The sequence below is a fragment of the Sebastes umbrosus genome, chromosome 8 (genome assembly GCF_015220745.1).
Source record: "Sebastes umbrosus isolate fSebUmb1 chromosome 8, fSebUmb1.pri, whole genome shotgun sequence".
NCBI classification, from domain to species: Eukaryota; Metazoa; Chordata; class Actinopteri; order Perciformes; family Sebastidae; genus Sebastes; species Sebastes umbrosus.
In genome coordinates this window covers 5,822,288-5,966,466 of record NC_051276.1, presented here as the reverse complement: position 1 = coordinate 5,966,466, position 144,179 = coordinate 5,822,288, and the positions used below count along the sequence as shown (strand labels likewise).

At 41.1% G+C, this 144,179-nt stretch overlaps 1 protein-coding gene across 1 annotated transcript; it reads right to left on the bottom strand.

Annotated features, from left to right (window-relative positions):
* Positions 1-27,240: 27,240 nt before the first annotated feature.
* galnt9 (polypeptide N-acetylgalactosaminyltransferase 9) lies at positions 27,241-133,351 on the bottom strand. Its single transcript, XM_037778517.1, has 11 exons — positions 132,228-133,351; positions 114,165-114,345; positions 101,288-101,454; positions 91,554-91,728; positions 80,143-80,340; positions 69,148-69,265; positions 43,248-43,433; positions 41,381-41,518; positions 37,864-37,959; positions 28,463-28,630; positions 27,241-28,263 (listed from the first exon to the last, which is right to left on the bottom strand). Exons 1-11 carry the CDS (start codon positions 132,466-132,468, stop codon positions 28,117-28,119), a joined length of 1,815 nt encoding a protein of 604 aa, XP_037634445.1. The 5' UTR covers positions 132,469-133,351; the 3' UTR covers positions 27,241-28,116.
* Between the last annotated feature and the right edge of the window lie 10,828 nt (positions 133,352-144,179).

The window sequence follows — 144,179 nt, the reverse complement described above, 5'->3', positions numbered from 1 at the left end:
ACAGTTTACTGGCAAGAAAGAAGGACAAAAAGCACTTTGCTTTGACTCTTCGAACCAATGTGTTCACTCAGCACTTTCTTGTGTCTTATTTGCATCTCAGCGCGCTTAGAAATGTGTCCTACTTACTGACCATACACGAACAGCGTTGAGCGCTTCGGGAGGCTTGTTACAGAACAACATGTTTCATGTCCCTACATGCTTACAGTGCTTGGGATAGCATGTCCTATAAATGTTTTCTTGAAATCAAAGAGCAAAAACATGAAACTGGGGAGACAAAGTATGAGAACAACGTATAGTGATGCAGAAAATAACATGGCCTCGGGCACAGAGCAGTATCTCGGAAAGATTAATGAGTGTTCCCGAGGACCCCAAATTAAAATAGCTTCGCTTTACATATCATCTTGACAGGGGATAATTAATTACCAGCCCACATACAATTGTTTTCAGAAACATCGTGATTACTGCACATGCACGAAAAGTCATAACTTCCATTAATGAAATTCACTGCTTTTTAAATTGATGTCTTTATTGGTGGGGCGCCAGCAGGTCAAGAGAGCATAACTTGGCATCCACAGAACTGCTGGCTCAGTTACTCCTCAAACTGGAACGTGGAAAACAAGACTTGCGATGCCGTTTTTAAGTGGGAGAAGAGCACCTAGAGGGAGAAAGTACACTCAAGAATGCAACAAGGACAGTACACTGCAGCCATTTAAGTCATGGTTGGGGACTTATTAAACGGCACAGTTTCTTTAGAGCAACCTGAATAAATTATGGAGTGTCTCACACAGGAGATAGAGCTCGCTAAGAGAGTGGATGGAGTGTGCTTGTTTCACCTCCTCATCAATCAAGCATGGAAAGCAATCTAAAGGCTGTCGATACAGGATGGCGAATAACATTGAGAGGTCTTTGGTGAATGGGATGGGGAGGCATATGTACTGTAGGCGCATAGCCAAAAATGTAGGCAGAGATCAAGGCAGAGTTAGATTTCAGCTGCGTGACGTCATCCTAAATCTTGTTCTACTACTAAGATTTCTTGTAAAAAATTCAGCTGTTATACCGTCAAAGAGGAGAAAGTAGAGCGGCCAGGAGAAAGGATTGTCCCATCCCCGTGTAGATATTAACGCAGATATTAGTTAGCATTTTAGCACTTCCGGTTCCCTCGTCTGGTAGTCAATGGGTTTTTAGAATGGGTTTTAGTTAGATGCCTGAAATAAGGTCCGTGGTTAACACAAGCTGAAGAGATTTTAACGTTTTGTTCTATGATATAAAATACGTTAGTAAATATCCCACTCGGGAATTTCAAGCCTTTACGCGTCTTAAAAAAGGCGGTTGCTATCAAGTGTCTAAATGAGACTACTAAACGTCATCACGCCAACTAGTCCGCCTTTACAGCCTCACTGTTACCTCGACCGTGGTGTAGTTCACTTGTAGCCAAACGTTAGCTTTTTATTTCTGCCAATTGCAGTCACGCTTCAAAAATCACAGAAGTGGTGTTCATTTGTAAAGATTATCTTGCTATCATAAATGTTTTTTTGCCACAGAAGCCACCTAGGGAGATGCTAACTTCCTGGTTGGCCTACAAAAATACATCATCCCTGGAGCGCTCTATAGCCTATGAGAGGCTTGGATTTGCCTTATTTGCCAAAATAAAATTATAGTTTGGACAACTCTTTGCCCACAGGACAAGTTGATTTAAAACTTGAGAGCAAACTGTGGGCTAAACATATTTTAGAGTACTGTTTAACTGTAAAATGAGAAAGCCATGTTGTAAACAGTCGAGCCAAAACCAAGCACTGTCGAGGCGGGAGCAAACTTTCTCTTATCTCGACTGTTTGCAACATGGTTGCCGGGTCACAAACTTTCTAATTTTACAGCTAAACAGTACACTATAAGATGTTTCTGAAAACATTGGAAGCTCCTCGGCTCTGATTGGTTGTTTTTCTTCGGGCACGGTGGAATCTTACAAATCCCATTAGGAGCGCTAAAAGGAGGTAGAGGAAACAGATTTTTCACTGATTATCCGTCTCATGTACTACCGTCAGGATATAGTGACAGTCTGAGCAAATATTACAAAAAAATATATTTGTTACGGTTACCAACTGCAGCTTTAAGAAGGTAATTTATTTCAACATTCAACATTTAAGGGACGTTCGAATCTGGTGTGGGACAAGTTTGACTTCATCCTAGATTCATGAAACCACTCTTGACGTTATACAGCAGTGTGTCTTGTGGTATGTATCATCTTGGAAAAGGGCAATAGCAAGAGTGATCAATTCATGCACCCTAACATGCTGCTCACGGCTCCTCATAGCTACCATTAGCATCCACCCCCATGTTTAATAGTCGTAGTTTCTGAAAGTAAATGGGCTGGACAATCAGGCCATACTACTTCTTTCCAGATCTTTGTCTTTTGCGCTCTAAATTGTGTTATGTGACTTTGTGCATTCACCCTGGACTCCAGCCATTTCTAAATGTCAGTGCTGCCACATTGGGTACAGTGGGGTTTTTTTATAGATGGTTCCACAAGTCTGGATTTAGATGATCATATTTTAAATCAGCAAGAACCGTGTTCAGTGTGCATCTCGCCCTGCCAGTGATCCATGACTGGTGACAAATGTTTCATCTTCGTGAGTCAGTGTTAGCGTGTGTGCATGGGCGATTGTGAGGCATCGTAAAGCTCTGCTCTCAGGTTAAAGGCACTTAGTACTGTGCATTTCTAGATGTACTGCAGGGAAAGTTTGCCTGAAATGAACTTGATCTCCCTTCTTTCTACTGTACAAAGGTCATGACTTTAGTTACTCTGCTATTGAAGTTAAAAATGCAATATTCAACTCTCAAGGATACTGGATTCACAGTGTCCACTTTGCAGTAGTTTATTTGAACTTTCAGTGTGGGTTATATACACACAAATCATGTTTTGGGGTTGGTGCTGCCATCTACAAATCATGTCGTACTGTTTTTTATCCTTAAAGTTACCCATGCCTTAAATAGTGTTGCACACATAAGAAAAAGACTAATACATTGGAAATATGATTCAGTACACGCTCTGTTGTCGCTGTAATTGTTTTTTTTTTATCCACAGTCCTTTTTCTTTCCATTTTTGTCTGAAGACCATAAGGCTGAAAAGCAATTGATCTTTGAGGTTGAGCAAGTGCATTTTCCAAAGCAGATACAGAGGAGAATCAATTTGAAGTAAGAGCACCCGGCGCCACAATTGTTTGTGGGTATCAAAGGCTACCCTTTTCTGTCTCATGAAACAAACAAACCATAAATCACTACTGATTGGATAGTGTGGGCGGCACTGGCTTCACCACAGCTGGTACAAGAAAACCAAGATCCTGATTAGTGAGGTAAATATAAAAGTAAGTAAAGCTTTGGAATGTAAATGCCAAGAGTGAAGCTGTTTTTTTTATAATATTCAATCATTAAAGGATTATCTAGGAGATCAAAAATAGACTCGGTTATAAGTAGGGATTAGTTTTAACCTTCTGGAGTCAAATCAAAATTAATAATATTGTTCAGTGTTAAGGTTTATGATAAAAACTAAGAATTCAACCTTTAGTTTTTCAAATTGATTGTTCGCTAAACCCATCCTTCTACAATCATAGTGTTACGATCAGTGAGGTTTTGGACCCAGATGCAGACACAGGCAGTAGAGTGGAAGTTGATCAAAAGGCTTTATTTCCAAAAGCATGAATTGTGAATGGATTGAGGGAATGTCGAGGCTGGAGTTGAGCAGGGCAGGCAGGCAGGTGATGATCCCGGGAACAGGAGACAAACGAGAACAACATCCGAAACTACGAACAAGGAAATCAGTATAATAATACTGCTGGGCGGCCCAGGCAAAACTACCACTCGGGTTGAGTCAACGATCTGGCGAAGAGTGACTGGAGAACCGGGGTATTTGCACTGGAGTTGATGATCTGATTGGAAGCAGCCGTGCGGGTTGATCAGGTGGGTTGATTGCATCAGAGCGCGGGAGAAGGAGAGCCTGCAGGGGAGAAGATCCTCACACACACACACACACACACATAGCCAGACACACCCACACTAGACAGACAGAGAAAAAGGGAATAGACACACTAGGAAGGCTGATGGCAAGGATGGGACTGTGACACAACAGTATAGGCACGGCAGGCTTGTTGTTGAAGCGGTGAGATACTGTGCATGGTGATGTCGTCTTTTCTAGCCTCTCCAAAACCAAAAACACATGAGCAAAAGTGTAAGGAATGGATTAAGCAGTGCATTTGTCTGCTCTAATTTAAAGTGTCAGTAGGCAGAATATTTTTGGCATCAAAAATTCCATAAAATCCTTTCAGCATATTGTAATTCATGTGTTCTCAGAGAAAACTAGACTTCTGCTCCTCCTCATGGCTCTGTTTTCAGGCTTTAGAAAATCTAGCCCGAGACGGGAGACTTTGGCAAATCACAGGTCATTTCAGAGAGAGAGCTTTCCTATTGGCTGTTCATTCAACGGAGGCAGCTGTCAATCACTTACAAACTCCAATCAAACGGTCAAACTAGGTTGCGCTGATCAAATATGAATCAATATTCTGTTACTGTAATGCCTATTTCTCGCCTCAAATGTTTTCAGAAACATCTTGTAGTGTACTGTTTAGCTGTAAAATGAGAAAGTTTGTTCCGGCTTGTGGGCGGTGCTTGGTATTTCCTCAAGTTATCTCAACATGGCTGTGGTCACAAACTTTCTACCTACTTCTACCTACTGCTGCTTTAAGTTGCAATCATTAGCATGTCAAGCTAATAATCACCGACAGTAGGGGACGAAGGAGCACAATATGAACTAACTACATCAGTTTGTGGATTTGTAGGTTTTAAAGGCCCACTGTGTGACTTGCACATCCTGTGTGTAGTTTTTTTCCCACTGTGTGGAAGTTGTTCCATGGACGCTTTCGGAGTTTAGATTAAACCTGCAGTGCAGAACTTTTGTCTCCCCCCTCTGGCAGTGAGAGTAATTACACAAACACTGTCGACACCTGCATTCCTGCAGGTGAGCTTGCCGCATCTGTCCCACCCCAGGAGTACTTAACCAGCATTGTGTGAACTTGTTAGGCAAGGGCTTGAATATAACGGACATTCGTTTATACGTAAGAGTCCCGTACTCCAGCTTTAATGAAGCGGCTCTGTCTGGCTCTTAATTGGATTTGGGGAAGTTTACACTCCAGCAACCCCAGCCAACGTTAGACAAGATAGCGCTACGTTAGCCATACTCATCGATTAGTCCTCCTCATCCTAAAAGACTTTTCTCCTTTGTAATCGGGCAACTCTGTGGTCTGAAAAGTGAAGCCGATGCTGAAGTACCTTAAACTTGCATTCTTTCTGATAGCCTGCAGGGGGTGACTCCTCTGGTTGTCTGATTGTACAGAAGTCTATGAGAAAATGACCCTACTTCTCACTTGATTTATTACCTCAGTAAACATTGTAAACATGATCAATCGCTAGCTTCAAGTCTTCTTCAATACAGCATGATGTTCATTTCGTAAATTATGGTCCCATTTAGAGTAAAAGTAGACGATAAAGCAGGGCATGCTTTAGGGCGTGGCTACCTTGTTATTGACAGGTTGCTACCACGGCGTTGTCAGGTCTGGGAGTTGCCATGTTTTCGTCTTTAACCCTTTCACAGTGTGTTTTCAGTTCATAAAAGTAAATTTTAACATTTTGGTCACTTAAAAATGTTTTATTCAGTGTTCGGTTGTACTTAGCTCCACCCTCTCGTGTCACTTCAGACTGCAAATAACCAAGATGGCGACGGCCAAAATGACGAACTCGAGGCTTCAAAACGGCAGTCCACAAACAAATGGGTGATGTCACGGTGACTATGTCCACTTCTTATATACGGTCTATGGTGAGCAGAACCATCTGCGGCTCAACATGGCAAAGACAAAGGAGCTGGCTGTGGATGTAAGGAGGGTCAAGGCACTGGTGACCCCTGTTTCCATCCAGGGGGTCAGTGCGGACATTGTGGAGGAGTACAAGTACCTGGGAGTACACATTGACAATAAACTGGACTGGGCTCAGAACACTCAAGCCCTCTAAAAGAAATGCCAGGGCCATCTCTATTTTCTGAGGAGGCTGAGGTCCTTCAACATCTGCCACACAATACTGAGGATTTTTTATTATAGTCTGTGATGACCAGCACTATCCTATTTGAGAGTCTTCACAAACAATCAATTTTTGTGGGGTTTAGGTTTAATGTAAATGTCATTGTGGTTGTATTAGGTTATTATAACCTTATAAGTACAATGTGTGTACATATAATTTTGTGCCTGTACACTGACAGCAGCAAAATACCAGAGACAAATTCCTTGTTTGTGTTCACACTTACTTGGCCATTAAAGCTGATTCTGATTCTGATACATGAAAAATATTTGCCAATAGGTCTAATCATTTAACCCTCCATATTTAGCATTTATATGTAATATAAAAACACTTAATAAATTGCTTATAACAAGCAATAATGTAGTTGTAAGCTTGCTCAGTTTCTCATTATAACAAGAAACTTCTCGTTTTTACAAGATCCTTTGTTGTATAACAAGTTATTATGACATTTATTCTTATTATTACCAGATACCAAATTACTCTGAAACTTTGCTTGTCATGACAAGATAAAATACATGCTTCCACACATGAACAAATATTTACAGAGGGGTTTAAAACTGGTTACAAATGTCAAGTTTCAAAACTCAAGATCCACTCAGATGTGTTTTGTCGAAGAGCTTTCAGCCACATCTTGTGGCCTTGATCAGCAAATGGAGTTTGCGTAGTTGTCATGAGAGTGAAGAAGACGTATTTACAAATGCCGGTACCAGTACACTAAAGCACAACTTTGGTATTTCCTGAACAAGAACTTTCCATATATATTAGGGTCAAAATATTCAGACATGATTTGCTTTTTCAGGAATTCATTTTTCATAGGAACCGCAGACCCGTTGTGGATCCGTGTGATTTAACCTGGTACGGTGTGTCCTTGGCATATTTTTTTTGTCCAGAGAGTACAGGTGATAAATTGGTACATTTCAGTCCTCAGCTCTGTTTAGATGGCTTCCCACTGATGATAATCATCTGTAGCAGAGCCATGCTGATTAATTGGTTATTGTCCATCAGAGAGGTAGCAAGTGATGTATTTTACTTCACTGTTCCACTGTTCAACGATTCACCGACTGATTGCAAAGGTTATCTTGGAGTAAGATTAAAGCTCTCCTTACACAACAACCTTGGACAGATTGGCCCTCAATTTGCAAGACTACTCTCTCTACTATACTTTCTCTCAAAAGTCTGAAAGTGAGTTTGTTTTCATAAGGACCGTAGACTGAATGTCCTTCTCAGCAGAGGTAAGGACTAGCATTGTCACCGATGTTTGTTGTGAAAATGTCCCCCTTTGAGAACTATATCAAGGGCATCAGCGGCTGCCTACATTTGAACAGACATGGCTGATTATTTAGAGAGATAAAAGGAGGCTCATCTGTATTCAGAGATGAGTAAAGAGGGAGAAGTGAGTACATCACGCCCGGGCAGGACCGATACTTGCAAATGAAAGCAACCCACGGGTCAAATCAATACTGTGTCTACAATAATACTGTAAAGTGCATACCAAGGACATTTATATATTTAATAACACTTACCACCTCAACAATGCAATGAATGATCACAGTATAGAAGCTGCACACACACACAAACACAAAAAACGCACCCCACCCAGCCACTCCTCTATCATACTGCACACTCCTCTATGAGTTAAAAAGGGAAAACAATGCAAAAGGGAACCTGTAGCATGAATATTTGAATACATATTCTAAATTCACTTCTGAGATGACTCATGTCTGTTGAGAATTGTTTTCTAAGCTTTCATTTCCATTTTCCCCTCAGCCAATCTCTGATTGGCATTTAGACAAAGCTTCCAAGTATCCTGGAGAGGATTGACATTTGCGTTGCTATTTTTTTCCTCGCTCCTCTGTATATTTGGAATGATAAACCATTCCTAGATGAACTCAACACCTCCACCTCTTTTTTTTTCTCCATAATATAAAATAAGTAATAAAAGTGAACAGGCTTCAATTTCCTGGATAGACTTTGGAGGACTGTGTATCTCTGTTGTTTCTTCTGTGTTATTGATGCTTTCACTATCTGGACCCAATGGTATTGGGGCGGTTGTAGGGGGGGACCTGGACTCCCCATCTGGCTCCCCTAACTGTGGCAAATATCTTTGTACATTTTTCACCCCAAATGTATCCCCAGAGAGGGGAAATTGTAATTATTCATAGCAGTGATAAAATGAACGTTAGCACCATAGACTGTATAAAGTATGGACGTAGTCTCCGTGACGTCACTCATAGGTTTCTGAAGAGCCGTCGTGAAGCTCAAAGTGGATAGCTCCAGCCGTCGCCATCTTGGCAGTGACGACACAGCCTAACTCCCAATCCAAACATGGGCAAAAAGGTGGATCGTCGGTGGAGCTGAGGCGGCCCGGGTGACGCAGCAGAGCAGTCAGCTAGCAGCTAGCAACCTGGTGCGGCACCCACCTGTCACTCAAAGCAGCCACGCCCTCATAATGCCTAACTTAAAACCTTAAGATAATTTAAATGGGTGAGCTATATAAAAATTCACCCCCATACAGTTGTAATCAACGGGGATATTAGCTATAGAGACCAAAACCGTTTTTTATACCAGTCTGTAAACATGTTTATTTCTGCTGTAAAGTTGGACATTTTAACATGGGGGTCTATGGGTTGATGATTGACTCACTGTTGGAGCCAGTCTCAGGTGGCCATTTGAAGAACTGCAGTTTTTTACACTTCTGCGTGCGTTGGCCTCATTTCTCAGCACCGGAGGCTGCTGCTTGGTTAGAACTGAATAAGTGTTAATGTGTTTAATGGTATATGTGGGCTGTCAGTCTTTAGGAGGACCAAACCTATGGAGTTGGTAAATGGACTGCATTTATATATCGCTTTTCTAGTCTTAGCGACCACTCAAATTGCTTTACAACACAAGTCATTATTCACCCATTCACACACCCATTCATACACTGGTGGCTGGCAGAGGCTGCTATACAAGTCGCCACCCGTTCCTCAGGAGCGATAAACATTCACACGCACACTTACAGCAATTTGGGGTTCAGTATTGACACTTCGACGTGTTGAAAGCAGGGGCCAGGGACCAAACCACCGACCTTTCCATTAGTGGAAGACCGCTCTACCTCCTGAGGTATGTTGTACTTAATATTTTTGGTACCCCTAAACCCCCATTTGAAATGGTCTAGAACCGCCACTGCCCAATTAATGCATGCTCATATTGACTCGTGCTTGGCTTTCTAGTTCAACTGGGGGTCTCAGCTGGTGGAATATTTAGTATTTTCTTTGCTATGTATGTTTTATTAACCACCTTTGTGACTTACAAATTCTTGTGTCTTTGCTGCAGGAAAATGTCAGTTATTACTGTGGCTGTGCTGTAGGCTACAGCTACTGCAACAACTACTACTTCCAATGATGATACTTATTGTATTTATATAGCACTTTTAAAATGTACAACACAAGACGACAAGCAAGATGATTAAAATTTCACACAAAATAAGGTGTTAAAGGTATTAAACTACATAAATGAGAGAAACTGGCTCAAAGAAGCGCGCTCATGCGACCGTGGTGTAGCTCGTTTTATAGCCTAATGTTAGCTTTTTACTTCTGGTGATTACATTTACACTTCAAAAATCATAAAGTTGTGTTCATTTGTGAAGATTATATTGCTGAACAAAACGTGTAAGTACCATAAACGTTTCTTTGCCATAAAGCTTATTTTCTGCAATAATCCAAAACCCAATGGAAAAATCCCATTATGTTTTTGTTGAGGGAACGCAGGGCGATGCTAACTTCTTGGTTGGCCTACAAAAAAACATCATCCCTGCAGCACTCTATGGACAACCATTTCTTGATGCGAGCCAGACAATTCTGAAACAAAAAAAAACAACTAAATAGCTAAAGTTGAGAATACAGAGTTTAGAAAAGAGAAACTTAAGTTTCTGCATTCAGAAAATAGCACATGATCCCACAGATCACCTGGTCAGTTGCATCCACCCGGCTTTTAACTCCTCTCAGCCCACCGCACACCCAGATGCATGAATGTCTGAATGTCCTATTACCACTTCACTGTATGGTGAGATTGATTCCATTCATCCGTGTTATTAGAGGCCTGGAGGGCAGCCAATGAAGAGGCAGTACAGTATGGCACAGCAGAGCTGGGGTGACAATTCAATTAGCTGCCTCCATCTTTGCACCACCTCCACATGACCTGCACCAGTAGTTTTTGCTGACGATCAACCTACGCAAAGTGATGGCATCCTTGGGTCGCTCCGCGAACGCAACCAACATGCTGATTGGCTGAGAGGACTTCAGCAGGTTAATGGGATGGGTGGAGGGGGCTTCTGCTTCTATTTCAGCTCAGAGATTGCTTTCAGAGTGATAGCTGTAGAAAATCAGCAATGGTTCAATTTCAGAATATATACAAAAGCAAATTACAGCTCTCTCCTCTATTCTCTGACAATGCGACCAGTGTGCATCAATGACTGTAATCATTTATCTCGCAGCCGCAGTACGTCACTTACAACCTGTAATTTTATTTCTGGATTTGTGTGTTATGAGATTAGCTAGCAGCTCATTTCTGCTGAATATTATAAACCAGCTTACAGTGTGCTCTTTTCAGGTTGGCTCATTGACCTTGTTGGTTCCTATCTGCTTATACACTAACCTACATTTGCTCTCTCTGAAATCAATTTAAGCATTGAAATGCTACTAATTATGTGTGACTGCTGAGTATGGAATAGTGATTATTTGCCAATTGCTTCCATTTCCACAAGAAAGAACCCGTCACTCCATCACCAATCAATGCTGCTGTTGATATTCACTCATAGTAACAAATAAAACAGGTCATAAGGATGAGGGTTCTCAAATAATGTATATTTCATTCACTTTTATTTGCTGATCACTGTTTTAGTAGATAATGTTTCAGTGGTATGAACTAGTGATGCTGCTTGATTACAGTATTTGCATATATTGAATATCATGTGTCACACAGAAGACAAGGAAATCTCTCCAGAATTGCACAGTTGCATTAAGTGCAAATTTATGCACTGTAAAAACTCAAATTTTTTGGCATGAAGAAGCCATTACAAGTTGTTTGGATTTAAAAAAATAGCGTTCAAAGTAAAAAATTCCAGCTGTCCTGAACAAGCAAAGCCAGTCTCTTGCTTTAGCAAAAGTTAATGAGAACTTTAATTTCACTTACAAAGTGTGAAAGTTCTGTTAACCTGGTACCATTTCAGAATATATACAATGCATGAGTTGACTAAATGTGCAGTTCATTGTTCACTTAACTCATCAAATCAAGTTGTATTGGGGTTAAAATGACCTAGGAAGCCTTCTTTTTACTAATTTGAGGAAAGTTATGATGGAGTCACATGGTCTTCACACTGATGGTGAACACAATGCAAACCGTAATGAAGATGTCAAACTCAAACCACTCCCCACGCTCTTTTCTCACCAGCACATTTCAGCCATAGGCTGTATATAAAGATGGATGACATGTCAAGTCAAGTCAATTTTATTTGTATAGCCGAAAATCCCCAAAAAGACAAACCATGTTGTTTTTTCCTAAACTTAAAGTGGTTTTGTTGCCTAAAGCTAAGCAAGTGTTTTCAATTCACAATGTTAAGCTGTTAAGCACATGTTTACTCTGACCGAAAAGTGACGTAAGTGGTGTGACAAAACGTGAATATGTAACAAGTTGGGATTAGAATGTGTTGAGAATATAAACCATGAACCACTGACCCATTATGGGTTGTGGCTGTTAGCAGTACTGTCACGGTTTGGAGAGCAGAACAGGCAGGAAGGCAGATTCAATGAAGATATTTTAATAGAACAAAAAGTTATCCAGGTTCAAAAGGCAGGCAGGTACAGCTGGCAGGTACAGGCAAACAACACTCCTGACAACAAAAGACAAACCAACATAGACCAGAGGAAGTGAGGTGGTATTAATAGTGACTGACTAATTGGGAAAGTGAGAACAGGTGAGCAGGGGGTGGGGTGAGTGAAGGACTAATGAGGGACAGGTGAAACTGATCAGGGCGCGGAAGACAATCAAAAAGACAGGAAGTAAAACCAGACATGACACAAGGAGGGAACTTTCAAAATAAAACAGAAAAAAGACTAAACATAAATCTAAGCTCATGACAAGTACTGCTGCCGAAACTGTAGTGATTCGGCAGTGTGGTGTATAAGGGAATCCAAGCTGAAACTGTTACTAGTGAAAAATAAAAAGAGCTGGAAATCAAATGTAACAACTCTTGTCAATATAACTAAATAGTTGTTGGTATAACTAGTAAATGTCAGCCTGACATGACCATAACTTCTTAAACTGACTTGACACAACTCGCTGGTTCTAAAGTTGAGTAAATGCAAAATGACTTATTTCTCTGAGTTTCCTCAGTCTCCACATTTTGACAGTGTACTGGGCATTTTGACAGATTTTTGTAAAATGTAACCACCTCAGGTGCATCTGTAAACAGGATGGGACTGAGAGGAATACATTTGGACCAAATGTAGACCAATCAAATCGACAGAAAAATGAAAAATGGACAGAAAGTGGATTTAATATGAAAGCCAAAGAAAGTGGGTGTCCTTGAGGTGTAGAAAATAACATGAATTAATATGGCAGCATCAGATCAGCCTGAGAGGAGATACCAATGCATGAGCCAGTTCAGTGATACTAGGCAAAGAGCCAAACAAGTCAACAGTGAGCAGCAGGGACAGTTTGGCTGACGGGTTGGGGGTCCATCTACCAGCCGGTCTTTGACATCTATAGAGGACATGGCTGGCTGCATGATGCCCATCATGGTTCTATTTTGGACGACACACATTCACACATATAGTCACACATGCATACACTGTAGTTAGAATGACATGTTGGCTTTCACTCTTTTTCTGCTTGAGGGAATTATGTCAAAGTGAAATTGGCCAACATCCACAGCCAGAGTTGCTCAGCCTCTGAATAGGATCTGTTCATGAGCACATTACTTGGTAAAAGTACAGAAATAGCACAGAACAGCAATCTGCCTCACACCATGTGCCTTTGACAGGGTTTTAGGCAAGTGACATTAACAACAAGCCCAATAACACTCAACACCAAAATTGGACTGCGTTTCTCGATCATTACCGACTCTCACTGTGCTTCTCCTCCCACATCAGTGTGCGGTTCACAGCAAACATCCTGCACTCCATCAGAATCACCCAGTATGCAACTTTAAAATGTCCTGAGCTTGTCTTCACCACAAACAGCATTTCAACTCTCATCACTTGGCAAACTCACTTTCTGATTTTAGGATTGAGAACAGGCTCAACATAACTTTAAATCATGAACTGCTTCTTAAAGGACCAGTGTGTAACATTTCGGGGGATCTATTGGCAGAAATGTAAATATTCATAACTATGTTTTCATTAGTGTATAATCACCTGAAGCAAAGAATTGTTGTGTTTTGTTATCTTAAAATGAGTCCTTCATATAGGGAGCGGGTCCTCTTCACGGAGTCCACCATGTTGCTTCGCCATGTTTCTAGCCCAGACTGGCTCTAGAGAGAGCCTTTCACATGTTATGTTACCTGAAGGCCACCGTAGTTCTCCAACACTAATACTGTGGTAACGTGAGACGCAGAGTGTAAAACCGTGTTACCGCCAGCCGCCGTCTGACTTCTGTTGCTTTTAAAGTAGTGTTATAATGGTATGGTTGACCTCTGAGCGAAACAAACTGTCTTGGAAAGGGAGGAGTGAGCGGAGGGGTGCTCAGCTGGTTGCAACCACACCACTAGATGCCGCCAAATCCTACACACTGTCCCTTTAAAGGTGTAACAATATGAAAGCTCAGTTTTTCAGCAGTGTTTACAGACAGACTTCAAGGCCATTGTGTTAATATGTAGAGTATGCATTGTAAGAAACCAGAGAAGGAAACACACTATGCAAGATCTCTGGTGGGATGAAGCTGCAGAAAAAAGTTGAGGGGCTGAGGGAACCTTGCTGTGGCAAATAACCTCAAATGTTGCTACGGGTAATGCATTCCCCCTCAAGCCATTGTGCTGTTTTGGGAAATGGCGCCATTAAAGTCATCACTGTCTACGATGTGGAAAGATGTGGGAGCAGCGAAAAGACTGGCTGACCTTGATGGAGCTTATTAGCATAAAGCAGCCCTTTGGGCCCCACATACTGGGTGGTGGTGTGTGTGTGTGTGTGTGTGTGTGTGTGTGTGTGTGTGTTGAGATGTAGTCAGCTCTGCAAGCTGCTTCTTATAACCTTGTATTATGCAGACCTATAGAATAAAAAGAGGATTATATGACTCTTGTATTTACTGCTTACTGTATCTACTATTCTGAAATGGAGAGTTACAGATTGTATATAATACGGTGTCTGTAATATAATGACAAAACAGCGGTTACAGTAAATGTAAACAACTTGAGGTGAACACTTTCTATTGTAATTGGACTAGATGCTTTTATCAGGAATTAGACAGGAATGATTTCTTTAAAGTTAGCTGTGATTGTTTTACTGTGGATATTTGTATTCAGAGTAATGAGATCACGCTGTTAATTTGGGTATTTAAAGCTGCTTTCATTGATTTGTCTGGCCAGTTGAAAACAGCAGAAAAAGCCAAAAACACAACACTGACTTATTATCATTTACACATTCAGGAGGAAAAGTGACTTTAAGATTTATTTAGAGTGCTGATTTTGTCCACCCAGCAAATTTAAGTTCAATATTCACCCTCGTTTTTGCTATTTTTTGGTCTCCACCAACTCCAAAAAGAAAAATTAGTGGCTCTTTAGCTGATAATTGCTCCACTGTGTCCACTAACTTGTCCCTAACTTTGTTTGCCTGTGGTTTGCTGATGGCCAGGGAGCATACAGTGGATTTATCAGACCTTTTTATTTGCTGAAAATAAGCTGCCTTGGGGGAAAAAATATATATATTTTATTTTGAAAGTAACCATCCAATATTTTAAGAGGCGGATTATTACTCGACAATTTATTTGCACACTACAATTTTACAAGTTACAAGCACACTTGCTATTCTATTGAGCCTTTTTGTGAACACTTTTCTCATGATTTGTGTTGCTGCTTTACACTACCCAGTGGAAATAGTGACCAGGATTATAGTGGGACTGTCTGGGTTGTAAATGTGTGAAGATGTGGGTATGTGTTGTGTTGTTGACAGAGTCAGGGAAGAGTTGCTGATCAATACCAGAGGCTTATTATTTATTTGGACAGATGCTTTCCAGCCTGTACCTGTGGTGGAATCAATACTCCCCACACATCAGACTTGCATGCCAGGGACGTGTATAGGAGAAGACAGGTTCTATCAATGTTGATGTAACTCCTCCCGGTCCTGTAAAGGTCATTGATGATTTAGTGTGGTCTGCTGCCTCTGAATGTAACTTATGCTCTCTTTATGATCCAATTAAATGCTGGAAAAACTTCATATTATAATAGCAGATATTCCTCCAGGTTGTTCGATAACTGTCCCTGCAGACAACTTTTCGTTCTCTATCATATTAAATGTTGGCCGACTAAACAGATCAAACCTTTTTCTCTATTCATTTGCCAAATCAGGGCCTAAAGGCATCTTCAGATTTTATTGGTTTTCAGCAGTTATTTTGGACCCTGGAGCACTTTCTTCTTCAGTTGGGTTTATTTGAGCATTGGAGACAGCTGCAGTCCAAGCCAATTGGCTAGAGACCTTGTTGAGAGGCTGGTTCCCCTTTAGGTTTCCAAACTAGCCTGGAGCTTCGTCTAGAGAGAGAGAGAATGATCCGACTAGCTACAGAAAATACGATTATCAATATTTTATTTAATCCTATCATAAATATAGGATACAGACGCAGAGATAATTCACAGACATACATCTCATCTCACGTTTTCACAATTAAGGAAAGCATTTACAAGTGTCATTGGGTGAAATTAGAGAATGTGCCCTCGTATTTTTTTGGAGCTTGTTCCATTTGTGTGCAGCATAGTATTGAACCTACTTTTTCCAAGTTCAGTACAGCTAATGTTAAAATGTCCTGTGACCTGAAATTGTATTGAAATGTAACCAGTGAGCAGAGGTAACTTGAGGCAGTTTTTGCAGTTGAGCCTTATAAATAGACAACATTCAATGCTGCTCCCTTCTGTTTGTTAAGTTGGATCATCCCACCTTTTTATATAAGATGCAATGATGAGTGAGAAATGTATCACCTGTGATGAAACGCACACTGTGATATACAGAGTCAAGATGCTTTAAAGCTGGAGTAGGCAGATTGGAGCAAATATGATTAAAAAAAGTTATTTTTATAAAACGGTCACTATATTGTAACAGTAGTACATGAGACAGGTAATCTGAAAAAAATCATGTGCCTCTGTGTCCTCCGGTGCTCCTAATGGCATCTGCAAGATTTCACACACCGGAGGAAAACAACCAATCAGAGCTGAGCTGGAGCCTTGCCGTCTCTGAGCAGCTGTCAATCACTCGCACACTCCGATCGAATACCAAGCACCGCCCACCAGCTAGAGCAAACTTTCTAATTTTACAGCTAAACAGTACACTACATGATGTTGCTGACATTTTACGCGACAAATAGATAGGCATTACAGTAACAGAATATTAATTCCTATTTGATCAGCGCTGCCTAGTTTGACTGTTTGATCGGAGTTTGAGATTGATTGACAGCTGCATCCGTTGAATGAACAGCCAATAGGAACGCTCTCTCTCAGAAATGACCTGTGATTGGCCAAAGTATCCGGTCACAGGCTAGAATTTTTAAAGCCTGCAAACGGAGCCATGAGGAGGTGCAGAAGTCTAGTTTTCTCTTAGGACAGTTGAATTACAATATGATGAAAGGTTATCATGGAATTTTTGCCCAATGATGCCAAAAATATTCTGCCTATTGCTGCTTTAAGGTGGAAGGAGAAGCATGCATATATACATACCACCATAATCAAGCGTAGACAGAATTGTAGATTGTACAATGGTCTTTTGAGTAGCAGAAGAGAAACATGATTTGCTTGATAGGTGTTCCATGTGGGTCTTAAAAGTCCAATAGTTATAACATTCAAAAGTTTCAATTTCAGAACCCTGAAGGGTTTGGACACAGGCAGTAGGCTGGATATTCTTAGGTGACTTAGAGAAGAGCATACCTTTAGTTTTGTCAGAATTTAAAACAAGCTTATGTTTGATGAGAGAAATCTGAAATGTATCAAAAGTAGACTGTTGCAACGGCAAGATTAAGAGAAGAGCCAGTGGCATACAAAACAGTGTCATCTGCATAGAACTGTAAATTACAATTTGGGATAGCAAAGACAATATTGTTTATATATATGGTGAATAAAAGAGGTCGAAGAATGGACTCTTGTGGTACACATATACTAGCATTAAAGGAAGTTGACTTGGAACCGTTGGAAACGACTGCCTGAGGTCTACCTGAGATATAGAACTATATAAAATAATTTTATGGACTGTTCATCTTCTCCAATCAAACATGTTTTTTTCCAATGAAATACCATGATCGACTACATCAAATGCTTTAGATCGGTCTATGAAAAGTGCAGCACAGTTTTAGTGATAGTTCAAGGCTTCAGTAATATTGTTAAGTACACACAATGCAGCTGTTGTTGTGCTATGACTCGACCAATATATAAATTCATAGCGTCATACTATACATAATACATGGGAATCACCTATCATCCGTTCATTGTGTGTGGATCGATAGATAGCTAGCCTTCAAAAAATGGTCTATTATTTGTTGCATTGCTTGAATCTTAAAAATACCAAGACATGCACGCACACACACACACACACACACACACACACACACACACACACATACCCCCACATGCACACATACCACCTTGGTGCTGCCTATACAGTTCTATCTTGGAGGCAGAGCAACGCTGGGCCTAATTGTGTCTTGGAGCTACTGTGCTGCTCATCTCTGGAGATCTCATTATAAGATCCACAAGCTGTTCAGGCACGTACCCGCTCTCTTCACTCTCTCATCCCATCAGCTTGTACATCATAACTGCCTGAAATCTCCATCGCCCCTTTGCAGTATTGACAGAATAAAACAATAATTGTTGATTAGGAAATTGCACCGTGCACCTAAAGAGAGACACATAGAGACAAAGAGATAAACTGCTCTGCGAGGTGTTTGATCTTGCCGTTAGCTGTCAATAGCGAGTGTCTAGTTAGCAGCTCTGATCCAAGCCATGAGAGCAGCGTGGGTTTCAAAGTCTTCAGAAAGTTTTGTCCATTTGACAGCAGATATGACTGTTGAAGGGCCCAAAGCATGCCTTTTTCACGATCCTGCTCCGGTGCCGTTCTCTCAGACAGATTTCACTCCTTTATCGCTCTATATTTTTCCTTCCACAGGTACAGTATATCTGCTCAACATTTTCAAGGAATAATTCTTTATATGAGTATTATTCACTGTAAGCGCACACTGCAAAAATACATTGCATCTTTTGTCTGAGTACCTTTGTCTCTTTTGAGCTGTTGCTTTGTCTGGAATCTGAAAAAATAATTCTGTAGCCTTAGTTAAATACCTTAAATGTCAATATCAATCTAAATTAGTTTTTGTCTCTTAAGCATTCCAAGTGTAATTTGAATAGTGTCATTGTTATTATCATCTTTTGTGGACATACTCAATCATAGTTGCTTTTTGTGTAAATTAACATCAACCCAAGCATGTACAACTTTTCCACAACATAATACTTATACTTATACTTATTCATAATACTTAGGATCTTATTCCTACTCGTCATATTTTGCCATTTTGGGAGAAGTTTTCTGTAGTGTCTTGATGCAAAAGGTTTGTGAATGGATAAACTTATTGCAATCATCATATACACACAGGTACATACATGAAACTTGACCTCTGCCTCTTGGTCAGTGGCCCTCGGCATCTTGATACCGACGCACAAGGCTTTCAACTAACTCCAGTGTAAACCCATCCGCATCGTTATTAGACGCTCAGAGCAACGGATGGAGTATTAAGAACAAAAAGTATGCTAATGGTGTGAGGGAGGGGTGGTGGATGAGTCAAACAAACAGATTTATACTGAGGGGACTGGCGTTCGTGTCCCGTGTGAAAGCAAAAGTTGAGTGATTTTTACTGATGACATTATGCCATGTAATGCTACGCTACTGAGCCACATGACATTACATCCGCTGAGTGACGCTGAGACGCTGCATAGAAGTGTTAGCTTGATGGATAAAAATAGAATCACATAAGTTGCTCTAACACACATTTTTACATTACACTTTGTGTACAGATTACACAAACAAGATACAACATGGTAGTTCCATCTTCTTGTTTAGAGCTGCTGGAAGACATATTTTTGAACTTTAGACCACATAGAAATAGAACTAGAACGGACATTGAACTGTTTGCCGTGGTAATTTTACTATTACAAACGAAAGTGGTGATTGCTTTTGGTTGTTATGGTGACAACACATGTCAGTGGGGCCGTAAAATGTGTTGCTCAACCGCTCAGTTATTATAGAAGTTAGGTAAGCCCGCTACAGCGGTTGCAATGGTATAAACATAAATATGACCACTGCTCTGAACATCATACATTGATTTGAATGGTCCGTTCTACTCCTATGTATTTCTATGATCTCCCAGCTCCAGCCCTTTTACTTAACACATACATAACACTCATTCCTCGCATTTAACACTTTGAAAGAAAGCAAATATGTATGTTAAAAATAAAAAAAAACTAATAGAATGAGCACTTTTTAGTGTCTAAGGTTTTCCTGCTATAGCACGTACATTCAATTTGGATTCAGGACCTTGCTCAAGAACACTTAAATAGGGATGTGGATCAAACCTGAGACCCAGCAATTCTCTGTTTAAAGTTGGTATCCTGCCCAGGCAAAGCCACACTGGATGGTGTTTTTATATGCGATACCTTATATAGGCTATTAAGTTTATTTGAGTATTTTATATTACCATTTTGTGTCAGCGTAAATGGCACACTACTAAACAGAAACACACATGACAAGGAGAAATGTTTCCTGTTATGTTAGCCCAGAATAAGAGTCTTGGACGAGTACTATTAAAGAGGTGAAATATTGAATAGAGAAACGATCGAGAAGGGCTCATAAACTGTATGACATTAATCTGTGCAGGAATGACCCGCTCACAGTCCCCATGAAGCCTGGCTGTTATCCAGACCACAGGACAATATGTGAGTGTTTTAATAATCCCCACTGATGGATTAGAGTAGACAAGGTCATTTTCACTCTATTCTGTAAAAAATAATAATTTTATTTTACAAATTGAAAGAACTTTTGATGAGTATAGTTGAATCTGAACCTCCAAAGACACGTCTGTATTGCACCTATACATACAATTTCCTATCAGACAAATCTACGTTTATATCTTAGATCATCTACAATTATAGGTTTGTTTGTTTGTTTGCCCCTCAAACTTTGCTCATTAAAACTTTTGCACTTTTTCGCTTATTGAGCCGGCTATCTGTCCAGGTCTCTGTGCTTTCCAAACACGGCAGTAATTGCTGTCAGTTTGTCTGCAGATAAATAAACCTGTGATTGCTCTCCTGGCTCTCTAACAGTTATGAATATATGTGCAAACAGTATCCATTCCTGGCGGTCCAGGGAATTAGCATCGGTTTGGTCTCACAATGGAAGTGCTGCCTTTCGCACACTTCTATCAGACACAGTTGAAAGCAAACCCACAAACTCCTGAACACCCCATCCCCCCTCCAGCCCGCAGCTATCTGAATAATGAAGTCACCTCTCCCTCTTGGCTGCAGCCCAGGCGTAAAAAGAGTATTGTCAGTATCACAATGAGAAAGAACGAGGGTCCCCTGCTTATGAGGCGGATGTGGTGTCCTTGTCCATCCAACCGCCCCCACCACCACCACCACCACCTGCAGCACCATTTCCCGCCTCCGGCTCCCTGTCACGCACACCCCTCACCCTCCACCAGTCCATCACTCACTATCAACCTGTCATCCAATCTGAGGGAGAATGAAACCTTTAATGCGGACTAACCTTCCCTTTCACCTCGCTGCGACGAGCTCAGTGGCTATTGTCTGGTGCTCAAGCGTGCAGCGCTAATACACACATGCAGACCCTAACTTCAAATGATAATCCACACCAAAGGTATTCTTTGAGTATGTCACTCATGCTTTGCTTCCTCACAAGGGTTAGTGTTTGATTCTTAAAGGTCCAGTGTGTAAGATCTGGCGACATCTAGCGGTGAGGTTGCAGATTGCAACTTCTCCCGTCAGCATCGTAACATAATTGTGATTGGCCCCGGTGGAAATTTTTTTCTTGGGCCCTCGCCCCAAACACAAGCACACGCTCGTGCACACACATACAAGTACATACACAACCACTCCAGACAATTGCAAAGCAGCCAGTGATCAGCACCACGGACAGCAGCCAGAGCACCAAATTTATCAACGCTAACTTGACAGCCTGCCTCTCGACTCGGCAGCCAAATGTTACCACAGACACAGATTTCAGGTGCACATTTTCCAACATATGACACATAACAATTACAGTGCTATAGATTTAAATCCCTGATCCCACTCCATAACAACAAAAAGAAACCGGTACTCACCAATTAGAAGTTTATCCCACAGGTCTTGTGCTCCACAAAGTCAATAACAACACTGCTTAAGGACCATGTCCTTTTTTATTGAAATGTCCTGGCCGTGAGCGACGCCACGCGACATGGCACGCTGTTTTGAGCTAAAAATTTGTCAGATGCCCAGCTGTTTCTATTTATTCATGTCGCTCATCTTGAAATCGCCTCAATGGACCAGGAGCGGCTGATTGGTGAAGTTGAAATGAAGAGTTATCTTTACCATACCTCCTCATTTCACTACAAAAACCTTAATAAGGTGGTAGCTAGCTAGAGAGAGAGAGTTTAAAGTTTACTTACTGCTGTTGACTATATTGTATGTCATTTTCAGTAAATATCAGAAAACGAAACATGTGTTTTCTGTTTAAAAAGAATAGATTTTGGGGTTTTTGGGCACCTGACAGCTTGCGCTGCACAGGTTGCAACGTCGATATTTACGCCACTGTCTCATGTGTACCAAGTGTGTAGAAGAACTGCAGTGGCTAACGTGAAAATGCGCATGGCCCTCTCTAGAGCCAGTTGTTGTGTTGCATAGGTCATTTTGAGAATCGAAGAGCCAGTGCGTAGAGTTTGTATGTATGTGGAGGAAACAGGAAACAGGAGTTGTTGAAGTAACTGGGCTGTTTATTTACCCAAAAAATAACAAAACATTATAAACCAAGAATTTAATCACTAGGTCTATAAAAGAGGTTAAAGCAATATAATTATACTTATTCTCACAACTAAACAAGGTGTTGACTGAACAAAACTGACCTTCACAATGACACATGAGGGCAGATATATATAGGGGCTTGGCCAAACCAAATAGCACACAAGGGGGTAACCAAGATGGACACTAACCATTACTAAATACAAAGCAGAACTAACTAAACCCAAATCTCCCCCATGACATGGCAGCACATGGTTTGGCCCAACGAGCTGGCTCCAGGATCGAAGAGTCCTCAGCCTTCAGCCAAGGCCCTATCTCCACCAGAAAGGCAGCTCCCCCAACAGCCAACTCAAAACAAAGAAACAAATGATTAATATAAAAAATAATAATATGTGTAACCTTACAGTGTTAATGTGTGCATCTAAATCATGCAAGGTTAAACGCAAATATCACATCAAAACAACTATGCGATGTTAATTGTTCAGGTGTAGTTGGCTGCAAATTAAACGAACCCGGGTAGGTAGCAAACTAATGAGATAAGAGAGTGTGAACTGGAATGATATTACCCTGTGTGGCTGTGACCATCACAGTGGGAAGTGAATGGTGAAGCAAGAGAGAGAGAGAGAGAGCAGTGTCAAATGTGTGTGAGTGAACAAGTGAGCTAGCAATGCAGAAGACAGAGTTAGCGCTGAGAATATCAAGTGAATGTTCAGTGGAAGTTGCAGAAATGATGTTATTATAATAATTAAAAAAATCATGTTTGTGCAGAAATAAATGCTGCAGCTCCTCAAGACCAACAGAGGTTTCCCGTGTCTTGTTTCCTGGCGGCTGGGTGGAGTCACAAGGGTTAACTCGGAGTGAGTAACGTTATCGACTCTGGCCACAGCAGGAAAGGTTTGTCTGTTCTGGGCTACTGTAGAAACATGGAGGCCGGCACCGTGAAGAGAGGACCCACTCCCTATGTAGATATAACCAGTTCATTCTAAAGTAACGAAAACACAACTCTCATTTTCAGGTGATTGTACACTAAATAAAACATACTTATTAATGTTGTATTACATTTATGCCAATAGTTACCCTTAATTGTTACATACTGGTCCTTTAAGGGGTCAGTTAGGTGCAGCAGTACCGCCACCCTCCAACAGTAGTTTTAACCATGAATTATCTGAGGGCATTCGTTCCTTTGGTCACACACACACATGCACACATCATGTAAATACAGCTAAGCCACACACAGCACTGTGGCTCTCAGTCTCTGCTGTCTGCCATCTGCGCCACACTTCCTTGGAGCTCGCTGTAAATGGACTCGGCAGGGCCAGCCTCTGTGGCACAGAGCTGTAACCCACTGAATCCATCCATTCTATCAGGTGGGGTAACATTATTCTGCAGGTGTGAAGTCCGGGGAAACCCATATTACTAGAATAATAATTTCCCGGTTCAGGCTATCTCCTGACATGGGGGCCGTGAGACATTGGCACCGGCGGTGTGTTTGTAAACCTTGTCTGAGACCAGAATAAGATATTACCTCAGAGGGGCTGAAGCGGTCCTCGTTTAGAGGACACACAGATGATGCATCGCTCATGAAATGATTAGAGGCAAAGAAGCATGACGCGGTGGCAAGTGCAGGCAATCTCTCAGAGTAAACCAGCTGGAAACCAAATTAAAATAGGCCTTTGGAACATGTAGGTTGGATAGCATGGCTAACCCCAGTAAAAAAAGGACTTTTCACTTTCCATTGCGTCCCAAAATGCTCAGTGTATCTGGGCTTGAGGAGAGCGGAGAAATAGATTGGACACACGAGGCAGCCTCTTGTGAACGCAACAAATGTGTTCAGTGCTTTCAGGATAGACAGCACTTTTCTAGCTTACACCCCGCTACATATGATGTCTATGTTAAAGGGAAAAGAAGTCAAGTTTTCACATCTTGTTCTCACTCGAAATACATTTTAAAACTTAAATTACTGTTGCTATGCCTGTCAGTTTTTCCGTATTTCCTCAGCATATGCAGTTTACAATACTAAACGGTGGAAAGTTAACCACTCAAAATTCTTTGTCTTTGATTTGACAAAGAGTTAGACAGAGGCTTTTCATTTCTAGCCAGCCACCGTCAATTTTGCAAATGTAAATGACTGTTGCTGTAAAATTTAATCAGCTGTAGCTGCTAGCTAATAAAGTGTGAGTGTTAATTCCAGTGGTGGATGAAGTACCTGAAAGCCACACTTGAGTAAAAGTACAGATATCTAACCAGAAAATGACTTCAGTAGAAGTTAAAGTCTCTTAACAGAATATCACTTGAGTAAAAGTCTTATTGTGTCTGATATTAACTGTACTTAAATATCAAAAGTCATTTTCTGATATTAAATGTTCTCAAGTATTGAAAGTAAAAGTACAAGTAAATGCTGTTAATAAAAACGCAAGCCAAATTTTTTGATTTATGAAGTTTATTCCTCTTAACAGGTACACCACCTTAAAAATGGAGGCTGCAAAACACTTGAAGAAAAACGAGGTCTTAACAACATAAAGGATTTAAAGAACAAAATCCAGTTTTTCCTTCCATCGAAGTCGCAAGTAGCATGTAGCATGATCTGACATGCAGCCTGCCTGGACTTAAGCAGAAATCAAAACTTACTACGGCTTTGAGAGCACTTTGTTTGCACTTGCCAATGATGTAACTTGCAAGCTAAGACCACTGGTTCGCCAAACCTGTTCGCTTGCAGTAGTAACGAAGATAATTAGGGGAAATGTATCAGAGCAAACGTTGACCGAAGTATAAAAACTCAAGTAAAGTACAGATGCTCTCAAAAAACACTTTAAGTACTGTAACGAAAGTATTATTACTTTGTTACATTACACCACTGATTAATCCCATGGTTGAAGACACTTTCTCCAGCTGACTTTTTATCATTTGCAGCTGACTCGAGAATCCAGTAAATATGCATTTTATGGTTAAACATGTGTGATACTGGCCTAAGACTGAGGTTAAAGTTTCATGTTCAAGTCAAAAAGTCAGTCAGCATATTCACGTTGATGAGCCAACATTGTTCTTGTATTGCGGAGTAGTGCTAGTTTGCCATATGATGAGGAAAAATGTAACTCATTCTAACATAACCCTGTTGATGCCTAGCTTAGATACCTGTTGGTATTTTTGAACATTCTGTTTTCATGTTTAACATTAGAAGAGAAAAACATTTAGTTAGCACACTGATAGCATCCAGGACAAAGAACGTATATTGCTAAGCAGTGAAAGTCAATTGTTCATTCCATTGCAACGTCAGCGCCCAGCAGCAGAGCTACGCTTCCGCCATTTTGGACTGAAAGCGACTACCAGATGCCAGTAACACGTCCGCCTACAAAGTGCCGTGCAAAAGTAAAACAAAATTATTTCTATTCTATTGTCATAATTTTAATGTCTCTACCAAAATGGTCTATGTTAAACAATAAAGATATTATAAATATGCATACTATTATAACTATTTACTTACTCACTTATTTATTTATTAAACTTTTTTGCCCGGCCGCTTCCCAGAGGAGCATAAAGTGAGCGATGGACATAAATGGACACAGATTTTGAGAGCCATCTCAAACTCTTTCATGTCAAGGACCTCCCAAATTGATGTCCAATAGACCACAGACCATGGATGTATAAGAGGTTGTGACTGTGCTTTTGCCCTGCGTGTTAGTAAATAACCTACAACTACATTAAATTCTGTTTATGTCCTGCTACTAGCACTAATAGCTAATGGCCGATAGCCGGTTGATTAGGAACAGAGAAGTTAATACATCCACTGCGGTCCAGGCTTACAACATACAGCCCATGGGTGTATTAGAAGATAATAAAAGTGATGAAATACAGCCAATATATCCATTATTACAGCCGCCTACAGCTAGCAGGAAGCCGGCAGTACCGGATCTGTCATACAAGCGTGCAGGGCGGCACAGTCCCGTGGGTCTGATACATGTTCATTTGCCGAGGAAAATAACTCTGGATTCGGCTAATAGTGAATTTTACAACTTTTAGGACATAATGATTTAAATAAGGTCTATTTAAGTGTTTGTACAGGGAAGTTGATTTACCTCAAAAAAAAAAACATTATCCTCTGATTTACAGACGTCTCTTTATACATCCATGGCCACGGACTCATTGGCGTTTTCAGTCCAAAATGGCAGCAGCGCTACCGTAGCGCCATCTAGCGGCTATTGTCAAAAAGGTGCCAGAGTTTCGCCTCTTTGCTTCTATACTCTTTGTCCAGGACCTGATCTTATTTTGGGAACTAAATATACCACACTCTAAACAATGCAAGTAAATTCAGAGCTCAACAGGCCTGCCGTGCCAAGTTACGGTTGCCAAGCGATGATTGGACAATGGCTGTCCGGGGGAGGGAGACCAGTACAGAACCTGCCAATGTTGGTGTAGTAAACGTATTACAATGTCAATAAAAGTACATGACTAAGAAAAGATCGTGGGCGTCTCTTGAACACGTATTGATATTTAACTTAAAAGCATGTCAAAGATGCTTTCATGTCGTTCTTTCTAAACTGCCACATTTTTGGCTGCACACAAGAAAAACAGAGCAAGTAAAGAAGTTTCTTTCAGAGCATAATAATTGGAAAGCTTTCAGTGCTTTCTGAAGACCTGTTAATCCAGTGGGTGGTTTGGAACAATCCCAGTACACAGGGCCAGAAACCTGACGGAGGTTTGAGGTGGTTATGTGGTGTATGCTCAACAAAAGACGGGCAATTTTGCTGTTGCTGTCAGCAATTGGCTTTACAATAGAACAAAAGAAAATGCGTAGTTATGTAAGCAGCCAAGTTCAGTCAGAGACCAAAAAGTTGAATTCTCTGAATTGACGACAGAAGTGATGTAAACGCCTGAAAAGAAAAAGACGGAAAGGCGGCTCATCATAAAAATGATTTTATTATCCTAATTGTTATCAGAGGACGGATATCAATTCTTCACTTTTTACAATATATTACTATCATTAGACTGTTTTATACATTGTTTTATATATTAATCATTTTCAAATAATTTTGTACATGCTTTTGGGACTGACATTCCCTGGTCAGATTAAGCAGAAAAATGAGAAAAAAGGCACGTGATTGCTCCTGTCCTCGGTGAGCAATACAGTCCAAAGAAACAAAGAACTGTAGTGGTTTGTGTGAGTGCAGGTGAAACGCCTCCCGATCAGATGATGGGCAGCCCCATTTGAAGCCTATTACATGTCTTGCCAGTGCAGCACAATATGTCCAAAGCAATTTTCCAAATCACAGCCCAAAATAATCACTTTGATGTGGCAATTGACAGCAATCATATCTTTTGATTTGCTCAGATGCGCTCAGAAAAGACAAACTAGACGCTCACACGCTCCTTTCTCATCTCCACAGATCTGATAAGTTTTACAGTAGAAACGAAAGAATTCCAGGATCTTGAACCACCTTCAGGGGCTGCACTCGTGTTACTCTGTTCTATACATGTAGCTGAATGTCAGAAATGTGGGGCCGTTTCAATCAGTGCGGCTCGCCATAAGGTCTCTGTGAACGCTCAGCCTGCTGGAACACATGAATTGATCAGATTCTTCTTTAAGACTCGATGTTGGAAGGCTGTGTGGCCTGAGGGGAGCTCAATGTGCTGTGCAGTCTGTAGTGTGAAATACCACACACTGGCACAACCACCACCACCACCAAGTCCCTGCTCCTCTCTCAACTGTCCACAGTTTGAGATCAAACTGCTTCTTGAAACTCTGCCCAAACTGTCTCAGAGGTCGCTCTCTGGCTTCAGTGCCTGGGATGCTTAATCCAGTTTCGTATCATCCACTTCTGACCGGAGCATCTCTGGACCACCAGCCGAAGGCCAAAGTTGGCATCTTTGGACATTTCTACCTCCAAGCATCGACCGGTGTCCCTGCTGATGATTGGACCGTTCTGCAACAAAAACACGTGAAAATATGACCTAATTTGCACGATAACCTCATTCATAGAATAACTCCCATATTCTCATCCACGTTGTTATGCTATCAGTTATTAGGCACTCAATAACATATGCCTAACACTCGTATTTTACCTTTCATTACATTTGGTGTTTGGCAGAAATGTTGAAAAGATCATGTGTTTTCTTTTTTACCTGTGTAAAGTCCCAGAGCCTCTGGGAAGTCCTTGAAACAATGTCACATTTTTTCAGTCTGGGAGTGCGTCCTCTGCCGTCATCAACGAGGCATTTTGTGTCAGGCAGGAAGGTGGTCGACCCCAGGGGTCCTAGCTGGAGAAGCCCCTCAGTCGCATAGCGGGCGAGCTGCAACACAGAGACGACCAATGTGTTACACTGCTGGATTCCAAATTTAAAAAGCTGTTTTCACAGAAATTATACATTTCTGTGGAACAATATTTTATATAGTAAAAGATGTCAGATTTAGGTCTTGACTCAATTTTGACTGTGTTTTACCATAACCATTTATTTTTAGACTGGAAAACTTCCTAGATTAAAAATGCAAGACTGTCTCCTTATTACATGTTTGAAGAATATTTCAGTGTACAGCATTGCACGGAAACCCGCAGTGCACAGCTTATTAATGCCACAATATTTCCCCAAACCAAAATTTGATCCCTGACTGTTTAATCCTGCACATGAAAGGCTCTGTGATGATATGTATCTATTACGTAAGGATAGAGTAGAGATAGCATTTATTATTTATGGGAGTGATCCTCTCTGAAAAATGAGATGCCAAAGATAGGGAGGTCTTCAGTACAACAGCAGCCCTGCTTTGAGGGGGGGCAGGCATACATGACTGAATCACCCACACACACACACACACACACACACACACAGTCTTCTACTAAAGCGCAGGGTAGGAAGCTGTGTTATGTTATTCGCGGTCCAGGAACAGTCAGTGTCACAGAACTCCTCTGAATCCAGACTTATGCTTTATTAATGCACAAACATGCTATATCCTTTTCTGTCACATTTTGTTTTCCCAGAAAATCTTTAAGAACAGAAAATGAGAAGCACATCCGACCCCATTGCAAAAGCAGGTCCTTGTGACTACCATCTCTATAAACTAGGGGCTGTTAATCGCATGATTGTCCATCATTAATCACAAATGAATCACACTTTTTTTTTATCTATTATATGTACCTTAAAGGGAGATTTGTCAAGTATTTAATACTCTTATCAACATGGGAGTGGGCAAATATGCTGCTTTATGCAAATGTATGTACATATTATTATTGGAAATCAATTAACAACACAAACAATGACAGATATTGTCCAGAAACCCTCACAGGTACTGCATTTAGCATAAAGAAAATGCTCAAAGCATAACATGGCAAACTGCAGCCCAACAGGCAACAACAGCTGTCAGTGTGTCAGTGTGCTGACTTAACTATGACTTGCACCAAACTGCATGTGATTGTCATAAAGTGGGCATGTCTGTAAAGGGGAGACTTGTGGGTACCCAGAGAACCCATTTTCATTCACATATCTTGAGGTCAGAGGTCAAGGGCCCCCTTTGAAAATGGCCATGCCAGATTTTCCCCGCCAAATGTGGAGCGTTATTTAGCCTCCTTTGCGACAAGCTAGTATGACATGGTTGGTACCAACGTATTCCTTAGGCTTTCTAGTTCCATGTGATGCATTATATTCACTTTAGCTACAAAACTTAGCCCGCTTTTCGAAACATCGATTGCGTTAATGCGTTAAAGAAATTAGAGGCATTCAAATATATTTGCGTTAATGCGTTAACTTTGACAGCCCTACTACAAACCTTTACACAAATCTGTTGAAGTTCGAAATGTAATAGTATGAAAACTGGTTATTGTGGTCCTATCCTGTTCAAGTACCTTTGTCAATCAATTTCAGCATGTAAAAGTCTCTCCAAACTGATATCACATTGTCTGAGTGGAGGATTTTTTGGATCGTGGATGGAGAAACTAGAGCTGCAGTAAGTGTCCTGTGTGGGTGTTACTCCTTGTGAGAAGAGAGGACGCAGGTGGTTTTTAATCCAATGTTCTGCCCTAAAGAGCCACTTAGAACAAATAGGGAAACAATGAAGCGCCACTTTGTGTGTCACTCAAGAGTTCACTGGAGCTGGCTGGGGGTTGTTTAGAAGGATGCTGATAAGGACAATTCTTTGGACTAAGGAATGTCAGACATTTACATAAATAAATTTCAAACTCTAAGTTTAATGCGAGACACATAATGCTGTAAACTTGTGCTATTTTTCTGCAGGTTGCAGCCTAACGGGCAGTTTGATTGAGAACTCTTTATGGAATTTTGGGTTCTTGGAATCTTGGGTCTTTCGGGGTCATAACGCTCTAAGCATATTTATCCGTGGTGTAAACTATGACTGGGCACAGGGAAAACCTCATATAATCCCCACTAATACCTGTTTACAGCTCAGTCTGGCAGCCTTTTATATGCTAATACATTTAAAATGGGACCATAACAAATAATTAACGCAAGGAAATGATTCTGCCAAGCCAATTAACCTGTGCCTCACGCAGCAACATTAGACGCTCCATTGGCTCCCTGCCATCGTAAAAGTTCCGCAGCCACTTTCTGGAGGTCAAGCTAATCACAAGTTCCTTAATTAGCTCATTAATGGTGCAACGCTGTGGCAATGTCAATAGAAGATGAAGTGTTTGTACATTGTATTGGCTTGTAATCTGCACATTTCTACCTTTCCTGTACCTTGCTCCGCCAGGAAGTTATGAGTTTATGCCACAGATTATAACAAACATCTTAAGAAGGGCTTGGCTTGGGGCCTCAGCACTGCACCTAACACGTCCTCTCCATATGGAACTATGGTCGAGCAGCATGGGAATCTGAGTGAGCTTCAAGCATCTACACAAACCTCTAAAGGGGAGATTTAAGAGGCCCCACAGCATAAGCGGTGCGGAGGGTGTCCATCAGCACCATGCACATCCAAGTGCATTCCACATAGCTGGGATGCCTTCTGGGAGAAAAGAAGTTTGCTTTTCAGTCTGAAGGCCACCTATTTCCATGGCGGCTCAACGACCAGCGCAAGTAGAACTGTGTTGGTATCTATTTTGGTGAAAACTGTGTCTTAGATTTTGTGGAATAATAACAATGGAATAATTCTTACAATGTAAATAAACTACTTTAATTAAACACTGGGGTAATGTGGTTAAAGTAGGACCGTTAGTAAAGCAGTGTGCACTGATCTATGAATGAATGTAGTTAATTATATTTTTACCCCGTTTAGAGAAGTGTGATTATGTAAGCTGCAGTGTGTAGGATTTGGTGACATCTAGCGGTGAGCTACGGCGTGGCCATACCCGTAGCCATACCTAAAAATCAGATGCAGAATTAATTTTTAGTTATAGCCGTACTAAAACGAGTTACTATTACTAAAGAAAACAACCTGCCACTATCCATCAGCAGCCATTCTATTTTTCTACTAGTGGGAGTTGTACACACACATTTAGCAGGAAAAAAAGTCATGAGCAGTCGTTGTGTGCGGACAGGACATCAGCCACAACTGTTCATAAATATATACTGAATATGGACTGATGAAATGGACAGATATTTGACAGGGACAAATAGAAAAACAGACGATGCTTCAGGCAACGTGCTCCGCTGACGTAATCAAAAGAAAATATGTCGAAGTAGGGCTGCACAGGATAGTCCGAAGCTTCATTTATAACGTTGTCATTCAAATTATTATTATTAATAGCCTGACTGACAGAAACATTACCTTCCACCTTCTCTTCCCTCCCCTTCTCAAACACACACACAGAGCGAGTGACGTGACGCTCCGTCCATCTCTGTAATCGCCTCAGTCCTCAGTCCAAAAGTCAAAATTTATTGAAAAAAAGATAAATGTAATAAACTCCCAAAATCACAACATGTTTTTATCAGACGAAATATTCTGCTTCCATCTTTTTTGGTGAAAAATAACATTTTCACTGTGGTCAAAAACTGTTCACTCTCCCACACGCACCTTTAAAGGGGCGGTCTAGCAGCAATCTAACAGCATCATAAATTACATTTATATAAATATAAATAATAATGAATAAGGTAGGAGATGAGGAGAGACCAGGGTGTATTTAATATCTGGAAACTCTGGCAGCTGACAGTATGAGTAATATTTAAATATATTTTTTTCTCCAAAGGGGGGAATGACAGAAAAAGTTTGAGAACCACTGTTCTAAGGTAACAAATGCACAACGATTCTTATTTTCAGGTGATTATACACTAAATGAAACACACTTATTGATATTATATATTCCATTTCTGCCAATAGACCAAACTAAATGCTACACACTGTTCCTTTAAATGACACCAGGCCGCAACAAAATAAGCACACACACCTCTACACACATCAGACTGGTCGACGTTCTGCCTGTTTATGCAGGAAACACCGGATTACCGGGGCTCGTTAATCCTGTCACAGCCCCCATCAAACTTCTATAATGTTGCTTTATTAATATTGCTGTTTCTGTTTTATTGTTTAAATGCTTTATGGTGTAAACGCTGCTGTCACATCTATGTGATCATTTACGATGTGTGATAGAATTATGACTGAAATAGCGTCGGCTTGCCCAAACAATATTTTATCTTTTGTTTCTATTGTGTGTCTCTGGTCACAGATGTGTGGTGATGTGTGTTCACTGTACAGCTGGCAAAGTTGTTACAGAGTTATGACACCAGTGATGTGACCGGCTGAGAGTGTATTTATTAATCACCACACCCTCTGATCTATATTCCATCTCGCCCAACCCTTTGGCACTTTGCCATGCTGCACATACATGACACAAAATAGCACCTGCACTTGGAGACGTCCACACAGTCTGTGGCCCTAAGCCATATACTGACATTAACAATATTCAACCTATTCTCATATAACGGTTCATATGATGTCTTATTCCTCCTTTTTCGTCCGTTTGCCTACGAATGTCCAGCAATATGTGTCAATTTCTGCTCATAACATGCATACAATCTGTTTAAAATAGTCTTCCATCTTCAGGAAAAACTTCCTTAAGCAAGACAACTGCTTAGCTAGGTTTAGGAAAAGATCCACTTAGTTAAGTTTAGGCAACAAAACTTCTTAGTTACATTTAGGAAAAGATCAACTTGGTTAGGATGAGGCAACAACACTACTTAGTTATGTTTAGGCAAGAAAACTACTTAGTTAGGTTTAGGAAAAGATCATGATTTGACTTAAAATAACTCCGGAAGTGGCGTAACTTCAACACGTGACTTGCGTGATAAATTAATCAACGTTGACTTGTGGTTTCACACAGGACACAAACGCTGGTCTCATGGGCAAAAGTCCGGTGTTTTTTGACCCGCCCATGCACCCCGACCTCCTCCCTAAGCGGCATTCTCCGCTATTTATATTTACTTGTTCACGACTATGTTAATTACACACAAATTAATTTTATGGGATATAAACGAATTACAGTGCATTATTTTTCGTAGGCATAGCAACAAACGGTGTATGAGAACAGCCTGCAATATTGATAATAATATGACAATCATTAATATTAGTAGTACGCTCAGATCTCATCAACAGGAAATCTATGGAAAAAGATGCATGACTTCCTTTAACAGACTACTGCTTGTGTAAGTGTGTGTGTGTGTGTGTGGGTGTGTGTGTGTGTGTGTGTGTGTGTGTGTGCGTGTGCGTGTGTGTGTGTGTGTGTGTGTGTGTGTGTGTGTGTGTGTGTGTGTGTGTGCGTGTGCGTGTGTGTGCGTGTGTGTGTGTGTGTGTGTGTGTGTGTGTGAGAGTGTGTGTAGAGCAATGATGCAGGCTTTGTAGCCTCTCCACCTCTCCACATTCACTGCATTACACTATCGGACAAAGGTGAGGCATTATCCATGATTTAGATTTCCACTGGGAGAACCGGCAGAGAGAGACTCATTCCTCAGAAGCACAATGAAGAATTATTCTGGCCAATTATACTCTGTCCAAAGTAAACGGAGCAATGGTAAAAAAGAAATGCAAAATCACAGTGTCCCACTGAAATTGAATTCGGCCCCGCTCACAGTAATGTTGGTCATCACTGTAATCTAATGATACACAAAATTCATCTCCATTTGTTTATTTCCCCCGAGGATCAGGATTAAAAGAGTCAGTGAAGCTTTACATTACTGGACCCCACTGAGCTCTCTGTAGAGGAAAAGAGGAGAGGCTGCTGGCCTCCTTATAATTCTCCCTCCCATGGCACATAATGAACATGTCACTCACCAGCGAGACGAGCGCTTAGGAAAGGTGGGAGATGAAAGAAATATTATGCATGAATAGCATTTGCATGATTTGTCTTTGGGAATAGCTTTTGTTTCAAAGCACAACAACAGGACAACAGCCTCCCACCCACTGTGCCATTTGTCCTGGTTTCTATTCACGTAAAGGTTATGCTGAGCACACATGTTCTTTTTTTTCAGCAGCATCCGCCTGCTGCATATTCATATTACTACATGCAATCTCACCTGGGAGTGGCCCAGTTTCCCAGTGCTTCCTAGTGAGCAGCTCTGATAGAGATGTTGGTAATGCCTTGCTCGATTGTACTTCGTATGGTAGTATCATAGTAGTACAGTCACAACACTGTGTCTGTACTACCCTATCCAGATCCAGCATGCACACTGACATCATACAGTGTCATTAAGCAGTTAAAAAAATTAAATTAGGGCTGTTAAAGTTAACTCGATAATAACGCGTTAATGCAAATTTGTTTTAATGCCACTAATTTCTTTAACGCATTAATGCAATTTTTAGGTAGTAGCAGGCTCAGTTTTAAAGCAAGAGTGAAGATACTGGTATCATATGAAATTAGAAAAAGTTAAGGAATTGGTACCAACCATGTCATACTAGCTTATCGCAAAGAAGGATAAATAATCCTCCAAATTTATGCTAAATTGTGGCGAGGAAAAATTGTCATGGCCATTGTCAAAAGGGTCCCTTGACCTCTGACCTCAAGATATGTGAATGAAAATGGGTTCTATGGGTACCCACGAGTCTCCTCTTTACAGACATGCCCACTTTATGATAATCACATGCAGTTCTAGTCAAGTCATAGTCAAGTCAGCACACTGACAGCTGTTAAAATACAGTACATGGGTGTTTCTGTTAGCTGGAGATTCTTTTGTTCTCAGGTCTTCAAATAATTCTGAAATTGTTTAAGTTTTGAGCTTGAGTTTTGTTTATTTGCACAGGATAAAATAAAACTAATGACATTCAGATATTGAAAATGAAAGGGCAGGGAGATGAAAAAAAACCCTAGATAATATAAAACACAGTCAGAATATATATGTTATGTTATGTCATAAAAAACAAGTCTATAAAACAGAAATTGAAGTGTCTTTCAAATATGCTTTGTACGACTTTAAGGAAGATGTAATTTTGACTGAAGGAGAAAAGGAGTTGCATAAATTAGGACCCCCTGTGACTTGATTTTTGGGAGTATGAAGATTAGATGGCTGTATGGCTTAATAAGAATGGATCTGTGAATAAGTTTTGAAATGATGTTGAAGATTTCCTTCTTTGAATTGCATCTTGTATATAAAAGTACATACTGGAAAATATGAATATCATGAATTGTAAGTAATGGAATTCCAGAAAAAAAAAAAAAGGAGACGATGAGGATTTAAGTGGGTTGCAATTCTAACAAAGTGTTTTTTTGGAGGAGCATAATTTTCTGTAGAGTTGTGGAAAATGTACTCGCCCACACTAAGTTGTAGCATGAGAAGTAAGATAAATTATAAATAAATTATGAATAAAAAAGGGCATGAAGACAGTATTATTATTGTTATGAAAATAACTTTCCCAGTTATGACAATAGATTTGGTTAATTTTTACTGACACAATCTGCAGTATGTGTTCGCTCCAACTCGAGCTCTCGCTGATTATAATTCAGAGAAATCTATCCAGGTATGTTTAGCCTAAACCTGTTTATGTGATCTTCTGTGCCCAACACGGTATATTCCTCACTATTTGTTACTTTGTCCGTGTAACTTCAGATGCAGATATAAAGTATTTGTCAACTCCGCTGTAACTGACCATGTTGAGCGATTCACATTTTTGTGCACTGAGTGCTTACATGTCATCGTCTCATTTCATTCCTTCTCCAGCTGAAATACCCTGAGTCTGTTTTCAATCTTTATCAGCTCTGCAGCAGGTTTAAGTGCTAATTAAACAAGACAGGAGGCAAGAGGCAGCCTTGTCATGTTCCCCTCTGAATGGATAAAAAGAGAGAGGTTATATCCTTTAATGTGACAGCTGCACATGGATTACTCTACGTATAGTTTATACTGTATATGAACCATTTGATGACTGAGGGGCTGCAGTAGGAGCATTCAGCTTTAGAACATGAAAAGATCTACCGAGATCTAAAGAATCTTAACAGTGACATAGATTAAACAAAGAGTAGCACCTCTTAGTTAATGGTAATAAAAAAAGATCTTTCAGTAGTTTACACGTAGATGGATAGATGGATAGATGGATGGTAAAGGCAGCAACGTCTTTTTTTGTTACCTTGGACCCCAATCGCTTAAAATAATCGCGATTAATCACAGGATTATTTATAGTTAATTGTGATTAATCAAAATTAATCACACATTTTTTATCTGTTCAAAATGTATCTTAAAGGGAGATTTGTCTAGTATTTTATATTCTTATCAACATGGGAGTGGGCCACTATGCTTGCTTTATGCAAATGTATGTATATATGTATTATTAGAAATCAATTAACAACACAAAACAATGACAAATATTGTCCAGAAACCCTCACAGGTACTGCATTTAGCATAAAAATATGCTCAAATCATAACATGGCAAACTGCAGCCCAACAGGCAACAACAGCTGTCAGTGTGTCAGTGTGCTGACTTGACTATGACTTGCCCCAAAACTGCATGTGATTATCATAAATTGGGCTTGTCTGTAAAGAGGAGACTCGTGGGTACCCATAGAACCCATTTTCATTCACATATCTTAAGGTCAGACGTCAAGGGACCCCTTTGAAAATGGCCATGCCAGTTTTTCCTCACCAAAATTGACTGTATGTTTGGAGCGTTATTTAAAACTGAGCCCGCTTCAACCTCCAAAAGATCGATTGCATCGATGTGTTAAAGATATTTGGGCTGTTCAAACAAATTTGCGTTAACTCATTATTATCGTGTCCTAGGTGTTCACTTAAAAGCTTCAGCTATATTTCTGTTAAAGGAGAAGCAATAAGGCGAATATATTTCTCTCTATAGCGCTGCTGCTACCACCACACATTAAACAGAAATGTGTTTAACTTCTATGAGACTTGAAGAGGAGAGTAATTACACCACATCATCCTGGGGAGAGTCCTCGAGTGTTAAAATGCAGAAAACAGTGATTCATAAATCTGGGAATGTGAATTTACATTTGCCAGGAGGGAAATACAGGGAAACCAAATGAATCCACACAAAACATGGACTGGCTGACAGTTTAACTAATTGCATTACTGGCTGACGAACATGGCGGCTTAATGAACACAGCAGTGAAGATGGACACACAAACAGCTGATGAGTGTGGTCTGACCTGGGAGGACATGCCGTGGCACGGGTAGAGGATGGCTTTGTCGTCGTCCTCAGAGCCCTGGTCCAAGCAGTAGCCGCTAGCTTTGCTGTTCCTCACCTGAAAGACAACACAGGAGGTACAGGTACTACTATGAATGTTTATGAAGAGATTACGGTAGTTAGGAAGAGACAAGAGAGAAGGTGTATGGTAGATGGCAGGTGCATAGAGTTTTCCAGGGATGGCATACTTTTGTAGGCCAACCAGGAAGTTAGCATCGCCCTGGTTCCATCCACAAAAAGCCAATGGGATGTTTCCATTGGCTTTTGGATTATTGCAGAAAATAAGCTCTGTGGCAAACAAACATTCATGATATTTGCATATTTTGTTCAGCAAGATAATCTTCGCAAATGAACACCACTTTTATGATTTTTGAAGTGTAAATGCAATCGCCAGAAGTAAAAAGCTAACGTTAGACTTTAATCGAACTATACCATGGTCGCATCTGCGCAAGTATACACACCGAGGTTGTAAAGGCAGACGAGTCGACGTGATGATGTTTAGCAGTCTCATTAGGCCACTTGTTAGCAACCGCTTTTTTAAGACACATTAGAGGGACTGTTTGTAACTTCTTACACGTATAAATCATTGCGGGTCGGTGTCCCATGCTACGCTGTTCAGACTCAGACTCCAACACAAACTACACGGAAGCACCAAAACCACAAAATTATGTCTAGTGAAGACCGTCTTGCAAAACAGTGTTGGCCGCGGTCGGAAGATGCGGAGGAGACCGGAGCTTTGGTCTCCAGGGCCGGAGTCTCTGCTGTAGTCTTCTCCTCTGCCTGCTTGCCTGCCTGCCTTCACTCACACACCGCTCTCGTTCTCGCTCTTTCGCTCCACCTCTCACGTGCATGCGCGCACACTCCACACTGCAGAAGAGTTAGTTTAGCTCTGAGAATATCTAGTGAATGTACAGTGGACGTTTGTGCAGAAATAACTGCTGCAGCTCCTCCAGACCAACAGAGGTTTCCCGTGTCTTGTGAAGTGACGGCGCTCCGCAGCGAGAAACGTTATCGTACCTGTGGCACTCTACTGGCATCAGGATTAAAGGTTGTTTTCAACAAAGCGTTTTACAGGAACAGTTTGACATTTTGGAAAATATGCTAATTTGTCTTGCAGAGGGCTTTAGAGAAGCTGGTTGTATCTTTAGATTTTGCATACAAAAGCAGGAGTGGTATAAATCTCTTCATTGAACTGTCCGCAAGAAAGCAAGTAAGCATCAAAATGCTGCAATCTTGTATTAATCTAATCTCATCTCTCTCATCAGCTTCAGCTGCGTCAATTACGTCATCCTTTGTTAAGGAGTGACTAACCAACAAAAAGCAATTCCATTAGCATGACGAGTTTTACATGAGTCGTCATATTTAAACATTCTGCGATAGGTAGGAAATAAAGGTATCAGTAGAGAAGTGTGTATCAGTCAAACCCTAGTGTATATTAACATGGTGTTTTTAATAACAAGGATTTTGCTCAAAAACTGAACTGCTCAAAAAGTACTTCCTCTGTATTGGCTGCTGTGGTCACATTTGCCACAAAATTAAATCTGACATCAAATCAATTGCCAAGTGTTTATTTTAGGGCTGTCGATCCATTAAAACTTTTGATCACGATTAATCACAAATGAATCATATATTTTTTATCTGTTCAAAAAGTACCTTAATCGGGACAACATGGGTCAACATGAGCGTGGGCAAATATGTTTATGTAAATGTATGTATATATGTATTATTGGAAATCAATTCACGACACTAAACAATGACAGATATTGTCCAGAAACCCTCACAGGTACTGCATTTAGCATAAAAAATATTCACAAATCATAACACGGCAAACTGCAGCTCAACAGGCAACAACAGCTGTCAGTGTGTCAGTGTGCTGACTTGACTATGACTTGCCCCAAACTGCATGTGATTACCAAACTGCATGTGATTATCATAAAGGGGAGTCTCATGGGTACCAATAGAACCCATTTTCAGGAAAATGGCCATGACAGCTTTTCCTCTGCAAAATTTAGCTTAAGTTTTGAGCATTATTTATCCTCCTTCCTGACAAGTTAGTATGACGTGGTTGGTACCAATGGATTCCTTAGGTTTTCTAGCTTTAAAACTGAGCCCGCTACAACTTAAAAATCGTAAGTTGCGTTAATGCGTTAAAGCAATTAGTGACATTAAAACAAATTTGCGTTAACGCGTTATTAGTTAACTTTGACAGCCCTAGTTTATTTGTTTATTTCCCCTTGAATCATACATTTCCTTCCTGTGTGCGTGTTACACTCCCTGCTGCCTATCAGATCCAGTGTGGCTTGTTCACACAGCAGAGTCTTATATCATCTCAAAGTGATGACCTGGCCGTGACAGGATTTTATCATGCAGTGACCAGCACCACTTGTGTCTCTCCCTCTCCTCAAGGCCTCCAGATGGTGGGGTGCACTGAGTATGAGCTTTGCTTCTGTGTGATTTGAATGTGTACGGCTTCATTTCCAGGTTGTGACACATCTATCATGCGCTGTTGTCAGGGAAGGTTCCACTCAGCCGGTCTGGTCAGCATGGCCGAGTGCGGCGCTGATGCTCAGTGACAGATGAGACTCACTTCTGCTGCGGCGGCTGTGTGGCAACACAAGGCTTGTCGACAGATCTGAAATAGTGCCACTTAAGTGGCTGCCGCTCTGAGGAATCCATTAGCTGGGTGCCAGAGCCAAAAGCGGGCGGCAGGGGAAACAAATTCGCACAGCTTTGATGAGTCTGAAGGTTAATTTTGATGTATTCTGACATTGGATTTGCAGAGCATATTGATTCGCCACTGTTTTCCATTGTTGAAATTGATATGACGAAAAACGGTGCATTTCAGCAAACCTCCAAATAGTGTCTGACTCTGGAGGGTGTTCAATTCTTCAACCTGTCATAATCCTGTTTTCTTCCCCCACTGTGCTGAGTGCACAGCCAAGCCCAAAACAATCAAGTTGGAATGGAAAACTAATAAGTGTTTAATTAAAACTCATTCTGAGGAAATTGCATCTAATCCTGTGTGGTGATGCTGCATTGCTATAGCAACAAATACCTTTACCTTAGACTGGCTACAGTGAATTCATAGGTATTTTCTTTATAGTGGTGGATATGAGTCACTGCCATGATTGTTTATCTATACATATCAGCTCATGTTTGACCACCTCTTACTTGCAAAGGGTTTTGTACAAACTACAGCAGATATTAATCTAATATGTAAATCGCTGCTGACATCAAATGTTTCTCAAAAAAGACACAGAAGTCATAGAAAAGATCCTGATAATGAACAGTTCACAAATTAATGAATTCTCAACCACCTCATTTTCTGTATATATCATCTGTGGAATCAAATTAGCTGTCTCAGTTAATGCATCCTCTTCAAACCACAGCTCTGTAATAGAATTGCAGATGATGATGATGATGATGATATAGCAAAATCAACATGCGGAGTATTTCCAATAATCCTGTTAGTATCTCACCTCGCCGTATGTGATGGTGTTGTTGTAGATCCGCATCTCTGGGTAGACGTGCTCAAGGTACCAGCGGAAACTCCGACACTGCAGCCTCTTCCTTAAGGCCAATCGCTCCGAGACATCCCCGAAATCAACCCCGGGGTTCTGTCAACAAATGGTGCAAAACAAAGACAGAGAAAAAAAGAAGCTCTTAGCCAGCGGGCTCTTTACTTTAGAACCGAGTGAGAATATACTAGCTGCTGCTGCTGCTGGAGAAATGGAAGACGCGAAGAGTGTTGAGGTGCTGAGAGGACGCAACGAGCATTTAGTTAAGAGATGGATGGATGTGCCTGTCATGTGGGACCTTTATTGTTCTTTCATTAGACATGATCTGTGCTGAGCAAATTCTAATCAGCTGCTTAATTATGAGCCCTCACGGCCCTGCCTGCCTCATGGAGGTGGCTTCCCAGATTGATTAGGGGAATGCCTAATAGCTGCACTGCCTGGCACAGAGGCCTGATCCCGATACACACATACACACACACGCACACACACACACACACACACAAAGCCCATATCAGTATGTGCATATACAGTACACCACTTAAATGTGCATTAATATGCAAATAAACATATTCTGTATAGCCATAGAAAATATACATTACATGCGTATTAAAGGACAATGCTCTTCCTATAGAAATTGATGCAAACACACACACACACACACATACACACACAGCTGTCTGATTATTACCCGACACTGTTTCCAGGCAAATCCCTCTCATCAGTTTCCCCTCACTGTAGGAGTCTACAACCAGCTGCTGAACTTGCGTTCAACATCTGCTAATAATGAATTCTTTATTTGTACCATAAAGTGACACTAACAAATGCATTCAATTTCAGTGAGATGTTGTTTGGTATTTGGACTTGGGGCTCACCACTGTGGTGAATCATAAAGCCTTCCCCCCCACCACAGTAATTGTGCTCTCAGCGGGTCCCTCAGACAATAACAAGAATGTGTGATTGTGTATGGGCGGGTTAGGAGGGCGGGGAGGGAGGCTGGGAGGGGGGTAGATGGAATAATCGTAGCGTTAGGTCTTTGTACTGTACACAAAATAACTCTGCGCCACAGGACAGCCGAGGTAATAACGTGCCGTGCCACTGTGTTTGTAATTACACTAGAGAAGGGATGTGGCCTGATTGGCTAGTTTGTCAAAGTTGCCCCCCCCCTCCTCCTCCTCATCATCATGTCCTCCATGCTGCACTCACACAACGGCTACAACATTTCCCCAGCTGGTACTTCCTACCTGCACTTAGTGAGTTCTCATGTAATGATGTTTGTGCCAAATGTGTAGACGACATGCAGGCATCAGCAGCATATCAGACCTGTATGTGACCACCACACAGCCGGTTAGTGTTTTGTTATGAACAGCGGCGTGTTGTGTTTGGGCAGCGTTCAGAGGCCTTCGCTGACGTCCTTCACTGACAATCATCTCATTCTGCACGGCTGAAGAGGCAATTAGGACTCAATATTAAACTCTTTATTAATGAAAGTAGCTGTTTATTATTTTGCAGCCCATCTCAAAGACCCTTGAAAGCAATTAAACTAAACTGATGTGTGTAAAAATAGACTGATTAGACACGAGGCTCATCTCATTCACCACCTCTCTCATCTGTTTGGAGAGAAAACTCCGCCGCTTCCCCGCTCTGCCTTTGCTCTGCTGCCAGTGTGAAGGTCAAATGGGATGAAATCTGAATTTTGAATTTCTATTGACTAGTGTCTCCGGAGAGCCGGGCTGCATGTCTGAATGATCAAGTGAGAAGAGAAGAGAGGGTGCAAAAGGGAGCTCAGGATTTGAGGGAGGGCGCGATCTCAGACAGAGGAAAAACTTACGTTCATGGGAATGTTCCAGGCCATGTAGACGTGGGATTTGTACTCATCCATCCACACCTCGGCGGCCCGCAGGGCGTTGCGCTTAGCGTAGTAATCTATGTCGTTGTTGTAGGGCTTCTTGGTGCGCTCGATGTGGGCCACTCTGGCACATGGCAGGACTTCCATACTCCCTCCACACTGCCACACCTAAAGCAGACAGCAGCAGGAAATAGAGTCCATGTTTCAATCAAATGTGGATTCACATGGGAATGTTTTTACTTTTTTAAATACATTAACATTATAAGAATGAAAGATGCTTTATTTCCACTGTAAGTGCAATGGAAATTAAACTTGATTCATGTCACAAATCTGATGACTTTAAACTCAACGTCATAAAGTCAAAAAAGGTCTTGCACTCAGGACTTATGACTTCACTTTACTCTCTTGCTTTTAAACTCGAAATCAACTTTCCCAAGGCCCAAATATGAAAAATTATACCACTGAAATGCCTCCTTTTTCTCGCTCATGAGGCAGTCATCCTCATAAGCCCATTACTGAAAACAAACGCAATGTCTTCATCATATTTTGGCCAAAATGTAAGGCTTTAGAACACACTGATAATCAGGATTTAGAAGTGGATTATGCTGCAGTGAGTGGTTTAAGAAGTTTCTATGGACATATTGAGACTGTTTCTTCTACAGTGAAAATTTGTTGTGAGTGCATCTTGCATGTAGTCAAGCTAAAAACAGTTGCATTCCTCTGAAGAAGAAACCTACCTGAATATCAGGCAGCTCCTGTTTCCACCACAGGAACTTTCCCCCCAGAACTAAGAACGTTTTGAGGAACTCATTGCGTTTCGACCGAGAAATTACGTTCTGGGACATTTTATGGGGCATTTTTACCCCCCAAAACGCCCTGGTCAAGGGTGGAGTTTGCACACACACAGCATTGCTGCTTCAACGGCTTCAACTCGTGTACCAATTCATTCATAAAAAAGGAAGTACTTTAGTATCAATTTAAGACCATTTTAGGACGAGGGGAGAGCATTTCTCTTCGTTTGATAACAGTGAAAGTAAAGTTAGGCTCTGCTGTCGGCCTCCCAACTCATTAAAAAGTTCTTAGTTTAATTTTCCTCCACTGCATTTCATTCATTATATTCAACGTGCTTCAGTACATATATGCAGCAGTAAATATCATTGTCGTAGTGAGATGAAACCTTTAAATTCTTTTATTTTTATTTTTTACCCATTTATTTTTTTCCTTTTTTTAGATGAAACATGTGGACACACTGAACTGCAGGCTGCAGAGTGTGTTTACTGCTGTGACCACAAGCAGTCCTCGTCTCATATCGTGTTGCTTTTTCATACATCAGCGAACTAATTTGCTTAATCTTCGTAAATCTTTAGACAACGGTAGAAAACACAGATAACAGTGGGCTTTCATAGTTTTTGCCATTATTCCTCGGTAATGATAACATTGTACTCACAAAGTGAGATCTTGGAACACAGCAACAGTGCTACAACAAAGTTATTCGTGACAAGAAAGAGCAGTCAGAAAATCAGATAAATTGCAAAAAAAAGAAAAGTTTAGCTAGATTTTCTTAACCACTGTATTTTGGAGGTCAAACCAAAGGTAGGTACAGCCTTGCACAGGTTGTGTGCAGCCACGAATACGGCAAGCGCTGAAGGTCAATATTGACTCCGGAGCTTGGTCTGTAAACAGTGATGGATGTTTGCAACCTTTTTAAACAACCTCACCGCATTTCAAGATCTTTGCAATTTACTCAGTGAGTACAATCTAATTATTACCAATGGGAATGTCCAAAACCACCAAAATAACAGTAATCAACCAAAGTGTCCAAGGAAACCTTTTAAATCCTTTTTACCTACCCTTCTCCTCTGTCTATCTGCATGCTTTGTTTGTACAAAACAGTCATAATTTACCATGTTATGCTAAATTATTCCACAATACAGTTTCTATTGCTTCAGTTAAAATAAAATCTTGCTTTAAAGTGCACTCTAGGGAATAAGCTTGACATTTCGACCACTCATCACGCTGAAGCCCAGGAGTTAAAGGAGGAAAATACACACATATTCTTATCTTGAAACTATTCAGAGCAAATTTAAATACAGGGACAAAGGGTCAAACGTGCGTCTTCATTAATGCATCAGTTGCATCATGTTCATAACTGGATTTGCTGTAGTCATCTGCTTTCTTATGCAGCTTACTGATTAACATATAAGATGTATGCATGGACACACAGAACTCCGCTATTAAATATTCCAGCTCACAACAGAGCCCAAGCCAAATATACAAAACACAAAGTCCGTGCGATACATACAAATGGGAGCCGAGTGCAGCGCGCATAACGACCACTACACTATATTATCTCACAAAATTATACTTTTATCGAGCTAGTCTTTCTTTTAGGGCTGTCAATCCATTAAAATATTGAATCATGATTAATCACATGATTGTCCAGAGTAAATGACAATTAATCGCAAATAATACACTTATTTTTTTTATCTGTTCAAAATGTACCTTTAAGTGAGATGTCAAGTATTTAATACTCTTATCAACATGGGAGTGGGGAAATATGTTGCTTTATGCAAATGTATGTATATATTTATTATTGGAAATCAATTAACACAAAACAATGACAAATATTGTCCAGAAACCCTCACAGGTACTGCATTTAGCAATAAAAACATATGCTCAAATCATAACATGGCAAACTGCAGCCCAACAGGCTACAACAGCTGTCAGTGTGTCAGTGTGCTGATTTGACTATGACTTGCCCAAAACTGCATGTGATTATCATAAAGTGGGCATGTCTGTAAAGAGGAGACTCGTGGGTACCCAGAGAACCCATTTTCATTCACATATCTTGAGGTCAGAGGTCAACGGACCCCTTTTGAAAATGGCCATGCCAGTTTTTCCTGGCCAAAATTTAGCGTAAGATTGGAGCATTATTTAACCTACTTTGCGACAAGCTGGTATGACATGGTACGTACCAATAGATTCATTAGGTTTTTCTATTTTAATATGATGCCAGCATATTCTTGCTTTAAAACTGAGCCTGCTACAAACTAAAAGTTGCATTAATGCTTTCAAGAAATTTGTGGCGTTAAAATGAATTTGCGTTAGCGCGTTATTATCGCATTAACTTTGACAGCCCTGCTTTCTTTGACATGACACGCGTTTGCTTGATGCTGCAACTAGGTGATACTGTCCGTTATAGTCTGCTGAAGCGAGTGAAAGAGCGTGTGATAAATGGCTCTGTGAGCCTACGGCCCATAAATACAAAAGTCCTCAGAGAGTTGCCTATGACAAGCAGAAAACCCTGATACCTTGAGTGCTGTGCGTATGACATAAAGAGTGATATATAAAGCCAGGCAGTAAATATTTGTCATATTGAAAAGCATCTATCACAGCGGAAAGTATTGATTGATTGCAGATTCGGAGATGTTGTGACACTCGTCCGACATACTCAAGGTAAGTGAAAGAGAGAAAAAGTGTGCAGCATTTGAATTTTAAAACCCTCTCCGAAATAACAACCTCCATTGATATACAGTATGCAAATCTGCAAATCTGTGCCATGCTGTGGGAAAGTGGCCCAGCAGTTACACACTCACGCACCGCCATCAGAATGCCACAGCATATGGTAATGTCCTTCCAGCCGTACAAACTGCAGAGCCGCCACCACCCACAGTATCTTAATGATGATCACCACAATGCGTAACAGATGTTGTGATCCATTAACTTCTCTCTGAACCCAAAACGATGCCCCCTGCATGGTGTTAAAGGAGACTACTGCTGCAAAACTACTCTCTCAATTAAGTCCAGAGCAGGGGTGAAGACTGTGTTGAGCTGACCATGTTTATTTAATGCCACACGAGAAAATACAGCTTCTTCTACTTCAGGGCATGTTCACAATGATCATGTTTTGGAGTGATGTATTCAAACTTTCCTCCCATAGTTTTGTTCCCTTGGCCAGGCTAGATCAGTACAACTGAACTTATAATAACAAATCACAACCTCAGGTGTGAGCTTTCTCATCCTCCTCCTTCTCTCTGTGTAGTTCTTCTGTGCCAAGTGAGTATATTAAAACAACTACTCACCCCTAAATACAAAAGCTCTGAAGATGATTAAAATCTATTTGAAGATCTAGTTTGTTCTTAAAGTGGAAGTAGGCAGAATATTTTTGGCATCATTGGGCACAAATTCCATAATAACCTTTAAGCATATTGTAATTCAAGTGTTCTGAGAGAAAACTAGACTTCTGCACCTCCTCATGGCTCTGCATTCAGGCTTTAGAAAATCTAGCCTGTGACGGGAGACTTTGGCCAATCACAGGTCAATCATATCCGCAATGTTACACACACTCACACCTGAAAGCTTCCCAGTTCAACCACAGTCTGATCTGCTGGTTACTGTGCAGCTCCACTGGAGCGGTTGGGGTTAAGGGCCTTGCTCAAGGGCACCTCAGTGGCCCACCCAGATTTATCGATTTTATTGATATTAGGTAATTCCTAATTTGTTTCTTACTCCTTTCTATAGCAACTACTCTGTATTTTGTGTTTTTATCGTAACTTTCTAAAAAAGGATGTCAAAATAACATTAACATCATCATCCACCTCTGTTAAATCGCAGTGTTGAAACAAGCTGAGCATTTGTTAAGATAGCAAAAAGCTCAATCAATTCACCAGTGTAAGATCGTGTGGGCAGGCAAGATGTCTGAATCAGTAAGCCTTGAGCCATGTGGCCAAGTGTGCAGCATTCATGGAAATGAGACACTATCAAACATTTACCCAAGTCCCACTTACCATAATTAAAATTACCATGTCTCTGTAATGCTCAAGGGTGTATGAAGGCTTGTGTTTAATTGTACGTTAATAAAGGCATCCACCCTTTGTTATTCTCTCTTACCCCGAAGCCCTTAATTGCCCCCGGGTGCATCACCGGTGGAGTTCTCCAGAGCTGACCTGAGCTTAAACACCTCCATTGACTGGCTGACCCCCCCATCTTCACTGCTGATGATCCACAGTGACCCTGGCCTAAAAAATCCATTAGTACTTTGGAGTAGGCTTTACCTGCTTTGCTGCTTCCCATGACAAGTGCTGCCTTCCCACTAGAGCCTTCATGGTTGGTGCATTTATGTGGGTGTAAGTGCAATACCAATTGAATGGTAAGTCTTTAGTCCTTGCAGATCACTTTTTGTATCATAGTAAGCTCTGTGTAATGCCGTCTCTCCTTGGTTTCTTAATCCAGGTTTCCTGTTTGAAATCAATAGTGTGCATATGAACTGTATGTGTGTGAAAGTATCTGTGTGTGTTAAGTGCTTGCACACTCACGGATAATTGAAAATGTGTATATGTGTAATTGCAGTTAGCAGTTTGCCCGGCACTAAAAGCAAATTGAAGATCGATATTTTCTCAACCACCATTTCCAGGAGGTCAAAAACCTTAATAGCTAACTAGGCTTGTGAAACAGGCTTTAGTTTCTCTGCATCACATTAGGCTTCACGTAATGTCGTTCCAAAGAAGCAACGCTTAGTTTTTTTCAGTAATGAGGGAGAGGATTATTTTCTATTTTTTTCTTTCATATGGCATCAGTTCACTGCACATCATTACCAGTGTACCTCCAGACAGCTGATAATAATACTGTGTGGCTGTAATCATCTCAATAAGCACCATTTATTTATCACAACCTGGTGCTACAAATCACATGCTTGGTAAATTGCAAGAAACTATTTAATGCAACATCCAACAAAGAAAAATGCTGCCAATTTTGGTAGCTGTAGGTGTTCAGAGGTCCAAATACTTTTAGGACTGAAAAAGAAGAACTATTCCAAAAGTGTTCCAGGGCTGAAAAAAAGAAGATAACATTGCTGAATAAATTGAGCTGCTGTAGCTTCTTACATACATACTAAGCTCTGTTCACTTCTGGGAGCAGGGTAGAGTCTGAGGCGCTGTCTACAAGCCAACTGTAGGTGTTTTATCTATGCGGTTTACCCTGCTCATCAATCTCCCTCAGTATAATTAGAGTGACTGATTATATGTTTATACAATGTGCGTGAGAGTGCCAAAAACATTTCAAATGCTAAAATCACATCATATCAGAAGAAAGGGAATCTTTTTTGGAACTCATACAGTATGTATAACTTGCTGGACACCACATCAAATATTGCAGTTAGGGTTGAATGTAGTGGTGCTTCTCCGCGTTGACAGTATTTTACATCCGACTAAGATTGTGACTCTCTTCTCTGAGATCAACATCAGCGCACTACAGTGTTCGGTCTTTTTGATATGTGACAAGTGGACACCAGCATGGCCACTGCAAGGCCACCATGTCACTGAAAAGTCATTTCCATCTTCCCTCAACAGGTTCTTCTTTCACCTTCCAGCACCTCCTTTGGAGATTTGGTGGTCAGTACATTCAGACAACTACTTGATCTAACCATTTCTCCATAGGCATTCAGACCAAAAGGTAACCCTTAAAAGGCAAGGGGCCTGCATTGAGGAGGGTGTGTTGCTTCACGTACCAGTGAGACGATCAAATACGGTCCAGGAAGTTCAGTTTGAGTAATACATCCATGATTTTGAAGGATTATTGGAAGCCAAAACACTACACTGCAGTTTAAAATGCTATGACAAGACTTTGCAAAAAGTGAGTGTAGTTTCATTTGCAAAAAAAAGGGGAAACATTTTGTACTGTTTTTGTTTTTTTTCCAGAGCCTGTGCAACAAAACCCCGCTGAGTCAACACAGTGGTCTTATTGAAATGAATGAGGAGGATGTGTTTTTTAATGCAGCTCTAATATCAATTAAAACACAACTTAAGACTCAACCTCACTCCTTAGGCATCATTCAATCAGCTTTTGGTCTTGTATTCTGAATTCAGCAGTGTGGAATTTAACCAGTAATGTTATTGCAGTACTGCACTTAAGTACAAATTTGAGCTAATTGTACTTTGCTGGAGTCTTTTCCTTTCAGGCCACTTTCTACTTCTACTCCACTACATCTCAGAGGGAAATATTGTACTTTTTAATTCACCACAATTATTTGACAGCTTTAGAAATCGAGATTTTTGTATTCAAAACATACAAAGAGCTCGTAAAATGCTTTCTTCTAAATTAAACTACCCAACACTATATACAAGTACATTTTCACAAATATGAGGATTTGCTGCTTTTTCCTTTAAAATATTTTAATAATTTCAATATTTAAAATGTTTTCTTTTTTAATAATTTTTAAGTTTGTACTCTTGGTTTGACAAAACAAGCATTGTGATGATGTCACTTTGGGCTCTGGGAAATTTTAACGGCAGACAATAATCAAGCAGATTGATCCATAACAGGGCCACTTGCATTTACACGTTTTCGTGTTGGCTACCGTGTTTCTCCTACACGTTTGGCACACAGGAAGAAGAAATTTCAGTTGGTTGCAATCTGCAACCTCACCGCTAGATGCCGCTAAACCCTACACACTGCACCTTTAAGGAAAGTAACTGGATACTTCCTCCACCACTGGAATTCAGCTACCCGTCAGCTCTGGGTGCAGGCGTCAGGATCTGGCAGGGCCTCTCAGCTGCTTGACGTGCCAATAGTGTATCATTTGTACATAGTTCATTGTTGTAGACCGCACCTGCTCTATACACTATTTATTGGATTAGTTGACAGTTTCCCTGTACATGTGGAGTCTGTAACAGAGTGGAAAGATGCAACAGCGAACATCTGGTTACTTTGTTACCTTTATTTTCTGAGTGAGGAGATTATCTGGTGATGTGAAAAGCTAATCACAAACCACTAGGAAATCTGGTAGGTGAGGTAAATTTCTTCCTTGATTTAACAGCAAACAACCTGGTACAAGACATCTGCAGGTACTCAACTCTGCCTCTGCCATCAGTGCTTATGTGATCTTTTCAAACATGTGAGAGAATCACCGATCTGATGATTTGGAAGAAAAATCCCGACAGCAGATTGCGTTGCATTCCAGGACCGCTCATGACTCTATCCTGCAGCCTGTTTCTTCATAACCGGGGATTCAACGCATTAGCAAAACAAATCAGACCAAATGTCTGATATGTTTTCCTTCCGACAAAAAAGACGTAATAAGGATGCTTGTGCTTTTATGTTCACTCTGGAAATCATGCTAACGCCATGCTGAGAGCACCTCTGCTAATGACATGGTCTCACTTTATGTTGTTATTTTGCAAATCAACTAGAGAACTAGAGGTGGAGTCAATCACGCTAACTAATCTGAGTTGTGCTACAGTATATGCAAATCTGCTGCTATACTTACTTAATAATAAAATTGGAATACCTCGTTATTTAAATAAATTTACATATAAAAAGATCCTATAAACACATGGAACACATGCAAGAAAAAAATGTCAAAAAAACATATTGTACAGGGGAAACAGCTTCAAATGGAGGGATGACATGCTGCAGTTACAGGTTGTTCTTTTAAATATTCTAATATTATGGAAATATAATAGCATCTAAATACCAAATAAGATTGTTTTAATCTTTTACCTTAAGACATCCCACACACACGGGACCACAGGACCGCGTTTTGCCCAAGTTCATTTGGCAGTGACCCATCATAAAATTGCAGCCTGCATCATTAAGAGGAAGCACTTAACACAGAGCACTTTGATGTAGTGGTAATGTAATTGCTAATTTAATTTAATTGTCTCTGTACATGCAGTTAGTTAATTGCAGCTGGACCATTTGCGTGATAAGCTCCACGGGGCTACAGAAAACATCAGCCATAAAAAGCATAAAAGCTATTAACAGCAGTAAACAGGTTTCCATCAGCGCCATTACACAATACAATCAATAAACTGGGAAAATGCAGCACGTAGAGGCTCATGACGGGCATTTACACAGGCTTTGGACTTCAGATCCTGGCTATTTTCATGGCAAAAACAATATTAACATGTGGGTGAAAAAAGCCACTGAAACAACATTTACTCCATCATGGGCCAAACTCTTCACTGAAAGTGGATAATGTTTAAAACAAAAATAGGGCATCATCAGTGTGTCAAGATTGGAATTACTTTGCAAGGGATTGACTCAACCATTTCCATTAAAAACACAGTACAGTGCTGCTGATTGTTGACAAAATCTAAATAAACACTGTTGACAAAACTTAGGTTTGCTTCTGCATGTATACTCAGAGAAGGGAAGGTAAGTGTGACTAGTGGGCTACTAAATTAAACTAGTGTTGTTCTTGAAAATGTTGATGCTGCCAGGAATTCCAGGCCTTTGACCAGACTTATCAATTGGTCCCCGGTGCATCCACCCTGAAGGCTGGATTATGCTGAACTAGTTGACACATCGCCCAACCAAATTAGAAGGCAAAAGTATTTACAGCTGTTTCTAACAGCCACACTTGAAGGCAGCATGAAAAGCAGGTATTATACTGTTGCTCTCTGCGATTGGGCTTAGGTTAGGTTAGGTTAGGGTCATGGTCAGGTGTTATAGCGATAACTGCCTGGGGTTTGGGTAAGGTTGGGTGCAAGCCAAGCATTTCAGAAAAAGACTGGTTGGAGTTATGGATGTGTTTGGGCTCGGGTTAAAGGAAGTGGAAACACAAATAGATGGTGAACAGACATTTTCAGATAGTTTCATATAGTGACTAATCTCTATTCACATGCAATGGGACAAAATGTTGGCATCGGAAGCACTTTGGTTTCCGTTTGTAGTCCGAGTAGTATTGACCAATTATGTTCTAGAAGACTTTGGTTGAATGCAAGTAAAGAGTCAGAGTGGAGAGCAACAGAGGTGAACAATCCGGTCGTACACTTCATATTTCAACTCCAACTCCACTCTTGCATCTGAATTTGCTAATTGGACTGTAAACAATGAGCAGCGCGTGGGGAAGAAAGTATTGGCCCGGATATCTGTTGGCTACACCGGAACCCCAGAAATATAGCCCCTTGCTCCCGGAGGCAAATCCTTTGTCAGATCGATAGCCAGTGGGTTCTGAGATTGTGTGGTGACAAGTTTTGTAAAGAATGAAAAACGAGAGCCTCCTTTTCTCACCTCCGCACACCTGGCCAATCACTGTATGAAGAGTGTGTGAATGTCGAACTGTTGGTTTAGGTTACAGAAGTAGATGTGATGTCAGAAAGGTGTGGAGGAAGGAGACTCCAGGTGCTGTTTGACCTTCTGACAAGCACTTCTTTTATAGGTACCTTGAATATTAGCCCCTGATTTTCAATCCCTCCAGTGCAACTTTTACTGGAACTTCAAGGATGATAATATTACCAATTAGGCCTTTTCTCAGTCAGTGGTCAAAATGGAAAAATAGGGCAGAGGAGATGGAGCCACTGAGCAGCTACAGTAAGAGCCCAGATTGAAATGATGAAAGGGAGTGCTGAGGTCATGCAGACTTAATATAATCCCTCATCTTGGCAGACAGCTGACATATTTGACAGACAGGGAGGAAAATAACCCTGCAGCAGCAAACACAGGCCCAAAGTTTGCCCGGATGAGTGTAGCAGTAGCCTGGGGTCAACCAGAGTTCATCTCCACTCTCTCAGCCAGTCTGTGTGCATGACTGAAACGGCTCAGCCACAAGCCGATACCAATAGGTGTGAAGATGTGCGGGTATCTAATTTTAGCCGAGAGAAACATAATCTGGAGGTATTTTACTGCTCTGACGGACTGACTGATTGTCTGACTGTGTATTGATCTTTTCAAAAGGAAGAAGACACCTCATTCTGCCATCCACCTTAGCTAATGATAGCTTCCTATGGACGCTCACACACATCAGATTATTGACACGTTGGAGTCATGGTGCTGGTGCATGGTTTCTGCATCAGTTCATTTACATCTGGCACCACTGACAATATTTCCACTTGCCCAACAGTTATTGGAGATACAGTGGCCAAAGCTGCTTGCTATTCAACAAAGAAAATTAACATACTGAGTTGAAGTTTACTTATTCTGGTGAAAAACTTTGAGAACTATTCACAATTTAAGAAAAGAACAAGGCTCTTTATTATAGGTGTCGTATCGCAAAGTGAAATGTAGCAGCTCTGGTTCCTTCGGGGGTATTAATTGACTGCCAATCTACTTGCTTGCTTGAAGTTTCTTCACAAAACATCATGAAAATACATTAATTCCTCCTGCCATTTGTTCCTATCCATATGGAGCAGAAGATAATTACTACTGTGTCATTACTGCACTGTTGGCGGAACACTGGGAATTAACTTTATATAACTCATGTCTCTACTTTCAACAGCTCCTCCATTCATTTAGTATTCCTCTCAGCTAGCAAGGTGTCTTGCGATTATGGAAACTTTAGTGCAACTCTCTGTGGTTTCTTTTTCTGTCATTTCAAAATCATTATAAATAATGTCACTATAAGTAAATAAATCTAAATATCTATTTATTTTGTGGATATTCAAGAAGTTCAGTTTGTAGGCGAGTGACATTTCAAAACCTGAACTGATGATCTTCCCTCGGTGTGTCCGCTGCATTCAAAATTGATTGTGCACATGCATTAATCCAGCAGCTCTCCGTCCAGGTACTTGAGTACACATCCGAGCTGGTTTTCTATCCTACATGTATCAGCTACTAAATAACATTCATCTAAAATCCCAGGTGTTAAGTCGTTCCCTGACTAGACTGTAACACTTGAGAATAAAGATTGAAGAACCACTACATTATCAATACCAACAAACAAACAAACAAACACTTGAATATGTTATATGCTCTTACGTGGTATGACACAAACATGAGCATACAGTTTGTATTTTTCATTATTCGCTTTGATAAACTCACACAAAAAAATAGATTAGACATAAAAAAAAAACTATGTCAGCATGTCCACAATGAGAATGTCAAGTTACAGCCAGTATGTTTGCTCCTGTTCATTAAAGTCGAGATTAAATGAAAAATGCCTTTTTAACCCTTTTAAATCACATGAATAAATTGGGTTTTGAATTATTTTCAGAAAATCAGGCAAAGGCAAAGTTTATCATACTTGCACATTTTGTTCAGGAAGATAATCGTCACAAATGAACAACACTTATGATGTTTGAAGTGTGAGTGCACTCGCCAGAAGTAAAAAGCTAACGTTAGGCTATAAACGAACTACACCACGGTCACATGAACACAAGTATACACAAAGAGGCTGTAAAGGCGGACAAGTCGGCGTGATGACGTTTAGTAGTCTCATTTAGCCGCTCGTTAGCAACCTGTTTTTTTAAGACACGTAAAAGCTTCAAAATTAACCAGTTTATATCGTAGAACAAAATGTTAAAATCTCTTCAGCTTGTGTTAACCACAGACTGTATTTCAGGCATCTAACTAAAAACCCATAAAAGAAATCCATTGACTTCCAGACTAGGGAACCAGAAGTGCTAAAATGCTAACTCAGTTCTAGGTTTTAGGACTCATTCCTGCAGCACTCTGTACTCACAGTACAGAAGCTAAAGGCGCTCTAACTTTCGTTCACTGGGACTTTAACATAGAAACAGGAAGTGTATGGGTATGCAGCCAGACATTATGCCAACATCACATTTCTGGTCAGAACTTTCTCTACCAATGAAAGATCGCAAAACCTTCCACCGGCATTCTTCCATTTTTTGACCACATTGGGACAGTGGAACTGTCCCAATGGAAAGCTGTACACAAAACACTGACATATTATCATCTTCAAAGTCACTATGCTGAATGTGTTAGAAAACATCTGCCTACAAATCCAGCGCACATGGAGCCACATTAACATTTCTTTAAAGTAATGTTTCTATCCACCGGATGAATGTAAGTCCAGTCTACTTCTAGCTCTGGTTTGCTCTCCTCTAACTCCTGAGGGACAGATCTGCCTTTTTAGCTTCTAAATGCTAAACTACGTTCACCAGCCACTTGCTAACTTTGTCTGTCTGCTGTTTGGTGCTGGGCAGGCAGGGTACGGTGGGTTTATCAGAGCTAATTAGAGCAGTGACACTAAACCAAAAGAATGATCTGAAAGATGCTAAAATGCACCAAGCTCCAGTGCCAGTAGACTCTAAACAAAAGCACTTTATGTATTCTGATTAAAGTTGGTGGATTCGTAACACAGAACTGTCACAGGACTACCTTCAAGTTCACATGGAAATTTTCACAATTAACCTGGAAGAAAGCCATCCACAGACTTGTTGTATCCACTTGAGATAATGAGTTGTGTGTGCTCGGCTGCATCTGGGGAATTTTACACGTCCCTGTTTTTAATTGAAATGCTCTCCACTCTGCAATCTTTATACCCAAGGGATGTCTTTATGCGGGATAATATCCCAAAAAGTCTCAACCGTTTCAAAGAAATGCCAGGAAATGCTTGTTGAGTGTGCAGGCCAACCAGACTGCATGTTTATATCTTCTCTCATCCGTTTTTGTTTTAAGGTTATGGGGTGGAAAGACATTAAGTCATTGTGACAAACATATACAATATAATAGAAAGTAATTTTATGCGGTACAGTGGACACAATCTGTGTTGAGTTCCCTGTGATACTGTATGCTGAACCATCGCTGTGCTGGCAAAACTGTTATTAGACACAGAGAAGGCAGAATATATTGAAACAGTGATGGAGCTAACCTTTTTCCTTATTTAGAATCAGCTCTGGTGTCACTATCTATTCTATGCGATGTTTATTCACACCAACACTAATTTCCAGTACTGAAAGCTGTGAATATCACACAGTAGCAAGTCATTTTTCAAAGCTGTCGTGTGAGTGAGAAGAATATCAACAGGAAAATACAGAGGTAACATTATAATGTGAGGGACGACAAACCGCCTGGTTTATTAAGTGAAATATATCACGCTGCATAAAGGAATTCATGTGCCATTCGGTTTTTTTATCTTGTAAAATTAACAGTTTAAGAGGATCTCAAAGCACGGTGCTTCCATTTCACATTGGCATTTGAAGAGTTAGATGTGCATTTAGTAATTTATGACTTCATCGACCTCCATCAGCAAAAGACATTGACAACATTGACAGGTCTCTGGCACGGCTTACATTCTTTAATTACCATAAATAATACATTCCCTATTTTTTACAAAAGCACAAACAAGCTAGCTAATTAGGACAGAGCCCCAACAGCATAACATCTAGTTAAGATGTTAACAAGTAGACTATTCAGAATAACAGTGTGCTGTAATAATTGTATTTTTAACAGTGTGTGTTGGAGGAGGGTGGACAAGAAAAGCAGAAATCTGAGCAGCTAGCAAAGTATACCCTGAGTCACCGAGGTGACACGGAGCCTGATCCTGAATTAATGCACTTAACATTTGACGGATGTGTTGCAGCTTAGTAAATGAGCCTTCAATAGCCTACAACCTGTTCTAGTTTCTTTACAATGTGTATTTAAAATAAAGACTGGTTAATAGTTTGACATTCTGGGAAATACGCTTATTTGCTTTCTTGTCAAGAGTTAGATGAGAGGACATACTCTTTTTTCTATGCTAAATTTGAAGCTACAGCTACCAGCTGGTTAGCATAAAGACTGGAGACAGGGGTTAACAGTTCAAAGGCTCTGTTCAAAGGTAACACAATCTGCCTTCCAGCACCTTCTAAACATCATTAATTAAGACTTCATATCTTATTTATCCAGGAAGGTTACTGCTCCCAGCCAAGACATTGGCCTGCACAAAACCACTCCTAAAACCACACAGTGATTTATTTTCCACACTTCTGTTTTTGTATGAATTAACAAATGTAATATGATGTTTAATTTGGGAGCTTTGGTCGCAAAGAACGTACTGTATATTGCCAAGGAGTGAAAGTCAATAGTTTGTTTCATTGCAACATCAGCGCACAGCAGCAGAGCTATGCTGCCGCCATTTTGGACTAAAAAGCGACTACCGATCGCCGGTAAAACATCCACCTACAAAGTGCCGTATAATAGTAAAACAAAATTATTTCTATTCTATTGTCATATACCAAAATGGCCTGTGTTGAAATATAAAATATTATAAATATAATAAACATTTCAGTCCAAAATGGCATGCAGCGGCTGTTGTCAAAATTACACCGGAGTTTCGTCCCTTTGCTTCTATACTCTTTGTTAGAGGTGTATTTTTTGACCTTTGGACGGAGCCAGGCTAGCTGTTTCCCCCTGTTTCTAGGCTTTGCTAAGCTAAGCTAACAGGTTACTGGTACTAGCTACATATTTACAGTACAGAAAAGAGAGTGGTATTGAACATGAGAAAAAAATACTATTTCCTGTTCTATTCTTTTTGTTACCCATGCCAGAGTACAGAGTGTTTTTCTATTAACATTTTTCCACCACCTGTTGACTTTCTGTGGACATCTTCCCTAGTTAGTTAATATCTCACACTGGACAGAAGCACTGCCATGCTAGCCTCCCCCGTTCCCTTCCTCTCAAGTCTTGTGTAATGATGAGTGATGTTTCAAAGCGTTGGGAACTGAAGGCTCCCTCCTCCATTGAGAGGCTGGATATGAGCCACTCCCCACGGCCCGTCACTTCATTTCATGCCTTCTTTTCCTGCCTCTCCTCCTCATACATCCATAAAATGGAGGATGTTGATGGAGAGAGATACAAAGGCCCTTTTAACTGTGCCTGTCAAAAGCTAATTCCATCCCGTTGCTGCCCTTCGTCTTTGATATGCCCGCCGATTTGCTGGTGCGACCAAATCAGTGCGTGCTCGTACTCTTCAAATACTTTGGCCTTGTCAGATGCTTTCAAGATTTCAACCTGAGTCTGAGACATCTAACAGAAACAATTACGTGAAGGGATTAACTAATGCTCAGATAATGAATGGGATGAGCCAATCTGTGCTTGTTAAGTGCTACTGTATTTCCTGGTAATGATACCATCCAGAGAGGCCTTTTGATGCTTCTCTCTATATCAATTGTACCGAATAGCAGAAGGATGTGAAATGCACAATTCATCTAAAATGATCTTAATTAGCTTGTCAAAATGTGCTCAAATTAAGGTGGGAGTATCTGCAGTCACTCTTGAAAGAGGTTTTTAATGAAGTTTATGATTCACATGGATAATAGGCAAGCTGACAAGGTCTGTCTAATTACTTATCCCTTTGGCCCTGAACACCAAAGCAGCAACTCTCTGATGTACGCTGATGCTCAGGAAGCCATGTCATCTTTCCAAAGCCATTTCAGGCTGAGGCTGAGGAGTATGCTACATGTCACTGTTAAAAGGCAAACATAAAGTATACTTTCCAAACACACAATCTGTTGAGGCGTAAATTACGGATATAGCCTGGATGAGCAGGACCTGAAGTATAAGCAAGACAATATAAGTCTTGAATTATCTATGCATGGAACGCATAGATGCATAAATGCAAATCACCAACATGTTTTATAATGTCAGCTGATTGAATGCAAACCCATACGGTGAATTCCACAACAACACAAAGCATATGCAGAGCCGCTCCACTTCGCCATATGTCGGCAGTAAGTCCTTCAAAGGCCTGCAGTAATTCCTCAGAAACAATACTTTGTCTGAATGTTGTATATGCAACTTTTACAGCCGCATCTATTCTCACTTGTCTCTCCTCGGATGCAAGGCTGGAATGTTCAGTAATGAACCATGGAGTAAGTAAACCTGAGTCCATTAAGCCCTAACGGATTGATTCAGCCACTAAATAATGCAGGCATTGAAAAAGACAAATGCCTAATCAATATCCGATGCTATTGTTACCTTTACGTGGGCTGTATTGATGGAGAGAAGATGGTTCCGCCCATGTTGTAGCTCTGTTGTGAGAGAATGAATCAGTCATGTAGCAGGAATGGGACGAGAAAACAGAGCAGGGTTGTCGTTAAGGCTAACTACTGTCAAAGACAAAGCACAGTCGAGACGAAAGGAATACTGAGACCAAACAAGCTCCAGACCAAGTCAAGACCATGACTGCCAAAAACTGAGTCTTCTCCCAACTTAAACTAGTCTTTAACCAGCAACCATTAAATGGCATTTCTTTATTCGCAGAGGATAGAAAGTACTACAGCCCTGTAATAGATACAATGTGTTATATATGCGGAGGTCAATAAAGGATACTCTACTGCACCATATGTAACTACCAGATTGTTTGATATACGATGCCTTGTCCACAGCATTCCTCATTATGGCATTTATCCAATAATTCTCTGCATTTGTCCCCTCCATTTGATTAAGTGTAATACCAGGATTCCTCAGAGGCCCAAGATTTGTTCTCATCTTTGGAATGACTCAGTTTGTAGGAGAGGGCTCACATATGGTCAGCGCCCGACGTCATTTGCTGCTTGATGGACATGGGCACGCCGGTGATTTTGAAGCTGCCAGAATGGCTGGTGTCCACAGATGGCTGGGGCTTCATGCCGCCTCGTAACGACGTTCCTGCCCTTTTCAAGGTGACTTCTTCGAAGGCAAGCAACTACAGAGGTTTGGTCAGCCGTTCTAATGGGGTGTATGTCGGAAATGATTAAGGTACAATCTGTATGATCTGAATGATCCTGTGGGTAATACGTAACACAACCCACACACCAGCTCAAGAGAATTCTTGGTGCGGTATGTTATGAATGGGCAGAGAGAGCGCACGCTGCTCTGCTGTTCCCAAAAGGAACCGGGCTTATCAGGAAGTAAGTTGCTCTGGGCTTATCCTAGCAGCCCCCTGATAACTCATTGTAGCCTGCAGATGACATTAACATTTACTCTGTTAGTCCTGGTAACGGATCAGTGTCAAGTCCTGCATTACCATCATGTTGCTGCATCCTTTTCACAAAGTTGACAGCAAACCACAACAACAACACACCCAACTGTCAGAGGCCCTGTACTTGAGATTTATGAGCTAGGCGGATTGAATGAAGATGATTTCACCACCGAAATGAAGCAAGATGAACAGCAGTACAGTAAATCCCATAGTTTTAGGATCACTATCTTTGAAAAGCAGAACCAATGTGTATTTGTCAGGAATCTTGCGTTCTGCTGATTCTCAATGTAAACCTGGATTTGCCGCCCTAGACACCTAAAGCTTAGGCGTATTAAACATGATATATGTGCTTTAATTACATTCTCCACGGTAACTGTGTTTATAGTCTTTCATTATCTTGTGATTAACTGTGATACAAGCGACGGTGGGAAAGTCCGCCTTGTTACCATACAAAACTAAATATGGGTCTATTCTGAACCATCACTGTATTCATAGTTTCTGCAATGAGCAGAGGGTTTGCAGTGGAGATGTCTTGACTAGATGTGTGTTACTGATAGAGCTTTGGTTCTCTGCCCTAACCCGATTGGGCCTGACCCGGTTGTGCTGATCATTCGGTAAGGCGTATGTCGGAGATTGTGTCACAAATGTCCAGCCTGGTCACGCATGTGACACACTAATGTGAAAAGCAGAAGCATGTAATACGGATGTCATTCTTGCTTTAGGCTTGTCATATTCATGCCATGTAGTCTGTACTGACTGCCATGTGATGACGTAGACTCTAAGGGGAGAAAGACGGCGGGTGGAAGGGCAGGTGGATGGGTCCAACAAATACAGGACTTTCAACCAGGAGACCGGTGTTCGAGACCAGTGTTATGTTTTGTAAGTTACGTTTGTGACGTTCATCACTGCTTCCGTAGTGATGTAACGTTGTTTCCTAACGAATTTTACTTAGGTTATGTACATATTTGAAGCCCAACCATGATGTTTTTTCTAAACCTAAGTGAGTGGTTTTGTTGCCCCCTACTGGTACTGCACCTTAATACTTGCATGTAATATTTACGCCTTGGCGAGGTAAAATGGAACACTGACACGCTATCCTCTTGTGGACAGGCAGGTCTATTACACGCTTTGACGAGATAACGGGGTGAAATATCTGTCACCGCACTGAAAAGACTTTAGCTGATTTGAACTTGTAATTAGGGCTGTAACTCGATTAAAATACTTAATCGCGATTAATCGCATGATTGTACATGGTTAGTCGCACATTTTTCATCTGTCCAAAATGTACCTTAAAGGGAGATTTGTCAAGTATTTAAAACTCTTATCAACATGGGAGTGGGCAAATTGTCTTGCTTTATGCAAACGTATATATATATATTTATTATTGGAAAGCAATTAACAACACATGACAATGACAAATATTGTCCAGAAACCCTCACAGGTACTGCATTTTACATTAAAAATATGCTCAAATCATAATCAAACTGCAGCCCAACAGGCAACAACAGCTGTCAGTGTGTCAGTGTGCTGACTTGACTTGTCCAAAACTGCTTGTGATTATCATAAAGTGAGCATGTCTGTAAAGGGGAGACTCGTGGGTACCCATAGAACCCATTTTCATTCACATATCTTGAGGTCAGAGGTCAAGGGACCCCTTTGAAAATGGTAATGGTAAAATGTGGAACAAACTGTATATGGTATATCGGTATATAGACATGCATGAGGTTGGTGCAGTATGTTGTATTGTCATCACACATTTCACAAAGCAACACATCTGGAGTGTGCCAACTCCCTTTGAATTCATTTGTATCTACAAATGAAGGTGGCTTGTGGGGTTAATCAGCTGTGTTAAAGTGTCCAGCGGGCAGATGTTCTCAGAATAAACTAAAAGCAACATCTGATTGCATCTACCAACTGCTTTGAAGCAGCACCTGTTATTGTGCCGCCTGAAATAATGCTTACTGGCTCATCTTAATTTCGCAGTTTGTTTATTTATTCATCTATTCTTTTTCATTTAGCAAAGTTAATATCTGGAAGAAAAAAAATAGATGGGCTGTGATATGAGTGGGTGGCATAAGATGCAGCATACTGTAAGATGGGCTCTTGGGTTTTATTGTCTGGTTGACTGATAATCGATGCATCTTCATCAAAAGATAATCCATCTTTTAGCTAAAGGATGATACAGTTAAACCATAATATACAATATCTGACCATGAATAAATGTTCTTTACGATATACTGTGTCACAATAAGGATTTGGAACATTTTCCATTTCCTTTTGATTTGGAATAAACTGGAGTGTACTGCATAGAAGCTGAATAGAAGCTGTACAAAAGTACTAGGAAGTAGTAGGAAGACTTTTGGCACGAATTGTAGTAATTTGGCACTAAGGGTTCCAAAATACCTTAAAGGCTCCGTGAGCTGTGTATCACAGCCACTGCTGCAGCTCCAACTGTTAACCGTTTTGGTGAGTCAAACTAAAATTAACTTCCTGTTAATCAGGACAGTGATGCAGCAGAACAGTTCACAACACCACCACTCACCTTTGTCTTTCACCTCACGCAGTATCTCTCTCATTCCCCCCTGGGGAGGTGTCTCTCACAGTAATAGACACTGTACTCTTGAAATTAATTTCTGAATTATGTATAGTGGTCAATTTTCTGTTAAATATTTAATACATAAATTTGATGAAAAATCTAATCTGAACCCAACATAGTCAATGTACTGAACTGTTGTACTGTAACCTGTCATCATACTGTAATAACTCTGCTGGAGATGTGGAGGGGACATAGTGAAGTGTAATTATGTCCCACTCCTGTCTTGCTGTTGGTCCTGCTAGACTTTAATTAGCTCCATTCTCCTCACGACAGAGAGATTATGACCATATGCCTCGAGGCCCTGCCCAGGTGGTTATGGAGACCAGGCTTCAAAGAAAAAAAAAAAGAATAATTTTTTGGTTCATTACTTCTGAAAGGAGTTCCTGGTGAGTTTAATAAATGTCATTGAGACAAGCAGGCCACCCAATGAGATCACACTTGAGTTTTTTTGGATTTGGAAGTGACTGATTGTTATGAGAATGAGACAGATTTCATAAAGCAGTTTGGATGGTTTCCCGGTGGCGATGTGAGCACATGGACATACTGTGTGTGGTAAACCCATCTAGACTCAGATTGGCCTTTATTGGCAAAAAAAGAGGCTGTTGGATGAAAATATTTATTAACCAAATTAGTACACGTCAAAGTGTTTGGATGAAACAGACGACTGAAAACGCAGCTGAAACATCGCATGTGTAGACCAGTGGTTCTCAACCTGGAGGTCAGGGGGTTGAAAGATAATTTATGGGGGTCGCCAGATGGTTGATGGCTAAACAAAACTGTCACCACAAACAAAGCATTATTTATTTAGCCTACATTTATCGATCAGAATATTCACAATAAGCACTCAAAATCAGCACGGGGGAGGCACGTAGAAACAGCTGATTACGTCGGGCAGAGGGGAGGGCCGCGAGCACCAACCTCATTCTTCTGGGGGGGTCTCGACTCAAAAAGGTATACAAGCCTTTATTGTTAATAATTGTTTTGATATTGATTTAAATACTTTTAATCTTGTCCAATTATTTTTTTATTTCTGCTACTGTCATGATTCGACATACAAATGTTGAATCATACAAAAGTTTCCTTGCTGGAAAAAAAATAATACAAAAGTAGAATTAACACAGTTATTATACTGAGTAAAGTAAAACACTACATTATTACCTTCAACAAGGAGGTTGGTTTGTTTGTTTGCTTGTTTGCTGGTGTGTTTGGCCGGCCTGTTTTCATGAAACTTGGTGGAAGGGTGTTACACGGGCCACGGAAGAACCCATTACATTTTATAGTATGGAAACAGCCTTGGCGGAGGTCTGCACTCTCTGAGTGCCCTACTATAAGTTACCAGCTTTATGTAGCCTCCAAATTTATATTTTGAAGCATAAATTGCTTTCCTTCCACCTACTTCTTGTGGCCTTCGTTTAGCAGCTTAACATAGTTCTGATTTTTTTCTTGGGCCCTCACCCCCAAAATTAAGCGCACGCTTGTGAGCACACACACGACCACTCCGGACAATTGCAAAGCAGACAATTGCTATGTCGCCATTCAACTCCCATCCTGCAAACCAGCCTCTGCCGAATTGCCAAATTTATCAACACTAATCTAAAAGCCTTCCCTGGACTCAAACCACAGCCTGAAACAGTTGATGCACAACAGAGCCCAGCTACAATCATAAAGCTGCAAAAGAAATGTCGTCCTACCTGGGCCCCTGACAGCTTCTGGGCCCCTGTGCAGCTGCACCGAATGCACCACTCATATTTACGCAATTGCCTAGGTGTGCAACACCTCAAACTCAAAAAACGTAAAAATATCAAAACTTACCGGCACGACAAGATGTCAGTCAGGTCAATCATTTGACATAGCATTGATTAATGGCGTAAATATGAGCGGTGTAACCGGCGCAGCTGCAGAGGGGCCCATGTAGAACGACAATTATTTTGCAGCTTTATTATTGTAGCTGGGCCTTCATGTGCATCATGCGTTTCAGGCTGTGGTTTGAGTCCAGGGCAGGCTGTAAGATTAGTGTTGAGAAATTTGCCGCTTCGGCTGCTGTCCGTGGTGCTGATCAGAGGCTGGTTTGCAGGATGGGAGTTGCATGGCGACACAGCAGTTGTCTGCTTTGCAATTGTCAGGAGTGGTTGTGTGCGCGCTCACGAGTGTACGATTAATTATGGGGGTGAGGGCCATGAAAAAACACACAAACACAACCATGTTACGCTGCTGGCATTAATCACGGCTTCCTAAACATGTCTTTACTCTGTGATGATGTTTTAGTTTCTTTGAACAATCTATGTCTTTTTTTTTATTTGTAACAATGTTTTTGAGGATTAATTGTTAAATGTGGTACGGGTTTTTATAGTGGAAAATGAGAGGATATCAAATATAACTTCTAAACAAATATAATGGTATCACTGTGTGCATTTGAAAAAGAACAAAAAAGTCAAACCCCAGTAGATGTTTACTCAGCAATGCACTGATTCAGTGGATTGACATTCCCTTACCTTAGTCTATATGAGCTGTTAACTTCGCAAGAGAAAATATATTAAGAAAATTAAAACATATGTAGGAAGGTTTCAGCCCACAGATTTACCACAGTGTAATGCTTGTGCCCACAGGATCTTTGAAATGAAAGGCAATGTCCCGGTCTCCTGAGATGCTATATCAGCAAAGACTCAGCAATGCAGGAGGGGTGGGAGACACATTACAGGATGAACTCATATTGACACTTCTGGCAGAATTCATCATTTCTGTCCCCGACCATTTTTCTCTGTTTGCGAACGGAGCCTTGTGGCAAGCAGGATGTTTGTGTTCAGACATTTACAACTTTTTAAAAGGTGGAGATATAGAATTCCTATGTTGCTAGTACATGGGGAAAACTGTGTTATGGGGTTAAGCAACATCAATAGCCGATCCAGTAAAAGTAAGAATTAGAGCTGTCAATTGCCCTGTTCACACCTGGTATTAACATGCGTCCTCAGTGATCCGATCACAAGTGGACAGCTTTAAGTACGTCTGTTCACACCTGGCATTAGAATGCGTCTCCACATGCGTCTTCAGTGGCCACTTGTGATCCGATCTTCGGTTCTATGGGTATCCGCGAGTCTCCCCTTTACAGACATTGCCCACTTTATGATAATCACATGCAGTTTTGGGCAAGTCAAAGTCAAGTCAGCACACTGACACACTGACAGCTGTTGTTGTCTTTTGGGCTACAGTTTGCCATGTTATGATTTTAGAATATGTTTTATGCTAAATGCAGTACCTGTGAGGGTTTCTGGACAATATTTTTCATTGTTTTGTGTTGTTAATTGATTCCCAATAGTAAATAAATACATACATGTGCATAAAGCAAGCACATTTGCCCACTCCCATGTTGATTAAATACTTGACAAATCTCCCTTCAAGGTTCATTTTGAACAGATAATAATAATTTGCGCTTAACCGCGATTAACTATTTTGATCGATTGACAGCCTTAGTAAGAATACATCCAGTTGATTTTAGTTCATTTTGGAATGAAAATGTAGCTTCCAAGAGTTAATGTATTCGTGGTGTGGCTGCAGATGATGCATCTATCGCTCACTACATCATACTGAGAGCATCTTTTCCATTTCCATTTTCTTTGTCTCTGTAGTTTTATCCTCTCTCTGTCATTTTCTTTTCATTTACAGGTCCAACCCTGTAAATTATTTCACATGTGAACAAACAGAAAACTACAGAGAGATCTATGATTTATTTTCCCCTTTCCCTTGGTTTTTATTTCATTCTTTTCCTCGTGGAAACAACACCACATGCAGTGCTATGTACCGTATAATCAGCCCTAGCACATCCTAGCCTCCTTTCTGCTTACAAAGAGGCCAGTTCTTTAGATCCTGGAAGCCTTTTTACCCAGAGCAATCTACAGAGGCCGGCGCTAACAGTAAATTATAAATACGCCATAACCTTTCTGTGTGAACCCTGCCTTTCATCAGCCCCCTGTAAGTCAGATGGTCCCGGGCAGGCTCCGCTATTGTGAGCTGCCCTGGCTAATTGTTAAACGTGTTCTTGTCAATCAAGCCTATCCGAAATGGCAACTCCTCAGCCGGCACTACAATGAGCTGCCTGAGCCGCAGTAGCCTTAGAGGAGTAATTGCCGTCCACTCGCCAGAAGCCCATCTCCATTCCATTAGCGGCTGTACAATATGAATGGTTGAAGCTGGTTGTTGACTGCAGACCTATTCAGGCTTGTACATGTGCTGAATAGCCCCTTTTTTTCTGTGGCATGTGTTTCATTTCCACACAGAGCAGGCCAAACAGGAGGAGAGGTAATTGCATTGGTGACGGCATTGTGTTCGCAGACAGAGAAGCATATTCGCTTCATGAATCAAAAAGCTACAGTGAATAATCGTGGTGAAAACAGTCAACGAGGAGCTCGTGATGTGTGTGAGAGAGCCAAAAAGAAGTTCACTGTTACACTATGTCACACAGTTCAATAGAGTTGTTCTAACTTTATTTAGCTGCTGCCGTTGAATTGATCTCCCCCCACGAACTTCATCTAACTCAGTCTCATGGTTTGTTAGGTACATATAAGCAGCTCTACTGAATGAGAAAACACTGCGTAACCTTGGGGGAGGCTGTTGGCAGTTGGCACATAATGCTGAGTTATCACTCTACAATAATGGCAAAACAACATCAGATAAAGACACAAGAAGATAGATGACTAGTGTCATTATTGGTAATAGCAAAAAGAAAACATGCTATTGATGTAGGGGAAAAGCCACTCTATGATGTATAATGAGAGGCTCTGAAATGGTCACCAACTAGTGTTAACGTGTTTGGCTTCAATAAAGCCCGGCGGCAATCTGCAAACCAAGATCCATTCTCCAGCCTCCGTTCGAGTGCTTTTTCAAAGGCGCCCGACACTTCAGAGGTGTCGTTGAAGCCATCTCGAGATTTTGAAATGGATGTGGTGGAAGACGTTAAATGAAGGAGTGGGATCTTTCAAGCATATCTCATTCCAATAAGCCAAAGGAGTGCGTTTAGATTCAGAATGGTTCCACTCGGCTGGAGAGAAACATTTTCTGAATTTAAACGCTAACCAATTCTTCAGCAAGCCCTTCGCTCACATGAAGCGTTAAATTCAACTCAAAGCAGCAGCAAAAGAGATTTACATTTTCCGTATACAGGCTTTAGAGCCTTTGGGTTGGTTGAAGATTTGCATTAAGGGGGATTTTTTTTTTTTCTCCTCCACTCCCATCTAAGAAAACTTTGCAAAGTTTAATCATGGCTTCTGTTGACGCCCCTGGGTTTAGTATCTTAAGCTGTTTCCCCCTGGCAGGGAAACATAAGAAAACTTCATCATAAGCTGTTCCGAAGTCTGAATATAGATTTCACAAATCATTCCGACGAGGACTTTACATCTAAAAATTACCTCCTCAAATATTGGATTTGTAATTATGGCTTTTTGTGTGGCCTTCCTGGTGTACCACAGCACACGAGGAAAAACTCCAGCTTTGGAGGAGGCCTCATTAAAAAACAACTTTTCTTGCAGCAATTCTCCGAGCAATTTCATCTCCTGCTGAACACAGTGAATTTTAATTCAGTTTAAAAAAGAAAAAAAGTCTACATTTCAAATTATTTATCATTCCAATTTGAATATATTTTAACAGCAGCGTGGGTGAAAATCTGTGGTCCTTACCCGCATGCCGAGCTCGATGTTCTCGCCTCCGTAGACCTCCATGCCGGGATCCAGCAGACCAATATCGCCGAAGTATTCCCGATCAACCACAAAGGAGCAGCCGATCATAGCTGGAGTTCTGGATGAGCAAAGAGAGACAGCATCGTTTGAATATTATTATCCAGCCACTAAACTTTTATGCACCCACAGAGAATGCTTAAATATTCAATGCATATCAAGGCAGAAGGCATCTCAGGTTTTCAAAGTTCTGTTGTGCCTTCCTTTGACCAGAGAGACCAGAGTGACCAGATTTTTCATCTTCCCAGATCAGCCTAGTTCAGTTTAAAAATGTCTTTTATCTAATGCAGAATTGGTGGATTATTCTCTGTGGGTTCATTACCATGAGCTACACCCTTCACATTAAACATAGTAATTTGATACACAATAATATAAAAATATTGATTAGTGCAGCTTTAATATTTAGATGAAATAAAAAGTTGTGTAGAACAGGGATTCATGATTCTCTTGTCGGGGGGTCTTCGAAATAATTTACTATAAATTATAAAATTGTGCTGTCTCATTAAAACGTGCATATCTACAGATGAGGACCAAATGCACCAATAAAACAAGCATATTGTGTCCATTACTCCCACCCACGTTAGCTTTGGGCCAATAGAAACCATGATATATGATATGATATGATTGTTACACACAGCAATAAGTTCATTATTTTATGTCATCTTTACACTGGTAAATTAAAAGATCTGGATTTATTAGGATTATGCCTGTTTTGCTATTGTTCATTAAAGGGTCTCTGGCACCAAAAAGTTTGAGAACCACTGGTGTAGAAGATAAAGAAAATAAAACATGACACTAGCGCTATTCTCCATGCCAGTCCAGTACAACAATCCAGCATGGCATTTTAACTGTAACTGTCAGATTTCATTATATTTAATACAACATTTTAGTCGAAAAACCTGAAAATACTTTCAAAACTAGCGCAACTTAAAAACTACACAAGTTCAGCTGGTAGAGCAAGAGATAGAGAGTGTTTTTCACAAAACAAAGTGGTTACTTTCCACCTTTACTAAAAGAAATGGCCCCCTTTAGCTGCTCTTCCCCCGGGGCTGCTTTTTACGATCTGTCAGACCTTAAGTGCTCTGGGGAAAAAAAAGCCCCACAAAAAGCACGACATTCATACGGAGTACTGAGCTGCGTTATTTTTTTACTCTAAAGTGACCAATGAGTGGCTTTATTCTTCTTTCTGGAATGACGCCCGGGGCGAGTTCACCATATATTGTTACACTCACACATACTGAATAGAAGAGGCATGTGTGTATCTGCCTCTTCAGTTGGAGAGACACAGCAGTAGAAAGCACTAGAAGGAGAAAGCTGCATTATGATTCATGGACTCTGTATTTAAAGAGTGCACTGAGCCATACCGTGTGTGAGCCAGAAAGAAAGGTGCTTTTAGGTTTAGACCACATATAAAACACTGTCTGGACCGTCATCACCATGGAGTGTTATTTTGAAAAGGCTTCATCAGTAGATGAATTAATCTCTTATGCATGGATGGATGTAAACCCACCTGGACCATTATATTTCAAGAAAAGCTTTCCAACCATTTTTGCTCACAGAGCGTGTTATACGAGTAGTGCCAAATATATGTTAGTTGCTCAAAATAAGACATTTTAAAGAAACAACAGTGTGACAGGTTAGTATATATTTTCACTAAAAATGCCAGCTTTTTTCTTCATGGTGATTACTGATTAAAAGTTATATTTTAACACTCATTATAACAATTTAGAAGTGCTCGCCCACTCTCATTATTCATGTGAAATCCATCAAACTACAGTGACACTTAATTCAAAGTAGAAAATAAATACTCTAGGGCTGTCAAAGTTAACATGATAATAATGCATTAACGCAAAATTCGTTTTAATGCCACTAATTTCTTTAACACAACTTGCGATTTTTTGGCTGTAGCGGGCTCAGTTTTAAAGCTAGAGTGAAGATACTGGCAAGATATGAAACTAGAAAACCTAAGGAATCCATTGTCAACCATGTCGTACTAGCTTGCCTCGAAAGAAGCTAAATAACGCTCCAAACTTGCGCTAAATTTTGGCAAGGAAAAACTGGCATGGCCATTTTCAAAGGGTTCCCTTGACCTCTGAACTCAAGATATGTGAATGAAAACGGGTTCTATGGGTACCCACGAGTCTCCCCTTTACAGACATGCCCACTTTATGATAATCACATGCAGTTTAGGACAAGTCATAGTCAAGTCAGCACACTGACACATTGACAGCTGTTGTTGCCTGTTCGGCTGAAGTTTGCCATGTTATGATTTGAGAATATTATATTTGTTATGCTAAATGTAGTACCTGTGAGGGTTTCTGGACAACAATTTGCATTGTTTTGTGTTGTTAATTGATTTCCAATAATAAATATATATATTTATTTGCATAAAGCAAACATATTTGTCCACTCCCATGTTGATAAGAGTATTGAATTCTTGAAAAATCTTCCTGTAAGGTTCATTTTGAACAGATAAAAAATGTGATTAATTTGTGATTAATCGTGATTAACTATGGACAATCATGCCATTAATGGCAATTATATATTTTAATCGATTAACAGCCCTAAAATACTCACATTAATGCTGAGAACGTCTTTGCCATCATTAAATACCTATGTTCAACACTGATAAGTAATTTCTGTTAAAACAAGCGAGGCCTGCATATACTCTCATTGCCTGACGTAACCTCCTACAGTCTTTGTTTAAATTCTTAGGCGGTGACAGGGAGGCTTTCAAGTGCCGTTATTTCCACTCACTGTGCAGATAAAAAAAGACAAGACACAGCACACACTCAGCCTCGTTCACCTCATCCTTTCTCCTCTCTTGACAAGTGACCTACCTTGCTTGTCTGCACAGTGCAAACTTTGTGCAGCTCTCTTTGAGTGTTCTCTTTAGAGTAAGCTCCCTGGCAATGTAAACACCGTCTCTGTGTTAAAGTACAGACTCAGCACCTTAAGTCAGATGCATGTGATGATGAAGCTAAAACCTCTGGCAGACCACATTTGTTATGTTTGTGATGCTTTTCAACACCAGGTAATGTTGTAGAAGAAACATCCTCGCATTGATTATAGTCTAAATTTAGTGGATTACGTGTCGGTAATGTTTGCTGGGAAGAGAAAAGATAAAATTACAGCAAGGTTTGGTGCCTCTCTCATTTTTCTGGTGAGCAAGGTGATCAAACATGCAATATTAAGGCATGAAAAAGTAATTCCCCTACTAGAGCCAATTAACTGAAGCCAATTAAATGAGTAATAGGAGCCAGCTGTTCCTCCAAAAATGCAAAAAAAAAAAATAGAGAGGCTGAATACTATACATGTCCACTTTTGGTTTCAGGAATCAAACAGCGACGGTTTCATTCCTGACTCACAATCTTACAGCAGTGTTCAACAATCAAACAAAGAGAAATCAATCATAGAAGACCCAGAGGTAGCAGCTCCTCCATCGACTAAAGCGTTCAATAGGCTTTGATGCGATGCAACCACCGTTTCTGCTCTGTTTGACCCTGCCATCAGTTGGGTGTGAAATATAACACCAGAGGCTTTTTTGGAATATTTTGTGAGTGGGAATGACACACTCAGTCATTGTTCGCTCTCCGTCACCACTTTTTTTTCAGCTGCACTGTTGTTCTGGCTCTTTGTACCTACACGTGTACAGCACAGATAACTCACTTCAAACGGCAACATGAGAGGAAGTGTGTTTGTGGAAAAAACAAGAGGAAACACAAAATCATTTCTGGACTGCTTTAGACATCCCAGATTGATGGTGGAATCTTCCAGTGGATTTCTCATTTAATGTCATTAGGGTTTGGTTATTTTTAGTGTGCAGATGGTCGGCCTGCAGGGCTCATCCGCCCCTCACACCCCTTAACTTCTGCGCCCGGATCATTTGCTTGCAGTAGGCAGAATGAACATCTGATACGTGTATGCAATTTGGCAAGATAAAGACTTTCATTTAAGACAGCATACTTCTCCCCCAGATGAAGACACTGCTGTTGAAATGGCTTTTTGAACCCGACGTCTGACTTGTCTCCGCCCTCTCATTTCAAATGGTATGACAGCCCTGATGCTTCCAGTAAGGTGTGAGAGGAAAATGAATGAAATGTTCAGTAATGTCATAAATATTTCAAAGTAAAAAGCTAACTATCTTAAAAAGTGTTTTAAAGGATCCATCCATTAGGGCTGGGCGATGTGGCCAAAATCTTCTATCACGATATTTCATATCTCATAATAAAGATATATATCACGATCTAGCATGTTTTCTGGTAATTCAATAAATAGTCTTTATGAAATAACCACGTAGTAAAGCCTATTTTCGTATACTCCTGTGTGAATGTAATATTTAAAAAAAATGAAAAGCACTGAGTATTTTCTCATTTTAAGAATGAATAAAATGAACAGAACAATTAAAAGGGAAATTATAGAGAAAAAAATTAGAAAGAAATAAAGGCCTAGCCTATATCGCGATAGAAATTATATGGAAAAATATATACGATAGACATTTTTATATCATCATTTATATTATATTTGATGATATATATCGTCATATTGCCCAGCCCTGCTATTGATATACATTATGGGAGGCTGCCTGAACGCTGTGGAGAGAAGGACTCGCCTTCCAGTGTTTTGTTCTGCTAGTTGACACATTCGGGTGATGGCGTCATAAATTTAATATTTGAAGTGTATCCACAGATATGCCCGACTTCAGTTGAAGATTGTAACCAGGCTAAGCCGACTGGCATGCTACAGCTGACAGAAAATAACTGGTGCACTGCCAAAACTTTCCAGGTAAAACTTGCAAATTTCTGTTCCGCACGTGCGAGTATAGCAGACATAAACAGACTATCCTGAGAGCTCAACAGGATGCACCTGCAGCGGCCGTGGTGAAATTATTATTATTCTGCGGGCCGGATGGGAAGCTTTGGCGATCACTGCCCTAAGTCCTGTTCATGTACTGTACTCAAAATGCACCTTTTAGGTCTTTTTCAAGTATCTATTTGAGCAAGATGCTTAAATTGATGTATTTTGTTGAGGTATCCCTTCAAAAGTAATTGCAGGAAGTATTGTAAGTGTATATGTTGCTTATTCTGTCTGATTCTCATATTTTCTGTGATTGAAAGTGATTTACACTGTGGCCACAGCAGATGACAATCTCAAGAAATTACACAGATTTTAAGTATGGGCCTTCCTTTAGAGCACTAATCTTATCTAAATACAGATGGCTCTCCACTTAGGAATTAACCAAGGCCTATGGAAAGGAGGCTGGGTCATGAGCAGACATGGGTCTTGGGGTAAATTGTAAATGGACTTGCATTTATATAGCGCTTTTCCGACTCCAGTCTTCCACTCAAAGCTCTGTACACTACATGTCAGCATTCACTCATTCACACACACATTCATACACTGATGGCAAAGGCTGCCATGCAAGTTACCAACTTTGCCCATCAGGATCTATTCTAAATACTCATTCACACACCGATGGCTGTGCCTTCGGGAGCAATTTGGGGTTAAGTGTCTTGCTCAAGGACACATCAACATGTGACCCGGAGCAGCCGGGGATCGAACCAACGACCTTCCGTTCGGTGGACGACCTGCTCAACCAATCTGAGCCACAGCCTCAGAGGTATAACACATGCGCAGTGTTACTGAAGCTGCGGTCGTGCAATGTGATTGGCTCAATTTCGGCGAGTGCAGGCCAGATTTTACTGCCCATGTGTTATACCTCCATAGATATGACGCGTGACCCAGCCTCCTTTCCATAGGCCTTGGAATTAACCGTCTCCATGTGATTTTCATTGAAGATTTCATTCAAACCTCTTGGTGGCCATTTTCCACCTTCCTATTCTGTCTTGTCAATGATTGCTGTAGTTGCCGAAGAACTATTTTTGTCAAGACTTTAAAAATGGTTGCCGTCCTCTGTGCTCTCAGAATGTGGCAGTTTTGAGCCTTCTTGTGCCTTTTTACCAGCTTTGTAGTTGAATGTGTTCAAACAGCCAGAAAAGGCTTTGAGACTCTGCTCTGAGTGGCCACACGGCTTCTGTTGTTGATGGGCAGAAACCTTGAGGAAACAAGTGGGAGAATGATTTCCAATAGAAATCCCCACATCTGACACACTTCAGCTGGTCCTTGAGGCGATCTGTCCATTTGCAGCAAAGTGTCAATGGGGAAACACGAACCAGCTCTGCAGCGTCTGAGGCTCTTCTCCTATCTTTCATCTATCTCAAGTCTAGCACTTTATGCTCAATAATACATGAGTTTCATGGAGCTTTGATAAGACATCCAATATTTAGGTCCACGGTATAAACTGTTATCACATTGTTTGTTTGTATGAGACCAACTGTATCTAATGAAACCGTTATTGCTTTGCCTACGCTGGACCGAGCGAGGTAATGAAACTCCGCTTTGGAATTCACTTTTTATTGCCCCTGGTCAAAATCCGACAGTATGTGTGAATGTTTTTAGCTTCAGTTGGAGGTATTAGAAGACATTCTGGCAGTAAGCATCAGCATGTTTCATGTTTGCAGCTTGGTTAAAATGCAGCAGCCAAGGCTTTCTGTGATACAAATCCAAAAATGCAGTTCAGCCTTTTGGCTCTAGAACAACCAGGTAGAGAAGCTTATGCTACAGTAGCTACTTTACTTGTGTGATTGCTTTTACTAGTATTTTTTGCGATGTTTATTTATGCTCTCTGTGCTTGTCCTTGATCTTGTGATATCTTTTTTTGTACTAATCAATGCAGCAAATTTATGACATATCCTGATATTGAGCTGTAGCGCTGTTGGCATGTTCCACATCTCACTTGATTTAACTGCTTCTTTTTATCAATGTCTCTTGTGATTCCTGCGATAGCCTGGCACACAGACAGTCTTTCCTTTAAAGCGGCTATAATCACTATTCCTATAATAACGCAATAAATCAAATGACAATGTTAAAACAATGTGAAAGAGGCCACTTGTAATGATGCACCTACAGAGAAGTATCACCTGAATCTGCAGCTCTCTTCGGCTTTTTAATGAGTTTCAGTAAATTGTTTAGCTGTTCGGCCCACAACTTTACCGTTTTGATTCACTCTCATCTTGTTTTCAGCTGTTCTCAGAAAAGAAAATTGTAAAAAGACACTGTACACTACCTCCTCAGCACATAACAGCAGACTAGCGGGTTAGCGACTAGCTGGTGAACATAGTGGAGCATTTAGCAGCTAAAGAGCCAGATATTTCCCTCAGGAGTTGGTAGAGGCCCAAAACAGGTGGACATAAACACCTCTCCAAATGAATGAATAGCTCTCAACTGTTTGCTAACATGTTTGTCATATCAACTTTAAAGGTGATGATATGTCAGTTTTGAGTTTACAATTGTTTTCTGCCACCCCCAAGTGGCCAAAAAACATCACTTATTGCAGGTTTGACTAGATCACTGGCTGCCAACCTGGGGGGTCCTGACCCCCACTAGGGGTCGCGGGGCCTTCTTGATTTTAAGGGATGTAAGACAACTTTTAGAAATAATATACGGTTGTCATATCTCAGCCTTTCATTCATTTCTGTGAAGAAAACTAAACCAAAATTGTATTTTTAAAGTTTGAATTATTATTTAAGATATAAACTTAAAAAAAGATCTCGCAGGATAAGGGCACGGGGAAGACCTGAACACAAGCTGATATATTCATTGAGCCTTCCCTCTCTGCTAAACAGCCTCGTCCTGCATTAGAAAAGTACACAGTTAAAACAACCAAAGAGCCAATAGAACGATCACCAAGTGTCAGGGAGGAGAAAAAAAAAGAATTTGTCAAAAAACAAGCCTATAATATCTGAATGATTGTTAACAATTTAAAAAAAAAATACATAATACAGACAAATAATTGTATTAAATGTTCCTAAAAATAACAGGAAGACTTATCTCTGATGCAATATTCACAGAATATAATCTGCTCAAAACTCTCGTTTTGCACAAAACTCCTGCAGTTATATCGTAACAGTAGTACATGAAACAGGTAACCTAAAAAAAAATATGTGCCTCTGTGTCCTCCGGTGTCCTCCAGTGCTCCTAACGGCATCTGCAAGATTTCACAGAACTGATCTGAGGTCTGCTGTCCATCTGCTGTCTATGAGAGCCGGCTGTCAATCACTCACAAACTCCGACCAAACAGTCATACTCGATTAAATATGAATCAATATTATGTTACGTTAATGCCTATTTCTCACCTCAAATGTTTTCAGAATCATCTTGTAGTGTACGGTTTAGCTGTAAAATGAGAAAGTTTGTGACCATTGTGAAAACTGTTGAAGGAACGCCAAGTTCCGGTCACATGACCGGAGCACAGCCAATAGGAACGCTCTCTCAATGAAATGACCTCAAAGTCTCCCGTCACAGGCTAGATTTTTTAAAGCCTGAAAACAGAGCCATGAGGAGGTGCAGAAGTCTAGTTTTCTCTCAGATCACTTGAATTACAAAACGCTGAAAGGTTATTATGGATTTTTTGCCCAATGATGCCAAAAATATACTGCCTACTGCCACTGTAAGGAAAAAGGTTGGGAACCACTGGACTAGATGACCCGAGTTCAGGACACATCTTAGCAATTTCCTCCTCACTGAAGTGTCTTTGAACAAGATGAGCCAGATAATGTGTTGCAATATTTTTGCCATTATCCATGGCTCCTGAAAAATGCTGAATATTTTCAGGGTCCTGTCAAGTCAAGCTGAACGGGCTGTTGGCCACCTTTGGGCCATCACTCACATTTCTATATCCAAGTATCACATTTGAGGTTAGTATATTATTTCCTTTTCTATTAAAAACTCTTTAAAAAAATGTTCATATGCCTGTATGTTTCAACTTCAGATCTGACCTCAACATTGTATAGCATTAAAGCTGCACTGGCAATGCACCAAGCCCACAGCCACATTTGTAATCCAGCAGTGCTTTGAATATGGAAAAGATTAAAAACAATAGCTGAGCTACTTCACGCTGGCTCTGGCTTGACCTCGCATACTCGGCTCCAGCATCAGCTATGGCCTTGCCACGTTGAAACAAAACAACTAAAGTGTCAGCTCCTCCATGTAAAGCAGCATATGAAATGTTCCATTCAGTTATGATATTTCATATATTTTCCCAGTGGCAATTGTTTCGTCGCATGATCCACTGGGATCCATGCATTTATTCATTTCATCAGAGAGATCAGAGCTCAGGGGCAGAGAGTAGTGTTAACCTTACACATGAGGCAGCTATATATATTTAGTTGAAGGACATTTTAATACGCATGACCACATTTGCTATGTGCACCTATCTTTATCAGTTTGTTTTCTCTCTCACATTTTACTCACGTTTATTCGAGAATCGAGCCCAGCCAGAACTACTGAACAGTATCAACCAGTATCAATAAAACACATCACATCCATTTTTTGCAGCTACACCTCTCCTGCTGGTTTTGAACACATTCCAGTTACTGCTGTCTCCCTGTCTCTCTGTTGTCGTGCCTTCATGTTTATGGAGGCTCAGCCGCGCTGCAGTGGCAACAAAATCATGGTAATCATCTCTGTTGAATGATGTAAGATTTTTCTCATTGTTGTGGCAGAGCTGACCAATTCTGATTTGAGCATTCAAAGAGAAGATGCTGTCGGGCTGCATGCATGCCCCAGGATCTGATATCGTATCATACATCCAAAATGTGACTCCTAATAGTCGCCACGCTCCGAAACATTCAACGGACAAATAGGAAATGTGACTCGTTTTTACTTTAGTAGGTAAACATCCATTGATATTCATATTCAGGTCGCCACTTTATGCAGATATATACAGTATCCAGAGGGCCTAACCACACATCCAGTGTTCTCCTGTTGTCTTGATAAATTAATGCATAATGCACATTTCCACAACAATAATTACAACTTTGGAGTTTTGCCATCCTCCCCAGTGCTGCGGACGGGTTTTTCTTTTTAAACAGACACACTGTTTTGATTCATTAATTATTTTCGAGTCAGATTGACTTCGCAGGGGGGTTGTCGAAGTTACCTTTAAGGAAATGCAAACTTCTTGCAAAGATGCTTCACATTAAAAGCCTTCCAGTAGCTCAAAGACCATAATGCTGCTCTGGGTTTTCTGGTAGACTTTTAATATGAGACATTTGCAGGAGGTGTTGAGTTTCATCGACGGTACCTGAACAGCAATCAAAAAAACAACTAAGTAGAAGCGATTTAAATTAATAAATGATTGAAAACAGTTTTTCTGCTAATAAAAAAACAACAACAACAACTCGTGTACTTGTGAAATTAGCATTGTGGAAATAAACATTATACTAATTTTCTTTAGTATTTAGGAGGAAGATGTTTACCTATTATCCCTTTTCACAGATATATACTGTAACCAGAAGTTTGAACCACATTTGTCTGACTTAAATTTGTTGGTCTCAGTCACAGGAGAACTGTTAGAGGTGAAGTGAAATGCTTTAATAGGATGGACTAGTGTTACTATGGCTTGCCATGGCAAAACCGAAGTTGATTGGAATATACATACGGTGTATAATATTACCATTTCCATGCAACACAATACTGCTGAGCCCTTTCTCAGTCAATTAAAGTCCAATATGATTTTACCAAGGGCACATATAATCAATTCTAGGATTATACAGAAACATGATACAAGCCGGTGGTGTCCTCCAATCAGCGGTGGATATAATGGAATGCCCTGCTCATATTCAACACACAATTACACTAATGACACTGCATGGCCGTGGCCTCGTGATCCTGCATCAGAATGAAGGTATTCATCATGATAATTAGACAGCTTTGTACGGGGGAAGGCTTTATTTGTGTGTTTGGGGTGGCACGGCGGACTACAGAGCACCTTAGTTTGATGGTTCCACACATGAATAAATCATATGCTGAGCCTATCCATATTTCATCAAACATCCTCATCTATAATGGACGCTGCTCGCCAACCGAGGCTCTCACCTGATAGGGGCTGTCTCATCGCCCTTGTCCAGCCACTCCTGCGGAGGGATGATGTACATACACCACAGACCCCAGTTGTAGCCATGGGCGGCGTTGGCGTACTGCTGCACCTCAAACGTGTTGTACTTGATGTTGTCTATGGCGGGCAGGATGATGCGGGTGTGATCCTCCTTCATCCGGGTCAGAATAGGTTCAGCCCTTTGGACAAGAACAGAGGAAGGAGTTAAGAGCGGACTGTCTGAGTTGAATATGCAGAAGCTTTATTGCACAGTTGCAGGTGGAGAAAGAGAGTGAGAGGAGAACAGTCTGCTACAGGGAGAGTAATAAAGCTGTACACATTTCCATTCTGCCCTGTAGTGGTTTGAGGTACTAATACTGCAACAATGTTAGAATGAATAATCTGGTCAAGGATGACCGGATGGATATTGTAACTGAATGTGTACGTAAAGTGAGAGCTGTGAATGTGGTTTCACAGGAGCGATGTGCAGGAAATCAAATATATTTTGAAACATACTGAACAGAGAGGTATTCACTGTAGATCCTGATTCCATAAAACGCCGGCAGGAGCAGCTACGGATGACTGTAGATGTCGTCTCAACCTTCACTCCGGCGCTACATTTACACGGGGTTTTCGGAGATGATGCAGTCTGTCGAGTCAGCATTTATTCAACATTCGAAACGATTGCCAGGACGCGCTTCCCTCCACTATTTATGATGTGAAGGTCTTGCAAAATGAATTTTCTGCAGAACAACAAATAATATCATATTTTATACTCTATCTCCTGCTCATGAAAACGAAATGTCAAAGTGTGACACTTATCCCGGTGAGAGACTTGATAAGAGGTAAAACCTGATAGAGCAAAACACATCAGGTGAAAAGAGAGGCTTTGTCTGCTCCTGGGAAACTATCCACTCTCTTTCTCTTTTTTTTGTTTTTTTCCTTCATGTGAAGGGGTTGCAAGTTAGTTTCTGTAAAAAGGCCTGGCTCTGAGACTCTTCATCTCGTGGCTTTTACTCCGAGGCAGCTTTGGCCGGCACGCATTCTTTTAGAGCGTCAAGTGGAGAGCAGGGGCCATATTCACAAAACATCTTAAGGCTAAGAGATCTTAACAGGCCAATTTGGGAGAAACACCTCGAAATTATGGGCTTGTCAGTCTGTACTTTAATACTTTAATAAAGGGTTTTGTCTTAGTTCATGGAGCATTTTAACACCAGCTCCTGAGCCTGCAGGTTAGGGGCAGTCAAGAGCACTCATAAGTCACTAAGTGACTAAGTGAAAATGGCCGCTGCTGGCAGTCCGTCTAACTGGGTCAACAGTTTTGAAAGATTTAAAGATGTTGACGTTTTAAAAAATAAATGTATAAAATGTATTTGACTATGTTAATGAGAGCAGAGCTAGTTACAGTATGCAGCCATTGGGAAGAATTAGACTTTACATCAAACCTTCTCTAGATGCCAAAGTCCAACAGTTAATTTCCTTATAGATTTACACCACCTATAACAGAGCAGGCATTGTGGCAATTAAACCTGCAGTAGGCAGAATGTTTTTGGCATCATCATAAAGTCACAAAAACACAACGAGTCTTATAACTAACTTAACTAAAGAAAACATACTTATTAATATTATATTCCATTTTCTGCCAATAGATCCCCTATAATTGTTACACACTGTTCCTTTAAAGGCTGGTGATGTTCTGTGTTTTTATATGAGAGGTTTTCTGGGGGAAAAAGGTGAAACCAGTTGAGATGCTGTCTCTTTGTCTTATCAACAGAGGAACAAAATGCTCATTACAGTTTGGTTTCTTTTTTTAGCTCAGAGTATCTTGTTTGGGGACAGTCTGTGTCCCAGAAAGGCTTCAGTACTTCCTCTCACCTTACATCCACACAATTACAGTAAACTGGTATAACTAATGTCACATGCAAAATGTTGTTTTTTTTTCCAGCTACACACCTTTTGGGGACTGTATATTCCACTACTAACTACTGGTGCATTCATTCATTCCAACTTTTCTCTTACTCTTAGAATGGTGTCTCCATTCCTTCCAGTAAAAGCTGCCCTCAGCAGTTTTGTTAATAGGTCTTAAGAGGCAACACTTAGCTACTGTAGGAACTTTAGTGCCATCTAGGAGGACTTCGACTGGTAAAATAAAATACTCCAGAATTCTGATGCCTTAGTCTCTTGGTCACTGGAATGGTTTTTCGTCGATGCCACACACAGTAAGCTCCCTTTGCTATTTAAAGCTTTGGCCAAGGGCAACGCGGTCTTGAGATCCATATGGTGCAGAAACGATGCCGAAACGCTGCTGGCACTGGCTACATTTGTATAATCTTCTCATGCTTAGAGATGATCTCCATCAGATCTTCAAAGTGACTCTTCATACGCTCAATTCTTCACATGATATACTTCTAAATTTATGTGAAAAAAAGGGGGTCCAATTATAAAATGGTAACTGTATCTCTTCAGCATACTCCCACACTCCAACTTTCTCTCTGTCTCCCCACCCACTGACTTTCTTTCTCTCCGTCTTCACCCTGATCCCCCCCCCCCCCCCCCACCCCCCATCTACTTCTCTTCAAAAAGTGATACCCATTTATCTTCCAAAAGCCAAATTACTACTTATCACATGAAGGTAGAGGACAGAAAGTGCAGAGGGAATGGATCCAAATTGAACAATATGGGATGTCAAAGATACGAAGCAGTACTTAGAAAAAGCCATCATTTAATAACCTGAGAGTGTTTGGTAAAAATACCACGGCCACCATTCTGAGAAGTTGGCAGATGGCTCTTTCTGTCTCTACAAAGTATATTAACTGTTACAAACATACCCTTTGATTTGTAGCATTGTTGATGGCCAATACTGTGGGTAACCATAACCTCCAGTCGGTGGTCATGATAAGGCAAACAACCAATACAAACCAATAGAGAGGCGAAGTCTCATCTAACTCTCTACAAAAGAGTGAATAAGCGTAATCCCCAAACTGTCAAACTATTTCTTTAAATTTATGCAATAACATTGTATTGTATGAAAGACCTTTAACTATTTTTGACCAGCCTTTGCTAAGAAACATGATAGAGAGATCTTGCAGAAACTATTACATATTAAAAATACACCTAGTGGGCACTGTATTAGGTACAATCTAATGCAATCGATACAACAGCTCTGCCATAAATGCTACTTTTACAAAGGTCATAATGTTCAGCTTTTGTTGACATTGTCAGAATGTTTAAATTGAATTATATGTTTATGACATGATATTGAGGTGTTTCCATTTTTTTTGTCCTTCCATTTACATGACTCCTCTGAATATAATGCAGTCCAGTACAACACCATCACTAACCATGACCTCAAAACATATAATTGACTTTACTTCCATTACGCTGTCAAAAACAAAACTCATAAAAGTAGACTTTTGGCAGAACAATTGTACTGGATTGCATCAGATTGTACAGGTGAGCCTGATAAAGTGACCACTGAGTGTATAATCATCAAAATTGGCCATTAGCTAGATGTCTTCACCTGCCAATCACCAAAACCACACTGGCTGTTCTGTGCTGTTATCAGCTGCTCCAACAAATCAATGTCACTTTCATTAATTTCTAGTAAGTCCTCCCCTTTAACATCCTGAATGTTAGCGGCAACTTCACATCAACCATCTTTACTTGATATTTATATCTGCAGTGCAGCTTTGAGCCACATGAGAGAGGCAGGATGTTCGTATTGTCCTGATAATTGTAACCTACTTACAACATTGAATCTAATATTAAAAGTCTAGCTCACATTCTGTTTGTTTGATCGATGAGAGGGCCTGTTTCCTCCGCCTAAATGAATTTAACATGTGTATGTTTTCAATTACACATGCATAAAAAAAAGTTGTCATTTATCAAAAGTATTCGATATGTTTGGTTTATCCATTCAAGATAATATGAGGTGAAGCGGAAATGGCAGTAATGCACAAATACACTCTGATGATTTAATTTTATGATATTACGATTTATTTATAGGGTTGCGTTGGTTTGTCATTTTTAAAAAGTGGGTCCCCAGAAAAAAAAGTTTGGGAAACAAGATGTACAGATGTGTTGATGTCTAAATATTCTCTTTTATTGCAAACAATAAAATAGATCTGACAGTTAGACTTCAGAATTATTGAATTATTTTTTTCTGTGTTTTGACTGCTGCAGGTTACAATCTAGTGAATTATTTTTGAAACCTTTTGATGTTTCAAAGCGTCTGACAAACAGTTATGACTCAATGAGTCATTCCGTTGTTTGAAACAGACAGTTTGAGCAAAGCTTGCTGACTGAAGGCTAACATATCATGTACAGCATGCGAGTACAATAAAAACTTTGCTTTAAACTTTAGACAGCATTGTTTATGGTAGCAGTGTTACTGACATGGTTAGCCGAGGTGTTGCTGCTACTGAATCTCCTGGTGTATACACTCCCTAACCTTGAGGTGCTCTCTCTGCCATCCCAGCATCATCCATTCATCTCCCTGCACCCTTGAGAAACCCCCAAAACACCCCAGAGCCAGCCAGCAGCTCCTGCGCCTCGGGGATCCATGAGGCCGATAAGATAGAGACTCTCTCGAAATGAGGACACATCTGGTTTTGACAGACGAGCCTGTGTCAGTCCTCTTCCTGTATCTGTCATTTCATCTGCATGTAGCGCAGAGACGGGTTATTCATCCACATCGGCCCAAATCATACTCTGTTTCTTATTACAGGATTTTCCCCCTTTCCAGCGATGACTCATCCAATATCATGAATACATGCTGACAACCTCCATTGCCGTCCGCTCCGCCATGCCATTTCTTGCAGCAGTTCATATTGAAGCAGGAGCCCCTTTTGATTTATTAACTCTTCATGGCTGACTGTTTGTCTTTCATAATAGTCGGCACCTTTGTGGAGCTTCGCGTCAGGCTGCGCACACATTTCTCAGAAATTAAACAAACAGAACGGCGTGTTACAAGCCAGGATAAATATCACCGTCCGATCGCAATTTATATCTGCCTTACTCAAACTCAGAGAATGTCTCACTATCTGTCCTGCCTGTGTCCGGTATTGACATAAAAAATCCCTGCAGCTCTCCCCTTTGAGATTACATTTTTTATTTAGTATTTCCAGATCGACTGATCTCAAATAGTTAATGATTCCGAAGCCGGGTAATTATCAGATAATAGAATCTAACTGTGCCCAGAATTATGCCCCAAAGAGCAGCAGGGCCCTCAGAGCCTAAAATAAGATCTACTCTATTTCTGCATTGGACTTAACGCAGCAGAACATGTGAGCTACTCATGCAGGGAGCAAATGTAATTTTGGTGTACTGTAGCTTTCATGCATGACCCAAATAATTTATGTGAGAGCAAGCACAAGAATAGCACAGCAAATTGAAGGAGAGTTACATTTCTGGTGTTTAGGAGATCCTTCACAGATCTCACTTTATGAAAAGTTAATTTATCTGTCAACGCAAAGTGTTAAAACACAGTGTCAAGGTTGTTTTCTCTAAGTGAGCTCTGATAATGTTACCATGAGGATGTTTAACTCCTAACCTGGCTATGACACCACCATAAGCCTTATGAGTGTTGACATTATATTTTAATAAAAGATGAGACTTAATTGATCCCAGAGGGGGCGTTCACGTGTACCTTAATGCAGATACTCATCTTTATCTTGCGTGGTGTGATTTGTACCTAATGTATCTCACTAAAGGTTAACTAAAGTGTCCATTTTTGCTATCTAAAACAATTATTTCTTTACACTTTCTGACTTTAAATCCACATATTTTGAAGTTTGATAGTTTGCACAACTTTGTCAGTATATTGTTTGAATCAGTAAGCAAGAAAAAAGCAAGGCTCTGTTAACTCTGTCTTAACCATACGGAAATAACCTCCAGATTTCTTTTGTGCTTATTCTTGGCTTTCCTCTATTAATCATGCTCATAGAAAGCCAACTACCTCTAAATTTGCTCATCAATCATTCAACACATTAGATACAGGATTTTTTATGTTAAAGTGAAACAGTCATGTCACTAAACTTATGATCATAAGCATATAGGAAAATTACTGAGAAAATATGGCAAATATTAACTGTTTCAAAACAAGATGGGCTAAACGGCTGAGCTACGTAAAGTGGAATCATGGATAAAATTAATGTATACTGGTACATGTAGATGGGTGGATTTGAATCAATGTGATTCTAAATATGCATGCTCATAAAGATTTGTATCTGTATTTAAGTATGTATGTACTGTATGACACATCTGAGCTTGTCGAGAAGGAGGATAAATAACGCTCCAAACTTGCGCTGAATTTTGGCGAGGAAAACCTGGCATAGTCATTTTTCGAAGGGGTTCCTTGACCTCTGACCTTCATGGTTTTGTGTTGTTAATTGATTTCCAATAATAAATATATACATATATTTGCATAAAGCAGGCATATTTTCCCACTCCCATGTTGACACAAGCATTAAATACTTGAAAAATCTCCATTTAGGTAAAGTTCAAATGTGAGATTCATTTGAGATTAATCGCGATTAACTATTTTTTATCGATTGACAGCCATAATAAAAGTATTTTGTCACTAAATGCAGTGAAGAATCGTGATAAATAACCATGATGTCAATATTGACTTTGATCAATATTGACATCATTTTTATTTATATTATCAATTTTGATTATTATTTTGGCTATAATCGTGCAGGCCTAATTTTATTCACACAAAGAGTCAATAATTACTGTGTTAAAATACAAACTCTTCAAAGAGACTTAAATTAGCCCTGTGTTGTGTACCCAAATATATACGTTACAGTGTTAAAATGAACTATGATAGTGTTAATGTGATGCATCTGCATATGTACGTGTGTGTGTGTATGTGTGTGTGTGTGGTATGAGAAGAATCTAAGCCTCTAGCCATTTTTAAGCGCATTAAATCTGTGTAAATGTGAGGCCGTCCACACTCCTCCTGCCCGGCTGTTTCACAGAGCAGCTCAGACATGTTCATGTAGAGCACATATTAATATAGGCCAGTCTCCTGCCTCCCATAAAAAATGCAGAATCTAAAGAAAGTAAAAAGGTATCCGCGCAGAATCTCAATTTATTATAGCGTTGGGGCTTTTTGAAGTAGATGGTGAGACGCAGAAGCATGAACTGGAAAGGGTTCCTACGAGGCAATGTAAGATTCCACACTACTTCTAAATGCATTTGCTCAGGATGTGGTTGATATGATACAAATGTAAAGGTGGCATAAATCTCTGTCTTTTCTGCGGTTTTGGAGGTCTGCCTGGCCTGTGCTCTGTGAAGCACTAAGTGCGGCTGCAGCCTTCTTTTCTCGTCTCCAGACAGATATAAACACTGAACCACTGCCAGACACAGTGAGCGAGACCAAAGACATGATTTACTTTTGCTAAAAAAAATATTTCCTCAGCCTTCAACAACTCTGGTATTTATGTACCATTGAATTTAATATAATACCACTCCACCTGCACGGCATTATAAGCAGATAGAGCTCCGTGATATTAACAGGAACTGATATCAAATATGGATGTGACAAATATTACATATCTCATAATTACAGGAGGCGGAGGTTGGGTTTTTATCCCTTTCTTACTTTTATGAATTCCACCAGTTTGTCTTATTCTTAGATAAACTCACCAGGTCTCATAGCGGCGGAGCATTCAAAATTCATCAAAGTGTTGCTTTCTGAAGCATGTATTTCATTACAACCTCCCTGCAATGACAATCTTATCTCCAGCACACACAGCAGGGAGCGGCTGCTACACTTCTAATCATTAATCGTTAATAACCTGAGATGGCAACTGTGCAGGGACTTCAAAAACCAAATAAATATCAATTTCCCCTCTGCAGCTGCATGGTAGCATACAGCAGGTCCTAATTACAACACGCTCCCATTTCCTGCCATTAATCCTGTTTATTTACAGAGCATTGCAGAGGGAAACGGGTCCTGTTCGGAGCAGAATGGACAGCCGTTGTCTCAAGGATGGATGGATATAAAGCGTTAGAGGAGATGGATTACGAACATTTAGCTGATGCAATACCACCTTAATGATAGGCAACGATTTCATATCCTCATATTAAAGCGGAGCAAAGCCGTGGAAATCTAATTCCATCACTCCTCTGGTGGAAACCGCTCGCTTCTTAACTCCTCATAAACCAACATGGCGTGAGGGAATGGGAAACAGCTGTCAAGCGCGCTATACAGTATGGTACAATTATGTCCGCTCTAACAGTAATGCGAACCAGCAATACGTTTCAGCTGCGAATGTACAGCACACCAGGTGGAATGCCACGCCAGTGAATCGCAGCACTGCAGCCCGCAGCTGGCAGCATTGTCTCTGGCTCAGTATGCACAGGCAGGCAGTGTGTACAAGGTCATTGAGGGAGACTCGCCACAACATCTACTGTAGAGGAACCATCCATCTCACTTATCACTGGATGTGCAATGGTGAATAATCATATTATGATAAATAGGGGGCTTCTTCCATTGTAGCAAATAGATAGTGTAGATACCACAAGTGAATCTATCTGAATAAAGGAGCAGCCAAGAATGTTTGCAGACATACAGTAGATAATAAATGCGCACGCACACTCACGCAAGATAAGCAGCGTGAAGGAGGTTCTTGAAGATGCCTGTCATCTCCTCCATTGCTATATCCCTTTACCCAGCATCTACTTGTAGAAAAATCACAGCGATCCTGCTCTACTTTTCATTGACTCCTGTAAATAAAAACTCACGCAAAAGCAAATCTGAAGCAGCAAAAAAAAAAAAAGTAAAGGCAGCGGGTTATCAAAGGAAGATGGAGGCGGGTATGTGGGTGAGGGTGTGTGGGGGGGGGAACAGAAGGGAGAGGTGTGTGGAATTCACACGATGGCAGCAGGTGAACTAACTCAAAGGAAATTTGCCGACACAGCCTGTAGAATGGAGGAGGTGGTGATGGCATCGCACGAGAACTGAAGAGGAGGAAACCTACACGGAGGTGAATGGGTTATGTGGGGGCATGAAAGGCACGTCTATTTTTTGAGCGAGAACAGATGGGGAAACAGATAAGGGATCCACCAGGGTATCAATTATCATCAGTATTGCACCTAGGCAATGATGCAACTTTCTCCCTGAGTGCCGTTTGTTGGCTGGGCGGCTCAGCTTGCACAGCCTCCGGGCCTCGAGTTCACATTCATGCTACAAAACAGAGCGCCGAGAGGCAACGATCAAGGTACATCAAATCACTACAAGGGTTACAAGGTCAGTGTGTTTGGTTGGTAAATGGCTGACTAATACATGGTAGACAGTAAGCGTATGCTTTATTCATTTTCTAAGCATGGGTCGTGCTCACCCTGACCTTTAGTGCTTTTATGTCATCTTAACAAAACACAAGAGAAACAGGGACCTTCTTCAGTACTAGACCAGCTCATAAAACAAGCTTTATCAAGATAAAGCTTGCTTTAAGCTGGCATGTCAGTGCCCTGTTATGTGAGCATGGCAGTATTTGGTAGGAGTGTAACGCTATGATATAATCTGCATCTGTTTATTTCACATGAATATCTGTATTTATATTTGTGCTGGAAGTGAGAAAAGCCTGCACCAGATGTTAGAAATCATCCAGACTGTTTTATTCTCATATTTTATAATGTGTTCTACTGCCATTTATACTCCTCATGCCAGCCTGATCTCACAGAAATACGTGAAATGACCACGACCTCTTAGCAGCGCATTACCTGATGGTGGCACGCAATTAGTGTTGCACAGTACACCGATACTAGAAAGGTATCACAATACCCTGCCAGTTATGAAACACCATTTTATTAGTACCAGTACTTTAAGAATAATAGTGTTTTATAACTTTGTTGCTGGTCAGTCAAAAAATAAGCTGTAGCGATAACCAGAAGGATGGAGTCAACAAATGACGTTGAAAAGAAGATTTAAGCAGGTCCTGAAGCGCTCACCGGCTGCACAGTACCGCTCTGAGCGTTTGTCTATATCAGCAGAACCCCCTTAAAAAAAACAAGGCAATAAAAGCACGGCTCCAATTACCGATCAAATGCACCGATAACATTAGATTCACCGTCTTTTTCTGAATCTATCCAAGCATCTCCTGTAATACGGCAAACACATAATCCACCAAAGAGCATTTGTCAAAGTGTCATTTTACCGTGTGTCTCTGTTACGTGAGACTGATAAAAAGTTATTGGGGATGAACTTCACTTACAACTATCTACACCTCCATGTTTTTAGTCTGTAGCTTTTTTCTTAAGGTTTTTGGCAAATCCACATCATGGAAAGTCATCCTGCTTTGGTTACTAGCAGTTCCTGTTCACACTGTACAACAACAACCAGCTGGATTACTTTTACTACTTATACTACTACTATTATTACTACTACTTGAAGTTATAAGGAGTGTCTTCCTGTCACCACTGTATTGTAGCAGTGAGTGTATGATTTCTGTGTGCTTCTCAGAGTTCAGACTCTGAGAAGAGGTAATATGAGGTTTGGGGAATATTGTGTGATAACAGTGGGGGGTAAAAAAACAACAAATAGTACAACAAAAATGCTGCTGCCTATGCCTTTCGTATGTGTTCAGAGTGCATTATCTGTACATATACAAAAAATGTATTCATATTTGTTTACATCCCTGGTATCTAGTTAGCCAAGAAGGCTGAACTGCATCTAGGGACACTGTAAACAATATATAACTGGAGAAACATATCTCTCTGCTATCCTCCTCCATCCCTCCTCTTCCTCCTTCATCCCCCCCGGTCCCTCTCCTGCCTCCCAGGCAGCTTCCCAGGGAACGAAAGCTACACTTCATCTTCAAACACTGACGGCATGACAGGCTCAAATTAGGTGCCAATTACATCTATTTGAGTGACTTGTTTGCTGGTAAACTTAAGCAGCAGGCAGACATTGGACTGAGACCCCCAGAAGTAATTTCATATCCTAAAATAAGCCCAGAGCCGGCAGGTAAAACGGTGTCGAAATGCTCAGCATTTGTGCTGCCTCTTTAATTACACTCACTCTCGCCTTTCACAGTGTTTGGCTCTCTCTCTTGTCATAAGTGTGTATATGTTGGACAGGTAGTGTTATTTAAATTGGGCTGTCTTTTTATTCAGCTCTAACCAAAGCCCATTACTCCCAATTTAAAAAGGAGATGCAAGAGAGGAAAGCTTATTACTGATAAACCCTTACTTATAATAAGGGTCATTCTGCTGAAAAGTGCTGTCTCAGTTAGAAATGACCTGGCACTATATCAAAATGCTTAGGGCAGACTAAACTGCATATTTCAACGATAATAGTCTTACATGAAATCCTTCTGTACTGAAAACATGAAAAGCAAACCACAAAGGTGAGAAAGGACAGAGAAACAGCTCAGACCTTCCCGTGTTAAACATGACCTTTTCTTACCAGCCAGTGTTGAACTCGACGTGGGCATCAAAGAAGCCGACGACAGGAGCCGTGGCGGCGTTCCAGCCGTGTATTCTGGCTCGGATCAGGCCCTCCCGCTTGCTGTTCCTCACGATCTTTACCAGGCCCGGGTAGCGTTTGTTCACATACTGGTCCAAGTTGAATTTCAGCTCCACTGAAAGAGGGCAGATTAGAGAAAATCTTCCTTTAAATTACAGTACATCCAAATGACAGTGTGAGGACATTAACCAGGCAGCTGCGGCAAATGATAATGTGTTTCCAACATGGTTTCAGTCTAACTTGCCTTGAGTTTTTAATGTCAGGACTGCAGTGAAAATTAGTGCTGCTTTCTTCTTTTTTTGGATTATTTTTACTCTTTTAGCTAAAAGAGTGTATAATGATGGTAAATAGTGTCGGGCAAATTGATTGAAAAATGCAATCAATTACTCATTACATATTACTCATTGAAAAGGTAATTACATTACTTATTAATCAACAGCAAAACAATATTTTTACATAAATTTGCTTTAGTTAATCTTACTCAGCTGAACCCCATCACAAGTAGCCTATCTCTAAACAATTCCAAAGCATCCAAACCCACACGGTACGTCTTCAGTATTCAACACATGGGGAAATTGAAAATGAGACATGATGGTTTAACAGGCAGCCAGTCTACGGTATGGAGGTTTTAACTGACTATCATTACCTAGCTTAACGTTTAGCCCCGGCCACCGCACAAAAGCACTCCATACTTAATCTCATCCTCACACACAGTGAAGCCGCGGAGTTCACACACCCTGCAGCAAAACCAAGTGTTTCCTGAATGTAGGCTTATGAGAGGCCAGCTAAATCAACACAACATGTAATAGCCTTTTTTCATGGCAGACATTTATTTTGACTACGGTCAGTTTAGGAAATACCAAGCACCGTCTACCGGCCGGAGCACAGCCAACAGGAACGCTCTCTCTGAAATGACCTGTGATTGGCCAAAGCCATGATGAGGTGCAGAAGTCTAGTTTTCTCTCAGAACATTGAATTACACTATGCTGAAAGGTTATTATGGAATTTCAGCACAATGATGCCAAAAAATGTTTGCCTACTGAAGCTTTAATTGCGATTAATTGCAAATTAATTGGACTTTTTTTTCATCCATTCAAAATGTACCTTAAAGGCAGATTTGTCAAATATTTATTACTCTTATCAACATGGGAGTGTGTAAATATGCTTTCTTTATGCAAATGTATGTATATATGTATTACTGGAAATCAATTAACAACACAAAACAATGACAAATATTGTCCAGAAACCCTCACAGGTACTGCATTTAACATACAAAGTATGCTCAAATCACAACATGGCAAACTGCAGCCCAACAGGCAACAACAGCTGTCCATGTGTCAGTGTGCTGACTTGACTATGACTTGCCCCAAACTGCGTGTGATTATCATAAAGTGGGCATGTCTGTAAAGGGGAGACTCATGGGTACCCACAGAACCCATTTTCATTCACATATCTTGAGGGCAGAGGTCAAGGGACCCCTTTCAAAATGGCCATGCCAGTTTCTCCTCGCCAAAATTTAGCGCAAGTTTGAAGCGTTATTTAGCCTCCTTCGCGACAAGCTAGTATGGCATGGATTCTAGGTTAGGTTTTCTAGTTTTATATGATGCGGGTATCTTCACTCTAGCTTTAAAAATGAGCCCCTTCACCTGTGCTTTTCCTTTCTATGACAAGTCAAAATGTCCAGTATTAAAAGATCCAATTTGGGAGTTACATTTCTCTTCTGTTTGGTAGGGACTAACAGTCACTTCATCCACCCCCTGCGTCAGGCTATGTGGTTTCGCATTAACTAGGCTAATGCATTCGTGCCCAACACGGATGGTAGGCCTAACTGGCAACTTTATGTAGGTTACATGATGGCAGCCCCAAATAGTGAGAGGAAATAATGATGTAAGCGACCTATTACTGCTTTATAAAAAAAGATACCTGATGAGGAAGATGAAAGATCTACCGTGGGATCATGTGTTTTTGCAGAAAATAGTTTGATCTTTGGCAGCTTAGATCTGTTTTTCATAAATTGTATCAAATCCAACTAAATCAAGAAAAGCAGCATTTATGTGATGATCCCAACTGAGACAATCTTCAAGGTTACTATCCAGGTTGCTGTACAGTGTGACTATCTAATACATTCCACTACTGACGTCTTTATTCCATCTGGATTATAACATCTCTCCTCCTCTGCTCTCACAGACAAGTTTGGCTGTCATCACCGGAAAAAAAGTTTCACCGGATAAACAGCCAGTTGCACAAATTGCTGTCTGTGTTTCGTCGGAGGATAGATGGCTGTTTGAGCTTCTCCTCTGGGTTACTGCTGAGCGCTCCACTTTCTGAGGGAGAGATTAATAAGGACGCTTGTGGCGCTCCGGCTCTGAGCAGCATCCACACCTAGCTTGTGACTGTGGCCCGCAACATAAATCAGCCGGTGAAAGTAGAGAAATGGCAGACTAATCCCCTGTCTGTGAGACTGAGGGGACGCAGTGAGTGGAGGGATTGTCGGGAGTCTTTTTCTAGTAGAAGGTCTAGAGGCTACAGCGGCGGCTGCTGCAGGGAGAGAGGGTGAATTTGGAAGCAGTGACCCTTGAAGCAAACTGGCGTTAGCGTTTGACACCAAATTAAAGCAACCACTCATGGGAACTTTCTCTGTTTCTCTCCATCTCTGTCTGTGGATGTGCTGTTTTTCTATTTCAATGGTACTCTTCTGTTAACGTGAACAAATGGGCAGCAGGGTGGCCCACTGGTTAGCACTGTATGTGACTGCATGTAGGTAGTACATTTGAAACTGTAGGGCAGCTGGCTGCAGCATTTCCCACTGTTCAAAGACATGCTGCCTCTATGTAGAGAAATGTGTCTGTCTAATATCACTGGTAGAAAGTAACTAAGTACATTCACTCTAATACTACTTGTGTAAATAGCCTGCAGGTTTTTTTAGGTTCTTGTACTTTACTTGAGCATTTCCATTTATGCTACTTTAAACTTTTACTCCACTATATTTCAGGGAAGCTGTAGTTACTATTTACTTTACAGTCTTATGAAATACAATTCATTGTTAAAGATTGCTTCCTAACCTTTTAGACTTGTGACTCATCACAAAAAAAGTTGGGGCCGCTTGTCACATTTCAAATGTCAATGAGTTAGAAAAGAGTTATTTTCCCTCCAAACTTATCAAATGGTTTCATTAAAAAACAGTTCGGAGTCCAAAGAGGTTTTTAGAGGTAATTATCCAGTATTTTACAGATAAAGGAAAGATACTGCAGATAAAGAACTTGTTCTTTCCCCTACCATTAACCATCTCATGGCCTTCAGATTTATCTTGTGACCCTTTGGAGGGGGCCCGACCCCTAGGTTGAGAATCACTGGACTAAACTGCTGAACTGTTACAAAGAAGTTAAAAGCTCAACCTGCCACAACAGTTAATTATTACTTGCACATTGATGCATCAGTATCAAGATTGCAGTAACATATCATAAGTACTGTATAACAATATATCAGTCAAAGGGGGCACTTGAAACAATTACTTTTGATACATAATCCTTCTGTAATTTGTCTTATTGGTACTTTTAGTTAAGTTTAAGTAAGTACTTCCTCTACTGTCTAATACGAAGTGATGATTTTAGAGCATTTAATACTCACGAACGGAGATGATGTAAGTTTGCTTTTATCCAAAGTAAACCTGGTGTTGGTCGACCTCTTCAACCCACAGTAAGTTACAAATCAAAAGAAAAGCAAAAATATAACAAACAAAAACACAAAGTTTAAAATACAGATAGTGTCCCAAATGGCAGTTCGCAGTCCTTCCAGAGAGAGCTGCTCCTCTTTCATCTCTTTGGTATAAAGAGTCTCGAGTCAAGAGAGATCATTTAGGAATAATGAGGTTCAACTTTACTGCATTCCCATTTGGATCAGTCTCTGTTAGAAGCTGCATTCTGCCGCTTTGAAGGTCCAGAGACTTTGCAGTTTGGTTCTGTTTGCAGTGCACCGTTGAAGGTTTTGAACCTGTGCAACGGCTCTCCTTCATCATCGGCCTACCCTGCAGCTACAATATGATAAAAGCTATTAGAGTGTAATAATTACTGGGCTTTGCTGGGAAGGAGAAAAGTTATGGGCCTCCCTCTGATCCTAGCAAATAAAACATTGGACTGTGTCCATGGGAGGAGAGTTATAGAGCAGGGAATACATTTTAAAAGACTAGCAGTGAAACATAGCCGAGGATAAATAACTATCCATCATACCATGAATTTCAAATGAATGCATGGTGGACTGTGTGCAGGGAGGAGCACCATGAATTCCTTTGGTGACGTGGGAGATTATAGTAGCCGCTGTTTTAAGGATAGATGGTTGAGAGGTATTGAACATGCTCTTGATTATTTAAACTGGTGTAAAGCCTTAGAGGGCACTTACATGCTGCAAAGCCTGAAGTATATCCTCCCACAAACTGCCTCCTATGTACTCACTAACTAGCAGTTTATTCAAAATAAACCGCAGGATTTTCTGTTTCCGATCCATTAAGTCCAGCCTCAGAACAGCCATCAGTTGTGTTTTGTTGTGTTTTTACAGATCTGGTCTCTGCTACACAAACCACAGGCCACATTCTTCTAACGGTGGATTTATGGACTTGTCTCAGACACTGATATGGAAACATCGATCGCTTTGATTGATTACAAGCAGACTAGTGAAGTTACCCGACGGGTAAACTGGCACACCTCAAGTAATGTGATTGTTCATTAAATATTCAGAAACATTGTAGCCAAAAGTAAAATTATACTCCTCATCCTGGCATAACATCCAAATGCATTGCGGCAGTATAAGCCCTTCACTGTAAGTGGGAACACTTTGGCAGTGACCTGTGCATCGTGGAAATAATCTGTGCAGCGACGTGTCAGCAATATGGAGGTTATCCACCTCTCACACATTTATTGGAAACAGCACGATGGTAAAGTGGTTTATGTTTTTTTGACTCCTCCACTCTTAACATTGTCACATCCACTTCAGTTATTATTCTGCTGTGGCAACATTATGCTTCATTTTTCTCAGAATAACTGACAGAAATTACAGATACGCTCTCTAAACTGAATTACGTTCTTTTCCTCTGCTCTCTGTCTTTTCATCGTCCCTTCTCATTGGTTTTAATATATTCATTCTAATGTTAGATGATTTTATTACCTGCTCTATAGATGTAAACATACTGTGCACTGCTGTCTGACTGTAAGTAGTGACTGAATTTGATTGTGTTTTACAAAGTGATATGTGATTGAGTGTCTCAGCTAGAGTGCAACCGGGGTCCGGAATTTACACCCGCCAAGCGCCAAATGTCCACACTGGCGAGTGAATGTTTGCACCAAAATATTCATATAATAAAAAACTATGCTCGGTTACATTGAGAGTCTCAACCGCGCTTTGGTGTAATTTACGGGTGTGCTGCGTGTCCTCTGTGTTGGAGTTTGGCACACACACATTAGGGATGTCACAAGAACCGATACTTCAGTCTATGGCAAAATTCTGAAAACGTGACGGTAATCGTTTTTCTACTCAGGGCTCAAGACTAACGACGTCCCGTCATCCCGGGGACGATAGAAAATGTTTTTGAGATGCAGTAAACTCACTATCACAAGATTTCTTGAAAATAATCACCACGGTCTGGGCAGCCCATGCCGAGGTGATTATTTTCAAGAAATCTTGTGATAGTGAGTTTACTGCATCTCAAAAACATTTTCTATCGTCCCCGGGATCCAGTCCCAGGTGAGCGGAGTACAGCAGCATGTTGGGCCGCTGCACCGTAATCCCGCCGTGGGTCCAGCCCGGACAGCTGAGCCAGCGAGGCCTGAGACTTTCCCTGATAATGCTACATTGTGAACAACAAATCTATGTTGAAATCAGCAGGACGAGAGCTAGTTAACTTTGCTAGCTCCGCGCAGGACTGTGCTGCTTACTGGCTGCAAACAGCTAACATTAACTAGCTCTCGTCCTGCCAATTTCAACACGGGAGGTGCCAATGATTTACACTGAGATGCGTTCAGACTCTATTCAGTAAAAAATTAGTATTGGCGAAGGTCAATTCTAACGTTATCATGATGTGTTCAAATGTAATCTTGTAAATTGTAGTTTTTTGGCAAGAAACTTGAATAAATCCAATTGTTTGAAGGAGATGTTTTCACAGCAACATAGAATAGATAATAGAGAGGGAATCATAACCTGTTTAACTTCTTAACAGTATGCAAACAGTAATAAAGGAGTGTATGTTGAAGCACCTGGGATCTATTATTTTAGTAGCTTATACCTGTTGAAATATCAAGAAGGTATGACAGCCTAGTATTCAGGCTTGAATTGATTAACCGTCAATATATTTAAACTTAAAATTGTGCTTTTGCCTCTTCTCGAAGTTTGTATTAAATATAATACTTCACTATCTCAATAAAATGCACTGAAAAAATGTATATGGGACACAAAAAGGCAATTTATTATATTTGGCTGGTAAAAAAAAGTTAACTTCGGACACTGAGTGCAACTAACACAAACTCTTGTCCATTAATATGTTTTTTTTGCAACTATAGAGTCAGACAGACTTTTAATGAAACGTAAAGTCAGAGAACTCCAAAAAAAACTGAACTAAATTGGACCGAACGGAGATCATTATAGAGTAAATAGAAACAGTTTATTTTTCAGTTTGTTTTTTGCAAGTGTCACAATGTGTCAGACAAATTTCCTGCAGTGTGTTAATGAGCAATCCTCCATTCTTTAATCAGATTTATTGTATGCAATGTTGAAAGTAATTCAGCTCCACTGGAAATTAATACTACAAGCTGTACTCAACTGGTCCTCAGTTTATATCCTGTTTTCATTATATGAATCATTAAGTTATCAATTTGGTGGTGGTATTTGCTGGAATTGAATCCTGTAGGCCTCATTAAGTCTTTCCTTGCTGCTAACATGGCGAACAACAATGAATTGGAGTCATCTAACACACACACACACACACACACACACACACACACGCACACACACACACACACACACACAGCCAAAGCTCAACACTGGAAATGTGACTTTAGCTCAGACCAGTGCTGTGAATAAACCTCTCAGGCACAAGGCAAACATGCTTCCGGTGCTTAATTTATTATGCCAGGAGTGAGTGTGGCTGTACGTCCTGCACTCATCTCACTGAGCCTTGTTTAAATGAGAAGGGACAGACAGAGCCGTCCCGGAAAGGTCAAGCAGCCCAGCCTGCATGTTAATTGTCTAATGTCACAGCAGAGCGGCTCCCCGAGAAACAGCTCACACTTCTGCACGAATCATCGTCTCTGTTGGTAAACATACAGTACGAGCCGCTGACGGACGCGTCGGTTTCGCAGGCAGTGACCTGAGCTTGACCTTACATTAAAACATGCACAAATGGACACCAAAAACATCAACACCTGGTAGTAATGCACCGTGATGTCAGCGAACCGCACACAGCACACTAATGTTACATGCCGGTCTGTGATGCTCTACAGCGAAGGTTACTAAACTAGTGACAGAGGCCACGGGTTTGGCTTTCTGTTTCGCTCGCTTACTGTTTTGGACACAGCTGGTACATCAGTTTCAATTTGTTACTTCCTCTGGCTGGAGACAACTTTCTTCCAACAGCTCTGATGAGTTTTCTATGCCGGAGGTGTTGTTGTGGCAAATTAGGTGAATCCCCAGTGTTTAATTAGTGGGAATGGGACGGCAACTTTGTGGTTTAAATATCTGGATATCAGACAGTCATGTCATTTGCTGATGACGGTGGTTACTCAAATCCATTTTAAACATGAAAAACGTATAATTAAATTTGAATTTTCTCTGCATTGTTTATTTATTCACTGTTCAGTTCACTCTTGTCTTTTTGTAAATGCTTGAACCAGCATTCATTGATTTTAGTTTGGTTACTTGGAGGCGGCTCAACAAACTATAATTACAATGCAGACTTATTATCACCTTATAAAGTTGATATGCTGAAGCTGTTAGCAAAGAGTGGCTTATTTACAGATCTAGCAGACGCGGAGCAACATTAGCATTCATTTGGAGTCGTGTTTCAGGCAACTTTGCAAATGTAAGGCAAATATATGCACCCCCTTCTAAGCTCTGCTTTGCTCTGCACCATATTCTGAGGGAAATATCTGTCTCTTTAGCTGCTAAATGCTCCACTATGTTCACCAGCTAGTCACTACCTTTGTCTGTCTGCCTTTTGGTACTGGGCAGGTAGTGAGCAGAGTCTTTTTAGAAGTGTTTGCTAAAAACACCTGCTTGCTACTGCTGGAAATAACACCGATGAGAGCGGTGAAAGTGAACCCAAACAGTACAGTAACCTAAAACAATGAGTTTAATTATGGTAAAATGCTCCATAGAGTAGAGGGGAATTATCTATTGGTTCACTATGTTCATTTTCACCTTTCACATTACACTCATTTAATCCTCTCTTAATGTGAATCTATTGGTTTGAGCAGCTTTTAAGTATTCCAGAGTTTTCTGCTGATAGATAATAAGTTATTATGGAGTTACTAAATGCTGTTTCTTTTACACCCTTGCAATCATAACATTTTATGGGAGGGAGGAGAGGTAAAATATAACCAAATTAAACACTCTCACAAAAAGTTACAGTCTTTATAGTGAAAATAGGGTTGTCCTTCAAAAGTCTATTTCAGGAAAACCCCTAGTGAGAGTCAAAATGCGTGGGACAGACTGACATAATGAGAGGAGGGGTCGGCTTCCATTTTTGTCTGTTCATTGGCTTTTAACGGCTGTCTGTTTAATTGTAGGCAGTTAGAGCCTCAGCGGGGAGCGGAGATGTGCCAGTTGTGACTCCTGCTCGGCCTTCTTTCAGTATGTTATTCATGCGCCCTTTTCCACTGCCAGCCTGAGGGAGGCAGGCCTGTTACTCTGTGCCAAGTGAAGGAGGGCCAAGTGTCGTCTGGAATCTAGTTCATTGTCCCTCCCTCTCCAAACGGGGAAAGCTTTTGGGATGTGGAGCCGAGCATCGTCAGCTGCTGTGGGCGTCATAGTGTGGAGGCAACTGAAGCGTTTGCCCACATCGCCATGGAGACAGTAGTACGCAGCAGCAGTTTAGAAAAGGACGAGACAAATCCCATCCCTTCTCTTTCCTCTTTTTTTTTAAGCTATTTTAAAACCCCAGTGTTCAAGAGTCCACCCTCAGGGGTTCTCTATCCCTTCAACTGTTACTCACAAAACCAAACACACACACACAGAAAACTGCGTCACACACACACACCAACACACATGAGAAACTATAGCTGCCGCACAAGAAGACTGACTACTCTGGCAGGAGTCCAAAACCATCACACTAACTCATTTGTGTACGACGCCTTAGTTCACCATCCACCGGGGAAGACGAGACATGATAAATAGGGTGACTGTCTCAACTGAATAAGCAAACCTACAGCATTAGACAATGATAAACTGCAGGTTCTACAGGTTTCGTGATTTAAAGTCTGAGAGGATACACTTGTAAATGAGGAACAATTAAACATGATGCAAAAAGGAAATGAAAGTTATTGGATCAAACCTCCACAGCGGCTGGCAAGATTTCAGTGCCTATACCATCAGTTAACGTCCAGCAGAGCATATACAGTAAGACACCGGTGGTTAAGGAAAGTTGTGATCCTTATATGTTTTCATCCTATTAATAAACCTGTCAAAGGTCTTACCGCTGTCACTGTTGTCGTCCACCAGGATGATCTCCTTGAGCACGTGTGCTGGTGTGTGGTTGACCACACTGTGGACGGAGCGCAGGATCACTGACAGGGCCTCGTTCACGAAGATGAAGACCACAGAGATCTGAGGGAGGTCCTCTGCGTACGTCAACAGCTTACACCTGTTAAGATACATTTAAGGTTATTAGTCAGTAGTAAAACTACCTGGGCTTTGTTTGCATATCATATACATAAACATGTATAGCTTTTTCTGTATGCGTTTTATATGAGCAGTTAGCTGATATGACAGATTAGATATACTGTATATGCTATATGTATATGCATTTGCTTTCTTGCTGACAGGTAAATGAGAAGATAGATACCACTCTAATATCTACCTGTAAAATATAAGGCTACAGCCAGTTAGCTTAGCTTAACACACAGACTGAAAAACATGGGGGAAACAGCTCGCATTGCTTTGTCCAAAGCTATGAAACGCCGCTGAAAATCCCCCTATCAGCGGATTTTGTTCTCTTTCCCCATTTCCAGTCTTTATGCTAAGCTAAGCAGCTGCTAGCTTTAGCGTCACTGTACAGACAAGAGAGTGATATCAATCTTCTCATTTAACTCGGCAAGACCTAATTTGGTGTATATAGCCCAGCAGGTCCTCTACACAAAACGGTATCTGGAAATACATATAGCAGAACAAATGTCACAGTGATTTCTGCAGAAAATGTGAAAGTTTCAACAGTTATAAGAAAGAATTCATTAATTATTTAAATAAAAGACTTTAGAACAGACATTGTGTAAAAGACGAGTGAAATAAAGATATTCACAATCTTTTTGGGACACCTGGGAGCTTCTGAAAAGATCCCTGAAACGTCTTAAATAAAAGCCCTCTATGAGGCCCATAGGAACCCCGTCATGGTCCTCTGATACCTCCTCAAGGACTCCTGGAAACACCTCACTGAGAGCAACAGTACAGTCCTTTCTCACAGCAGGCATTTGGACCTGTCATACCAGGAAAATCACAGGTGTAACTAATGACATTAACGATGGCTTGGTTCCATGTAGGCGTGCCAGTGAGCGTGTGCAGTAGCGGGGCCCTGGAGCCGGCACACCTGCAGTAAATGGGATGCAGACATAATTCATGTGATTAGTTACACCTGTTTGAAATGTTCTCATAGAAAGCCCTTTTATGTGTTCAGAAATCAGCCTCATCCTTCTACTGGTTGGAGTTTAAGAGGCTTTTTCCTTTGAAAAAATGGAATAAAACGTTCAGTGTCACATTCCTAGTGTATCCCCATGGTGCACGCAGCCTTATTTCTCTCCAAAAACAAAGGGACGTATCCTGGATAACTTTTTTCCTCAGTGCACCAAACCAACAAGGCAAAAAATAGCACTCTTCTAAGATATCATTTGAAGGCCCACATCCATTTGATGGTGAAGCTGCAGCTCCCAGGCCTGAATTCTCTGTACTGTACTGCGAGTACTGCTGCAGTATAGCTGCCATACTGAAACCATATGCTGAGCAAGAAGTACATTTCTCCAGGGTCAGGAGAGGAATGTCTGTATTTACTGGGTTTGACAGGTTCATGACCGAGTCATCTTTAGTAGCACCCGCTATACTTGCCATGATAAAGAGGGAGAATATAAGACCATATAATGTCTTCTAAAATGTTTATATAATTATAATTTGCATTAGCAATGCTGTTCCTATCAACATAACGGAGAAACACTTATACTGAACTTATCGACAAGCGGTTCACTGCCAAAGCACTTTGTTGACCTGAGGGAAGAATTGTGGTTATGGTTAAATATCGGAAAGGTCAATGGTGACCACTGACTTTTTCAATAATCAAACAAATCTATTAACACTCTCTAACCTTATCCAAGTTTTTTTATTAACCTAAAGCTAATAAGAAGTGATATGCAGGAAGTAACCCCAGTCTATGTTGTAAAAAGTCATGTGTTTTGTATGTCCTAAAACTTCTGTGAAGTATAAGAATTTCACAATTCCTGGATAGAAGGGGAAAAAAGTAGCCAGTGATCGTCCAGGTACTGTCCTCCAAAATGTACTTGGCAAAGCAAATTAGTTGTATATGAATGTAATTTTTAGGCACTCATAAAACATTATATTATAGGTAAAAACCGACCTTTGTCTTCATCTTATGAATGTTTATGAATATCTTGTTTTACTCCTCATCATTCAGTGTGTTCCCGTGTATCCCGGTTATGTGTTTGCACATGTAAACATTAAAGAAATGGATAAGTTCTAATCCTGGTTTTGAGAAACCTGAATATGCCAGTTATAGTTCTCTCATAGAGACCTGGATTCCTGGCATGCTAACACGCTCACAATGCTGATGTTTAGCAGGTATGATGTTTACCATGATCACCATCTTAGTTTAGCATGTTAGCATGCTAACTAGGGATGCTAATTTAGAATTTTTTTTAATCAATAACCCACCCTGGTTAACCGATTATCAACCGTTAACCAACAAGATTAGTGCGTCGCATGTAGCGGTGCGCCAGCTGCAGTGAATGAGCAAAACAGACAATTGAGTCTCCAGTTCACCCGTCCAGAAGAGTTAGCAGCCAGGATGCTGCGTGTATTGTCGAGTACACCTGCAGCCACTTTTCCAGCAAGTCTCCACCGCACCATTTAGTTTAGCTTATAGGTTGTCAGCTGTGTGTCTGCCTGGCGTAACCTTACTCTGTCTGCCCGGTGTAATGATAGCAAGTGTCCAACAGGCTGTGTCTATGCTACGTTAGCAGCTCTAGCGTTGCCGGTGGCTTTGTGCTCTCCGTTGTCACATACATACGATCGGTCAGCCCGGCGTTAACGTCAGCAAGTGTCCGACAGACCGCACACACGTGTGTAGCGGCGGTGAGTGTGGGGTTGTTGGTGGCGTTATAGCTGTGAACGTAGCTGTAGCAGTGTGTGTACAGTTTATTTGTCAGTGAATAAATGCTACAACTCCTCAAGACGGGAGCCAACTTCCTGTGTCTTGCAACTCCGGCTCAGACTCTCTTAAGTTGGGCTGTTAAGGTGGACCAGCTTTTCTCCTTAAACTGACAAGCCGCTCCTCTGACTTTTGCTCAGCTTTTCAGCTATTTTTTAATATTTCTTTTAACCATTTAACCGATAGCAATAATTGGTTAAAATTGTTAATGTCGGTTAACAGTTAAACAGTTAATTATTAACGTCCCTAATGCTAACTTTTGCTCATTAGCACTAAACACAAATTACAGCTGAGTCCAGGCCTACACAACATATTCTACACTTAGGAAAACGTCTTTATTTGGTACAGATCCCTGCAAAAATCACACCATAATCATTTTAATATGTTTTTCAATTAAAATGAGAATAATGATGTAGAAATTATCATACCCTCTAATATCGCAAAACACTTTTGCAATATCAGTCAAAATAATCGTAGATATTTTTTCAGTATCATGCAGCCCTAATTAGTTTTACAGGTATTTGTTCATGAACCAAAGTATTGGACAAATTAAAATGTTGTGTCGTGACGATGGCTCTAGATTAAAGGTCAGAGGATCAATACTGATTACAATTCCTCCTGAGGGGGACGGACCAACATTTCCTCCCCCTGAAACAAACAATGCTAATTGACATGATGATGATCTACAAGCTCAAATAAAGTCTGACTTTTGCAATGTCAAGGATAGACTGCATTGCCTACCATTGCTAATGGTCACATAGAGTAGCCAAGTCCTGTCACAGTGGTAAATGCAGCAGACTCCAGGCAGCCAAGCTGGGTTCATCCTCAACTGCTGTGGGAATTCATCAGTACAGAAATGACAGTGTGGCTGAATGTGGAGAAGTCAAACACATGCCTCTACTGACACCGACAATCAGAAGCCAGGATAATGTTAGAATCACCTACACAGGGAGGTGAATCATGGATATGATCAAAACCACGGTAATACACAAAACCCAAGTATCCTTTTAAATGTAGTCAATGTCCTCCATCTCCAATGAGCTCTCTCACCATCCGTCATGCCTCATTCTCTTGATCTCACACAGTACATGGACTCCATGGTAACCTCATGTCTGTGATTGGAATCCGACCTCATGTTACCAATTACACTGACACTATTAATAAAATGAACTGCACACTACGCCATGCAAATGAATAAACACCACATTCACTTCTGTCTGAGTGTCTCTACACACACTCAGTCACAACAATCCTGTTACTCTCTGCTGATAATCTCAAGTCTGCCAAACGCGCCTGTCACTTCCAGTAAAATACAGTATTTTCTCACAGGCGCACCGTGGCTTTGAAGTCTGAAATAACAGTGTCGACTGGACGGAAGCACTTAGCTGATCCCTATGGCAACTGTGAACACACACACACACAGTCAACATTTTGTGAATCTTTCCGCGCCGCTCCAATTAGGCTCCGAACACAACAGCTGACAAACGCATTTCATTCGCTACTGCCTTTGTTTTCTCCGTGTTTTCCCATATCTTATTCAGCAGTGCTGACTCATTATGTAGAGATGATGAGGTGGCTATTGTAATTGTTGTGGTTGAATTATTTACAAGAGATCTTGGCTGTAATGAATGTAATATAGTTCTTTATTAGAATATCAAATTGGCACAAATCAAGTATAGTGTAAACAAATCTATGGGTTTCGTTTAGCTTCAGTAAATCCCGTTAAGCTCTGGAAGTCTTTTGCCAAACATCACGGCAGAGTGGTGTTAAAGACTGACATATTGCATTTGCCAGGTGAAATCCCATTCACGCTAGAAATATTAATGAGACAATGTATTGATTTGTCAGAATGAATCAGTCTCACATGCTATCACAGATTATTAGATGTGATAGAGGCAACGAGTGAGGCTGAAATTCTGTCTCGAAAATCTGTGTTTGGCAAGTTATCTAAAAACGAACTGTCTCATCATCCTGAATCACAAATTAGGGCTGCTACTGAAAAGAGCATCCATAATCTCAACTAATAATAAGACGCAGCAAAGCTAAATGCCCAAATGAAAACGTGGTGCTGCATACAATCACTGATCTGATGGTATAGTGTGTTATTTGTTCATACTGAAGCACATGAAATTAAAACATCATCTTCTATCTAAATGTAACAGTGGTTATGGCAGTGCTGATGTTTTCCCTGTTCACTGTGTAGTCATATTTTTAGTTACAAAACTTGGTGGTGTTGGTATCAAAGTCAAAATTCTGCTACCTTGAACATGTTGTGTTCAAAGACAGCACGTTCGCTGCTCTTCCACCCTCGCTGTGCGCCATCTGAGCTCTACTGGTGCTCGGCGCCCTGATACCCCGGTGAACAGCCATGTCAGCTTGAGTCAGCAGCATCCATGGGGTCAGGCCGCAGGGGGACGGCCACACAGCAGATGGATCTCAGCATGGTGCTAAAGTTACATCCTCCTCTCTCCACCCATTGGAACCCTTCTTATACTCCACAGCTGCTGGTTTGTGTGTGTGTGTGTGTGTGTGTGTGTGTGTGTGTGTGTGTGGCGGGCATGCGTTAGCAGGTTCTCACCTTTCAACAATGAGAATTGGCAAGAGAGGAACTAGCAATTATGTAGGACGACACAGCAGATGGTATCCTATTTACTTGTGAAATTATATAGTAAACGCATTTGCATATCATCATAAAAGACTGTTTACTTTCCTTCTGGGCTTTACTTTACATTTTTTACTAGTTTGCACATCTATCTACTACACCATGGGGAAAGTATTTTTGTCACATCAATTTCCATTATAAATGAATCCCTTGCAATTTGAGCTAGTTGCTTTTGATATTCATTTTCTCAGAATGCATGCTGTTGCACTTTACTTTGTTGTTGTCAGTTTAATGTCTGAACTTTAATTGCAAATTGACAAAATAACATGATAAAGTGAGTGTTTTTTCTTCCACAGAACAAACATTGGCACACTCTTGGGCTGGTTCCGACATGCTAAGGGTGCTGCACTGATTACGGAAAATGAGCCGAACAGCGGGCTGGTGGTCAGCGGCAGCACCGGGTGTCACCGGTCTCCGGGAGTTGTGTTCATTCTCTTCCCGGCGAGCTGCGACCACACTTTGCGGCCCCACTGACGTGGGTTCTGTTGCCACCATAACAACTTACAACAATCGCCATTTTCTTTTGTACTAGTCAAATTATCACAGCAAACGGTTCAATGACCTTTCTTCTCTTTTTTATTTCTATGGCACAGAAAGACAATTACAAGCAAAAGAACTGTTTGGGACGATGTTGAGCAGATAATGATAGTCCTAATAATAAAAAATACAGATAAATATTTTTAAATTCATTAATTACCTAGTTACTTGTTAGCAAACAGTTGGCTATTTACACATCCAACAGATACAGAGCAACGTTAGATTTTATTTGTGTCATAGACATGTTTATCGCCACCTGATGAATGTAAGTCTTGTTTTTTTACTTCTATTTTTTGACTAAAACTCTACCTGAATCTCTGCTTTGTGTGACACTACGGCGACAGTGTAGAGTTCAGCCTCAGATATTGACACATCTTTGTACTTTAAGGTAGTTGGAATATAATATAGGTACCTGAGAAGCACTCAAACATCTTCATTCATTTAATTTCTTACATGACTCCTTAACTTAATATTGGCATTGATTCATGCATAGGAATGACAATCTACTGCCTATATAGTCTCACTGGCCAAGTAGGCTAGGGCTTGCTGTTCTACTGGGAAAGCTTAATTTCAGGCACTGTTATCAATCACTTCCATTACCGCAGCCCACATGCATTTGACAGCAGAGGTAATAAAAGGAAAACTAAACCACAGAGAGTGTTTATGATGGAGCACGCTGCGTACGTCTATCTATACTTTAAGCCCTGCTCTCGCGTTCTATCCGTAAGAGTAAATGCACAAGTGTTTTGATTGATAACCCCTCCACTGTATCATTTCAGTCCTTCCCCGTGCATTTATGCCATCCCTCAGCAACTCCTTTGTTCCCTCTCACAGCTTTCTCTATTGCCTCTCTCAATCAGCCTTGCCAGGTCTATAAATACAATGACAAATCTGGCAGTGAGTTTAAGGGGAGATTTTTTTTTTTTTTTTTTTGCACCGCGGCACTCCTTCGCACAGCTACGACATGGCAACTGTGCAAAACAAAGTAATGTATATTTCACTCCTGTTCAGTTATACGACTAGCGGAGCGGCTGCGTTTAATGAATATTACCGGAGTAATATCTTGAAAATGTCAGAGGGGGCAAGACAGCCTCATGGCTTCGAGTTGAGATGTGGTGTGAGGCTGGATTTCAGTGTCGAGATCGTAAAGTGATATTGTAGTTCCATTGCCCTAGTTACTGGATCCAATTTAGGGCATCGCTCAGCCTTAAATTTGTACCTGTCTGCAGTAGCGGGGAAGCCTTGTAAAGGCGTAACAGGATGAGCGATCGACTCATCTGTTTGTAATGGGACTGAGCTCACTGGCCAGCGCTCATAATTTGACCCGGAACAAGCTTTGACAGAAACAGAGCGCCAGATTAAGATGTATTCCAATCTCTCCTCCCCCCCTTCTCCTCCTCCACCAACCTGCTACCCCGGCTGCTCCCTCTGACTTTTTCCCCGCCGGCCGCTCTTATTTGCTGAGAAATTTCACATTAACCTCCCGTAACCCGCGCAGTGCAGGCAAAGCAACTTTCCAATCCGCGAGCGCTCCTCTCAGGAAGATAATCGTTTGCCTTGTCATTTCTCCACCCTCCCGTCCAGGAGATAAACTCCAGCACTGGAAAGAGCAACAATTTGCAGCAGGAGCTCCTGCACCGCGGAGACCTTACGATCCCATTCTGCAGTATCAGACGCTTAAGAGATGAGGTAAACCCGTTTCTTCAGCCTCCCTCTCTGGTTATCACCCTCCCACAGGCAGACAAACACAGGACGAAGGGTCCTTGGGTTTCGATGTAGTTTTGGGTTTAACTATTCTGACAAAACAGAAATCAAATCTTCGACAAAGTGACAATAGAGATACAGGTGCGATTAGGAGTAATTGAATATGAATCCCACTTGGTGGAGGAGAACTGGAGGGTGAAAAGCAGGTTTGACGTCTTGAATGCATTTTTCTATTTATGAGTGACACAAGTTACATTTAATATCTTTTTGTTTGTTTAGTGGGCATCAGTAATCTTACCAGCTCGCCTGCCTTTGTTGTTTTTCTCTCCACAGCCCAATGAGATGTTATCATACGTAAGCCTCCCAAGGACAGCGAATGGCAGGCTCAGAGTCGCCATAATATAGAGCCGACTTAAGTCCCTCGGTATCTCAGTTAAGAATGTCACTTGCGGACGTGAAGGGCAGATGAGAGAAATGCAGGCTGGCGGGCGGTGAAAGGGGATTACAGGTTTTTGTCCGAGAGACAATTGTGACTGTAATTATTATGAATTGGTTTTTGCTGCAGACAGGCAGGTTTGAAAAGAGAGGGGCTTGAGAATGTGCGGCTCCGTTCAGTCATGGCGATGGACTTTGCTTCCCCGTAGTCATCAAAGTCCTCTGCTCAATGACTCCTGTTCAATTAAAAGCCCATTAGACAGGAGGTGACTGGCTCCTGCATTTAACCTCACTTCTGCAGTGCTGCAGTCACCTTTTGCCGGCAGGACATCATTGCAGAATCAGGATTAGAAATCCAAAATATGTAGCAGTCTTTCGTACTGTATGAGGCACAGAACTGCTGAAAGGCGCACTAGAAGTCCTCACTGGTGCCACAACAATTCTGGCAGTAACAGTATTGTTCTGGCTGTACATAAATCCATTTTCTTTCACTTTGATGTTTCTCTTTAAAGTGCTGCTTTTGTGATGTAACCACAAGAAGCAAAGAAAACTGTTTGCACAATGCACTGTATTGATTTCCATTGAGCGTCACAACAAATGTTCCAAGTCTTTATCATGGAGTGTACCTATTGGATAGCTGTCATGGACTGAAGCTTTACCTTGTTTAACACGACGTGTTAAAATATTCTGGACACGGAGACACAGATCAAGAAGTGTATGATGACAAGCCTGAAGAATCTAGTCACAACCCGTGAAACTAGCATTAAATCCATACACACAAACACACTCAGCCCCACTTAAAACCGGAAACAATCACTTGAGCAAACCCCCAACACTCACTTCCCTTTTGTCTTACGTCCTATTTTTTTGTTGAACAAGTTGATTAAAAAAAGGACTTTCCTAAAACCCCTCCATTCCAGAGGCGCTCTCAGCTGACTTTATTAATTAGCAGGCTTTTTTTTTCACTCGCCCTCCTCCTCCCTGTTCTACTCTTGTCTAATTTTTCTGGGCGTGAAAAGAGCTCGGAACAAAGCAGCGTGGATGAAATGAATTGTTATCCCCGCTAAAGCCCTCAGAAACCTCTCTCGGCCGTCAGATTTCCTCTCAGTGTGTCTGCCTGTCGCCATTGTTCTTTGACACTGTGTGATATGAACGCCACTGGCAGCCTTGATTACCTCCCCGCCCCTTCCCCCCACTCCCAATCCGTCTCCTGCAGCACTCACTGTATCACAGCTGTAGTTCACTTTCTACATTTAAAATTCATTTTAAAAGGACCATTAAGGCCGCTTGATGGGTGTCCACTGGGTCTCTTTCATAAAAAATAAAGTAATTCATGATTCCCTTTTATTGCAAAATTATAACACAGCTCTTCAACAATCGCCATCATCTTGCCCATGTCCTTTCATGTAGGCATTAGGCGTGTCTAAAGTCATTTTCTTTAGTGTGACTCCCCATGGCAGAGGCCTCGAGATGCCCTGTGGCTAAACTGCTTTTACTGCATTGACTGAGGGAAGGAGAAGGAAGGATTAAGTGGAGTGAGGCAATAAGAAAAACGGAGAAGATGAAAATTACCAAACAGGAAGTAAAGACAGCTCGTGCAGAATGAGGGAGACTCTCGAGGGATCATGTGCAAGGCGAGTCACGTGACAGTTGGAGCAAGCTGAAGGTGTCGGTACTGTAGACTACTGTTTGGTAGCCTTGCTAGCTTGTCTACTTGTACTTTAAGAAGATTTTAAGTGAAGAAACCAATAACACAACTGTCCTTGAAAAATTAGTAAAACTCTCGACAGCAAAGGCAAAAAGGAGTTACGGATTGTTAATCAACCTGACACGTTTCACTCTCTTTCATCTCAATTTGGTTTTAAAGAAGCAGTACCTTATCAATATGATTAAAACATCAATGCATTGTAATCATTGTTATACATGCAAAACATTGATCGGATTTTGAAAAAACACATTTAATAAAGGTGAATTTACAGTTACTGTATTGCCGTATTTCCCCTAAAATTCTTTAATGTGTGTGTCTGTCGCCCAGCTCTGTTAAAAATGTCTGACAAAAGAAATATCAGATATGGAAGAGGGTACAGTTAATGCTTTCCAAAAATGTATTCTTACTGTAATGTATCTCCTTGTATAATTATTTAACAAGAACTTTTAAAGCCAGCCTGTCAAACCAACAGCCAGTGTGGTCTATAAGATAACATTTTAATATACTGTAAGTAGGGCTGTCAAAGTTAATGCGATAACGCGATTTGGCAAGGAATAAAACTGGCATGGCCATTTTCAAAGGGGTCTCTTGACCTCTAACCTCAAGATGTGAATGAAATGAAGTCATAGTCAAGTCAGCACACTGACACACTGACAGCTGTTGTTGCCTGTTGGGCTGCAGTTTGCCATGTTATGATTTGAGCATATTTTTTATGCTAAATGCAGTACCTGTGAGGGTTTCTGGATAATATTTGTCATTGTTTTGTGTTGTTAATTGATTTCCAATAATCAATATATACATGCATTTGCATAAAGCAAGCATATTTTCCCACTCCCATATTGATGAGAGTATCAAATACTTGACAAATCTCCCTTTAAGGTACATTTTGAACAGATAAAAAATGTGCAATGAATCGCTATTAAATATTTGAATCGTTTGGCAGCCCTAAATATATGAGTTTAGCCAGCAATAACCATGCTAACACATCAGGTCGCTAGTGGACCAACAACAAACCAACCATATATACAGTATATATACTGCATATATATATTAGGGATGTTAATAATTAACCGTTTAACCATTAACCGACTTTAAGAAAAAGTTGAAAAGCTGAGCAAAACTCAGAGGAGCGGCTTGTCACTTAAAGAAGAAAAGCTGGTCCACCTTAACAGCCCATCTTAAGAGAGTCTGAGTCGGCATTGTAAGGTACAGGAAGTTGGCTCGGGTCTCTTGAGCTTGCTTGAGCTGAGGAGTTGTAGCGTTTATTCACAGACAAATTAACTATATACACACTGCTACACCTATACGTTCACAGCTATAACGCCACCAACAAACCCACACTCACCGCCGCCACACACACACGTTCTGTCGGAAACTCGCTGAAGTTACGCCGCGCTGACAGACCGTGGGTGTGTGACAATGGCGTGCACAAATCCACCGGCAACGCTAGAGCTGCTAACGTAGCACAAACACACACACGGACACTTGGACAATCACTATCATCACGCTGGGCAGACAAAGTGTCGTTACGCCAGGCAGACACACAGCTGCACAACTGGAGAGTTACTGGGAAAGAGGCTGCATGTCCGCGACACTACATGCAGCATCGTGGCAGCTACAGTAACTCTCCCGACGGGTGAACTGGGGACTCAGTTGTCTGTTGTGCTCATACTCTGCAGCATGCACATATGTATATATATATGTAAAAATATATACACATTTTCATCAGGGATGTTGGAGCACTACTCTATTGAACACCGCAGGGGTCACAAACAATTTCTCCACAGTCCATCAGCCAATTAATTTATACATCTGGAATGCACTGCTCTGTGACTCATGTCATTTTGGGTTGGTGCAAATTTACAACATGCCATGCGCCACTGGGAACCTGGGGGCGGCCAGTGCAAAATGAATGTCATAAACCACCAGGTGTACAGGAATGTCCCCCGCTGGAGGCCATTAAATTTACAAGGGTGACATTTGCATTTTTCTGTTTAATATGGAAACCAATGGGAGGCTGTTTCTGATCCATATGGCATTCCATAAATCTCATCAGCACTCTGACAGCACGTACCGGGTCCAGTGTTTTGGTTGTAAGTCTTGAATAAAGATGAAAACATGAGGAAAATATACATCACTTTAAATTAAACTTAAAGTAAAAAGCTAAGTTGGCTGCCATGTTGCCTTGGTTTTAATATAACCATCCATTATTCTGTTCCTGGCATCTGTACAGGACACAACAAACTCAAGTCTCACTTAGAGCCTCCTCACCAAGTGCATACTGACAGTTCTTTGTTGGATCACAACCCTTCACACCACTGCAGCATGTATTTAGGAATAATTATGTGATTTTCTCATATATATCCTAATGGGAATTAAACCCAGTCAGTGGAAAAGAAGCTTTTCAGACTTCATTGCTTAGCAAAAGCATAAAAATCGCATGAGTCTGCCATGCACTTTTGACCTGGTCTGAGCTTGCAGGAGGCTGTTGTAAATTCCAATAATCCTCAACACAATGATTTTACTGCAAAGCTTATCATTTCTGACACACCTTGTACTGCAACTCTGCATCTATTTTGGCACAGTAAATGTCCTGGAGATTCACCAAAATACAAATAAATACCAAAAAGAAGAAGAAGAGAAAAAACACTATGCGCTTGATGAAAATGCCAGTTTCCTGGCAAAAAGTCCCGTCGTACATTGTGTGCCTTCGCAGAAATAGAGCCAATCAACAGCAGCAGGGATTAAACTGGCAAACTGTACAGTTACAAGTCTCTCTAACATTACACAACCCTGCCAGGGGGAAAAACAGGTGTAGAGTTGTAGTTGGAAGGAGAATGTACATGACAGAAAATGAGAAGAAACAGAAGGTGGACATACTTTTTAGGCCTGTAGTCGGGGATGCTCCTGTCCAGTGAGATGCGGTCACTGAGCTGAGCGTTGTAGCCGTACTCCTCGTATTTCCCCTCGGCATCATGACTGTCCTCTCCCAGAGTGGCAGCAGCTCCCCCCTGGCCGAGGCCTCCGGGCCCCTCAACTAGCCCCATGGGCTTCGCCAAACCTGCCAAGAAAATGACACAACAGAGAGACAATCATACGGATGTACATGTGTGGAGGCACACACACACACACACACACAGAGAACAGGGGGAGACAGGTGAGAGGAGAGGCTATGCAGAGGGGCAGCTGACTGACATTCTCTAGCAGTGTGAGGAGATTGGTCTATAGCAGCTCCGAGACCCAGCGGGGCTCATCCGTAGGGCATCATTACACTGTCTGTCAGTGAAAAAGCTGCAAAACACCCACATGGACAGAGACGCCACAGAGGTGAGCAGAGCAGAAGCTGAGAGACACAGTGGTGGAAGGGCCAACACTACAAAAAGAGACTAGAGAGAATAGTGCACAACTGTAAACTGGGGTGGAAGTTTCAAATTACATGTACTCTCTCTTAAAACTGACATTCTTTTAATTGAACCCGATAATTTCGCCACTGCAGTTTGTCAGTTTATTGCCCCGTTACATCCTAATATCAGTCCTACCTACTGCTAAGAATCTTGGTATCATCTTTGAGCTGTACGTATATGACTTTTGACCGTCATCTCACTAAACTTGTCCAGTCCCGTTTTCTCCAGCTAAGAAAAATTGCAAAAAATCAAATGCATCTTGTCCTCTATGGATCTCAAACTATTAATTCACACTTTCATTTTCTCCCGTCTGGACTATTGTAAATCCTTCTACACCTGCCTCAGTCAAACTGCTTTAAATCGCCCACAGTTGGTTCAAAATGCAGCTGCCAGGTTATTAACCAAAACTAGTCGTCGATCTCATATTACCCCTGTTCAGGCATCCCTTCATTGGCTTCCTGTAAAATTCAGAATAAAATGTAACATCTTATTGATTACATATAAGGCACTGCTTGACCTTGCCCCCAGTTACATTTCTGGTCTTCTTGTTCCTTATTCCACCTCTCAACCAGTCCGATCCTCAAATTTTGGCCTTTTATCCATCCCCCGCTCCAGGTGCATAACAAAAGGTGATCGGGCCTTTCCTGTCTTAGCCCCAGAGAGTCGCCAAATCAGCAGCTGCAGCAGAGAGGAAGCTGCTGCAGGAGGGCAAAGCTCCATGTTCAGAGAGGAGACATGCTGCAGTCAGCTGACACTCTGTAAAAGTTACATGGTTTAATTCATAATGGTACATTCTGGGAGTGCTAGCAGTTTGTGAACACTACAAAAATGCACAACAATCTAAGCAAGGAATCTCGGTCCGTCTGTGTGTCCTTTGCATATCTAGAGAACCGCTCATACGATCTACTTCACACTTGGTAGATGTATTGCTGGGAACGCAATGGAGTACTTATTTTAAATTTGGTGCAATTTAGAGATGTGACACATTCAATATTAATTAACTTTGAATAAACAAGTGACCAGCGCAATGTATTGCAATTATACTGAGATAGTAAAATCAAAATGAAGTTGAATACATGTGTAATATCACTTGTTCTTTGCACATGAATTCTTCTCCAACAGTTGCATCCACACATAGTCTGCATGTCGTTCACATTTCAATAATTAACATAATATAATAACTAGAATACAATAAATCTTCCCTATGACTTATTCAATGTTCAAGAATTGAATTAGAAAGGTGCTACAATTAACTACAATCACAGAACAATAACAGTGCTTAATATCTCATTGTACACATAGCTACCTGGTTTACATGTAACCAAAATCACCATGACATTCATCATGAAGGTAAGAACCCACCAGAGTGGCTTTACCAATGTCTGTAATGATGTTATGTTGTACTGAGAACTCTCCATTAACTAAAAAATTCACTTTCATATTTAATACTTCACACTTCACTTAATCATCTACCCAAAGAAAATAACAGCAAAAGGTTTTATAGCTCAAGTCAAAGTCTAAACTAGAAGACTGCAGAAGCAGCCTCCACACTCAGTAAAAGAAACCATCCACCTGGCTAACGCTCGCTAGCACCACAAGCTAGGCTACATATTAGCATGCTAAAACCAGTGTGTAATTGTTGAAAATAACACTTTTTACTGCGTTTCTCATTCATTCAGCTGTACTGCGTTTAACTCAAGTTCTCCATGAATCAAACCGTTTGCATTTTATTGAATATTCGCCAGGTCTAGGAGTCACACACACATTAGTTTATAGAATGTTCTGGCCCTCTCGGCTTCCTCACTGTTAACCCGGAGCAGAACGAAGGCCAATGACAGCATAGAGCGCCCTCTACAGGTTACACTGTATATCAGCACGGAAAAAACGAATTTCAGTAGATAGGATTAGTTCAGTTTAAGTAGCCAGTTTAATTAGTTGTCAACTATTAAATTAATCGCCAACTATTTTGATAATCGATTTATCTGTTTAAGTATGTTTTTAAGAAAAATAAAATACAAAATGATCTGATTAGCTTCTTAAAGGGACTGTTTGTAAGAATCAGAAATGCTTGTTAACAGCGACACCTGCGGCCGTTAAATCAGCGAAAGTCAGCGTCGGGCTCAAGCTTGTGCTCGCTCTACTTAGACATGAGCGAGCATCGTTCAAAACAGTGAGGCGACACACGTCAGCTAAAACCACAATATCACTCTATATTTCACCTGATTGGCAGCAATGTTAGCTGACCAGACGAAGGTCTCTCCATGAATCAATGCTGATCCTAGTGTTGGCATTTCCTGCCTGAGCCTCCCGACCGCGGCCGGAGGGAGACACCGACACCCGGTCGGAGACGATAACGTTTAAGCGCCGTCACTTCACAAGACACGGTAAACCTCTGTTGGTCTGGAGGAGCTGCAGCAGTTATTTCTGCACAAACGTCCACGGTACATTCACTAGATATTCTCAGAGCTACTAACTCTCCTGCAGTGTGTAGTTGCGCGCATGCACGTGAGAGTGGAGCGAAATAGCGAGAACGAGCACAGCGTGTGAGTGAAGGCAAGCAGGCAGAGGAGCAGAGTACAGCAGAGACTCCGGCCCTGGAGACCAAAGCTACGGTCTCCTCAGCGTACTACGACCGCCGCCAACGCTGTTTTGCAAGACGGGCTTCACTAGATAGAACTTTGCAGTTCACGGTGCTACCGTGTAGTTTGTGTTGGAGTCTGAGTCTGAACAGCGTAGCAAAACGCGAGGACGCATGGGACACCAACCCGGATTGATTAATACGTGTTAAAAGTTACAAACAGTTCCTTTAAATGTGATTTTTTTCTGGTTTCTTTACTCCTCTAGATAGTGAACTGAATATCTTTGAGTTGTGCACGAAACAAGACATTTGAGGATGTCATATTGGGCTTTGGGAAAAACTGATGAGCGTTTTTCACCATTTTTTGAAATTTTATAGACCAAAAAACTAATGGATTAATCAAGATTTAATGTGTGTGTTAGTTGGCTGAAGCTGCTGTGGAGTATTTAGTGTTTATCCATCTCCGTGTTGGTTGCCTTGGTGATGCTTTACTCTGTTGTTAATTGTATAAAAAGTGGCAGGCTATTTAATTCAGCTTAATGATGCTTGTTGGACCGCTGTTGTTTCATAGCCCTTTTTATTTATTACGGGTAATTTTTGTTTAAATGTCTATACTGCTATACTAAGGCGGCTGTTTATTTATATTGTATAATCAGTTGTATGCACAGGCTGTAAATGTCAATTTATAGAGAAGGAATTTGATCTTGGTTTGGACATGAGGGCTCAGTGGCGTCATGTAGCCGAGTTAGTCTCTCATTGTCAAAAAAAATCATCTTGATTTATTGTGAGCACTTTTTCAGTTGGAGTTTTTTTTTCTTAACAATAAATATGCTTTCTCCTTAATTTTGCTGAAATGAATTATTTGAATTCCACACCAGTGTTATTTAGTGCTGTTGTGTTTTGTCTTTCCTGCATGAACTAAATACTAACCAACATTGGCACTTTAAAAGTGTGGTATTGTCATGAGTAGCAACTCTGTCCTGCCAGTGTTGTTATCTTGAGTAAAGTATTTCCGAACCCTGCTGTTTTCATATTGTCATAGTGTTGACTGACATAATGTCATACACTGCTGTCAAGATGTCATTTACAATGTTGTCTGCACTGTTTTCCTGCAGGTATTAGATCAAAGGTACAGTGTGTAGGATTTGGCGGCATCTAGTGGTGTAGCCTGGTGAAGCATAGGACTAATGAGATGCCGGACAAAAGCAACCGATAAGGAGAAAATGTCCCACAGGAAATTTTTGACCCATTTATGGCAAATTGGGGTAATAACACAAACGTTAAATTTTCTCAATTAATTTTCTCTCATCTAAGGGTTGTTTTCTTCAGACCTGACTGCATTAACCAGAGACAAAACAATAAACACATAAACCATTTAAATTCAAATGTGATTTCAACTTAGCCAGTCCTACAGAGACCTTAAGTCCAACAAGGAGCCACCAGATGTTAACTGAGCCCCTAATGGCTCTATACGGCTAATCATAGAAACATAGAGGCAGTGTGTGCTGTAGCAACCCCATACCCGTGAAGTGGTTATCCAAACAGTGCTTGTGTCATGCAGGTCCTATTATCCCACAAAGAATCCCTGAAGAGAGGCCAGATTGCCTATCTGTGTGCTTAATGGTGAATTAGAGCCCGTCCTTGGCCAGACCCATCATGTTGAGCTTCTTTGGTCAAACAAAACTATATTCAGCACCAGATTTAATGTGTCGCACTTAAAATACCCCTCTGCTCTCATTAAAATGACTCATGACTGTGATTTAACGGGCCGTCGCTTTGGTACCGTGACAGTGACATTTTCAAACAGGGAAGGAGGAAAATGTGGTTCAGTGTCAAAAATGAAGTCTTGGGTGATGGAGGGAAAAAAAGCCTGTTCACTGAGTCAGACCGCTAAGGGACTGTATGGAAATTATCACAGTGGGGAGGGGGGCTGAGCCTCATGTTTTCTTTATTTTTCTAAAGAAAGACCCTGTTCTTCTTCTTAGTATTTGATTTGGACCCTCCCCTTTGACATATAAAATAATGCGACATCCCTCATTTTCTAAACTCAAAATTTATTTCAAACTTTATATGTTAATAGAGCAATCATTTTTCATTGCCAAAATTGCATATTAAAGCTACGATGAACATTAATTATGTGTGGATTTTGGCGGTCCCTGTGGACAAAAGTGGTGGTGTTACCAAGCACCAGACTCTCTTTAGAAAACCTCTCATTTTACTGCAGCAGGGTCTGACAGTCTTCCCCGCACAGTGCTGGTTCTGATTCTCCCTTGCCTCCCTTCCCTCTAGCGGGCCCAGCAATACAGCCTAGGCCTCCAGCAGCGTGGTGTCAGTGTTGGCTCCATGTATAAAGAGAACTGGATACAGTGTTGGCAGCAGGCTCAAGTTCATTCCTGTGAGAGTTGCTCAGTGGCGCATGAAGCCAAAATGGCTCAACTGCCAAGTGATGAAGTACCCGGATCATCCGGCGATCTTCTGCATCCGTTGGGCCCATGGAGCAGGCGCAGTAGTGTTTCCTTTAACCCCGCCTGCCAGCCACCGGTCTGGGGCTCATTCACATGACTGGATGAGCTTTAGATTCAGCAATCAGTGCATTTTACAACTTTTAGGACCTAATGATTTAAATAAGGGTTATGTAAGTGTACATACTGGGAAGTTGATTTACCTCAACAATGTAAGTCTATGGAGAAAAAGTATTTTTTGTGTCACATGGCAGACACAGAAGTTGTAATTCCACCGTTTGGCCACTACGAAAATTCGCTTCAACACCTAGCCCTCTTCCTGGGGGCTTGGTTGGCTCCCCGTGGGGACCGGAGAAGCAGCGTGGCAAAGCTCTGATCCTGGCCGGAGGACAAACGGCTGCTGTCTGGAGCGGAGCTCTTTATGTCCCGCCGGAGCTCCGACTGCAGGTAGAAGGCGGCAGCGAAGGCGGCAGCGAAGGCGGCAGCGAAGGCGGTTCTGACCCGGTGGCAACGATGACAAGCATTAAGAATAACTATAGCAATAGCCGGTCTTCTCGCTGATGATCTTGTTTACTTTAAGTAGGTCATATAGCAGCATCAGTTGAATTGAAACTGTTTCATAACCAGTTAAAAGTTCCTCACAGTAACTTTAAGAGTGGAATTAGAAACACATTAGCAAATATAATAGCCTACATTATGTTTTATTTCCTGAGTATTCCAACTGCTCTCTATTTTTGATCCACAACTGATGTATTAGTTCTACCAACTACATGAAAGCCCGGACACAGAGACATGATTGTTGTCCTCTGCATATGGGAAAACAAACCTTCATACTATTTTGTATCATGTACTGAACTATTCTGTCGTTTTTTGGTAAATCTTGCAAGAAAAGGAAAAAAAAAAATGTAATCTGTGGCATGGAAAGATTAAAGACCTTCCCTTCAGCAAATAGAAAAAAATACATAACCTGACCTCTTTTCTGACCCCTACAAGACTAAAGCCTGTTGTCAGCTTTAGTCATATCTGTCTCTGCCGGCTTGACTATTGTTTGACTATTCAGAATTCCATGAAACTGCAGGATAATGTCAGATAATTGATATGTGAGCCAAGCTTCCAGTGTGGCCTCCACAGAAAAATCGAGCCGCGTCTGTTCCTCAAATCAACAGATGGACACACAGACAGTAAGTAAACAGCGCATACCAATGAAGAGCTCAGCTCTCAGCTTCACCCCTCCAGGAACTGCGGAGTAATCACCATATTTGGATGGCCTCAAATCCTCGGGTGCTACTGAAGATTTGTAATTGGAGCTGAATGGTTGCAAACTGGCTTCTCCCACGAGAGGGATTTAGCATGTCCTGCACCAGCCAGCGTGGTGGCATTTTGACAAGTATGGGTGGGGTTCACGTCACGGACTAGCCATCTGGCATAGCGGCCCGTGTCACACAATAACACAGATACCCTCCAGAGCCGGAGACTCGAGTCTGGAGGGCCTCTCTGTCTCCGCGTGAGTCTTGGAAGGAGCACAATGCCTGCCAGCTTTGTTTTCTGGTCGCTGCATCATTTTACTTCCCCCTGCCTTCCACTTCCTCCGGCTGATTGAAGGAAATTCCATTATGGGACGAGAGGCCTGAGAATCTGATCCACTGTTGTCTGTCTGCAGCGCTTCAACATAAATTTAAAGATTCTGCAGAAGCAATCTCAAGATGGAGAGTTTGTATTAATGTTAAAAACAGCACTGCAGCAAATTGATGATGTCTGGAAGTTATGACTGCAAACTTTTGTAAATCTGTTTTTATGTAGCTGCTGACCTCTTTTAATAATGCCTGGTTTAGGGTTATTTGAGGTAGTTAAATTACTCTGCCTGGCTCTGATTTATTTTTTATGCTTTATCCATTTGATCTTTTCATCTTGTGAAATTAGTCTGGAACAAAGCAGAGAGTCATAAATTGAATATGCATGAATTTATCAATAGCAAAATGCTTCTTTTACACAGCAACATTTATTTCCAAAAATGGATTGCTTACAAACAAAAATAGGAGCTTTTAATACATTGCTTGAAAGGAAGAATTGGACCGTGCACGTCTGTGGGCAGAGCGTAACACTGTGGGGATTAAGAGCTCTATTCCCACGGCGCCTGCATGAGTTAAAAATGTATGTACACATGATCCTGTGAGGCACTTTGTATAAAAGCATCCAGCAAGTGGGCTGTTATGTTCTGGTCAGAAAAAAGATGACAATGACTACATGCCCACGCTGCTCACTGTATAGTGCTGTGACTAAGATAGCTACAAATGCAAAGACAGAATGCATGTTGATGTACTGTATAAACTCAAACATATACTGCACAGCTTTATGTATTTTCTCTGAAGCATTCTTTCATTAACTGTTCCCGATGTGAGCCGCTCTCCAAACGGAACCTTAGCACTTTCATCATCTCACTAAAGCAGTTACAACATCTGCTTCTTCCACTCAGGCTTTACTCCCATCCAAAGCACGATGCGGAGCCTTTCATTGTCAGGCGCCAATTTGAATCTCATCGTGCCTGAGTCTACATCTGTCTCTGCGCTCGTTCCTCACAATCCATTTGTCCAAATCCCCCTGACATGACGCATGAAACCCATAACAGCTATAAATTATACAGCAACCTTCAGAATGTGTCTGATTTGGCCTTTATAAGACAGAGACTCAAATTCGAAGATGACCCCATTTTTAATGAATGATTTAAGAGCAAGAGTGGATTTATGCGTGTCCAAAGTGATGCAGCGAGGTTCTAAATATTGATGCGTGAGGGGAGGAAGGGGGATTCCGTGATCTCTTCAAGAAGAGGAAAATAACTCGATCTAGGGAGGTTTAAAGCCTTCAAAGGCCAAAACAAATCTATGAAATATTGAGAGCTGGGAGAGGAGCGACATTAATAATACCGTAGTACTGCCACTCATAACAGCAGCAGGCATGTCAGGAGGATAACAACTCTGATTTGGAAATCGGTAGCACTAGACCCCTAAAATATCTCTAAACAATGGATTGTTGTCCTTTTGCAAAATGTAAGCCCTGTGAGAGCTCACACGACAGTGCAGGCACCAACTAATATAGAGCTGCTATCCTTATCTCTTCATTTCACACAAAATATCTGCATTCTGTTGTTGGGAATAATCTACTGTTTTTCTGTATGCGTTTAGCTGTTCACAGACTATACAACATAACATCATATTTCAAATATGTTCCTAAATTAATCTAATAAAACAGTGGTATGCTACTGACAAAAAGGTGTGCCCTGATAACTAATTGTGCCATTTTGCTTTATAAAAACTGTACATGCAGTCAGGACAAAGACGAAATAAAGCTGTCTGTGAAAAAAAATTAGCGATGCAGTGATCCAACTTGATCAGTCCCGATACCGGTACCGGTACCGATGGTGATACCTGGGCTTTGGCTAGTACCAATCAGAAACCAGTGTGTAATTAATAAGCTGTATGCCTCATTGTGTCGAAGTGACTGGGATCATTCTTTTATGCAAGGCAACAGACCTGACTTAAAAATTGCTTTCCCAACAAATAAATATATAGATATAAATTTACAGATTTTGTATTCATTATTAAAATAATAAATCATACATGAGCAACTTGGTAAAATATCCTAAATCTTAAAAACAAGATTAAAATTAACAGGAATTACAATTCAAGTGTAAAGCTTTTAAATACAGCTAAATTAATACATTAATAGATACAGTTAAATTCCAGTATATATATACATACATAAGATAGATAGATAGATAGATAGATAGATAGATAGATAGATGGATAGATAGAAAAAAAAGAGTAAGCCCACTGACAAAAAGGGGCTCTCTTGGCCATTTGCATGCACTTCTAAGATGGTCCCTTAATTCAGTTCATCATTTTTCTGTCTGCTGTCAAGTGCAATGTACAGTGCCACGCTAAAATATTGCATCTTGAGAAGTAAATAACACCTGTGCAGCATCAGAAAACTTTATCCTGCACCGCACAACAAATCTGGTAAAAGTGATTATTATTGATTATTATGGACTAACCGTACCATATAGCTGAATATCAAACTTATTGCCTGTATTTCTTCACATTTCAGTAAATCTGCACTATGTAATGTCATGCTGCTTTAACCACCAGCAGTTCCCGGTAAAGTCCGAATCCAATGACTATGAGACAATATCCAGTTATAAGGAGCACCGTTTTTTTGTGTAATTTCTGAGCCGAATTATGGATGAAAGTCGAAAGTCTGTTTACAGGTCAATTTAGCAGAGATTAAAAAAAAAAATGACTGGAGAATTTATAATGCCATTTGTGTCCGTTCAAAGTGCATAATCTGTTCATCTCTGATTAATGTATTTGTATTCAGTTTCATCCCTAGTATTGGTTGTAAACATTTGCAAACACTTTTATTCCCTTTTGTCAAAATTCTCACACAAAAAAAGATGGATAAACAATCAAAGTGCAGCGAGGCGATGAAAATCCATTTCCATCATCAATTATCCAGCCTGGCTTCTATGTCCCTCCTTCATCGGATGTCATCATTAAATGTCGGTAAAGTAATCACTGTATGACTCTAGGCCAGCAGTGTAAATAAGAGGAATGCTCGCTCGCTCCCTCTGAGATTGCCATTATTGTCTGTGGCTGACTGCTGATTGTCAGGTTAGCCGCCGAATTCATTATCATGATTCCTCAAGGCGGAGCAGAATTGATTCTTATCTGACTCCGAAACTGTTTTGTCGACCAGAGCCTCATCTACATATCATTACTGGAAGATATTTCATGTCATCAAGCTTCACCGTGCTTCCCTGCAGCCGTCTCCATTACACAACGGCACGACAACATATAGGCACACCGTGATGTGTATCATTAAGATACAGTCAGAGCATCAAGTGTGTGTCAGCGTGGAAGAGAGAGAGAGGGAGTGTGACATTTCTCATTTCTCATCAAGTCTTTGCCCCAACAGGCTTAGCATATAAACAGCGTTGGTTTCTTTGCCATAATTGGGCATTATAGATAAGAAGCATATCTGGTGCTGCAGCTGGGCCTGTGAGGCTGCCATCCCATCAGCACCTACGCACTGGGAGAAGGCCGGGAGTGACATGCATGGCTGATGACAACAGCCTCAGTAGGACCGTGAGCTGAGGGACAACAGCCGAGCTCAAGCGATGATGCATCCGGCGCTGGTCAGAGGAGTGAACTGAATAGTAGCACATTCACTTGCTAATAGCAATATCTGTTTTTTTAAGAAGCTTATTTTTAGAGCGTTTCTGCTTCGAGTGACAGAGTAGTAGAAGAAAGAGAGGCATTAAAAAGAAGGTCAGGTAGTTTCATCTGAGACTAATCCAATTTAAATTTGACCTTAAGACCATCTGAATGAAAATTAGCAAATTAATGTTGCTTTTTATTCATTAGATGTTTTTGTACTAGCCTATTTTTACACATCTTAGTCTTGCAATTGACTTTTCGGTATACCCCTCCCCCGAAAGGCGATTGTCCAGTCATAGCATAGCAACCCCTTCCTAGGCACGGAAGGTATGTCGAGTTTTGGATATCCTCACGTTGAAGCGGTGTGCATGGGGCTGTGGTAAGATTTAAAGAGTTTAGAAGGTGGTTTATTTTTTTTGTAGTGTAAAAGTGTAATGAACTGAATAAACAGTGTTTGTCTTCTAAAACGTTAGCTGCAATCATTCGAATGCCCGGGTAACTCGCCAAACCATTGACTAGATCATGGATGTATAAAGAGAACGTGAAACAGCGCCCCGTACATGAAAGTTGCTCAGTGGCGCATGAAGAAAAAAAAGCTTGATTTCCGAGCATATAATTACCCGGATCATCCAGCGATCTTCCGTATCCATTGAGCCCAAAGAGCAGGCACAGTAGCGTTTCCATTAACTCCGCTTCCCAGCCTTCGGTCTCGAGAGAGGAGATGTAACTTTAACTTTCCATAACCGTCACGAGTCCGTGCAGTAGAACATGTGTCAATTTGCAAAAAAAAAAAAACAAGCTGCGGCCGCACTCGGCTCGTGATTGGCTCGGGCGGGTGTGTGGTCGGGACCTCGATTCCGCAGCTCCAGCCCCCCCCCCCCCCGATCAATCAGATTCAGGCTCCAAATGACATCAGAATGTTAAAATGGCAGCTCCCAAAGCCGGGATATTTTGGCTTCACTTTTGTGTTTGCCACACATATAGGTCAGTCCTCATCCTAGAAGCTTTTACCCTTGTAAAATGAAAACAAATTATTTGAAATGCAAGAAAGGGAGCAGACAAACTGTGTTATATTACAATAAAATACCTTAAATGTTTCCTTATTGTACGGAGTAGATTATGGCTCTACACTGTAACACATGAACAATGCTGTTTCTTTATTCTACATGGCTTATCAACTGGTGAAGCAGACTTTTTGCCTAGCTTTAGCCTCAACCTTCTAACACAATATAATGTATGTAGTCATCAAGTGCCTATTAAAGACCCCTTTAACGAGATTTTTGTTTTAAAACAAGTCAGCAGGAAACATAAAAAGTCACCCTAAGACGGCGTTTTCAATCAACTCATGGAGTTAATGTTAGCGTAATTACCTAGCTAGCTACAGCTGATACAGCTGATCTGTAGCAACAGTTTTCATTATAGACGGTGGAATAGAGGGTTGCCAGCTAGAAATAAGAAGCCTGCTCTTGTTTACCACTGCCTGAAATCAAGGACCCATTCAAGTGGTAAAACTGCCACCATTAGTACTGTAAAATAAACATTATGTGCCATGCATAAACAGAAAGCTTGAAAGATGTAGCAACAGTAACACAGGGCTTAGCAGGAAACTTGTTTTTCTCTGCACTAACTGATTATCAACACATTACGCTGGATATGTACAGCTTAGGTAAAAATGTCCAGATCGATATTGCCCTTCAAAATCCTCATTAGTCAAACTTTAATGTTAAAAATATGCATTTTTATCTCCTTCTAAATAATGGCAGCTAATCTTATTTGTGTTCAGTGTTCATTTAGACTCACAGGGCTTCAGCAGGTAAGTACCTGCGAGGAGGTATTTGCTGGTTCTAATGCAGTACTTAAGGTCAAAACGCTGCTTCATAAGCTTGTTAACAAGCTTAAAACCCCCTCATCTGATTACCCAAAGACGGTGGCGACCACGGCAGAGCTGTGCTGCCGATAACACTCATGTTGCTCATTTCTGCGCAGAACGGGCTGCTGATAAAGCTTGACCGTTGTTTTCTCGTTGGGAGTCTGGTGACCATCCATCAGTCGACTATAAAAAAGGAATTCCGCGACTTGTTTATGTCCTTCAAATCTAATTGGACCTTGCTGTAGCTCCCGTGGCGTGCCATTGGTAGGCAATAAACAACAGAGGGAATGGGCAATTACTTCATATCGCTGCTGGACATGGTAATAGTTATTGGCGCGCTGAGTCCTCCTCTCACCATAGTTATTCCCAGTGGCAACGAAACACAATTTGTGGTCTGCGCACGATTTAGAAAAAGGGGCAGTGACCTGGGATATGAGGATGTGATTAAGTATGCCATTAAAGAGCTCAAGACAAATCATGGAGGGATTGTGACAGCCAGCGAACGTTTCCAGCCTGTGTGCCCTCCTGGGTACACATTGCCGCTGTCAAAGAAAAATTACATAACCACAATTGATTCCTTTTTTTCTGTTTCAGACTTGGATTGCGTGGAAAGAGAGATGTGCCTGTAGAGTCTGTTTGCAAATTGTAAATTTGAATTTGTCGGGCTCACGTTGAACAACTGGATTTGTTTGAATTAATGAATTCAATGTTATGTAAAGCTCAATTTGGAATTTAGTTCAGCCTGACACCGGATGGATTTATTACAGGATTCATTTCAGACTCGCAGGTCCCGGATGCTTTTGTTCTCTTGTATTCCTATGTTAACTGGAAATGCAAGCAACTGTGCCAGCTTTGCACTTAGCTCATTGCTTGTTCCTCTTCAGCCCAGAATCGACTGTAAACTCTCTCCACTTGTGAAGGACCTGCAAATAAGCCGATGCGATGTTCACTAACATAAAACAATTGACACAAAAAGCAACTCTTTTTACTGCGTTTATTGAGCCTTGGAGGAGGTGGATGCCCTTCAGCCAACGCTCAGGGAAGAAGAAGTCAATTGCAGATTACACTTTACTAAATAAAAAACTCTTCAAATTCAGGTTTTAATCCACCCACTCAAAATTGGTACAAGATATAATTCATAGTACTATTTCAGCTTGGCCGACGCCGTTGTATAATCCCACATATGAATGTTTAGTGTGTAGAAGTCTCTCTCTTTCCTTCAGTCCTTAAAGAGTTTTGCAGACACAGTGTGCTTCTGTCCCACAGCAGTGGGGCTGCATTGTCCCTATATAGTATTATTTCAGCTTGGCTGTCCCGTTGTATAATCCCACATATGAATGTTTAGTGTGTAGAAGTCTGTCTCTTTCTTTCAGTCCTTAAAGAGTTTTGCAGACACAGTGTGCTTCTGTCCCACAGCAGTGGGGTTGTATTGTCCCTATATAAAGCTAAGTGACTGAGAGGATGCATTGTACTTTTTGAGAGGCAAGGCCTGCTGGCTGGGTGCCAGATGCCGAGCATAACTCAAAGTGACAGAGTGACCGTCAAATAGCTGCCGAAGCTCTGGCGTAATAACAAGATCATGCAGAAACAGTCCGCAGCCGCAGCATTTTGGGGCCGTGGAGCTGTGAAACGTCCTTAACTACTGACTGTTGAGCAAACTGTCAAATGGACTGTCAGGCCACTTTTTCTGGAGCTTTCTAACATTATAGCCAGTTAGAAGGAGGTACTGAAAGGGAAACACTTACTTTTTCTATATATTTTCTACTTCTTATTTGTATGTTCTTAAGTGCAGGGTTTTAAAAGCTCTCATGGGGCTGAATAGTAGTTAAAGCCGGGGTTGGCAGAATGTTTTTGGCATCATTGGGCACAAATTCCATAATAACCTTTCAGCATATTGTAATTCAAGTGGTCTAAGAGAAAACTAGACTTCTGCACTTCCTCATGGCTCTGTTTTCAGGTTTTAGAAAATCTAGCCTGTGACGGGAGACTTTGACCAATCAGAGGTCATTTCAGAGAGAGCGCGTTCCTATGGCTGTTCATTCAACAGAGGCAGCTGTCAATCACTCGCGAACTCCAATGAAATGGTCAAACTAGGCAGCGCTGATCAAATATGAATCAATATTCTGTTACTGTAATGCCTATTTCTCGAATAAATGTTTTCAGAAACATCTTGTAGTGTACTGTTTAGCTGTAAAATGAGAAAGCTGTGTTGAGATCAGTTGAGGAAATACCAAGCACCACCCACCAGCCGGAGCAAACATTCTCATTTTACAGCTAAACAGTACACTACAAGATGTTTCTGAAAACATTTTATGCAAGAAATGAGCGTTACAGTAACAGAATATTGATTCATATTTGATCAGCGCTGCCTAGTTTGACCGTTTGATCGGAGTTTGCGAGTGATCGACAGCTGCTCAAAGACGGCAAGGCTCCAGCTCGGCTCTGATTTGTTGCTTTCCTCCGGTCTGTGAAATCTTGCAGATGCTGTTATCAGCACGGGACGACACAGAGGCACCGTTTTATAAAAATAACTTTTTTTAATTATATTTGCTACAATTCCACCTGCTGCTGCTTTAAAGGGGTATTCAGATATCTGTGACCTCTACTGGTGACCAGCATGAAATGCAACAACACAAGCAGCACCTGCTTCCTCCTACACAGCCCCCCTTCAGCCTGAGCTATAGCAGCCTGTAATTTACTCAGATAATAAAGTCACAATTTCCCAGGAGAACAGTAAGCTGGTGAATAGAACTTGACTTCACTGATAGATTAGAAATCATTCAGTAACACCATGCTAAGGAGTGACATTCAGCAATGCTGATTTCTACTCATTTGCCATGGGAACAAGACGCTTTGGCTTCTGTAGTCACTGGTTCAAAACACGTCCTCGCCTCATCACCGTGAGTGAATGGGTTGGAGGTTTGAAATACAGCAATCACTGAGTCATTGCTACCGATCAACCCCCCCTGCACATGCATTACAACCTGTTTGGGCTGTAAGGTGGTACAGCATTCCTGTGGCATTCTAACACCACTGACATTGAAGTATGCCTCCAGAGCAGTGTGAGAAAATGTTATTTGTGATCCCACTTTGCCTCAAATCCTGTGAGTGAGCACTGTGCAGTCCAAAAAATACACTAAATTCAGGAAAAGTTTCCTACACCGGAGTCAGTGACAACCGTTCCATATTTTCTTTCTGTCAGCCATAAATTACTTTTTTGGTGCTTTAAGTCACTTACAAGAAAGACAATGATGACCTTTAAACTAACATTAGTAGACAGAAATCTGAGCTGTTGTAAAATTATTTACATGCATTGTCACTAGAGCTGAAACAATTAATCCATTAGTCGATCGACAGAAATTTTTGATTTTGATATCGATTAATTGTTTCTGTCATTTTTCAAGTAGAAATCTTAGCTGGTTCCACTCACAAATGTGATGCTTTGCTGCTTTTCCTTGTCATATATGTATAGTAAATAAAATATTTTGTTGTTTTGGACTGTTGATCGGACAAAACAAGACTTTTGAAGGCATGGCTTTGGGCTCTGGAAAATCGTTTTTTCTCACAATTTTGACATTTAGCTGACCAAATGATTAATCGATTAATTGAAAAGGTTTGGCAGATTAATCAATAATTATATGTTATGTTGATATGTTATAAATAATCATATGTTGTGTTAATTTTTTGGGCTGTCAAAGTTAACGTGATAGTAACGCATTAACGCAACTTGCGATTTTTAGGTTATAGTGGGCTCAGTTTTAAAGTTAGAGTGAAGATACTGGTACTGATACTATCATATGGAACTAGAAAACCTAAGGAATCCATTGGTACCAACAATGTCATACTAGCTTGTCACAAACATTTTGGTGAGGAAAAACTGTCATGGCCATTTTCAAAGGGGTCCCTTGACCTCTGACCTCAAGATATGTGACTGAAAACGGGTTCTATGGGTACCCACGAGTCTCCCCTTTACAGACATGCCCACTTTATGATAATCCCAAGCATTCTGGGCAAGTCATAGTCAAGTCGACACACTGACAGCTGTTGTTGCCATTTTATGATCTGAGCATATTGTTTTATTTTAAATGCAGTACCTGTGAGGGTTTCTGGACAATATTTGTTATTGTTGTGTTGTTAATTGATTTCCAATAATAAATGTATGCATACATTTGCATAAAGCAAGTAAATTTGCCCACTCCCATGTTGATAAGAGTATTAAATACTTTACAAATCTCCCTTTAAGGTACATTTTGAACAGATAAACTATGAGCAATTAATTTGCGATTAAGTATGGACAATTATGCGATTAATCTCAATTAAATATTTGAATCGACTTAGAGCCCACTCACTCACCACTAACTTTGCCTGATTAATATAATGATACATAGAGATGTATGTTTAAACAGTACTCGAGTGAATAAATACATGGGAATATGGTTCTTTTTTTAAATGAATTTTGAGGATGTAAAATGTTTGCTTTATTAAAGTTTTTTTTAACACTGATTTAACCAATGTCTATATCATTATAGAGTTATAAACTTGGAATATCACATGTACTGTATCCAGGTCAGTCTTTTTCAAGCATCTGCATGAATGATGCCTTGAACATCAGTTGTGACTGTGTGGATGTCCCACAGGAGAACACAGCCATGTAAGTAAGCCAGTCACATGTAACCTGATTTTTTAAAGGTTGCTGTTCTGCTGAGGAGACCAAACCTGCCCCTCAGACTAATGGCCGTGTAATGAAATACAAGTCTGTCATTCCGTTATAGAGCCATTACATTAGACTCTCCTTCAAAACTCAGACAGCTTGTTAAATCTGATATGTTTCGCTGCCTCCGGTGAAATGAGCTGCTTGCTGCTGCTCAGATGCAGACTTCCTCTGAGTGGGATATTCATTCTATACACATCAACACTTAAAGCATAAGTTTATGTGAAGTTTACAACAAGTCAATTATGGGTTAGGGGGGGTGTCACAGTGTGATAGGCTGTTAAAGTTAAACAGCCCAGTAAAGTCTATCAGCACAGTATAAGCACATATAGCAAGTATTGCACTGTAATACATCACCTCTGCTTCATTAGCTCCTTAACAAGCAGGGAGGGTTAGTGCTGCTGCTCTGGAGGCAGCAGACCTTCAACACTTTGACAGTGTTTCATGTGCAAAATCAAGCAGCTTTATCAAAGAAATGAGGCTGACTGGAAAATATGCATGAGTCATGCTTCGGGTCTATACTGAAAACTCTCCCCAGTGATGCAGCCTTGAGCACCCTTTGGGTTCTGGAGGACAGTTTGGCCATTCAAAACATTAAAAAAAGTGCTCTACATTGCACAAGGACTGCCTATTTATGGCCACAATGTGCTTCATTATGCTGATGACTCGCATATTTTGCTATTAAAGATGACCGAGCCTGTGTCCTACCGTTTAACTGATTGTAGACCACATCCTCCAGCCTCTCCAGCCTCTGGAGAATAGACTGCCTGTCCACCAAGTTGGAAACTTTTCCATTCCTGGCTCGCAGCCTCTGGTCGGACATCCGCCCTATCTGGATGAGCTCCTCGGATCGGTCCTGGATCCGGCAGTAGACCGAGAACAGGATAATCCCCACGAACACCAGGATGTTGACGGTCAGCAAAGTTTTGATTTTGCGTGCCACAGCCATGAAAAAAGAGGAGATTGTCTGGCTGTGACTCAGTCAAGCCCAGCAGCTGTCCATGTGCGGTGGCCTGCTCTGCCACCTCTCTCTGTGCGTTAACTGCGGTAGGAGGAGGAGGAGGAGGAGGAGGAGGATTTTATCCTTTAAGGTCAACTCGTGGAGACCCGATCAGCACCGCGGACAGCTCCGGAGTGCTGCTTCTTCTAGCGGGGCATCACATGGAGGAGTCAAGGTGGGAGGAAGGTTGCTGCTGGGCGGTCACAACACCACTACACAACACGGAGCTCCGATGCTCCGATGCTCCAGTCCACTAGCTGAGAAAACAGCTGCACACGCTCTCTGTTTTTGTCGTCCGAGCTACATATTACAAGCCAAGGAAGGCATTGATCCTCTGGAACAGCCCGCAGCAGTTGCAAAACATCTTTTTTTCCTCCGCAAAGTCCTTTAGCCCCAATATGTCTCGTCCATCTTACAGGAGATGCGCTGCAATAATAATACTAATATTAAGACGCGCTCACATCGGAGCATCCTGCTGCGATCACTGCCTCTCTCTGGCATCTCCTCTGTTTCAGAGTCGGTCACTCGATCCGTCCAGCTCTGCACATATATGAACCCGAGGATGTCCACAGAATATGTGTATCATTCAAAAACAAGGCGGCGTTTCTCTCCCTCTCTCCCTCTCACTCTCTCTGTGTGTGTGTCTCTCTCCCTGCGTCTCTGTGTTGGTGTTCCGTCAGTCCATTGTGTCTCTCCTTGTCGGCGGCGCAGGGCAGGCTGAGAGTCGAGAGCAGATTTGCCCTCAAATGCGGTGTGAGAGATGCAGCCGGGCTCTGGCATGCTGCTGTCTCTCCTCCTCCTCCTCCTCCTCCTCCTCCTCTTCCTCCCAGCCTCTCCGCTCTCTGTCGGGGAGGAAGAGCCGCCGCTGCGTCCTGACGTTCACAGGCTCCATCATGAATATTCACGAGCTGTGTTGGGGATAAAATACACAGTATATATGTGGAAGCAGCTGATGCTTCCACTTGGTCGAGCAGCAGCCTTGTGCATCAGACGCATCACTTAGTGAACTGTATAAATGCTGTTAACGGATTTGTGATCCGTATAGTGGCGGAGGTTAACAGTCTCCATATCACCTCTGGTGCCACCGCCAGCATCACGGAGCAGCTTCCAGTGCCTCACATCCATATAGTAGGATCCCATTTGCATGTTATGCAACTGGCCCCCCTGCATGGATACATACAGTACATGCATGGTCAATCATCATTGCACTAATCACATGCTCGGATGCAGCTTCAACTCCATCATATTAGAACTAACAAACATATCCTGCACTGAGTAAACAAGCTATTTTTAATCAAATCCACTGGAAAAAGAGGTTCCTTTAAATATTCCTATTTGAAACCACCTTCAGAACAGAAGTTCAACTTTTCATCAGAAAATCCACCTCACATTGCAGCCCACGCTGCTGACTGGACTCTGTGAAGTGCAGCACAGCTATAAGCAAACTATCTTTAACTTCGGGTTGTCAATCGATTAAAATAGTTAATCGCGATTAATCGCATGATTGTCCATAGTTAATTGCGATTGATCGCAAATTAATTCAAAATTTTTTTATCTGTTCAAAATGTACCTTAAAGGGAGATTTGTCAAGTAATTAATATTCTTATCAACATGGGGGTGGGCAAATATGCTGCTTTATGCAAATGTATGTATATATGTATTATTGGAAATCACAACACAAAACGATGACAAATATTGTCCAGAAACCCTCACAGGCACTGTATTTAGTATTAAAAAAATATGCTGAACACGGCAAACTGCAGCCCAACAGGCAACAACAGCTGTCAGTGTGTCAGTGTGCTGACTTGAGTATGACTTGACCAAAACTGCATGTGATTATCATAAAGTGGGCATGTCTGTAAAGGGGAGACTCGTGGGTACCCATAGAACCCATTTTCATTCACATATCTTGAGGTCAGAGGTCAAGGGACCCCCTTTGAAAATGGCCATGGCAGTTTTTCCTCGCCAGAATTTAGCACACGTTTGGAGCGTTATTTAGCCTCCTTCTCAACAAGCTAGTATGACATGGCTGGTACAGATCGATTCCTTCGTTTTTTTAGTTTCATATGATGATCTGTTGCGTTAACTTTGACAGCCCTACTTTAAGGACATGTGCGGTAATGATTCGAACCACCACTTCAAATCGCTTTCTCCACACTGCTCCTCAATACGCGGAAACCTCCTGCCACTGCAAGCTCCTCATCATCCAAATGAATTATAGCTCAAGTAAATCACGTACAAAGTGATTTAGTCTCACTGTGTACTTTTACTTGATTAGGCAAACCCAGACATGGCGCAGGCTTCCCGAAGTACTTTGATCCCACTTCACACCCACCAGAGGATCTCAGATTTATACTCTTCATTTTGTTTGCTGCTCTACTATAATCAGAAGGCGGCTGTAACTATAAAAAAAGAACCTTTATAGACTACAGTTCTTCATCAGAGGACGTCTGGTACCTACGTGATCTTGTAAGTATCCTCATACCTCTTCAAATACCTTGATGGTATATACGTCTTCAAGATGAAATCAATTCTGCTTTTCGAGAGCTTTTAGTTTTAATCCTCTCAGAATTCAGTTTCAGGTTTGTTTCAGAGCTCAGACAGTTGGAGAGGAGTGGCGCACCGTGGTGTTGAGTGTGCTCTGTGAAGTGTGCATCATCATTTCTCTCAAGGCGCAAATGTTCAAGAGCGCTGAGAGCTTCGTGCTCTATATATTCCACAAAGTCCCTGCGATCCAACATGTGGTCAAATGTGGGTTTTATATTGAATCGTACAAAACACCATACTGGTCAGTGTTGTGATTACACACTGCATTTCCTATCATCAACCCTTTGTGTTTTAATGATTGCAGCTCATATGCTTCCTCTCCGGCTCCTGTGGTTCACAGCTCTGTATGACAATTACGTTTGAAATAACCGGCGTTGTATGCAGTGTTTAATTAGGATTCCTGCTGCACATGAGCCCCACGACAAAAGGTGCTGATTTAATTCAAGGTCTGCAGAAACAGACGGACTGTGGGGAAATCAGCGTTACAGCCACCTCAGCCACCATGCAGGCCTCAGCACAGCTGCTTATACAGCAGCCACAGTATCACCGCCCCCCCTACGCCCCTCTAGAGGACTCTCTGAAGACTTCTGTTCTGTTCTCTGCATTCAGCACCCTGCATGCTCCTGTGACTGCAGACTGTGGCACTCAAGTGTTTTAACCATATTAACCTGGGTCACTGCCAGCTGCAACTTAGTCATCCCACTCACCACTCTGTTCTACATAAGCCACTTGAACATATTCAGTGGGAGGACACAGGCTGGATGGTGTGCATCTACCGCTGCGATATCCATCCAGCCATGTGTTCACCAGATCTGTGCTCACAGGAAACATAAAGTAGTAGCTTCCACAGTGACTACCCTGCAAAGACTGGAAGTCAATCAGAATGTGTGAATAACTGTGCTACGTATTAATCACAAATATGAGTGTGTTGATCATGTTAACTTTGTTCAACATCATAACATGTGAAAGTCCAAGTCCATCTCTTTTTCCCATCAGCGATCATGTCAAAGTGATACTCAAATTTATATTTTCTTATTATTGAAAGGAAAAAACAAAGGAGATTAATCCAAAACCCTCCTTTGGCCTCCAAGTCTCTGAGTGCAAACTTGTAGTGTAAACTGTAGCTTATCAGCCAAGGACAGGTAACGTCTTCCTAGCAGTTGCATTGAAAAGACTAGAGGCCATCTTACGATGGGATCACACCAGCCGCAATGCTAAATCAGGCCAGGGGCATAAACGGGGGGGGGGCCTTACCCACTTCCTACCTCCCTACTTCCAGTTCCCTTGCTCGGACCACACCCATCTTCGAACTCAACATTCATTTTGATCTCAACTACACGCCTGTAAAGTTTTGTGACTGCATCTTGCCTGTTTGTCACTCTGTCGTCGTGACAAAATCTGTCCACAGAAATATAAACATTTAGCATGTAAAGAAAACACATCTGGACATTTGTCGGTACGTTTTTATGATGCCAAATGTGCTAGCTGACTATTTGCTATCTAGCCTGCAAAATTAAATCAGCACTTAACTTTTCCCACAGGGGACGTTTGCTAGCTTGTACAGATAGCCATGGTTTCACCCCTCTTACTGTGTCATCATGTCTCAGGATGTTGTACCAAATAAGAGAAAATAAAACATTCTCCCTTTCTATTACAGAATTTGAGTAATTTCCAAAGCTGGTTAGCAAACAGTTGCCTGTTTACACGTATCACAGATACGGGGCGACATTAATATTCATTTGGAGTTGCGTTTCAGGAGACCTGATGAATGTAGGGGGTCCCTTCCCCATTTCTTACCCCCCAACTTCAGGCAGCCTTGCCCGGACCACACCCATCTTCAAACTTGGCCTTCATTTTGATCTCAGCTACACACCTGTAACATTTTGTGACTGCATCTTGCACGGTTGCAACACTTTTGCAGTGACAAATTCTGTTCACAGATAAATATTAACACCTGGCAAAGTACTCAAAACCTCCTCTGTGGTAGTTCCTGCTACAGTCGGTGTCTCCAGCACCACATTTTGCCATGATGACTCACACAGACTCACCAGGTGAAAACAATATCAGCCACACGCTGTCTCAGTTGGTAAATATCAGGATCTTCAGCAGCTAAATGCTCCACTAGCCTGTAGTGTTCACCAGCTAGTCGCTAACTTCTGATGCTAAAAGGCTTCGCAAAGCTGAGTAACTGCACCGTCAGCTAATAATTCTCTGTGGGCTCATCATTATCAGCGTTACCTTTCACGTTGCACATAGCCATTTGATCTTTTGTTAATATAAAAATATTGACTAGTGCAGCTTTAAAACATAAAATCATATACTATACCATGCAGTGAATACAGGTCAGAGCCTGGCGAAGTCTTGGCCCCAAAAAGGATATTAACTACTGTAAAAACCAGGGTAGTAAGTGCTTTGTTGGGGACCATTCAGTTTGCTACAGTCCAGTGATTTTAGCACACCGGGCATCTCGTCAGCTGAAGCTGCTCTTCACTGTTTGGTTCACAAGAGGCCGACATGGCCGGGCAGAGTGAATGTGTTCAGACAAGATGCTATTAAGCAAGGACAGCCAGAAGTCAACAGATCACACGCCATCCACTGCATTGCAGGAATAAATTCAATAGCAGAGTAAGCGATCAAAACCACTTTTAATCAGCTTTTTTTGTCTTTGGTAGTGTTTATTTAACATTTCATCCAGGTTTCAACAAACCACATGACAACTTGTGTGCCCTTGCCACTCTAATAGAATACTCTTGGATGTGTTGATAGGATTTAATGAAAGAAGGACCTTGTGGTGTCTTTAAAAGTAACATCGTTTGATTTCAGTATAATGCAAACTAAGAGTTGCTAGCACAAAGAAAAATATACAATGTTTAAAAATTTAATTATAAAAGCGCGTCTGTACACAGCAACAACTTTCATCAAAAATATGGAAGGTTGTTTTTTTTCCTTAGAGAAAGAATTGTACCTTCCATTAGTATTCACACTGCCTAATATGCATAATGTTTTGGCATAAACAGAAACGATCTAATTCTCCACAAGCTACATCAAGGTCAGTGTGACCATTGTGAAAAGAAAGAAAAAAGGAACTGACAAATCTGATGCAGCAGGAACAGCGGCGCTGATGTAGCTGAGCAAATAATTCATGTTTGTCCCCGATCAGCTGACATACAGACTTGCCGTGCCACTTTTAGAATAAAGCACCCACTCTAAGACACTCGTTGGTCACTAATGTAGTGCCGTCTGCTCGCCTGCCAGAGCTAAGTTCATACATTATCACTTTGACCTGCAGGCTAACAGCTAAGCCCTAGTTCTGTCTGCCTTAACTTAGCTCATTCACATTCCACCTCCAGCCAATTCTCCCCACTGCGCTGCTGCTGTGGGAGCTGTTGATTTGCCTAATGCCTTAACTAAATTAGAATAATAACCCAGACTGGAATATGTGGTTTTCAGCTGCGGGCGAATTTTTACATGTTTTTGTGGTTTTTGTACAACATGTGAAGCAACACTGGGGGCCAGCAGCTGAATGTTTATCAGAGCCAAGGCCTCATTAAGACACAATGCGCTCCTTGACCTTGGCAGACAACTGTGGCTGTACCCGTAATGCATCACACAGTGGCAACCCAATCACAAATGCAAAGTGCTTTTTTCTCAAGTGGGGACAAGCTTGGCAAATCTCGATGTTAATGAGACGAAGATAGAAGCAGCATTGCTTCCGTACACGTGTCGTGGAACAAAACAGCGACAGGAATTATCAGTGTACCATAACATTAAGCTTGAGACCGAGCACATCAAATATAAAATGTCAAAATGAACGATTGGATTTATCAGTGTGAACATAAGCCTGGCTTCTCAATGTGTTTGTATTAATGGAGAAGGAGCTCTCCAGACGCCCCCAAATGTTTCTTGATTTATGGCAGAAGCAATTACATCTTGCCAGTGTACCGATGCTTGATGGGCGAATCGGTGCAGGTAATTAGAAAGAATAATGAAACAGTGCGTCAAGGGAATGAATCCCTGTATCAAAAAATCTAATCAAAGATAAATGGACTATCCATATTACCTCGTCATTATACCGGAAAGATTATTGTTTTAAATCCCTGTGTGCATCAGCTATGGACTCTTTCCCAAACAAAAGCCATTACTCTGCTGACACCTCCGACTTGTTTGCAGGCTGATTGATATTCCGTGGCTCGTGAGCATTCCTCCAGTTTGTGTTTTCAATTTCTGGCTGAAACAATGGGTGCGGGAATTTCATACCAAGGGACGAAAAAAACAGTTAATGATGGATTTTCAAAAGAATACAGAAATGTTATTAAAATGCACCCAAAAGAATGCATGTGAGCTCACACAGAGGCGCATACACACAAACATATACATGGAGCTCTACGCCTTGGCTGGTTCAATTGGCACATTGATGGAACTGTTGTTAGGATTTCTATACTGTCAACGCTAAGCCCTTTAAAGCGGAATCAGCGGTAATTACAAGCAAATCCTTTACTCAGTCAGTTCTCTCCTCTGATTGGTTGGTTCTCAAGTTACTCCCATACCATACTGCTGCTGTGGAGACAAAACTGCAAGATTGGAAGCATTTTTATTGCTTCCACACGGCTCTCAACATGGCGACGAGAGCAACTCCATTCTCTGCTCATGTAGACATTACTCCTCTATATCTCTACATAGCAAATACTTGTTTACCGCTATAATAATGCTCTGAATATCGTATACAGCGCCTTCAATTTTCCTATTTTGAAACGTGTTTACAGTCCTGTTTATAATTTAAAATATACATGTAAATGCAAAAGCAGTATTGCCAGTGTCGGCGTTAGGGGGCGGGCATTGGAGGTCCAGGCCCGTCCAAAAAGGTCAGCGTGCCCCCTCAACTGAACTCTCTCCTGACAGAAAAAATAAACTGAAATACTCTTACAGCGATAAGTAAGATGAAGTCACACAGTTTGGTAATGGGAGTAATTTCTTATTGTACTAATCTATAAAACACTCCCCTCCCTAGCCAATTAAAAACAACAACCATATCCACATTTTATGATCTCACTCGAAAATTGCGAAACGAATGGAAAGAAGTTGAGTTGAGGATTCTGCACTCACAGTCGGAGACTCCAGCTGATCTAGTGGTGACTTCCTAAATCCACTCATTCACCCTGATAAAACTTCTCTCCTGCTTTGTAGTAGGCTACACTGTGAGCGCTATTATTTGCACGTTTGTAATTGTTGCAACGTTTCTGGATGAGCGCGCATATGGTTGTAATTGCATACCGGTTCTTGATGGGGCTTAAAGATGTTGTTTAACCTTTAATTAGATGGTAACCGGTGAAAGTGGCCCAATGTTATAGGTTTATTAATGTTGAACATTTAACAGATTTCCCGGTGTGTACCTGAGTTTATAACCTCTGGTTTTGTGGACGTATAACATGTGTGGGAGTGCGTGCGCAAGTGACATTATGTAGATGAGTGCCTGAGCCTCTCTGTCATAGTTTCTTTCTTTCATGAAACATGATGTTAATTATACACTTAATAAAGGCTTTGTCAGGGGAAAAAATGCTCCCTCTGTCAAAGCTGATTGCCCTTCTGTTCCTAATGCTCTGGCGCCGACCCTGAGTATTGCTTTATTCTACTAAAAAATGTTTTTGCAAACAGTGCTGAGGAGTATTAGAGGGCAAGAGGGCATGAAGACTGAACTAGCACACCATATATATGATGTAGTACAGTAAGAACTGTATTGATGCACAGGATGCCCAAAAAGAGAAATGTAGAAATTGTAGTTTCACGGACTTAAAGCGAACCTATTATGCTTTTGTGCTTTTTTCCCATTTCCTTTAGTGTGTTATATCAGGGTTTTTTGTAAAAGGTCTCCCCCACCTGCAACACCTCACTTGAAGTCCCGCCTTTTCTTCCTTAACGTGGTGATGTCATCAAGTAATACATTTGCATAATACCTGCTTAGCAGCTAGTTTGGCACGCCGTCAAACAAAGCTAGTTAGAGCAGAGCTGGAGCTGAAAAACAGAGCGTTTCAGACAGAGGGTGAAAAGAGGTGTTGCAGCACAGCCGGTATGAGAAAAGTAAAGCGTTTTTTAACATTAAAGCATATAAACATGTTCTAGTAGAAACCCAAAAGTACAAGTATGAATCTGAAAATAAGAATAATAGGTCCTCTTTAAAGTCTATAGTTTGACATTTTAGGAAATTTGGGAAACTTATTTGCTTTCTTGTTGAAAGTTAGATCACTTTTATGTCTGTATGCTAAGGATGAAGCTAATGCTGGGCGACAGTTAGCTTAGCAAGACTGGAAAAGTTGTAGATTTGCAGGGAGTGTCTGCCTGCAGTGACTTGTTACTTATTGCCTGGCAACCTCATGGTGACAATAAGAGACATAATATGTTAGTTATGGAACTTTAAAGGTAATTGAAGGTGTAGTTTTCAACATTGGACAGAGCCAAGCTAGCTATTTCCCCTGAGCTAAGCTAATCAGCTGCTGGCTCTAGCTCCATACTTAGCATACAGACATGAGAGTGGTATCAATCTACTTATCTAACTCTCAGCAAAAAATAAAATAAGTTTATTTCGCAAAATAATAAAAACAAAAACTATTCCTTTGAGGTGACTTTATTTTCAGCTGACTCAAATTTGTGTGATAATTAAATGCTATAAAAAGAGAAAAGAATACTGTGAAAAATAAGTTGAACTGATACCAGGAGGATATTAGGGCCTCATTATTATTTTCACCACATGACTCACACAGTAGCCATAGATGGCAACAGACATGGTTTCGACTCTCATTTTTGATGCTTTATTTACACAACAAAGTGTTCGCTGGGTCTCGCTCAGGGTCTCGGGGACAGAAAGTGTCCGGTCTCGCTCACTAGAAGGTGGCAGACGCAAAGCCGCTGATTCAGTCCAGTTTCTTGTCCGTTTGTGGCCAAAAAGAGGCAGCAGCCAACATCTCAGCCAATGCTCTAATCACCGGCTCACAGCAGCAATCACAGAGCTGGTCGCTAATCAGTCAGCACAAACAAGCCTACATGCATGCGCATACAAACCAGCGTCTGCACAAATACTCCGGCACACACACACACACATATATGAAATGATGATGGAGGCTCACTTCAGATTTTCAAAAATCTAATTGCTGTTTCATATGGTGACTGGAATACATACATTTGAAGGGAAACACTGCATGAAACTGCTCAAATTTAAAGACAATGCATATCATTTTTGAATAATTGAAGCTTTGATCATAAAATAACGTCTGTATCAGTCTTTTAAAACTCATAATCTCAGCACAATACAAATTTGGACATAGTTTGCATGCATTAAGTGAAGACACTCCTCAAATCATACAGTACGAGCACACTGATGCCCACACACTCCTCACACACATCGGCTGCTAATCCCCGCAGCCAGTGTTTACTCCAAAAAGAACAAAGTCGTCGCTGGCAGCGGGGATCAAAGCGTGCAGATGGCCAGACCGGATCGGAGCAGAACAACACGCTGACCATTGTTAAGCTCACGCCACCGCCCAAAAAAAAAGGGCCCTGGATCCAAGCATTCGCAAGCTGCTTTTGGATAAAGATACCATGCTTTACAGTACATACATCCCCTCACTGCCAGAGACAATATGATGCTGTGTGGCCAGAACGGGGGTTGACATGTAAGAATTCTGCCATTTTGCCAGGAAAGAAAAAGAGAAAAGTGGATTGAACAGACATCAAAGCAGCACGTCTGGTACCTCCATGTTAAAGCCTGCGTTTTTGCTCAATTGTAATTAAAGATAGAGGTGCACGCTAGCAGTATGCCTCCCAGAGAAAATAATTACGTGGCCCTGCCAGTGAAGAGGGCATGTGGGTGGAGGGGAGGGAGCGGTGGTGGTGAATGAGTGTACGGCTGTGCGGTGGCTGAGGTGTGCGTGGAGGGAGGGGACGCCACGGGGGATTGCGGCGGCTGAGGTCGAAGTGGGTGCAGAGGACTGCAGGTCATCGTCGCGCTCCATTCAGAATCCCTCAACACGCACACACAGACACACAGACACACACGCTCCCTGATGGCTGATTAGAGGGCAGAAGGAGAGAAAGAGATAGAGAGAAAGAGAGGCTGGGGGTTGTGTGTGTGTGTGGTGAGAGACCTCCCCAACCCCCCGAGAGTGTAATCTTTGAGCGAGAGGTAGGATGAAATTATGGTCCACTAGTTGAGGCTGTATTTATTATCACATACTGCAGCTGTGATTCAGAATTATATCTGTTTCTTTTATTTCCTAAATGCTATCAGCGAGCAGGAATTTGTCAACAACATCATGTGGAATCGCAACACACACTGAAGCTAATTTCATGTGTTTGTGGCTTTGATTTGTCATTTGATGCCTTTGGAGCATAACAAGATAGTGGTCCATGACAGTAGCCATAATGAGTATGCAGCCGGATAGTGATCCATGATGGTTACCAGAGAGGCAGTGGAGCAGGATGGTGATCCATCAGGCAGACATCATCCAGCCAGGATCAGTAGAGATTAGAGTTTGTGCTTTTCATGTTGCACAAACCTACAAACACACACAAATGAATAGTATATGTAAGTCTTGCCTATTTATTCCACTCGATTTATTGTGATTTGCAGAGACATTAGGGAATTGGGTACTGTGGTGTAACTGTACAATATAAGTGCAGGATATTAAATGTCATTTCTTGATGTGGGTCAAAAAGGTTTATGTGTTCTTCTGTGATACGTGTAGTATAATCTGCATGTATGCTTCACACTGCACGTCACGTTCATTTGCTTTCTCGTAGAGTTAGATGAGCAGATCGATGTCCCTCTCATGTCTGTATGCTAAATACAAAGATACAGCAGAGCTAGCAGCTGATTAACTTAGCTTAGCTTAGCTTAGCTTAGCTTAGCAGAAAGTCTGGAAACAGAAGGAAACAGCTAGCCTTTCTCTGTCAGAAGGTAACAAAATGCCAACTACCAGCACCTCTAAAGCTTACTAACACGTTACATCTAGTTTGTTTAATCCATACAAAAACTGAAGTGTAAAGGCCAGAACTGTTCTTCCTCTTCAGTGAAACTCTCTATTGATTAAATTGATGTACTATCCTGAGAACAAATTGCAGAG

Excerpts from the sequence above, each read along its gene's own strand:
- galnt9 (XM_037778517.1), bottom strand. The coding sequence starts at position 132,468 with ATGGCTGTGGCACGCAAAATCAAAACTTTGCTGACCGTCAACATCCTG. Across the intron at positions 43,434-69,147 it reads ACATCGAGCTCGGCATGCGG|GTGTGGCAGTGTGGAGGGAG; the intron begins GTAAGGACCACA and ends TGTCTGCTTTAG. Across the intron at positions 37,960-41,380 it reads ACACCATCACATACGGCGAG|GTGAGGAACAGCAAAGCTAG; the intron begins GTGAGATACTAA and ends GTTGTCTTTCAG.